The following is a 108,677-nucleotide window of genomic DNA, read 5'->3' as shown; positions in this document are numbered from 1 at the left end:
GGTGGAGGCTAGATGAGGGGTTAAGAGTAAGGACATTGAGAGGGGCTAGCAGAAAGGATATAGTGGGATGGGACTGTCACTGGGGACATTGGGGAGGCTAGCGGAGGAGTTGTTGGAGGTGAGGCCTTGAGGGAGAGGTCTGGTCAAGATGGTGGGGAGGATTCCACAGAAGAAATGCTTGAAGAGGGGATCTAGCCTCCTAAGGGAGGCCAAGGACTGAAGTTAGCTTTTCCTTGAGTCGGGGAATATTTCTCCCTAGAGGGCTGTCACTACGAGGAGGGGGAGCAGTCTCATTGGTAGAAGTGGGGGTCAGATTCGGTGGAAACGTCCGTGGAGCGTCCTTCCAGTGGGGGACCAGGAGGGGTGGGCAAAGAGATGAGGTTCTCTCTCAGGAGCGGGAGGGCAGTCCCTATATGGGGCCAATGGGGCCGGTCAAAACTGACCCTGAGTATGACCAATGGGATCGGACAAGGGGGTGGGCTTTATCTTACAAGGCCTATAGAGTCAGCGGAGGGCGGGGCGTCAGAATGACGTTAAGTGGAGGGCCGAGGCTTGGCCTGGTCTTACAGCTCAGAGCCGCCCCCGCCCCCGCCCCTGGCCCGGCCCAGGGACCCCAGGCCCTGGTAGCGGCAGCCAAACGCTAGGGGCCCGCCCCCTCCTTTCCATCCCTCCGCCCCCCACTTCCCTATCCAGGAACCCCAGTACAAGGCTCTAGACTCCCGCTCTCATCCACACATTTCAGGACCCTCACCCCTCATTCCGGGACTACCTCCTTCTCCTCCCATCCCTAGAGCCCCCTTCCCCCGCCCCTTCCCCTTCGCCTCATCTCCCCTCACATCCTGGAAACACGCCTAAATCCTTGCTCCGTCTCGTCTTTCTCATTATGGAGCAGAACAGCGGCCTTTTCCCACTTCAGCACCAAGAACAGCCCCTCTTCCTGCCTTTTTCTCATCAGCTCTCCCAGTCACAACCCCTCTACTTGTCTCTTTCTCAGCAGGACTCCGTTCCCCTTTCCCAGCCTCTCTCTCAGCCCCAGCCCCTTTCCCAGCCCCAGCCCCTTTCCTTGCCTATTCCCCAGCCTCTGTCGCTACCTTTGAATCAGCCCCTGTTCCTCTCGCAGCCTCTTTCACAGCCTTTGCCCCTCTCTCAGTCTTTGTCTGTCTCCAAGCCCTTATCTCTCTCCAAACCTTTATCCTTCTCCCAATTTCTGTCCCTTCCCCTCTCCCAGGCTCTGCCTCTCTCCCAGCCCCTGTCCCTGTCCCTTTCCCAGCCTTGGCTCTGGTCTGGGCTCCAACTGCCACCTTCACTGTTCTTGCTGCTGTTGCTGCTCTTTGTGCTGTGCCCAGGGGCTGGTGAGTGCAGAAGCAGAGAGTCATTGGAGGCTAGGAGGGGGTTTATCCTGGAAGAAGGAAAGCAAGGAGAAAGGGGAGGGAAGGAAGAGGGAGAGAGGAAGGGGAGGGATGAAGAAGGGAATGAGCTGGGTATGAAATCGGGAATTCAGATTGGGGAAGAGGTGCTGAAGAGAGAGAAAACTCCGGGGATAAAGGGACTGTAAAAGTGGGGGCTACAGGGCCAGGGAGGTGGGAGACAAATCTGAGGGGCAAAGGATCCTTGTATACTGTTTTTCTTCCCCCATCTCTCATTTATGTTGCTTGCTTTCTCAAATAAGGGTTATCGTCACAGTCTAAAGGTGAGAGGGGGAATTGTGATTAAGTAGTTACTCGATTTTGCCATTAAAGTCTGATGAGGAAAGCCATAGCCTTTGTCCTTGGGAAGCCTCCAGTCTGATGCTTGAGACAGGGAACACATAACATAGGTTTAAGAGAGTAGCTTCCAAGAAAAATGTTTTAAATGTAAAGAGATACAGGTCAAATCCTATTATAACTGAGTTTGAGGGAATGTTTAAATTCTTTACCCATACCGTATCTTTTCTTTATGACTATTGCTCAAAGTAAGTTGAGTGTCTCAGATAATTGAAAAAAAATTATATTTCCACTAGCTGATTGATTTTCTAATTTCCTTTAGGATCAGAAGATTTTAAAGTTGGAATTAACGTTACAGATAATCTAATTTAACACCCTTAATTTATAGATCAGCCAGCTGAAGTCCTAGGGAGGTTAAATGACTTGATTGAACACATAGTGAATTTGTGGAAGTGTTGGAACAAGAACACAGATCTCCCAGTTCCAAGTCCAGTGGCCTTTTATAAGTAAACCATGTTGTCCCCAACAATGGTTCTCTGTCTGGGATATGGACTAAGGCAAAGGCAGTGAAAGGGCCAATTTCTGACAACTAGACCACCAGAGATCATGTGCATACCATGTCTTTGGGTGAGATGCTCCCATGGAAAACATCATTCCTGTGCCTTCTGCTTGTACTTTAGGTCCAATCAGGTTGTAGTATGAGACATATATGGAAGGTGAGTGGACATGGTGAGGCAGAATAGGGTCTGGAGCTACAAGTTCCCAGGTAAGAGATAAGAGATCTTGTACTGTACTTGTTAGTACAAGAGATCTCCTTGTACTGTGGTGATAGCTATCATAACCCTTCTCTGTTGGTGGGATGTACTTAAAAAGTAGAGAGAACTATTCATGGAATTGAGATAAGAAGTCCCAGTCAGGGAAGTCAGAGGAAATTAATAAAATGTACAGTTCTACCCTGGCTCATCTTAAAGACAGTGTGACATAGAGGAAAGAACAATGGACCCAGAGTAAGAATTCCTAGGACATGTTTGTTCTAGCTCTATGGCTGTGGGAAAGGATAACAAGACATTACTTTGAAGAAAAAACGTTGTAAACCTTGAAGTGTATATAAACAAGAGCTATTATTTATGGCCTTAAAATTATAAAAGTGCACTTTCTTTTCTTTTATTCTCATTCATGATTTTCTATTATAATAAATAGTGAAAAAGTCCACATCATTGACCTGAAGCAGTAGCAACCTTCCTGGGGGTGTCTGGGGTTTCCTCAGCTGCTGCTGCATTTACTCCAACTTAGATTTGTACATTAAGGTAAAGGGGAGATGCATATAGTTGGGGGAGGGGAGTATACACTGGTCATACCATATGATCAGAGGATTTAGAGCTTGAACACATGAGGGTCCAGTCCCTTCATTTTACAAAGAAGGAAACTGAGGCTTATAGAGGTTAAGTGACTTATCCAAGGTCAAACAGTAAATAGAATTCAAAGCCAGATTCTCTACACCCCTCCAAAATTTCTGTTGATGTTCAGACTTTAATTGGCAACAAATGCTTGATGGTAACATGTTACCTTTTCTCTCTCTTATCTTCCTTTTCTTGAAAACTCAAAAATTAATTTCATTCCTAAGGCAAATTTATTGAGCCACTGATTGAAGTATGATTAGAGCCACAGAGTATTGTTGGAGGACATGGACGAATATGTTTTTAACCAGAGACTTGCTTACTTGATCAAGAGAATGTTAAACTGGGATAACAGGGGAGAGAGAAAAATGCCAGACAAGGCTGTTAAATCAGAAACTTTGGAAGACAGAAAAATGGTAATTGGAGGAAATGCACAATAGTTTACAAGATAGCCGGAAATAATGTTGGTAATGCTACTCATGGACTCAGATGTCTATATAAAAAAATCGCATGAGTTGGAAACAAAGGGAAAGAGCATAGTGGTGAATTATTTGGTTGAGGGTAAAAGGAGAGGGGAGCAAGTAGTGTTGTTGTTGAAATATACAATAGACTTGCAGACCAGATGAAGGATATGGGTAGTATCTTTACAAAATAGATCACAAAACTGGCACAGAAGCAAGAAATGGAAATGATGGGGAATTTCAAATTTCTCAGTCTCTTTTGGGAGTTTTATCCCACTAGAAGTAGAGCATTTGATAAATTCTTGAAAGACTTGCCAACAGTTTGATTTATCAGAAAGTAGAAGTAAAAAGGGTACTTTTTTGGATCTTATCCCAGTGTAGTAGAATTTGGTGATTTGAATCAGGAGTCTGCTATTTTGTACCTGTTTGACACTTAATATTTCTGAGCCTTAGTGTCCTTCTCTGTAAAACAAGGGGATTGGATTAGATGATCAAAGGTCCTTCCAGTGTTGTGTCCTATGATACTATAATTTTTCTTGTCTCATATACCTTCTTCTCCTTTTCCTCCTTCTTCTCCATCTCCATCTCCATCTCCTCCTTCTTCTTTCCTCCTCCTTCTCCACCTCCTCTTCTGCTTCCTTCTCCTCCTTCTATTCCCCCTTCTCCTCCTCCTCCCCCAGCCCCTGTATCTGTAACAGTAAAATGTAAGCCCTTTGGGGACAAGGGCTATTTTACCTTTGTCTTTGTATTTCTAATGTCTAGAACAGTTCCTGTCACATAGTACCTGCTTAACAAAAGCTTGTTGAATTGAATTGAATTTCTAGTTAACTCCTTTGGATCTTATGTCTGACTTAGAGTTATTATGGATCTTAGAAGTCATACAGTCTGACCCTCTAATTTTGCAGTTGATAAAACTGAATCCAGAGAAGTGAACTGATTTGCTCAAGGTCACATAGGTCATAAAGTAGTAAAGCCAGGATTTGAATACAAATTCTCTGACTCCAAAACCATGGATCTTTTTAGTGTTCCATATTTCCTGCAGCATCTATTCCTAATGAGGAAATCCAGCTTCTTTTCTCCAGTATTTGTTATGATGATGTCCTTTTTATTTTTCATTCTGCTTCCTTCTATCTCTGGATTATCTGACAATGAACTTAATGCATGGACAAAGCCTCTCTTGACCAGGGTCCTGGCTCTTTTGATTGACCTTTAACCCTTGAATCTGTTCTTTTAGTGATGACACCCCTGAATGGTTCTTATACAAAAACTTGCCTCTAAATGGAAGCAGTGATCATTAGGTTCCACTCTGGGTTCATGAAAAAGTCATGCCACCTTAACCCACTTTGCTTTTTTGATAGAATGATTGCATTGATATTCTAAGGAAATCCTATAGAAATAGCATAGCTGTATATCAGTAAAACTTTTGGCAAAGTTTCACTTTGAAAACAAGATGGAGAAATGTGGGTTGGATAATATAATTAGGTATATTCATCAGTGATCGAATAACCAGTCTTATCCAATGAATATTAATTAATAGATGATGTCAATCTTGAAGGAGGTCTACTTTGTGTGATTCAGAGCTGTGTCCTTGGCCCTCTCCTCTTCAACATGCTTTTCAAAGACTTGAAATGAGGACATGTAGAAGAAGATATGCTTATCCAATATGTGGATGACATGAATCTGGGAGGAATTGTTATAACATTGTGGATGACAGAATTGGAATCTAAAAATATCTTGATAGATTGGAATAATTGATGAAATCTAGCAAGATATTATTCTAATAGGCCTAGGAGATTCATTAAGAGAGTCCCTTGCTTGACTTGATTAATTTATAGTGTATTGAGCCTTTTAGATTTTTGATTGTATTTTCCTATGGTGAGGAGAAGCATGCTTCTTAGTAACTCCAGGAGAGGTAGGTCTCAGTGATTATAGATAAATTGGTTGGCTTGAACTTTTGTGGGACAGATCATCATGGGAGGAGATGCCCCTTTTTATTGACCTTTAAAAGTCTTTTCAAATTTTTCTTTTAAAAATTACTTATGCTCTTTTAAAATGCCATCACTTCTCCATGATGTTCCCTCTCTTTGCCTTTACCTCCTTCTTGTATAAATCTTGCTGATTACAAAGAAGTACAGTTGAGCAATATAAGCAACATTTGGCCATGCTTGACAACATATGCCTTATTCAACACTAATCGTATATCACCTCTTTGATGAAAAGTAGGAGACATGCTTCACCATCTTGTTTGGCTACTGTACTGATTGGTGTTCTGAAGTCTAAAATGGGAATCTTTGAAGACTCTAGCCTCTTTTATCTCTTTGGTCTTTCTCCATTTTTTTTCTTTTTCAAAGACAGACCAGAGTGCAGTAAGGCTAAGAGTGGACCTGTGTCCTAGAAGTGAGGAACTTTCCTCCAGTAGTCAATGATGGCTGCCTTAGTGCATGGCACCTTATGCCAACATAGCCTAAGAGTTGTACTCCATATTCCTGGCCCCAGTCTTGGAGAGTCAGTTGTATAACCTCTCAGCCTGAGAGAGCAACTGTAAATAAGGGCAGAGTTCCTAAAACCTAGCCTCCTGGATAGAGGAGGGGAGAGAATTCCTAGTCAGTGTAATCGTGGAATTCACTATTTTAGTGAAAGATGAAAGATTTCCTGGGATTCTTGAGATATTGCTTACTAGATACCCAAAGTTCAAGTATTTGGGGACCTAAACTTATATTGAGAGAGTGTGAATTCTTTGACAGTGCTAGCCTCTTGGAGAAAGAAGAACACACATATGGCTCCCAGTCTTTAAGAAGCAGGAGAGTTATCTATGTCATGATACAGGAGAGCAAAATACCTAATCTTTTTTGAACACTGGGAATCTGATGGGTAAAGAGACAGTCTCTCTAGCAATCCTTAAATTTGTTTCCTTATGGGGAAAGTCTGTCTCTTTGGGTAGCACCATAAAACTGAGTACTTCTATTGTTCCTGGGACTGAAAACAGGACTCACCAAAATGTCAGGGGTGTGGCCTGTCTAGGAACTCCAAATACATTTTTCTTTTTAGGGATGTCCATACTACAGGCTAGAACTGTAGGTCTCCATAGGTCTCTCATATGAAGGAGGGACTTACTGGAATGTTGGGGGCTTGCCTCTTTAGCAACTCTGAATGTTTCCTTTCTGAAGGAAGTGCAGATGATAGGAAATTGATGTTAGGAAGGTTTTAGGACCATGAAGGAGGGTGAAACTCACTGGAAGGGAGAATGGCATTGATTGTTTATGAGTTATGCCAGTCTTTTATGTGGTTTTGAATTTTTAGTGGTGTAGAATAAAGGATGTCTTGTGTTTTTACCCTGAATGCTTGTATAGAATCTGGAAATCTTCTTATGCACATTTATGGAGATCTAGTCTCAAAGTATATTTGAGTTACATTATTAAAGTTGTAAATAGTATTTTATTTTTCCAATTACATGTAAAGATAGTTTTCAACATTCATTTTTTAAATAAGATTTTGAGTTCCAAATTTTTCTCCCTCCTTCCCTCTACTCTTCCCTCCCCAAGAGGGCAAGCAATATGATATAGGTTATACATGTGAAATCATATTAAACATATCTCCACATTAGTCATGTTGTTAAAGAAGAAACAGAACAAAAGGGAAAAACAATGAAAAAAACCCCAAATAAAAAAAAAGTGAAAATAGTATGCTTGGATCTGCATTCAGATTCCATCAGTTTTTTCTCTGGATGTGGATGGCATTTTCCAACCTGAGTTTTTTGGAACTGACTTGGATCACTGTATTGCTGAGAAGAGCTAAATCTATTATAGTTGATCATCATACAATATTCTGTTACTATGTACAATATTTTCCTGGTTTTGCTCACTTCACTCAGCATCAATTCATGTAAGTCTTTCTAGTTTTTTCTGCTGCCTACTCATCATTTCTTTTTTTTGTTGTTTTTTTAGTGTGGCAATTGGGGGTTAAGTGACTTGCCCAGGGTCACACAGCTAGTAAGTGTTAAGTGTCTGAGGCCGAATTTGAACTCAGGTACTCCGGACTCCAGGGCCGGTGCTCTATCCACTGCGCCATCCAGCTGCTCCATACTCATCATTTCTTATAGCACAATAGTATTCCATTAAATTCATATACCACACCTTGTTTAGCCATTCCCTAATTGATGGGCATCCCCTCAATTTCCAGTTCTTTGCCACCACAAAAGGGGCTGCTATAAACATTTTTGTACATGTAGGTCCTTTCCCCCTTTTTATGATCTCTTTGGGATATAGACCTAATATTGGTATTTCTGGATCAAAGGGTATGCACAATTTTATTGCCCTTTGGACATAGTTCATTTGGGTTACATGCTGAGATTTGCTAGAGGTAACTTTAGGTGAGGAGGGTAAAGTAAGCCAAAGTTTTTGATATTAGGGATTGCCTTTGTGATTGAATCCAATCTATGTAAACCATATTTTGGGGTTCTGGGCCATGGGTTACATAGAAAATAAGGCAATTAGATTTAATAAGTTAGGTAAATTGATTTTTTTCTTGTTTTTTTTTTTTGGGGGGGGGCAATGAGGGTTAAATGACTTGCCCAGGGTCACACAACTAGTAAATATCAAGTGTCTGAGGCTGGATTTGAAGTCAGGTCCTCCTGAATCCAGGGCTGGTGCTTCATCCACTGTGCCACATAGCTGCCCCCAGGCGAATTCATTTAAAAAAAATCATTTGTCCAGGTAGAAGATATAAGAAGCCTGGCTTACTAGTTATTCATGTGAAAAAAGATGAGGATTTTAGTTGATTAATAGCTCAATAGGAGTTAATGTCATGCTATGGAAAGAGTAATGACTTTGGAGGTAAAGGACCTCCAAATTCTAGTTCTGACACTTTCTACCCACCTATGTGACCTTCGGTAAATCACCTAACTTTTCTGGACCTCCGACATCCTCCGCACCTCCATAAACTCTAGAGTGAGATTAGCCTTATAGAAGGCAAATAGACAGCCTCAATATGAAATTGAAATAGAACAAGGAGACTTTCAAACTAAGGCTTGTAAGTGGCACTCAAAAAAGCTGTTACCAAATTAAAGGAGAAATTTCATGGATATATTAGGACTGATCACTAGGAAACAATCCTTTCATTCACAGATACAGGATCATCTCCAAGTATTTAACCCTTCTTGATAAAAGCCTTGGTACCTGACTATAGAACTGTATCATTTCTAGACCACAGATTTAGAACTAGAAGGAACCTTTGAAATCATCCAGTCCAACCCTCTCATTTTATAGATGAGAAAACTGGGACCTAGCATGGTTAAGTGACTGACCCGATGTTCCATGGGTAGGAAGTGGCCCAGGTGGGATTTGAACCTCTTCATTTCCTACCTGGCAGCACTCTTTTGGCCTTCTCCATCATGTCTCTAGACATCTTATCATCTTACAAGACCATATCAAGGTCAGTACTCACATTAGTACCTTCTGCCTCTCTGGTTGGCGGTCAGAGCAGAGACCTTCTTCCAAAAACAGAGGAGTTTATTTATTTATTTATCTATCTATTTATCTATCTATCTATCTATCTATCTATTTATTTATGTATTTATTTATTTATTTGTGTGAGGCAATTGGGGTTGAGTGACTTGCCCAGAGTCACACAGCTAGTATTAAGTGTCTGAGGCCATATTTGAACTCAGGTCCTCCTGACTCCAGGGTCAGTGCTCTATCCACTGCACCACCTAGCTGCCCCCTGGAGCTTTTTTTTTTTAAAAGGCTACCCAAGTCAACTAACATTTCTCTCCGCCCTCCCCCCTCTTTGGCTGTACTCTTTTGTATTTCTCCATCATGCCTCCATATCCAGGTACCTTCCCTTCTCCCTCCCCCTTTTTCAATTTCTTTTTGCGTGTTGTCTTTCCCCATTAGACTGTAAGATCCTTGAGGGCAAGCACAGTTTTTCTCTTTTTGTATTTATATCCCCACCCCTTAGCATGGGTGCCTGGTGCATAGCAAAAGCTTAATGTTTATTAACTGACTGAACCTATATTCTTTGACTGCAAAGCAAGTATTTTTTCCTATTTGCTTTGTAGAAAGTAGAAAAATGTGGTATACCACATTGCCTCTCAAATGAAGGAAAGGAAATGGATTTATTGGCACATTATTCAAATTGAAGGTGATGGTATAGGTGAAGATAACCAGGATAGTGAGGAAAATGAAAACCATGCCACTTGAGGATTGGTTAAAAGAACCGGAGATGTTTAGAATGGAGAAGAAAAGACTTAGGGAGACTTTGATAGCTACTTTCAAGAATTTGATGGCCTGTCAAATGGAAGAGAGATTATCTATATTCTATGTGGCTCTAGGGGATAGACTGAGGAGCGATGTGTGGAAGTTTCAGAGAGACAGAATTTGACTCAGTACAAGGAAAAACTTTTTAATGATTATATTTATCTCAAATCAGAATGGGCTATCCTGACAGGTAGTGAATTTTCCCTCTTACTGGAGGTCTCCAGACAAAGGATGGATAATTTTTTGTTATGGGAAGAATTACTCTTCAGGTATAGGTTAGATTAAATGGCTTCTGAGGTTCCTTCCAACTGTTGAGATTTTATGATTTTTGCAACATCTCTGACCCTGATTTATTTTATGTATAGTAGGACATGGAAATCAAAACAACTGATGAGTCTTTAGGTTGGATTAATGGAAGTGTCATGTTCAGAACAAGGGAGATGATGATGGTTCTGTTGTTCTTTTAGATCAAACTTGGGTTAGCATATACAATTCTGGCAACCACATTTTAATAATGCATCATATTCTCTAGGTTAGATCTATCTTGTCCCCAGGTTGGAAGGCATGAACCCAACAGGGTGTGTTGTAAGAAAAATAGTGACAAGGTGGTTCATCCTTAGAAGAGAGCCACCAGGCCTATGTCTGACTAGGAATGATTTCAGGAATTAGGAATGGCTAGCCTGGAGAATTTAAGATTTAAGGAGAATGTTGTGCTCTTAATCTGGATATTATAGGTCATATACATGCACTTATATGTGTATGTGTGCATATGTGGCATGTGATTATAAATTAAGGAAAGAAATTTCATTTTAGTGACATTGGTGTTGTGATGAGAATTTTTATAACACATGAAGATGTGTATACTCATTTTCGTGGCCTAAGCGGAGTAATGGAATATATTGTACAAAACAGAGGTCATATATGTGAAAATATGCTTTGTAATGACCTTAGTTTCATAATGAAATTCCTCCTTGGAAAACTGACTCAGGCCACAAGAAGTAGCATGTCTAAATGGATGGAACACCAGACTTGACATGAAGGAGACTTGAGTTCAAATCCCTCTCCCACCTCCACCCCCTGACTAACTGGGTGATCTACACAAGTCACTTTGCCTCCTGTGCCTCAGGCAATTGTCCAAGACTGTAAATTGTAGAAGGATTGCAGCTTGGCCAAGGAATCCCTGTGTGGAGGAAATCACATGTCCTTGACATTTTGACCTAACACAAGCCATGTGAATATATTTCTTACTGTGACCTGGATGTTGTAAGTGGGACTTACCTTGGGTAATGAGGTCATCAGTGTGAATTTACATGTCTTCATGACTTTCAAAATCTTTTCATTATCTTGCTCTTCTTATTATCATAGGATTTATCTGGGATTCCATGGACCATTTGCACATCTTTTTGTGGGCTTTTGTGTACATGTAATTGATATGACTAAAAAGTAATGAGATGAATTTCATAAGCCAAATGAGGAAATTGGACATTTTTACTCTGAGGTCACCCTTTCCACATTTATGATCCTGGCCTTTGGTTTGTAATGAGTGGGACTCACCCTGGCTCATGCAGGCCATTATGTGAGTACATTCATTACCATAGTTTGGGGGTTGTAAGAGATACTGCAGGCTGTGTATAATAAGCACATTTTTATTGGGTATTTGGAAATGTTTTCATTACTGTGAGCTGGGTGTTACAATAGTCCTTATTTATAAAAATAAATGTTATTGATGCCTTTTGTTTTTATTTCAGTCATTACCGGATTTATCTTTTTCCCATTGTCTCCTAATCTTGAACTCTTCCTTGTACCAAATTTAAAAAGTTAAGCCAAACTCCCAAATGATATAGTGACCATGTCTGAAAATGTAGGCAGATTCTGCCCTTGTCCTTTGTTTCTCTGTGGAGAGAAGGGAGGGGAGGTTTTGTTATCCATTCCTTTTAGTAATTCTTTCATTTACATCATTGTAACATCGCATGTGTTGTTCTCCTGCATCCCTTTATTTTATGCTATTTATCAGTTTCCACAAACCTTCCCACTTACCTCCAAATTAATATGTTATTTCTTACTAGTACACAATAAAATTCCATCATCTTCACATACCACAAACCATCCCCAAAAGGATGGACACTCGCATTATCTTCAGTTATTTGTTACCACAGAAGTGCGATTGTGGGTATTTTGGTATGTATGGGATCATCTGTGCTGTTTTTGTTTGCCCTGAAGATCACATACCACATCTATGTCTTTCTGTGTATGGTGTGTGCTTATACAAGGTCAAACTTATAAAATAACTAAACCGCATTTAATAAATTGATGATGATGATCAAAATAATTGACTGTTACAATGCCTGACCATTTGTAAAGCACTTTAACTCATTACCTCATTTGAGCCTCAACAAGAACCTTGTAAAGTTATTATTTCCATTCTACAGACCAGGAAACTGAGACTGAGAGAGCTTAAGTGGCTTACCAAATGGTGACATAAGTAAGTATCAGAAGGGAAATTGGAACACATGCCTTCTTGACTCCAGTTCTAGCGCTCGCTCTATCCGTTATACTACACCATTCCCATTTTCCCATATAATACATATTCATGGCATTAGTGTTATGATGGGGTTTACATGGAAATTTGTTGCTTTTTGTTTTGGTAATGTGACTTACCCTGGACATTGTTGATTCTGTACAGAAAACTCAGCTGTTATCCTTATCTTGGTGTTACAATGGGACTTATTCAGGATAGGGCAGTCTTTATATGAATGCATTCATTATCATCTTGCTATGATAATATGAACATCTGGATATAACACAGACTGTGGTGTGTGAGAGCTTTTCTTTCAATGACCTTGGTGTGGTGGAATTTACCTCTGATAAGGGAGGATGTGTATATAAGATATCTATAGTAAGAAAGTGGAAATAGTATTCAACTGGAGTCAGAAGATGGATCCACTACTTTATTAGCTGCCTGACCATTGACAAGACCCTCAATTTCTTTGAGTCCCATCTGTAAACTCAGAATGCTATTACTTATTCTATCACAGAGTTGATGGGTGACTCAGATGAGATAAGGCATATAAAGTGCTTTGAAAAACAATAAAGACTATATAAATAGTTTCCCTGGTATTGTGATGGCATTTATCTTATAGGCCTTATGGGTGAAGAGAGACTGCTCAGTTATCTGGTGGGTAGAGAATGATCAGGGTAGAGTATAGTAGTACTCTCAACTCTCTTGTTCTAAATCCCATTCCACTCAATAAAAGAAGACCATTTTTGTTGTCTCACATTGAGCCTGCAGCTATCATTCCAGGGGAAAATGATGAGAAGCGGAGGAAACTCTTTACCTTGCAGAGTCCTGGGGATAGAGGACCTTGAGAAGTTACAGATGTTAGTGCTACTGTTGATTTAGTAGATACAGAATGAAAGTGAAGTGTCAAGACTTGGGTGACAGTGAGAAAGAGTGGGCAGTGATGATCCCCTATTGTTCTTTTCCCAGGTCTAGGCCATATGATACATGGGTGAGAAGCGGGGTTTTGTTGAGCCAGCTGGACCCTGTCATGAGATTAAATTTTCAGTGTCAGCATTTATGCCTCAAAAGTCAGCAAATGCTACAAATCAGGTCTTGATTTATTGTTTTGTTCATTGTCTAGATTTAAGAAAATGTTGGAGAAGATATCAATAATACAGATGAATTTTAAATACACACTGATGTTGGCACACATTTTCTAGCATATCCCTGATACCATATAGGTTTCAATACTGGCCTCACTTTACTGACTTCTTCTTTCTTGTGTAAAACTTGGGTGCAACTTGTAATCATATTCTTACATGTTCCTATTGCTGGTCTCTACAGCAGCAGAAATAGTAACATTAGTTTCCTACCATGCAAACAGTAGGGCACCATTGTAAGATACCTCTTAAAATGCAAGGGAGGTGGGGGCAGCTAGGTGGCTCAGTGGATAAAACACCAGCCCTGGATTCAGGAGGACCTGAGTTCAAATCCCACCTCAGACACTTGACACTAACTGTGTGACCCTGGGCAAGTCACTTAGCCCCAATTGCCTCCTCCCCCAAAAGGAACTAAAGTGTAAGGGAGGCTGATCTGTCTCACTGCTAGTCTTCCAGGGCAAGCCTGCTTCCCTGCCCCCAAGCTCTTTAGAGAAAAGGAACTCAGAGCAAAGTTGATTAGCTCTGCCTCTTCCACCTCACCCCTACCCCACCTCCCCAATCTCTGAAGCTGGAAAGCACTGCTAAGATTGGGTGGTATGTAGGAGGGGAACTCTGGACCAATATCTCCTCTCTAGAGAGTAAGTACTTGGTTCTCTGTTACACTCCACTTCTCATCTATACCCAAAGAGACTTCTCTTCCAAAGCTGACTGTTTATCCAAGCAGAGGCAGCTTTATGGGGCCCAATGTCATGCAGTAGATGAGTAGGCAGGGAGAGAGGCATCAGGGGAAGGGGAGAGGGATAGAGAATCATTTGGAGCAGTTGGGTTTCCAATGCTTACAACTGTGTTGGGGAAGAATGAAAGAAGCAAGGAAAAGAGGGAAGAGGGTGAAGGAACGAGGAGAGCAATAGTGTGTAAGTCTCTTCCTCAGCCAGGGATAGACTAACTACTCATGCTTATTGGCTATTAAGTTTCCCCATTTTCCTGGGCATAATATAGCATCTACCTCCCAGGGTGGTTGTGAGAAGCAAATGAGATAAATTGTAAAGCACTTAGCACATAGCAGGCACTTAATAAATGCTTGTTTCTTTCCTTGCTTCTCCATATCTAATTTGTTGTCAAGTCCTATTGGTTCTATTTCCAAAGCATCTCTTGCATCCATCCCCTCCTCTTCACTAACCTCCACCCTATTTGAAACTATAACCCCATCTAGCCTGGATTGTCGTTACAGCTCCCCTGCTTTCAAGGTCTTCCCTCTCCATCCATCACACAAGAAGTAATCTTACTAATGCACATGTCTGACCACACACAAATATCTTTAGCGGCTCCTTATTAATAGCTTATAAGATTAATTACAGACCCCTTGGTGTATATTTTGTTCTCTACTTTTCAAGGACCAACCTACATCTCTATTCAATTCACATTTGTAAACCTTAAGATGTATAAATCTGAGAGGATTAAGAAGACTCCCTTTTATGAATTCTCCATTTTAGCCAGACTGGGCTACCAACAATTCCTTCATCTTATCTAGCCATTTTTTCTTTATGTTATCAAAATTTTTTAATTTAGGAACCAGTTGAAGTCAGCTAGGCATCAAAGTAGATAGAGTGCCGGATCCGGAGTCAAGACGACCTCAGCTCACATCCTTCCTCTGACACCTATGAACTGCGTGACTCCAAAGAAGTCACTTTTAATAATAGCATTTACCTCACAGGATTATTGTGATGATAAAATGAGATAATATTTATAAAGTACTATAAAAATGTTAGCTATTGTTATTATAGGACTGCGTGACCTCTGAAGTCCCTTCCAACTCTGAGGTTCTGTGATTTTCCTATATCCAAATAATTATTGTTTATTTTCCCGCTGCAAAAATTCTCATACCTTTCCTCTCCTTTCTCTTCTCACTACCATTGCCTTATAGAGGCCCTTGTTTACCAGGGGCATGGTCCACAGCACTAACCTCCTAATGATTCAAGCATCACTTTTTTCTCTCCTCATCGTCTACATTTATCTAACCATCTTTTGCCTTCATTCATTCACTCAGTTGTCACCTGTGTCTGAAATTGACACAGACCTCCTCTCTACCTTTGGCAAGCTTTCTGCTCCTTTGAGGTCCAAATCAAGTGCCTCTTCTGTGATGCCCTTTCTGACCCTGTCCCCATCCCAAATCTAAGAGAATTTTTCCTTTCCCAAGTCTTCCCAAACACTTTGAATTGCTGGTGACCATATGGCATCCTAGTTAGTTTTTAACTTATTAGTGGACATATTGTATGCCCCCTAGTAGACTGTAAGATCCCAAAGGACAAGGAACAGGTATCCCTAATGTCTACTACAGTGCCATCTACATAGTTAGGCCCTTGATCAGTGCTAAATTGAACTGAAGGATGCAACAAAGGTGAAAAAAACAACAACCAGGTGCTGATTATCTTTTCTATATATCTCCTAAGGAGAATCAAGTCTATTTTTCCTGAAAACCATTTAGAAGTGGACTAGGGTAAACACTGCCATTTTGTTTACCATTTACTCAGCCCACTTAATTTTCTTAAGATTTTTGAATCTCTGTCTATCTCATCCCTACCTCCACTGATTCGAATACTACCAAGGTGGCAAGCTCATCCTCCTGACCACCACTGGCATCATTAGGGACATATTCAGGGTGCTTCGCACTGTGGAAATGTTGCCCTAACTAACTCTCTGACACTATAAAGGTGCTGACCTGTCTTGGTAGAGGGATTTTCCTCAAAGGAAGTTCTCTACATCAATGAAATTCCAGGCCCTATAAAACAAACAGAAGAAAACTTCCTCTCCCCCTGCCCCGCCACCCCCAATCATTTTGACCTCCCAGAAGGAAAATTTTCCTAAGAAACCCATGCTCTCCCTTTATTCTGCTTTAAGGCTTGTGGGGAAGCTAGGTGGAGCAGTGGATAAAGCACTAGGCCTAGAGTCAGGAAGATGTGGGTTCAAATCTGACCTCATACACAAACTAGCTGTGTGACCCTGGGCAAGTCACTGAACCCCGTTTGCCTCAGTCTCCTCATTTGTAAAATGACAAACCACTCCAGTATCTTTGCCAAGAAACCCCCCAAATGAGATTATGAAGAATTGAACACAACTGAACAATAACTGTTAAAAAGACTTCTGTGGCAGGGAGGTACATGTTACAGGGTAGGACCAGAAAAATCAGGCAAGAATCACCACTCCATGACTCCTCTCCTGGTCCTGGCTTTTTGAGTGCCTAATTTAAGAGTTCTTAGTTAATGGGATTGGGGGAGAGTGAACCCCACAATCCTTAGATGAAATAAGCCTTGAATTGGCCCAGCTGTTAAATGATAGTGTGAAGGTTTTGAACTTCATTTCAAGGAGTGACGGTGTGCAGAGTCTCATGGGGGAGAGGTACAGCAGTGGGTGCCAAGGATGTGGAAGAGGTGATTCTAGTCTTCATTAAACAATTATAGGAGCATAGATTTAGCCCTGGAAGGGACCTTTGAGATCAACTAGTCCAAATCACTTCTTTTACAGGTGAAGAAACTGAGGCACAGAGAAATGAATTGTCTAAGGTAACAGGAATAGTAAGTAGCAGAAGGTCCTCTGAATCCAAATCTAGTACTCCTATCTGTAGTATTGATGAGGGATTCTGGGAAGGATATTGTCAAAGCAATACAACAATCAACAAGCATTTATTAAACTCCTATTATGTTACAGGCCCTGCCCTAAGCACTGCTGCAATTAAGACAAAGTGCCCTTGAGGAAGTTACATTTTAATTGGGGATACTACTTATACATATAAAAGAGTAGGGGTTGCATTAGTAAATAAATGACATTACCCCACTACCAAAAATAAGTGAAAAGATATTATGTCCTGAAACATACATGAGGTGAGTATTTGGGGCAGGTAGGTGGAGCAGTGGTTAGAGTACTGGGCTTGGAGTCAGGAAGATCTGAGTTCAAATCTAGACACAGATACTTATTAGTTGTGTGACCCTGGCCAAGTCATTTAACTTGTTTCCCTTAGTTTCTTCACCTCTAAAATGAGGATAATAATAACATTTACCTTGCAAGGCTGTTGTGAGGATCAAATGAAATAATTGTAAAGCACCTAGCACGGTGCCTGGTGCACAGTAAGCACTATATCATCATCACCATTATCTTCACCACCCCCCATCATCATTGTCGTCATCACTACCATTATCATTGCCATCATTACCACCATCATCACCATTACAGACCTTGGATTCTGGAAAATGTCATTGCAACACACAGCTCCCCAGACGGAAATGTGTCCATATCAGGGGAGCGTACTAAACAATACAGCCATGTTCTTCTTATAAGACGATAGGTTTACTTGGATCTGAATCTTGAGCCCACCAACAATCATATCTACCAAAAGGCTCTGCAATAGCATTTGGCCTGATTAATACCCACCAACAGCAGTCACTGTTCTTCTTCCACTCTTAAGCTAATAATGGCTAGGCAATGCAGTGCTCCCCCCTATGACTAGCTATGTTTCTTTCCAAGCCGTGGTGCTGACTTGAGCTCCTCTTCCATTCTACCACAAATCTGGGCTCTGGTTCTGACACAAGGCCCCCCATTCTCTTTTTCTTCTTTTATAGCATCCACATTTTCAAGCACTGGGGAAAATTTGAGCTCCATATTACTGACTCTGGTCTTTCTAGGGTACTTGAATTAAAAATGTCTTAGTTTCCTGCATCCATACCACACATGTCCCGTTTGATCTCAATTTTTTTTCTTCTTTCCAGTTTTCACAATGGGGATTACTGGCTCTTTGCCAAGTAAATCTTCCTTTCTTTCCTGTTGGTCAGGCCCATCTTCTCTTATCTCTCTTGGAAGGTCAGGCTCACTTGCTTTCTGCATGAAAGACAGTCTGGTGCTTCTGCTCAATTACTAATTGTCAGATCTCCCAAGAGAGAAGATATAGTATGTCAAGGGCTATCATGTCGAGGTCTTTTTCCATAGCATTTACCTTAATTGCTTGGCACTGTTTGACTGCCAAATCTCTTAATACCATAGTGATGAAAGACTGATTCGTCTCAGGTTATAGTGCATAGTTTGGTCCAGAAATATTCCTGGTTAAATTTGATCCTTGTGAAGACCTCATATAGGCTGCTATTTTAAAGTTTTCCCAGGAGGCACTTCTTTCTGGAAAAAGAGGTCTGACATTTCTTCTGTTGCAATGCCCTGGCATGTGGGCAACTGTGGAGAATAGAGGACCTCTGGGATGTACTCATATTTGGGACTTATTAGAAAAGGCACATATTAAATAATTTCTGAGAGATTTTCTGCTACTCTGTTGCCTGTCAAAGGAACATAAGTAGATATGGGGCATATCTGCTGTTGTTGTTGAGTCATTTTTCAGTTGTTTCTGAATCCTCATGACCTCATTTGGGTTTTTCTTGATAATGAAGTTGAAATGGTTTGCCATTTCCTCCTCCATGCCATTTTACTTATGAAGAAACTGAGACAAACAGGGTAAAGTGACTTGCCCAGGGTCACACAGCTAGTAAGTATTTGAGGCTATATTTGAACTCAGGCAGATGAGTCTTCCTGCCTCCAGGCTTGGTACTTTATCCACTGTGCCACCTAGCTGCCCGTGGGGCATGTTATGGTCTCCTTATTCAGGGGCATCCTTTGTCTTGATTGTTCCCATTTTTCTTGCAGTTAAGCTGGGTCTTAAGCTTAAATTCCCTCTGTAGCTCTGCTTGTTAGATTACCTTATCCTCTTTTTTCTCCCAGAGCTATGATTAACTCCTGACACTCCATCTCCCATCTCTGTTCCTTTGTAGAGGCTGCACCCTTTGCACACACTCCCTCCTCCTTTCCTTGTTTTAGAAACCTTCATATACTTCAAAGCTCAGTTCTGGTGCTTCTGTTTATAAGAAACCTTTCCTGGTCCCCTAGCTGCTAGTGCAATCCTCTTCTGTCCTGGGTATGTTTTGTCTATATTTATATATGGATATATTTTGAGGATGGGGATGGTTTCATTTTGATCTGGATCCTGAGGGCCTACTATGGTAGCACGTATACTACTATGCACCTAGTACATATAGCAAGTGCTTATTATACACTTGTTGATTGATTCGTGAGTTGAGGTTCTGATACTCCTCAGCCTGGGTACATCTATCTGTTCTTCAGTACTTAGTTCAAAGCTACCCTCCTGGGATCTTCTTACTTGAGCCCTTGGACCTTCCTCCTCCTGCTTCTCTGCTTTCGCCAACACAGGGCCTGCTGTTGCCTGAGGTTTTGCATTTCACAAGTTATCCTTGGGGCTTATCCAGGGCTGGTTCTGGCTGCTGTCACTGAGTAGTCCCCGTCATCCTTAATATCCCCAGCTTCAGTTGGATAACTGGGCTTCTCATCTCTTTGACCTTCTTTGTCAAATATCCCCCAAGAGTTTCCCTCTGGAGTTCCCTGGTATTTAGGGGTCTCCTCCATCTTGGAGCTCCTCCCATAAAACTTCCCTAGTTGCGTCTTTAAATACCCAGAGTCCCAGTTGCTTGCCTCTCTCTACATTAGTTATAGTTTCAACATGTTCTCTGGGTCTCCATGGGCAGTACAATCATCTGTTGCTATCAATCTATCAAACAATAAACAATCAAGCTCTTACTAGATGCCAGACACTTTACAGGAGGCGAGGAATGCAAATGTAAAAGCAAGACAGTCTCTGCTCATTCACCTGGGGGAAGCAACATGTACACATAGATAAATCCATAGCATATACAAAGTTCAATAATTAGCAGCTGGGGGGGGGGCGGATCAGGAAAGGCATCATATTAGGAAGTGGCATTTGAGTTTCATTTTGAAGGAAACCAGGAATTCTGAGAGGCAAAGATGAGAAGTGAGTTCATTCTGGCCATGACGACAATCTGTGCAAATTCATGGAGGGTGGGGGGAACCGAGTATAATAAACCTGGAAAGGTAGGCTGGAGTCAGACTGTGAATGGCTTTGAGTGCTAAACATGAGTTTGTATTTTTCTATTTTTCCCTAGAGGCAATAGGGAGCCACTTGAGCTTTTCGAGCTATGGAATGACAAGGTCAGATCTGTGTTTTGGGAATATCACTTTGGCAAACTGTGTGGAGGATAGATTGGTAGGGGAAAAGAGCCTTGAGGCAGGGAGACCAATTAATTAGCAGGCTAATTGAGATAGTCAAGCTGTATAGATAGATAATGAGTACTATGGTGGTGGCCATTTGAGTAAAAAAAAAGGGGATAGATTTGGAAGATGTGGAGACTTGGCAACTGGTTGGATATGGTGAGGGAGCATGAAGTGTCACCTGAAGTCACAGTGATCTCTTGAAACTCTAGTGTTTTCTTCAGGGCCACAAGTACTGACCTGCTTCCTCCTGTCCTGTGATCCACCTATTTTATCTCGCCAGGGGTCTTCTCTCCTCTGATTTCTGGCAGAATGGGCCATAGGCTCCTAACTTCTCCCATCCCTCCTCTTCCTGAATAATCTCACAGGTCTTTTGAAATTTTCTCAGGACTTTTATTACTTATAACCACAGGGAGCTGGACCGGAGGTAAAAATAACAGACATGAGGAAAGTTACAAGATCTTAAAAGCTGTTGTTTATAGAGCCCTTGCAAAGTGCTTTAAATATATTTTCTCATTTCATTGTCACAACAACCCTGTGAGGTAAGTACTATATGAAGTGTCTTCATGTTACCAATGAGAAAATTAAGACTCATGGGAGTTATTAAATGAGGTTGCAAGGTCACAAAACTAGCAAGTATCCAAGTTGGGTGAGATTTAGGTATCTCCTGTTTTCAAGTCCAATACTCTTACCTCTATGCCATTTTGGACGCTTAGAATACAAGCTATGTCTGTTTTTTTACCAGAATGTTAGTGAAGTTAGGAATAATTTTCTTTACTACCTTCCAGAGCCACAACTAGAGTAAGGTTATAAGAGCTTTTGGCCCCAGGGTACTACAATTTAGAGGGCACTGTTTTTGCAATATAGTTAACAACTGAGTTTGATGGCTAGTTAGTGAGAGTAATTAGTTAAAATAGGAAGTCACTTGAGCTTCTTGGGTCACTGAGTACTCACCTCCTCTGTAGTCTCTCCAGTAGTGGTGACCTCATGGTATTCTGGGATCTCTGCCTCCCCTAATCCTCAAATGAATTGTTTGAAGTCCTAAAATAGCTAGCTACTACTTTGGCTCCTCCCTTAACTCTTTTACTAACTCATCTCTTAGTTTTTCTTTTGAGAGCTAATCTTACCCAATTATCCTTCATTCCCAGACCTAGATGTCCTGTACCCCTTTTCTTGGGTTATCCACTCTTTTTTCTTCTTAAAGTAGGCTCAGTAATGTCACAGAGAGCTCACGAGCACTTGTAATGAGTCTTTGGGTGCATGGCAGACTCAAATGGGATTCCTTTATGTTTCGGGGGAAACACCATACTTTTTGTGTCTGTCTTAGCATTTCTTAACATCATACAGAACAATTTTCTTGGGTAACTGAGACTTTCTCAGTGTCAGGCTCCGAGGAGATATGAAAGCTGCCTTCAAGCACATGAAAGGATGTAATATGGAGGAGGGAATAGTTAATCTTCAGAATCCAGAACTAGAAGGAATGGGTATAAGTTGCAAAAAACCCAAATTTAGGTGTGATGCAAGTGGGAGCTTTTTAATGCTAAGGTCTCTCCACAAGTGGAATGGTCTGCTTCAGTAGGAAGAGGGTCCACTCCTCATTGGGGGGCTTCAAGTAGAAGCTTGACTAGTACTTGTTTGGTGTGTTTTAGAAGGAATTCTTTCATGTGCGGATTGAACTACATGGCCACGGAAGTTTCTGTTAACTCTGAAACTCTGTGATTCTCTCTCTGTCTAAGGGCCCTCTTTTGGTGGAGCCATTGTAGAGAGTTTGTTGAATCACAATGGAAGGTTTCTGGGTCACTTATAGGACTCTTGGTGGTAAGAAAACAAAAGATATGGGACAATTATTAGTCATTGTGGCAATTGTTCTTGGGCAGCTAGGTGGCACAATGGATAGAGCACTGGGCACTGGGAATCAGGAAGACTTGAGTTCCAGTTTGACCTCAGATGCTTACTAGCTCTGTAACCCAGGCCTGACACAACCTCTCTCTCTGCTTCTGTTTCCCCCTCTGTAAAACGGAGATGATAATAGCGCCTACCTCCCAAGGTATCCCTCCTCCCAAATGAGATAGTAATTGTAAAATGCTTAGCACAGTGCCTGGCCTATAGTAAGCACTGTATAAATGTTAGCTTTTATTGTTGTTGTTATTATTATTGCTATAGCATCTCCCAGTTTCTCTCTCTCCTCTCCTTCCCTTTCTCCCTCCTTCCCTCTCTTTCTTTATTCCTCCCTCTCTCCCTTCCCCCACTCCCCATTTCCACAGGTGGCCTTTTGGGATTATTGTTAGAGGTCTTAGTAGGATACAGCTTCTACTAGCATGTGACTGCAGTTGGGGAAAGGTCTATTTTGGTTACTGTGGAGGGATTTGGGAAATAACTGTTATAGCACCTTCTAGTCCTTGACCTTGTCCTTTGTTGTCTTGTTAAGGGGCTCACTGGGATTACTTCTGAGATACTGGGGTAACTTTGGAAGATTTAGGGCTCACAACCTATTTTCAGAGCCAGAGTTTCCTTCAACTTTCATTTCTCTCTACCCCTAGGGGGGCCTGTTGGAAGTTACCATAATGATGGGATTTGGGTGTTATCATTTGAGATGTTACACATTCTCTCTCTCTCTCTCTCTCTCTCTCTCTCTCTCTCTCTCTCTCTCTCTCTTTTCTCTCCCCCTACCCCTTAATCTCCCCTTAGGGGGCCTCTTCCTGACTGATTACTCCACCTGCTCACCTCGAAAGCTGAGTCCTTTCCGCTCCTTTGCCAGCACTGAGCTCTTCCACTTCCATGTCCCTGAGGACACGGTCCTGGCTGTCTGGAACCTCATCATCTTCAAGGAGCAGGGGGGCACCTTTGGGGACCATTGCCCAGACCAAAGTGTGACTGTGTGAGTAAATTTGGTCCCCAGATTTTGACCTTCAATCATTCTCTGATAGTGTAACCTCCCATTCTTGTCTCCTACTCCCTGACAATTGGGCCTCCAAGCTTACAACCTGGCCCCCTACTCCTTTACCTGAACTTTCATCCCCCACTGTCAACCCATAAATACTAACAGCCTGGTCTCTTAGCCCAAACCCTTATAGCTTGATCTTCCATTCCAAACCCTTTCCTTTGACCAAATGATATCCCAACCCTGATGTCCTGATCTTACATACTTGATAGACCAAGAACCCCCAGCCTAGGAATCTAGTCCTCTTTTATAAAATGAGGCCCAGTGCTCTCATATGTCAGGACCCAGGTCCCCTGCCCTACCCAAGGTCCCTATAGCAATAGATGTCAGGCAAAAGATACCTTAAGAACTTGGGCTTGGGGTTACATCTCTTGGTCCATAGAGCTGTCTGCTCTGCGGATATCCCCTTGCCTTCTCACTTAAAGGACTCTTGGAGAAAACCAAAGATAACAAATACTTATTAGTCATTATTGTTGTTGATATTATTATGTAATAACTAATATTTATAGTTTCAAACTACTTTACATCCATTATCTCATTTGATCATCACAACAACCTTTAATGTATATGGTACGAATATTATTATCGTCTTTGTATGTATTAAGAGCTTGAAGCTCAGAGGGGTAAGGTGTTTTCCTCAAGGTCATACAACAAATAAATGGTAAAGTCAGAGCATGAATCCAGGTATTCTTGACTCTTGGCTCTTTCCAGGACACTCACACTCCTCTGGAGGCAATGTCCCACTAAGACCTGAGTAGATTGCCCTTGCTAGGTTGGGTACGTACAGAAGATGGGGGAGTTACATTGTCTTTTTTTAAAGCTATGCTTCATGGGAAGACTCTGTCTGTACAACTTGCTGTCCTTGGAGAGCTTCCTACTGTCTGTTCCAAATGAAGGTGAAATTGGAGGCAGAGGTGCTCCCTTTTTATCTTCTTCAGAGCTTTCTGCCTGGTTAAATATGTCTTTTTGCCATCTGACTTATATAACTCCTGGGATGAGGAAGTCAAAGTATGTCACCTGCCTTGTTACTAGTACCCCTGTCTTGTTTGAGCCTGAGCTGGCTTGTGAACCATACCTTTGTTTTCTTCCTGCCATCTGCTCATTTTACCTGCTTTGGCTAGAAACTTGGCCCTGTTTCATCCCAGACTTGCTTTCCCCCCTCCATCTTGGCTGAGTACCTCCTGGCTTCAGTGTCCAACTACATGTCAGCCTGAAAAATTATCTGCCTTTATCCTACAAATACCAACTGCTGCTCACAACTGCACTCTACCATAACCTCTTAACTGCATTGCTGAGTATCAGTGACTACCATTTTCTTGCTGACCTTGTGTACCATGACTCTGTAGGTGATTGTTCCCAGGGATTGGGTTCAGCCAAATAGGCTCATTCTAAGAAACATATTCATATCTATCTATTTAGCTCTATATAGATATAGACATATTCATATATGTGTATATACACCCATGTATATATATATATATAATACATACACATGCAGACATATATATGCCAACCACTTAGAGCTGTGGAATGAATAAACCTAAGGCTATCATTTAGATGCTAAATGGGAAGGAAATGCAACACTTCAGGGACAGCACCTTCAGTTTGACTAAGGAGAACCAGGTTAGCTTTAGGTCCCCTGGCTGGTATATTATTTTCAATTTCTCTTATCCCCATGATCTAATGCTACAAGAGTCAAACTGGAGTGGAGAAGTGGTACTTTAGAAGCACTAGAAAGCTTCTTGACCCCAGTCCTTTTACCCAGGTGTGATATTCTGACAAGATGGTCCAGACTTTGGGCTACTCCCATGTGGTTGAGAACAGCCAACATAGCACAATAGAAAGAATCATAGATTTGAAGTCAGAGGAACTGGGCTGGATCTTGGCTCAGCTCCTTGCTACTCATGTGAAGACATTTGCTGAATCCCCAGGGCCCATTCATAAAATGAAGGGGTTGAACAAGATGACCTCTGAGGTCCTATACAATTCTTTTGAGAACTTGATCACCAAGTTGCAGCTGGTTTTTGAAGACCTGGCAATGGTAGGAGGCTGAGAGTTTATAGGATCATAGTTTTAGAACTGGAAGAGATGTTACAGGGAATCTAGTCTAATCCCTAAATTTTATGAATGAGAAAACTGAGGTTTTAAGAGGTTCCATCATTTTCCCAGAGTTATTTAAATTCTGTCAGAGGTAGGATTTGATGACTTCACGTTGAACCCTTTATCCACTTTTCATGTCAGGATTTAATCACGGGCTATACAAGTTCCTTCAGACCTGTGGCTCAAGACTTGGACTGGAATAATGAAGACCAGTCCCAGGAAGGCACTAGTGAACCAATCTGAGATGAATATGCTTACTTACTTACCATAATTCTTCCTCTTTAGAGTTATCAGAGCTTCTAGATCAAGGTCTGGCTAGGCTTTCAACTTGGAGAAACCAAGGGAAACATCTGAATATGAAAAGCAAACAGGTATATGAGGGAGTCATTGAAAGACAACATCCTGAGCAATCCCCAGTTACTCTATCTAAAGATTGCCAAGCAAATGCAGAAGAATGGAGAATTCCAGGTCTGGCTTTCTCCAGATGAAAAAAGATAAGCTATGTTGTTAAATTAGTATCTCCATTGTGAGTAAATAGGCTAAATACACAATCAGCATCAAGGAATAAAACCCTCACCTTGTGCCAGTCTTCCCTAGGGCACCCTTTCACAAAAATATCTGGATCTTTGATTCTCTACCCTATCTTCTCTTGTTTCTTTGGGCTCTTGGGGAATTCTGTTGACTAAGACCTCATAAAACATGTGAGCGTTCCATCCCCGTCTAAGACCAGTTCTGTGGTTACCTCAGGGTTGTCCCCTTGGTTTCTGATTCAATGATTCTTGAGAACTAGGCTCTGTGCATGAATACTGATAAACACTGAAAGGTCAGATTACCTTGGATATAATCTAATCTACTCTTCTTGGTAAGTCTGTTGGCTAAAAACAATATGACCTGGTCACCATCTGGTATAAATAAACTAATGTTCACTTCTGGGCATTGTTATCAGTATTGTTTAATATATGCCAGGGCTGGAAACAGCTCTTCTCTATATGGGAGAATCAGCCCATATGGTCTAGGTAATTGGTGTGGTATAATGGAAATAATGTTAGGCTTGGAGCCAGTAGAAAATCCCACTCCTGACGTTTCTTAGCTGTATGACCTTAGAAAAATCTTTTTTACTTCTCTGAGCCTGAGTTTCCTCATATGTAAAAGTGGGGTAGATAATACCTGCTTTCCTATATCACAGGGCGGTTGTGAAGGTTAAATGAGATAGTGTATATGGAATGTTTCATAAACCTTTAAGTGCTATATATGCCAGCTATTATTAGCAGCCTACTGTGCATTTGGGGACGTGTTCAGCCTCCCTGAAATGGAGTCTTCTTTGTTCTCTGCCACTGAGCCAATGCCTGGCACTCAAATCCTGGTAGGAAAAATTGATTTCCTTTCTGAAACAGACCAGTCTGGGAATTAATTGAGGTTAATCCTCAGTGATTTTGGATTCATCTCTCCATCTACCTCCTGTATCAGAGCCACAGGTCTTCTTGAAAAAGAAGAATGACCCTAATGATGACAGAGTTTTCAACCAGCTCATTATCTTGCTTGGAATTCCTTTTGTCATTCCCATACATTTTAGACAAACTCTGAGGGGCTATGGTTTATACTAAATCAGATTGTGGTGGGGGAGGAGGAAGCATACAATTTGGTCTAACCAACAGAAAATCTGAAGACCAGATTCTATATTCTGTTGGAGCAATATGAGCACACCATAAGGTCATTCAGATTACGTAATGTACCAGTGGTCTTCCAGTGATTTATAAAGGACATCTTCCAAGACCTGCTGGACCAGTGTGTCATCTGCTAGGATGACATTCTCATTTAGATCTGAAATGGCCTCACCTTCTTCTTAACTAAGACTGTCCCATTCCCCCTTTCTAGGCTTTACCTGCGGCAATCTGACTAATTGAATGATGGAAGCCGAGTAATTACCATCTGTCATCATATCTATACTCCAGCCCTTGTTCCTTAGGCCACATTACTGAGTGGTGATCACTAGCACACCCCATCATTTCCTGTCCCATCTTCCCCATCAAACTTTACCTTGATCAATATGACTCATTCTGTATATCCTGTCATTCTTAGTCCAACCCAGGTATTCTTATTGCACAGGACCTAGGAGTGAATGGGGGTGGGTGGGGTTTCTTCTGAAGTCTCTTGTGTTACAGATCTGCTTGCATATCTGCTTTGGCTGTGCCCAGGTCTTTTCATCCTCATTCCTCTTTAATTTAGTACATATACATGGAGCACTTAGTATCTGTAAAAAAATTTACTGCAAGTTGTTAGGGATTCTCCAAGTTGAAAGGGTATAATGGAAAAAATGGTAGGCTTAGAGCCAGGAAAAAAAAATCCCACTCCTGACATTTCTTAGCTGTATGACCTTAGAGAAATAATTTTTACATCTCTGGGCCTGAGCTTTCTGATATGTAAAATTAGGCTATAAATTTATCTGCCTACCTGAGAGGCCATCTAGCTCAACTCATATTTGAGAAACAATTTCCTCTATAATACCCACACAAATATTCATCCTGCTTTCACTTGGAGTTGTCCAGTAATGGGAAATCCCCCCTTCCCAAGGCAACCCATTCTACTTTTGGATAGCTTTAAAGGTTAGGACATCTTTCCTTACATTGAATTGCTCTGGTGTCTACGATCCTTCCGCATTCCCAATTTTCTCAGACCCCAGCTCATCTCCCTACAGGGAGAGTGATTTCCCCAAGATTGTAGATTTAGACCTGGAAGAGACTTTAGAGGTTATCCAGTCCAATCTTTTTTAACAGATGAAGAAACTGAGGCCCAGAGAAGTTAAACAACTTGCCCGGGGGCAGGTGGGTAAGAACTTCCAGAGCTAGGACTCAAACCTGGGTTCTTGGCCTCTGAATCTGGTGTTCTTTCCACTGACCCTGGACCTCCATCTTGGTGCAGCCAGTCATGGAAGGTGGGACGCAATGAGGCTTATTTTATAGTAATTAAAGTGGGGGAAACTCTTCTCCTGGCTAATCCCAAAGCAACTGCAAATATTTTAAAAGGTGATTTTGTCAAGAAAATAAGGCCATCTAAAGTACAAAGAGTTACCTGTGAGTCACTTGTATTCCCTCCATGGGGGGATAAAGATCCCTTGGATGACCTTGTACCACTCTTAGCCTCAAAGGCAGAGGTCTAGCCAAGGAAAAGCTTTACTGAGTATTTGTTTCTGAATTGGTCTGGAAGCTAAACAAAGAGACTCTCCTTCTAGCCTGAGATAGATTTGGGTTGGCAGCACATCCAGATCAAGTGGGGCCCTCAGTCCCTCCAAGAACATACTTCCTAGTCTTAAAAACCATTCCCTCTCTGCCTGGGTTACTGTCCTTCTGATTAGCAGCTGCCCTTGGTTTCTGTGGGTTCTGCCCCAGTCTCTTTACATGGCTCCAAAGAGTCTTGTCCTGGGCTTCAACATATCCTCCACTGACCTTGCAGATATCTCCTTTGTCCTTGTCCATCCATTCATCCATTCATTGGAGGACTTAACTCTTTACTTTCCTACCTGGAACTCCTTCATGCTGCTCCCTACTTCTCCTGTTCTGATTGGTGGGTGCCTCAGTCACCTGCTATATCTGGGCCCAGGCTCCATCCCCCTCTCCTCATCATATGGCCTCCCTACTCCATCCTCTCCCCCAGTACTTTTTGTTCTTGAACCATAATCAAAACAACTGTTTCAAGGCTTTTCAAAAGGGTATGTCAATCCATGCTGGTTCTACTTACTGTCCCTGTAATATAGAGATAGGGACTGGACCTGTGATTTTATCAAAGAAACTCCCTCTACCAATGTGGGTAGTAACATCTCTTCCAACTGTCTTGGAGAATTGTCTATAGCACTGAGAGGTTAAATCACTTGCCTAGGGTCACAGAGCCAGTCCATGTTAGAGATGGGACTTGAACCCAGACCTTGCTGGCTCCAAGGCTAACTTTCTATCCATTTTCTTCCCAATAACTTTCTAAACCAAAATACTCCTTCCTGGCTGCCACTTCCTTCCATATGAAGGTAAGCTCCTCAAGGATAGAGACTTTTTATTTTTGTATTTGTATCTTCAGGGTTTAGCATAGTGCTTAGCAAATAATAAGTGCTTAATAATTTTTTTATTCATTCATTGATTCAATAAGCATTTATTAAATACATGACATATGTCTAATACTATGCTAGCTTCTGGGTATATGAAGACAAAAATCAAACAGTTCCTGCCTATAAGGAGCCCACATTCTATTGGGGGAAGATCAGTATGACTCTAGGTCCCTGAGATTCCTACTCTTGTCTGGGTTCCCTTCTCTTTTGTCCTGTTTGATTTGACCAAAGCATGTTCACCAGCTGGTTGTTAGAGCTGATCCTAGTTTTTGGTGAAGCTTGGCTTCCCCTCATATTCTAAGTTAGTATCCCTCCTCTGACACTACTTTTGTGATATTGAATAAATCACTTAAACTCTTGGGCCTCAGTTTCCTCACCTGTAAAATAAGGGGTTTGAACTAGTTGGCTTCTGAGGGCTCTTCCAGCTCTCAACCCTATGATCGCATGCTTTTGGCTCAGCCTATCCAGGGGCTATGCTGCCTCAGCTGTGGGCACCATAGTAAGTTACCTGGTATCTTTCTTCATCACTACAGCTCTTTAGCAGACTTCAGAAGCAGACTGTTTGTCTCTTCTTGTTTGAAAGCCTGTCCACCCCCGCTAGACCACCCACAGGGTTCCTGCTTCCTGTCTGCAGAGAGCTGCCAGCTCCCAGCTCATTTGCAGAACTGAAATGACTGGATTGAATGAATGATCCCTCCTGACTCAGGTTTCCAGCTCCACTCACTTTCCTAGCATCACTCTGATGACTCATTGCTTAGGGATCCTCAGGGGAGGGGCCTTCCTGAGGTTCCTTAATTATACTCATATAATAGAAGACATTTTAAAAGTTGAAAAGCATATAATAATACCTAGCACGGGTAAAGGGTAGGTTGTACAGTCAGAATCCTTCATTCTTGACTTTTCACTGTACATCTTAACTCTGGATCCCTGATAGCCTGATCCTTTGACCTCACACTCTGACAGTGGACAGACAGCCTTATATTGACCCCAGTTTCCCTGACTTCTGACCATCTGCCCAATCCTTGATTTTGGGGCTTATGTAGTCCATATGAAGTCTGCTAATGGTGGTTGGGTATGCAATGGATAGTTCCAGTTTGTTTTCTTTATGACTTTATATTATCTCTTTCCCTGTTTTTCTTTCTTTTACCCCACTTCCTGTTTGTTTCCCCATTTTCTGCTTTCTCCATCTTTTCTTCTCCCATTTCCCTGGTTTTTCCATTTCATCTCTCCCAGGTATTTCCGCTCAGGGGCACCTCCTGTAATAAACCCTCTGAATACACACTTTCCACCGGACACAGTGGTGCCAGGGGTCTTCTCATTGACTCTCAGCTGGACGTTGCCCAACCGAACCTCAGGAATCTTCAATGTCAGTAGCCCTTTGCCTGGGGATTGGTTCCTGGCTGCTCACCTTCCCCAGGCCCATGGACGCATCTCTGTCAAGGTGGGTCAGGCCCTTTCTCCTTGCTACTTCTTGGTTGAGTAGAACCAGTTCTAGTCCCATTACCCTGGACCTATGCCTTCTCAAGTTCCCCCTGCCCCCATCCCAACAGTGGTTGGATTCTGGAAGAAACAGGTTAGAAGTCAAGCCCAGAGAGGTCAACCAAGGCTAAAAGGATCAGGCAGGTAACTTAAGCCTAAGTCAGTGGGACCCAGAGTCCCCAGAGCTTCCTTAGCTTTCAGGTCTATGGTCCAAAAAACTGAAGTTGGTGACCTTCAGGGAATTTGATCATTTTGGCACTGGTGAGATATATTATTTTTATTACATTTATTATTATTTATATTTGTTGTTACTAAAAATAATGTTAAGGTAAAATAATGGCAAATAGTGGCTTGCAATGTTTTACAAAGCACTTCATATATATGTTGTGGGGGAAATGGGGTAGGGGGATAGGGATAGGGGTAGGGGTTTGGGTAGGGGTTAGGGGTTAGGGGTTTGGGGTTCTTAGGAATTCCTCTTCAAAGAATTACACCCTCTTGCACACAAAAGCAATTAGAATAAGATAGTAATTTATTTAGGGGGAGGGAAGGGAAACCAAGAGAGAAATAATTGGACTTCTCATGGGGAGAAAGGCATGGCACAGAGTGTGGCTCTGAGACACAAATCTCCTTGAGCAGAAGACAGGTAGATACTTTTATAGAGGACTGATGGGGGTGATCATCTGACTGTGGAAAGTTCCCTTAGTGAGGGAGGACCATCCCCCACTGGTGGTGGCTGGAGGAGTTGGGTGAGGGGTGGCTGCAGATCTCTCAAGCCATCTCTCTCCTCAGGGCACAAAGGAAGCAGCCACAACTAATCTGGTGGAGGAGACTGCAATGAAGGGTGGGGATCCTGGAGCTAGCTCAGTCTGATCTGGTTCCATTTATCTCTTTAGGTGTGTCTGTCCTTTGGATTAGTTTCTCAAGGAAGTTCTTTGATGTACCCCAGAGAACTCTCTGGGCCCATAACATATATGATCACGTTTGGTCCTCATAAAACCCCTCTGAGATAGGTAGGACAAGTATGGCCCCATTTTATAGATGAAACAACCAAGGCTAAGAGAAGTTAGAGGACCTTGCCTCAGGTGACATAACTAATAGGTAGAAGAATGTTCATCACTGTAGCCACACCAAACCCAATTCCAATGTATTCTGGGAACAGGAGGGGATATCATGTCTGGTTCCTGACAAGCTGATCACTTTAAGAAGGGTCATGGCTACCATGCTCTGATCCACTTACAGAAGATCACTCTAAAACACCCACTATGTGTGCTGAGCGCTTTTCGTTGACTGTCCCAAGTTCTAGTGCCTGAACCAGCCTTTTAGCATTTTGAATTTGTCTTTCTGTTGGTGCTTTACCTTTTCAATTTGATCCAATTCAGTCTGATCCAAGCCAATAAACATTTATGAAGCATCTACTATATACAAATTAGAGGCAGTGTGGCATAGAGGATGGAGATTTAGACTTGAAGTCAGGAAGACCTATGCTTATAAATAGTTTTTGACCCTGGGCAGGTCTCTTATACTTTTTGTGAGGATAATTCAGGAAATTCTCTAAGATAGCTCTCAGGCATAGACGTGTGTGTGTGTGTGTGTTGTCTTGTGTTTTTGGAGAGAGTTGATGAATCACAGATCCTTTGCTTATTCCTTTGTCTATTATGTACAATGTACCAAAGTTTCAGTGATGGAAAATGACCCAGCCCCCGTCCTCAGGGGATTTACAGTCCAGCAGGGGAATATGTACATAAATAACTATGATACCTGAGAGAAATTATTATTTCTCTTTTGTACTTAATAGCTGATTATTGAATTAGGCCAAGATTTCCCCCCCTTTCTAGCTCCTCATCCAGAAACCAACCAGTGTGGGAAATTTTGGGCAAAGACCCTAGTTGAGATCTAATCAAAGACAGTAAAGAAATTCTAAGTTTAGGTGAACAGGTGGATTCCTGCTCAATTGTGTCTGGGAAAATGTAGATCCCCCTTTTGTCAGATGGATAATATGGAAATTGATATCTCTTTGACCAACATTTGGGTGCTCAGTGTCACATACCCCAAGACCCTCATTGGAATAGTCCACCTCTCATTATTATATTCATTCTTTTCATTTCTTGTTAACCAATCAAGGGTGATTGTCACCCTCGGGAATACTCACCCTTACCAAAGGCATATAAGCATTGAGTGGGTCTTTGGAATTTGAGAGTCACTGACCCAGGGGCAGCTAGGTGGCCCAGTGGATAAAGCACCGGCCCTGGATTCAGGAGGACCTGAGTTCAAATTCGGCCTCAGACACTTGACACCTACTAGCTGTGTGACTCTGGGCAAGTCGCTTAACCCTCATTGCCCCACCAAAAAAAAAAAGGTCTGAGAGTCACCGATCCTTTTATTAATAAAATGCTAGCATTATTAATAAAATAAAATAATAAAAAATTAATAAAATAAAATCATGTCTCTTGAATTTTTAAATGTCACATATCCATATATGACTAAGGGCATAGGAGAGGTCAGACAGAGTAGCCTGAGAAATTCAAGGAGGAAGGTTATCATTTCTAGCTGGGAGAATCTAAAAATTTGGCTTTATGGAAGAAGTGATGCCTGAAGTGGACCTTGAAAGAAAAGGACTTCAAAAGGTAGAGATGTAGGGGGAACTATTCTTGGCATGAGTGGTGTCATATGCAAATGCTCAATAATGGGAGGAGGATGAAGGGAAAGAGGAAGTAGTGTAATTTGTTTGGAGTGTAGAGTATGTGCAGGAGCTATTGTAAAATAAGTGTGGGGGGGAGTAGTTTGCAGCTAGATTGTGGAAGGCCTTGAGTGACAATCTAACGAATATTTATTTTTATTTGGTTTTATTTGTTAAGCCACGAGGTTTAACAAAAACCCATGAAAATTTTTAATTGAGGGAGTGATGTTATTAGATTCATGCATTTCTATAGGAATTCAAATAGACGTCAACCTTGGGAAGTAGGTGCTATTATTATCCCCATTTTTTTAGTTGAAGGAACTGAGGTAAACAGGATTACATAGCTAGTGTTAGAAACTGGATTTGAACTCAGGTCTTCCTGAGTCCAGGCACAGTCCTCTATCCACTGTGCCACCTAGCTTGAGGAAAAGGAAGAGTCCTCTTGGTCTATTTCCTGACTATTTACTTATAGCCAACTAGCTGACATCTCTCTATTGGTTGTCCCTCTGTTTTGGCATTCTCCTCCAGGATACTCCTGGTTTTGTCCAAAAAATATCTTGCATTTCATATCTCTCTGGTTGTTTCATTCCCCTCTTCTTGCTCTGAGAACAGCCACCAATCTCTGAGCACCAAGAGGCACCCATCCTGCCACCTAGTGGTGGTATGGGACTAATTCTGGCTTTTTAAGTCGCAATACAGGAAAAGTGAACAACAGCCTTTCTTTGTACAATAAGAGAAAGAATAGAACAAAGGAGAACCAGTAATTCACTGGGAACAGTATGGAGAAGCAACAACAAAATCCTCAGATATGTTTATACAAATGCTGACAGTACCAATAGCAAATAGGGTGAATTTTAAGGTAGATACTAATGAAAGAGGCAAAGTTGACCCAATAGGTATCACTGAGACTTGAGGATTTGGGACTTATAAATCAGTTGTGGTTCTGAATGCATACACCTTCTTAAAAAGACATAATAGACAAGCTAATTCTTCTTCTTCGTCTCCTCCTCCTCTTTCTCCTCCTCCTCCTCCCTCCTCCTCTCCTCCCCTCCCCCTCCTCCTCCTCCTCCCTTTCCTCCTCCTCCTCTTCTTTCTTCTTGATATCCTTTTTTATACCACAGTCAATTCCCTTATATACTCTGTCCCCAGAACTTTTTTTGTAACTAACAGAAAAACAGAGTACAAGTAAGTCAAACTTGCAAATCCAAATACCTCTCTTGGTGATTCCCTGGGTTCGATTGTTATTTCTATGAAGTTGAGTCCTAGATAGATATGTATATATATATATGCATATATGTATATGTATATATACATATGTGTGTATTATATATACATATTATACGTGTAGCCTTAATCTCTCTCCAAACTCTTGTCCTATATTGTTAGATGCTTGCTGGATCTCTCCACCTCATTGATCCATTAGCACCTCAAATCCACCATATAAAAAATATATCTCATTATGTTTCCCTCTAAGCTCACCTCTCCCCCAAACTTATCTGTTTTTGTTGAGGACATAATTATCTTTCCAGATTGTCAGAATTTAAACCTAGTAGTTAATTTTTGACTCCACTTTTTCTCTACCCCCACATTCAATTAATTGCTAAGTATTGGTTCTACTCCCATAATATCTCTTTCATCCCTCCCCTTTTCACTACTTACATGGCTATCATAACATTTCAGGCCCTTTATCACCTCTCACATGAAATATAGTAATAGCCTTCCTGTATTTACCTTTCTCTTCTATCCAGTCCCTCCTGCCAAAATAATCTTTCTTAGACACAGAACTGACCATATTACTCTCCTGATAAAAAACACTTTAGTTGTTCCCTACTAGCTCTAGGTAAAATACAAACTCCCTATCCAGACATTTAAGACCCTTCATAAATTGGTTATAGCATATATTTCCAGCATTATTTTGCACTATTACCTTTCTTTCACTCTGTGTTCCATGTTTCATCTCCTGCCTCTGTATATGCTGGAACATACTCCCTTCTTATATCAGTCTCTTCTTTTGAGGCTCAGCTGAGGTGTTGCTTCTTCATCAAAGCCTTCCTTGATATACCTAGTTGCTTAGAAGTTGGCAGTAGGTATGTTATGCCATATAGGCTTTGTCATGGAATTTAAGTCCAAACACCTACATTACAAAATGTTACATGTTTCTGAATATTCTAGCAGATGCAAGACCACCAGAAAGTCTGACAGGTGAACAATAGCATTTCTGGTTGACGTCAGTTGCCAGGATATGGGGCTGTCTTGGTATAGAGGCAGTATTTTAAAGCAGTGTGTGTGTGTGTGTGTGTGTGTGTGTGTGTGTGTGTGTGTGTGTGTGTGTGAGAGAGAGAGAGAGAGAGAGACAGAGACAGAGACAGAGACAGAGAGACAGAGAGAGAATGAGAATGAATATGTGTTAGGGGAAAACCATATTTTTCATAGCTATAACAATAATCTTTTGCAGGGTGAGAAGTTAGGCTTGTCACTGTAGATTCTTGAATCAGCTCAAATTGACTAGGTTTTCTATCATGGTCTATGGAATTTGTTCAAATAGAGTGATTAAGAAAAAACTGGCAAGAGTAAAGAGGAATGGGCACTGGGTTTCCTCAGGAGACCATTCATTCATTCAACAAATGTTGCAGTGCCTAAGTATAAGATATTATATGGGATGATATAAAGGTGTTGTTCAGCCAACTTTTTTTTTTCTTGGTTTGTAGAATTCACATGATGTTTATTACATTCCACATAGTACTGTGATTGTTCACATATAGATTATAATGTCAATTATCTTAAGACAAGGAATATCTTTATATCAATATACATTTATAACAGGGTAACTAAGTGGTGCAGTAGATACATAAAGGCAGTGTAAAAGTTGTTTCCAACTTTTCATGACCCTGTTTGGGATTTTTTTTTTTGACAAAGATACTGGAGTAGTTTGCCATTTCCTTCTGCAGCTCATTTTACAGATGAGAAACTGAAGTAAACAGGGTGGAGTGACTTGCCTAGCATGTAAGTAAGTAAGTAAATAAGATTTGAACCCAGGAAGATGATCTTCATGATTCCAAGCTCAGAGCTTTATCCACTACACTGCCTTTATGTATCTACTGCACTACTTAGTTACCCTGATATAAATGTATATTGATATAAAGATATTCCTTGTCTTAAGATAATTGACATTATAATCTATATGTGAACAATCACAGTACTATGTGGAATGTAATAAACATCATGTGAATTCTACAAACCAAGAGCTATAAGAATTCAAAAGAAAGAGAAGTTACTTCAGGATGGATTTATTTGGAAGACTTCATTGAAGAGGTGGTACTTAAGCTGTGTATTGAAAGAATGGATAGGATTTAAACTGGTAGAAATGGGCAGGGGAACTCTAGGCAAGGGGAACAGCATGAGCAAAGGTGTGGAAGAAGAAAATCTTGAGTTGAGTTTGGGAAACAATTAACAATACTGTTTGGCTAGATATAGAGTACAAATAATGGTAGATAGGGCTAGAAAACTAATTTGGGACCAACTATGAAATGTTCAAATTTTTTTATAGGCAATGGGGAGCCATTGAAGGTTTCCGAGTGGTAGAGTGGCACAAACAAAATAGGGCTTGCAATAATTAATCTGATTATCCTGTGAAATATGAATTAGAAAGGGGGAGAGAATGGAGACAGGAATCTGAATTATTACACTGTTTCAAAAATCCAAATTTGAGCTAATAAGGAACTGGTAGTGGGAATAGAAAATGGAAGATTGTAGGAGAGATTGCAATGGAAGATACTTAGAATGAAGGCATGGGAGTAGTCAAAGATGAGTCCATGGTTTTAGTCTAGGGGATTAGAAGAGCGGTGGTACCATTAACAGAAGAGGAAGAGCTGGCTTGGGAGGACCTTTTCTCTTTTCACACACAATACATCGGCCATTCTAATCTCCCTGGTGGTAGGCCACCAAAGTATTATACCATCTCCCATGGAGTTTACAAAATAATCTCCCTAATGCATAAATATGACTGACCCTCCTCTGCCTAAACACCTTTGTTGACTTCCTATGAGGTCTAGGATAAAATACAAACTCTTTTTTTTTTTTTTTTGGTGGGGCAATGAGGGTTAAGTGACTTGCCCAAGGTCACACTAGTAAGTGTCAAGTACCTGAGGTCAGATTTGAACTCCTGAATCCAGGGCTGATGCTTTATCCACTGCGCCACCTAGCTGCCCCAAAATACAAACTCTTAGTGGAACATTTAAGAGTTAGCATAATTTGGCTCCAACCTACTTTTCTAGCAATGTTTCACTTTACACACACATCCTAGCCAAAAGGAATACCTTTGAATTTGACATTTCATCTCAAAAGGACATTTCTTACAAGCTGTACCCCATGCCTGGAATGAATTCCTGCATCATCTTGGCCTCTCAGCATCCTTATCTTCCTTTGAGGCTCTATTTAGGTGCCATTTCCTCTGTGAAGGTCTCTCTGCCATTAGAGCTTTTGGGTACCACTTCCCCCTGCTATTAGTGCTTTTTCCCTTTTAACATTACTTTATATTTACTTCTCTGTAGGCATGTTGTATTCCTCCATTTAACATATAAGCTCATTGAGAGAAGGCACCATTTCATTTTTGTTTTTGTATATTCAGCACCTAGGGCAGTACCTTATAAACAGTAGGTGCTTAATAAATGTTTATTGAATTGAATTGAACCACACAAAAACCAAGGTCCATTTGTCCTAAGTGGACTTTGTGGTATTTCCTAGTGTTAAGGTTGTTATTGTCATAGTATCTGGACTGAATATTTGGTAACTTCATTACTCAAAGCACCTGGGACAGGTGCTTCCTGTACCAACATGTCTAATTTCTCTTTTTTGATGGTCAGTTAGTAAGTGAAGGTCTCAAATTGCTGGAACAATGAGCCCAAACCAACATGACAAATGTAAACTTTTTGTACTTTGGCTTAAAAATTAAATTATATAAGCTGGGGGAAACCTGAAGGTTTTAATTGACTATAAACTCAATATGAGCCAACAGCATGATGTGGCTGCTAAAAAGGTGAGTGTAATCTTAGACTGAATTGATTGTATAATGTCTAGCAAAGGAAAGGCCCAACTTTTACAGAAAAAAGTAATTAATGCTCTCTTCTGATTAGAGCACATCTGGAGCATTGTGTTCATATTTGAGCACCGTACTTAAAGAGAGATATTGAGAAACTGGATCATATTTAGAAGAGGATGATGAAGAGTGTGGGAGCTAGGTGATAAGAAGAATGTTTAAGGGACCCAGGGATGATTAGCATGTGAAAAAGAATTCTGTGTGTGTGTGTGTGTGTGTGTGTGTGTGTGTGTGTGTGTATGTATTGGAGGCAGGGTGGGGAAATGACACTATCTCTCTTCAAGCAATGGAGAGTGCTATTGGAAGATAACTTTTTCTAAGTAGTTTGAGAAGAAAGAATCAAGGTTATTGGCTGGAAGACCAGAGACAGATAGCTTTTTAGCTTATTTTATGAAAGACTGTGCCTTCTAATGGAATAGGCTTACTTGTTAGTGAGTTTTTTGTCCTTGGAAGTGTTCAAACCAAGGCTGGATGTTCAGTTGCTTTGGATGACATAGAAGAGATTCCTACATGGAGTGGATACATTGGACTAGGTGATACTTCAAGATTTCATGATCATAGGTCTTTGGTTTAACAACATTGTTTCCTTGATTCTGAAGACATTTTCAAATCCCTTCTACTTTACGTTGTATCTGGCACATTCTGTGCTGCCGATCTTGTTCAAAGGCATCCTTGTTGGAATCTTCCCTTCCCTTTCTCAGGGATATTGATAAACCTGGACTCAGTTTTTATACAGGGGAGTGCTGTTCTTTGGTCTGAGTCCTTGCCCACTGTAGAATCTCTCAGCTGTTGCTAGAAGTATGATAGTTGGACTTGGCAACAGAAGGGACCACAGAGTACCCCCACTAAGTGAAACATAGATTGTAGGGCCATGAGTTTTAGTGGTGTGACTGACAGTCATTGACCAGGTCTACCTGGTCATAAGTTTCAAGAAATGTAGAGTAGGTTATTGATTGACTGATTCAATGAAGAGCCTGCCATGGTAGGTGTGTGGGCAATTTAATTCAGCAAATATTTATTAAGCATTTACTATGTACTAGATACTATGATAATATCTGGAAATACATACAAAACCCCCAAACATTTCTGCACTCAAGGGACTTACATTGTACCTGTGAGAAGCAATGGGTGCATAGATAAGTCAATATAAAACATCGCAAATAAATTCAAAGCAATTTAAGGTGGGGCCACCAAAAAGACCCCTTATAAGATGTGCATTTGAACTGAGCCTTAAAGAAAGCTAGAGATTATGAATCTGATGTGAGGAAAAGGGAACATCACATGCACAAAGACATGAAGGGTAGAGTTGGAATGTCATGGAAGGTCAAAATAGTTCAGTTTGCCACAGTGAATGCTTGGGTGGATGAATTCTTGGTACTCTTGTCCTAGGCCTGGAGCTGAATCAAGAATATTCAAATACCTGAATGTGGAAAGCAACAGGACCAGAACAACCAATAGAGCTCAGAACCAAGAGATAGAATAAAAAGGTGGAGACATGGAGTCAGGAAGGCTTGAGGTCAGAAGTCATAGAACCCAGTTTAGGAAGGATGGGTAAGCAAGGTGATCTAAGCAGGCTAGTTTCAGAGCCTGGAAAATTAGAGTCAGAGAAGGAGACCCTCAGGTGAGTCTTTTTGTCTTCTTTATTTTATACTCTCTGCTGGAGTTGAGAGGTTCTGGCTCAATGTGTGTTGAGCATAGCCAAGAGATGAGAAGACTATAGGTGAACTATGCCTCTGATTGGAAATGGGATTGGATAGGCTTTGGGAGCACAGGGAGGCCCACATAGTACCAGTACCTGTTCTCTCTTTATGTCCAGTGGTTTCAATGATATATTTTGGTACATTCTACCTCTAAGAACCAGTGTCAGAACTTGTCCTTTCCGTCTCCTTCCCTAGGGTCTCCATAATGAATATTAACCCCTCATAAAAATTGTAGAATGTTAGAGCCAGAGGGACCTATAGAAATCATCTAGTTCAACCTCTTCACTTTGCAAGTGGGGAAACCAAGGTTCAGTAGGGAAATGACTTTATTGAGATCAAATAGCTGGTTAGTGACAGAGCCAAGACTAAAACTTAGATCTCCCGATTCCTAGCTTAAAGACCTTTCCCCCATCTTATACTACCTCCCAGTTCCCACTCCAATCCCCTCGGGGTCTCCATGATGTGTCAATATCAGTTCCTCCTTTGTTTACCCCAGGGTCTCCATGATGAGTGCCAGTACCTTCTTCAGCCACAGTTGATTGTCCGTCGATTGCTTGATGTTGCTGTCCTGGTTCCTGGTCGTCCCTCAGAGCAAACTCTTTCCTCTCATAACCGTTCAGCTCTGTTCAAGTGAGTCTGATGTACCCTGGCCTCCCATTGCCTTCCCAATTGCCCATGCCTCTTTCCCAACTGTTACCAAACCTCTTGGTAGATTGTACCAAAATAGACTTCTCTCTCTCTGTCTCTGTCTTTCTGCCTGTCTGTCTGTCTCTTGCTTTTCCTCCCTCCCTTCCTTCCTTCTTCTCTCCTTCTCTCTTTCATTTTCCTGCCCTCCCTCTCCTTCTCTCCCCTCAATTTTTCTCTTTTCCTCCCTCTCCCTCTCTCCTTTTTTCTCCTCCTTTCCTCTCTTCCCCCTCAATCTCTCTTCCCCTCCTTTCCTCTCCCTTCCTCTCTCTTTCCCCCATGCCAACAAACACACATATTTCTCCTTAATAAAAGCTGACAGTTTAATAGTGCTTGTATATGCACTGAGGCAGGAATTTCATGTATTTTTGAACAATTAGGTCTCTATAGAACTTCTACAAGCTTGCTCTATAGAGCACACAACTGACTACACCATACCGCTTTCTTAAAAAACAAGGATGTGTGTGTGTGTGTGTGTGTGTACACACACATAAGTGTATATATACATATACCATGTGTATATGTATATATGTCTAGTGGACTAGATTAAACTCTACATTACTTTGGATAAATTTTAGCTCAGAAACAAGAAATACTAATCAACCATATAGCTTCTTGTATGAAGAATTATTAACCTAATAAAAATCCCAATAATTATACACACACACACACACAAAGCAGACATGAAAAAGGCAATAGAATATAATTCCATACCTTTATAGCGTTCACCTGGAATTTGTGGGTATATGGTTTAGCTCCAAAGCCCTCAGCCAAGGGGGCAGCTAGGTGGCACAGTGGATAAAACACAGGCCCTGGATTCAGGAGGACCTGAGTTCAAATGTGACCTCAGACACTTGACACTTACTAGCTGTGTGACCCTGGGCAAGTCACTTAACCCTCATTACCTTGCAAACCCCACCACCAAAAACAAATGTTGAAAACTATCTTTACATGTAACTGGAATATAATAAAATACTTCAAAGTCCTCAGCCAAGCTTGAGATCACAGTGCCATTCTAAGAAAGCTGAGCAAAACCAATTCCTGGAAGTTGGAAGACCTCTATCTTCCAAAAAAGCTTTCCTAGAAAAAAACTTTCAGGAAATGGAAAGTCCCCAGCCTCAGGGAACCAGGTTCTGCAAAGAGAAAACCCCTGTCCTCAAGCTCCACCCCTCCAAATCTCCTTTATTCTTTCCACAAGCCTGTGTTCTGGGGTATTTCACCTCTATCGAAAGTCATCTCTCTCTCTCCCTTGCCCTCTCCCCCATCTGGAGTCTGTGACATTTTGTGATGTCCCTACAGGGTAAGGGGGAGGAAGAGAAGAAAGGGAACCAGAAGGACTTCAGGATCATTATTTCATTTAAGGGGTGGAATAGATAAAATGCTTCTTCCTTTTCTCTCCTCCATTTGCTTTTCTTTAATAGCTATCTTACCTCTCTATTTATTATCTTTTTTTTTTTTGTGGGGGGTTGCTTCCTAACTCCTTGAAGGACTGAGGGGAGCTGAAGGTGTGTGGGTTGCTTTTCTCCAACATACTTCCTTCAGTTGTGCCTGTGGTCAACCAGATGGGGGTGCTAACTCCCTTTTCAGGGAGGAGATCAGTAGGACTCAGAGAAAGCCTTCTTTGCCTTTATGGGTTCATTTCTCTGATCCTCTCTGTTCTTTTTTTTTCTTTTTTTTGCGGGGCAGTAGGGGTTAAGTGACTTGCCCAGGGTCACACAGCTAGTAAATGTCAAGTGTCTGAGGCTGGATTTGAACTCAGGTACTCCTGAACCCAGGGCTGGTGCTTTATCCACCGTGCCACCTAGCTGTCCCCTGATCCTCTCTGTTCTTAAATACTGCCATAGAATTTAATTTACACTTTAATCTGTACCCCTACTGAGAATTTAGCTAACAGGTTGTTGCCCTTGCATCATCTTAACCCAAGTCTTCATCAAGAGCCGCTCTTTTTGTTTTTCTCTCTAACCCCTGCCATCCATATAGCAGAAACGTCCAATTAGGGAAGAAGAGTTACTACCACCTGAAGTCAGTTCTATATACTTTTTCCTAGGACTCTGTCCCCCTCTATTCCTAGCTCTCCAGGCCACCTAGGCTATAAGTACTGTGCTCAGTCTTTGGGGGAGGTCAGAAGCCTGCCTCTCTCTCTCTCTCTCTCTCTCTCTCTCTCTCTCTCTCTCTCTCTCTCTCTCTCTCTCTCTCTCTCTCTCTCTCTCATTGGCTCTGCTGCCGTGGATTGACTCTCCACCTTCCAGTGCCAAGCCAAGGAATATTACAAAGACTGACCAACAGTCCCCATGAACTGGCATTAGTTGTGTCTCAACACCCCCCCCACCCTGCAAAAGAGGTGGTCTTTATAGCCTACCACTCTTTTTGCCTCAGTCACCATTCTCTCACCCCCCCCCCCAGTTATAGGAATGAGTAAGGGATTGCACAATCACCCCAGAGTACTGATCCTTCAGTGCTGAGCCTGAGTACACAGCTATTCCCACAGTGCCAGAGTGTGTATGCCCAGCTCCAATGCCTATTATTACAACAGGGCAAACAGAATAAGGCACAGAGGTATGAATAAGCATAGACTTATGAACTGTTGCGCTTATCTGCTCTGATCTTGAATCAGCAGATGTGTCTCCATAGATGGATTCTCATTCTATCCTGGGTGTGGAGCTTGGGGCGTATAGCCTCCCTGGTATGTCCATGTTGGCTTTTCAGCACCCTGTTGCCAATGAGAAGCTTATCTCCCTGTTTCCTGCCAGTGAGAAGTTTCCCTTTTTTCCTCTTCAAAAAACCCTGGGCACCCTGGGATGCACTTACTGAATTCCTGTTACAGAGTACCAACTCCATCCCTGGCTTCTTTGGCTAAACATAACTAACAGCTCCTGAACCCAATGACTGACCTGTGCTCTCTTCTTATTTGGTGTTAAAGGCTCAGGTTCCTACTCCCTTTAGCAGTTTAGATCACTTTCAGGAATATTACCTTTTCAATTGGATTTTATAGCAAAAAATTTTAAGTGCCTTTAACATGGACCTAGTTCCTACTAAGAGAAGACTTCCTTTCATTGCATTGACCACTGGATATGGGCCATTTTCCCTTCCTTTGACATCTACAATTCTTTCCCCAATGAAGTTTCCCTATATGTCCCATTCATCCCCCACATCCCACCTCACTGACATCTCTCCTCACTATTATAACCTTCCATATTTTTCTTCTCATTTCTGTCTCTGAGAGTTCCTCACTTCCACCATCCAATTTGTCACCCCTTGTCCTTGTATCCCCCCTCCAGGGTCTTTGTCCCCAGTTTCACCTCCAGGGTCTCTGTCCAGCTGAAGTGTGTGGGATCCCGTGGGGGCGCCGGATGCCCCCTGATGATGCATCTGCGCCCCAAGGCACCTCCCTTGCACAACTCCACCTCTGTGGCCTGTGGGGAATTGGCACCATGTGGGTTGGAGCTGGCCCTGCCTCCTTGGGGAGACTGGGTCTATGTACGTGTGGAGACACCAAGAGGTCTCCCTGGATCCCTTCGATTCCAGCTGTGTGTGCAGCTACAAGGTCAGCACAAGGGGCCCCTGGGTTTCTATATTTTCCTGGGGACTCCCTCATAGAGACATCCTGTGTCCTACTCTAGGACAATCCAAGTCCAACTTTCCATGTAGCTATCAGGAAACCCAGCAGGACTCTACCTGAGATCCCTTGTTGGAACCTCCCAGGATATCCCCTATCATGGGTTACATCACTCTCCAGAACCATAGCATTACAGCTATGCATGTGGGACCCTACCCCAGAATACATTTCCTTTCCTCCCTATACTATAGGATAATCTGATTCTTGCTGTGATCTTACCTCACCTTCTTTGAACTTTCTCATAGTGATACCTCCACTTCATCTCAGCCTAAGGATATGATTTGGAAGTTCATAGAGGCTATGGATAAGCCATAAGCTCCCTCTATAGTGTTCCCTCAGCTCAATGTGCCTGGGACCCTGGTCCCTTAAGAGGCTCTCCTGGGTGGGGATGAAGGGGGGTCTTGTTTAATGGCCTTGGTGATTTGGCCAAGGTGGGAAATTTGGGATCTGGATTGTGATACTGATGGGACTGTCAGTGAGCTATAAGCTTCTTCCTAGAGTGCCCCCAACATGGGCTGTCTCGAGCCCTGGTGCCTGGAGCAGCTATGAACATGCCCCAGTCTCTGGGTACGCAGTTGCCCCCCCAGGAGATACCACCCTTGGGAGCCCCTGAGGAGGGGAGTGAGACGACATCTCCCCCTGACCACTGCTGGCCTGTGCGCCCAACACTGCGGAATGAGCTGGACACCTTCTCTGTCCACTTCTACATCTTCTTCGGCCCCAGTGTGGCCCTTCCACCGGGACGTCCAGCTGTGTTTGCCTTGAAGCTCCTGCCTGTGCTGGACAGTGGAGGGGTCCTGACCCTAGAGCTGCAGCTCAATGTGGTATGAATGGGGCAGGGGATGGGGCTTAGGGGAGGGACAAGGGGGCCAGAGACAGAGAAGGGAAGGCTGGCAGCTTCAGGTAGTAGTTCTGAGTACTTAGATCCTTCAAAATCTTTCCTACATCTTCCACCGAGCCCAGAAATCAATGTTGGTCAATTCAACCTCCCACCTGGTATAGGAATTCCCTCAATAACATCTTTGATTGGTAGTCAGTCACATTATCTACTTGAATACTTCTACTTATGGGACTATCCATTCCACCATACTCTTATATAGCTCTGAGTCCAGAGATATTTTCACCCTTATCTCACTGGGGACTCCCAGAGGAGAGCCTATGTTCTCCTTACCCACAGATTAGGAGCTCCCAGAGAACAGGAATGCTATTTTCCCCATCAAACCAAGGATTCCCCAAGGGCAGAGACCTTGTGTCTACTTTTCAACTAGGTCAAAATCTACAAGCTATGCTTGGTTCAGGGTGGCAACTGTCGATGGGGGCTTTTAGAAATGGAAGAAATATTTTGAGATCATCTATTCCAAGGGTTCTTAACTTGGGGTCTGTGAATTTGCTTTAAAAAAAAACTATTTTGGGGGCAGCTGGGTGGCTCAACGGATGAAGCACCGGCCCTGGATTCAGGAGTATCCGAGTTCAAATCCGGCCTCAGACACTTGACACTTGCTGGTTGTGTGACCCTGGGCAAGTCACTTAACCCCCATTGACCTGCAAAAAAAACCCCAAAAAACCCCCAAAACTATTTTGGTAGCTGTATTTCAATATAATTGGCTTCCTTTATAATCCTATGGATTTTATTTTATGAATTTAAAAATATTGTTCTGAGAAAGGGTCCGGAGGCTTCCTCAGCTTGTCAAAGGGGTCCACGATACCACAGTTTAAGAAACTTTCATCTAGCCCATCTCCTCATTCTATAGATGAGGAAGCAGAGGCACTGGGAAGTAAAGTGACTTGTCTTAGTTATAAACATCACCCCCAGAAGCCTCTTCATTGAAAAAGGGTCAATGCCAACCTAAGATCTGCTTGTTGTGCAGTTGTCAAAAGAAAAAAGATAAATTCCTTCCTGTGGACAGTGAAGAATTAGTAGTCTAGGACCCCGCTGCTCCCTTTGTCATCTTCAATGCTGCCACCAGCTGGCTAGAAAAGGGGTTCTTTTTTCCTTTGAAGAACAGTACTTGATACCAGCCTTTGCCTGGAGTCTCTCCCTCCACAGGGTCCTTTCCTTCCCTCTGCCTCTTTTACTTTACTACCAGGAGAGTGAGCCAAGGCTATTAGAGATTAAGGGAACATCGGTTAAATTTCATCTTCAAGGTAATGTCACCAGTCCCATTTTCATCTAATATAAATGCCCATGAGCACCTGCTGCCTTATTCATTAACAGCTTGGGTTTTCATGAGAACAATTCAGCATCATCTAGGGATCACTGTTCACTGACAAACTTATTTGACTTCCGATGCTGACCTGTTTTCTGGTTTCCTTCAATCCCTGGGGGTTGTGTATACCGTGTCATTTTCACTTTACCATCACAGACTCCTGTCTCCTAGCTTCTCTTACATTTCAATTCATGGGACCTCCCTGTTTTACTTCTCTCTTTCCTGCAGACTTAGACTTTCTTTTCCTCTGACTTTTGCAGCTAGCTACCCTTAAAAAAATTAAATGATTTTTTTCTAAAATGAAGATCTGCTTGCTTTCTTCCTCCCACCTCCCATTTCTCCACCCCATTAAGGAAGTAAGAAAAACAAATCTGTTACAAACGTATAGATAAGAAAACCAAATTCTGAATTGGCCATGATAAAAACAGTTCCAATTCTGAGTCAATCACTTCTTTATCAGGAGGTAGGTGGTTGGTTTGTCTTGACTTGTCTGGAATTGTAGTTGGTCTTTTGTCGATCAGAGTTCCTAAGACACTGAAAGTTGATTTTATATACACATACATATAATATTATATATGATATTATGTTGTCATGTCATGTCATGTCACATCACATCATATATTAGATCATATAATATTGTTTTTATTGCATAAATTGTTCCCAGAAAAACTTTGCATTCCCTCATATGCTGCATAATACCCAAGCTTTTAAACAGATATTGGTGGGGAAATGCAATGCAGAGGGAGCTCTATTGACTTATTTCCTTACGTCCTTTCTAGTACTATTGTCCTCAAGAATTATGTCCCGTTACTTTTGTGGCATTATACAGAGATTCCACAAGGGGGAGGCATTCCTCTTTGACAGTCAGCCTCTGGATGTGTTACTGTTCCAAGTTAGCTTATAAAATTTAGATGTGGATGGAGACTTTAGAGATAATCTAATCAAATCTGCCCACTTTACAGAGAAGACCTAGAGAGGGGTTAAGTGACTTTCCCCAAATCACACCAATATCTAAGAAGCAGGTCTGGTTTCAAATCCAGGCCCTCTAGTTCCAAATAATCCAGTGCTCTTTATATTACAAATGCCGCCTGCATTTACACCTTGCTTTACATACATTTTCTCAAGTATTAAAACATCTCCTCGGGGGCAGCTAGGTGGCACAGTGGATAAAGCACCGGTCCTGGATTCAGGAGGACCCGAGTTCAAATCTGACCTCAGACACTTGACACTTACTAGCTGTGTGACCCTGGGCAAGTCACTTAACCCTCATTGCCCTGCAAAATAAAAACAAACAAACAAACAAAAAAATCTCCTCAAGGTATCCTGTTACTCTGGGTGGCCTGTCACCTATTACTTTTTTTTTTTTTTTTTAGTGAGGCAATTGGGGTTAAGTGACTTGCTCAGGGTCACACAGCTAGTAAGTGTTAAGTGTCTGAGGCCGGATTTGAACTCAGGTACTCCTGACTTCAGGGCCGGTACTCTATCCACTGTGCCACCTAGCTGCCCCTCACCTATTACTTTTAGAGCCAATCTGTTGGAGGTGGGTCCCCAAAGTTACTTAGCAACTTCATTTTGGAGAAAAAGCATGCCAATTCTTGGGATGGACCCACTATTTTAGTCTGATTTTGCTAACAGGACTTAAGGATTGAGCACCTTTCTTCTCATCAGTCTTGAAAATTTTGTGGAAGTGAAGTTTCCACGTCTTCTTGAATAATGGGTGGGGTGGGGGATGTGGCTTGGGTATAGGAGAAGGAAGGAGGAATTTTTCAGGAAAGGGTTATATACCATGTGTGGAAGTCTGCATTTGAAGTATAGGAATGGTGGTGGTAGTAAGGATCCTCAAAAGCTCTGGTTATATAGGATTTTCAGGGAAAGAGAGGGGGAAGTGGGAGCAAGTTTTTCTTGGGGGGGTAGGACAGGAGGAGCTCTTAAGGGGATGGTTACAGGAGACTTGAAGGAATCCTTGTTTTGTCTCCAAAAGACAAGAGAGTGGAGAGGAAAATCTCAGTGGGGTTGTAGCAGTCGGGAAGGAATTTCTGTGATTTGGGGTTCTAGGAATCTGGGAATTGGGCAAAGTTAGGGGAGAGGGAGAATCCCTAGTAACATTATAGGGTGAGTTCCTAGGGAATTTATAGAGGACTTGGGAAAAATCTTTCCTCAGCTCAACTATAGATCTAAAAAATAGTTCTGCTCTGTTTGGTTTCTCTTACTTGCCCCCTTAATGCAAGCAGCTAAGGGGGTACAGTGGAAAGAGTGTTGGACTTGTGATCCTGGAAAACTTACTTAACCTCTCAGCCATATTTGCTCAGCTGTAACTTAGGGATAATAACTACCTCATGAAGTTGTTATGAAGATTGAATGAGATGATTTTTGTAAAATGTTTTGCAAACCTTAAAAGCGCTATATAAAGGCTAGCAGGATGTTCTTCAGGGCCCTTTGATTCTTTAGTGATCAGTTAGAATAATTGCTAGCATTTATATAGTGATTTAAGGTTTACAAGTGTTTGTTTTTTTTTTTTTGGCAGGGCAATGAGGGTTAAGTGACTTACACAGCTAGTAATTGTCAAGTGTCTGAGGTCAAATTTGAACTCAGGTCCTCCTGAATCCAGGACCAGTGCTTTATCCACTGTGCCACCTAGCTGCCGCTACAAGGTGTTTTACATATATTATCTCTGATCCTCATAGCAATCCTGGGAGGAAGGTGCTGTTATTATCCCCATTTTGTAGATGAAGAAACTGAGGCTGAAGAAGTTAAATGAGGAAGTAAATTAAGTTGCCCAGGGTCACACAGTTAGTAAGTATATAAGGTAGGATATGAATTCAGGCCTTTCTGATTCCAAATGAAACTCTTTGTCCATTATGCCACCTATTTCCTGGACAAAGTTGGCAGCTTCACTCTCTCATCCAATTCATGGCAAGTCAAGACATCCCTCTCATGATGCCATTGGTCCTCTTTGAGAAGGAAGGATGAACAATGGCAGCCACACCCATCTCTTCGTATTGTAGTCTCTTTAACACATGAAAATGTTCTTGACATTTATGAATGCTCTGAGTCACCTTATGTCAATTCCCCCATCCCTTTGAGAATTTCTTCCTAACAGGAACTAGGAGAAGTTCAGTTCAGAAAAGTGACATGAGACCATTTCTGATGAATGCATCACTACTTTTCTCCTGTCATTATGGTTGATGCATGACAACTAGCATCACTGGGGTCCAGCAGGCCACCTTATTCTAGCTCCCTGTCCCCTCAGATCACGGTTTCATGCACAGACTGGGCTTGCTATAGTCCTTGTTCTGGCTTCACTCCTTAAACCCCCATATAAACTTCTCTTCACTTACTCTTCTCCGTATACACTGACAGAATCTTCTCCTTTCTAATTTCTCTTTCTAAGCTTCCATGATAAAACGTTTCTCAATCTTGCATATTAACTTAGCCCTGTATAACCAGTGATCCCTCTGCACTAACTCATTAACTCCCAAGCTCTCAAAACAATTGTTCACCATCCATTTGTTGTTGTTGTTTGTCCTTCATTCTCAAAGAGGGCCATGACATTGGGAGGTGACGTAGTGACTTGCAGTGAATTGAATTTATTTATTCATTTATCTATCTTATCTATCCATCCATCCATCCATCCATCCATCTATCTATCATTTATTTTTATTTTTTTGTGGAACAATGAGGGTTAAGTGACTTTCCCAGGGTCACACAGCTAGTAAGTGTCAAATGTCTGAGGCTGGATTTGAACTCAGGTGCTCCTGAATCCAGGGCTGGTGCTTTATCCACTGTGCCACCTAGCTGCCCCCAGTGAATTGAATTTAGATGAGGCAGCTTGGTGAAAAGTCATTAGCCTCACTTTCTCCTCTGGAACCATCTGGGTCCAGTGGCAAAATATGTTATGGAGATGACTGGAAATGGCCATGGATGTTTAAGACAATTGGGGTTAAGTGTTTTACCTAGGGTCACACAGCTAGTAAGTGTCTGAGATCAGATTTGAACACAGGTCATCTCCAACTTCAGGGCCAGTGTTCTCTCCACTATGCCACCTAGCTGCTTTTTCTCACCATCCAGTCAATTAATAAATATGTATTAAACACCTGTGCTAGGTGTTTATGTGCCAGGTCCTGTATTCCAACTTTAGGGATGCAAAAAGAAACAAAAGACAGCCTCTGCTTCAAGGAATTCACAATCTAATATGGGTGGGGTGGGAGCAAGCAAATATGCACAAACAAGTTATATGTAGGATAAATAGGAAACACGAGAGGGAAGGCACTAGAATGAAGAGATTGAGAAAGGCTTCCTATAGAAGATGAAGTTTTAGATGGGACTTAAAGAAAGCCAGGAGGTGGAGAAGAAGAGGAAAAGCATTGTAGGCTCCTTTCTTCACTAGGCCCATGCTGGTTTCCACCCTCTAAAACAAAAATGAGGCTACTTCCTGATCTTCTTCAATAGACCCAGGGAAGCTGGCAGCTCTGTGCCCTCACAACCCACACAACCTCAGGTGCAGAGCTGTCCCTCCTTTGCCTTTTAGTCCCATAGCCCCCTTAACTCTGGCACCTTTGAATCAGGGATTCTTAACCTGGGCTCTGTGAAATTATTATTAGGATAACTATTTCAACGCAATTGATTTTCTTTGTAATCCTATGTATTTGACTTTATGCATTTAAAACCATTTTTTTTTTTCTGAGAAGGGCTCCACTGGCTTCCCCAGACTGCCAGTGGGGGCCCATGACACAGAAAAAGGCAAGCTTCTTTCTCTGCTGTAGATGGTGGTACCAGAGGTGGCTGAGGGGTTTCCTTTGGGTTCTTGCAACCATCATCATACTCATTCTCCAGCTAGACTCCACTTCCCAGTCAAAACTACTAGGGACCAAATCATTCTTGGATTGGGTGTCCTTTTTGGATCCAATTCATAGTAACTTTCTTTTGTTTTTTTTTTTGTTTTTTGTTTTTTTTTTTTGTAGGGCAATGAGGGTTAAGTGACTTGCCCAGGGTCACACAGCTAGTAAGTGTCAAGTGTCTGAGGCCGGATTTGAGCTCAGGTACTCCTGAATCCAGGGCCGGTGCTTTACCACTGTGCTATCTAGCTGCCCCGTAACTTTCTTTTTAAAAAAATTTTCTTTTTATTTTTTAGTGAGGCAATTGGGGTTAAGTGACTTGCCCAAGGTCACACAGCTAGTAAGTGTCAAGTGTCTGAGGCCAGATTTGAACTCAGGTCCTCCTGAATCCAGGGCTGGTTCTCTATCCACTGCGCCACCTAGCTGTCCCCATAGTAACTTTCAAACATCTTCTCCCAAGTACTTTGTCCCTTAAGCTCAGTATTAACAGATATTTCCAGTACTGTTTCCCATTTAATCATCTAATAGTCAAGGGCTTTTGTAGGGTTCACTTAAACAATTTGCAGATCTACTTTCCTTTTCCCCATCTCATCATATCCTCCCCCACCAATGAACTGTTTTCCTCCATACCTGATGTCCTGAGGAGAGACCATAAAACACTACTACCACACCCAGGTTCCTGGAACCTATTTCAGTTTATTCAATCACTGGTTAAGAAATCTCATGTTTTCCCCTGAACCTTCCCCTGTGCTAGTCATGTTATATTATAGCAAAGTGAAAGACATTTACTTAAAATAGAATTTTAGATATATAATAAGACTTAAGAATCAAGTGGTGAGTAAATGAAAAAAAAACCACCACCAACATCATATCTAGCACCATATTTAGCTCTGGGGGAATACAAATTGAAGAGGTGAGAAAATCCCTGCTTTTGAGGAGCTTAAAGGCTGATGGCAGTGCCAGTGCTAATGGATGGCAAGGCCCAGGGGTCTTGAGGTTGTGACAGCAGATCAGACAATAGTGCCTCAATGCTTGGGATCTACGGAGCAGTAGCAAGGGAGATGTTAAAACTCCTGCTGGAAGCAAGAAAGTTGGTAACTCATCCCATCTAAGAGGTATGAACAGTCACACATCCTGGATGGGGTCTAGGTAGCCTAGGACTAGGGAAGGGAGTGAAGGGAAGTCAAAGGGAGAGGGTGGTCTATGTAGTGGCGGTGGATCTTCATGGGGAACATAGATTCTAATGATAAAATAAAAACCCCTGTGAACTGCTAAAATGGAGGAAGCTCCAGGTCCAAAAAAGAGAGGGCCTTGAACGAAACAGAGTCTCATTTACAAAGTTTGCAAAGCTTATAACTGCATTTATTGTCTGAGAAGAGGCTTGCAAGCTGGAGTAGTGAGATGTTCTCAGCCGCTCAAAGAGGAGTAGGAAAAGCGTGAGGTATTTATACATATTTGAGAAATTCATGGCTAAGTGAGGGGTTAAGAGAGAAACACAATAATAGATCAGGACATTAGGGGAGTGGGAATCCAGGGAGAAGACATCTGCAAACACAACAAATCAGAAAGCAGGATGTTTGCTGCTGTTTAGGTATGTTAGGAACCAAGATGTCTGCTGCTCTCTCTGAGCTGGTCAAGAGTGGTTTCAGCAGTTGCAGGCATCTCCTAGTTCAGCTAATGTTTACTCAAAAAGGATCACTGGTATGTCAAGCAGCCCTGGGCTTCAAAAGTCCTCCTGATTGGCTGGTTGTTGTGCTATTCCATCGTCTGGTTCCCCTATGAAAAAGGGAAGCTCTAGTGTATTCAATCAGCTAGTACGGGCATTCCGGAGCTCATGTCCACACCACAGAAAAATGTCCCCCTTAATATTCAAAGAGTTATTGGGGAGGCAGAAGAAGTTATTAGGCCAAGGAGGAGATGTAGCTATTTTTTAAACATTCACTTTCCAAACAACAAATTCCCAAACTTTTAAGGAATTTAGTTCATGAAGAATTTAGTTCCTCACTTAACAGTTCAGTACTGTAAGCTGGAACAGTGGGGGAAAAAAAAGTTTTCTGAGTCCATTCTTTCAACACTACCCATGCTGCACACAAAACACCACACCACACAACAGCCACCTAGGGGAGGGCATGATTCTCCCAGAGATCAAAACCCAGTCCCTGCAGGTCTAAAAGACATTGCATCTCAGCACTGCATCCACAAAGCATTGAACTCCGGCCACTGCGGCTTCTCATGACAAGAGCTGCAGTTAGGCGGAAGTCAATAGCCATTGCTTCCCAAGGGGAAGAGGAAAACTGTCTTGTTAGTGACACTAGGAGTCAGACCTAGCTATAAAGCAGCCTTGTACCTTTGTGATTCCTTTCTCTTTCTTCTCTTCTAGAGCCTTTCTCGAATCATCCCATATCCTGACTCTCTAGTAAGAGTTTTTGCCCAGCCTTCTATCAGACTCAGACATTCTCATCCAACTCCAGTTGGTGCTGGGGTGATATCATTACCTGCTGTGCTTGGCACAGATTTATGGGGACATAGTTCTCAAGGAGAAATGTACTCCTAACAAGTATGATAGTATTTGGGGGTAAAAGGATGAAAAATTAACCTCCCCTCCCCTCCCCTTTTCTCTTTCCCTCTCTATTTCACCTCCCCCCTTTCCCTCCCCCCTTCCATCCCCAAGTCTTCCCCTCTCTTCCTTCTCCCCCGCAGCCCCAAACCCTACTGTGGGTGGTGCCCATTCTTTACTAGCTTTTCCCCCCACAGGCATCTCCATAGGTGTGACTTTGCTCTTAGTTAATGACTTTACTCCACCCTTCATGAGGACTGGTTCTTTTGGAAAGACAATAGTCTGAGGCTGACTCCTGCTCACTTACCAAACTTCCTCCCACCAGAAAACTAGCCTTATCCAAGTTCCAGGACACACAGATTCACTCATTTTATTCTGATTTTGAGGAGCTTTAATAATACATATCAATATTATCTCTTTTCTCTCTATCTTTGAGCTCCCAGATGGTAGTCCCAGAGATTAGACAGAAAATCTGTTTTTCTGGTAAATATATATATATATATATATATATATATATATATATATCTCAGTATAAAATCTCCCGTACGCATTACCATTTATCACTCCCACCCCCTCTCAGTTGCATTCAATCCTCTAGGCAAACACACAAACAATGTGTGAGAAAACTTTTTAAAAATGGTGAATCCCAGAGCAAAACAATTAAAAAAAATTCTTTTATTTTTTCCAATTACATGTAAAAACAATTTTTAACATTTGTTTTTTAAAATTTTGTGTACCAAAAACCAAACTCTTAAAGGAAACAAGGATTGAGGAGGCAGACTCAACTTTCCATAGAGATTAAGAAGGTAGTGGGGATGAGGCAGAATATGGGAGTGGACAATTCACTAGGGTCTGTCTCCAGGGCTCAGTGGGTACAGCACTCCATGTCCCTCTATCTTACTTCCATTAAGCTTAGACCACCAGTTACGATGTAGGAATAAGAGTGTCTTCCTTTCCTCGTTCCCACGGTTGATGCCATTTGTGCCTGGGACCTTGGCAGGGGCAGGTGTCAGTGTCCCTGCCTCTGCACACCATAGAAGCTGCTTTTCTCTCCCCGTGGTGACCAGTGGAAAACTACAGCATGGAGGATGCTGCCTCACACTCTCCCCTTAGCACCTTTGTTTCGTTCTCTTCTCTGTCAAGATTTCAGCTTTCCCATTTCCTTCTGGTCAAAGTGACAGCCACATTCCTGTTAATCCTTGGTCATCCTCCAAGAAGGCGCTACATAAGATTAATCATTTACAATCAATGGTTCCCTGAAGCTTGTATCTTTTGGATCTAGGGCATGTAATGTCAAGATAGAATAGGAGTCTTTTTTCTGCTCTTATACCTCTTCACATATAATAAACTTTCCTAGTTCAACTGCAGATATAGAAAGTGGTCTGGGTGGCTCCCCCTTTTCTTACTGTCTTGTAAGAAAGCTCAAAGTCCATTTGATTTACCTAAGTATATATTAGTAACCACAGAGGAACAGATAGTGAATGATTTGGTTCTGAGTTCCCCAGCTTCTAACTACCCTGAGGCTAGACAAGGACTTTTGTAAAGAATAGGCAGGGGTGGATGACTGTGATAAAACTAGATTCTATATCACTGGGAGTCCTAGTCCCCACTCCTGTATCTTGAGATCTTGGTGCATTGACTAAGCTTCCCCCTCAGTTGGAACATTTGCTTCTCTGCAAAGATACCAATAATAAGAGTGACTAAGTCTGCTAACCAAGTTGGAGCAGTCCTGGAAGCCCTTTAAGGCCCTTTAAGACCAGAAGGTCATGCCCACCTTCCAAGTTACCAAAGAGAACCAACCCTGAGCTCTGCAAAAAGCCTCAGTTTGGGGCAAAAAGGCATTTATTTACTGTTGTTTTGACAGCCTTTGTTTCCTGTGTTCCATGTCCTTCCGACTTGTTCTGGCCTCAGAACTCTGACCAGCTCTGTTTATCCCTAACTAGATCAGCACGTCCTTCATAGATGATACCTGATTTATACTGCTTAACCATCGATGACTCTTGCCCGCCCCTGTCTAGTTCAGGTCTCCCCTTGGGTTTTTCTGCCTGCTTCATCCTTCTCCCCCAGTAATGATTTGTACTGACTGTCCATACATGGCCCCAGTGCCATCTGTGACTGGGAACCCACTTCTCCCAAGCCTTCCCAAAATGAGACAGGGATAAGCAATTGGAAAAAGTCCAAAGATACTAACTAATGAGGTCTAAGTCTTAGAAGGCTAATGTTCTTAAATCTCAGGTACATTGCCAGATTCCATTCCTAGCTTGGTTTCCTTCCTTCCTGCCTCTTGCTCTGCCTCTTAATCCTTTCATTTAAATTCAAATGGATATTGGCCCACATCTCTCAGGTTCTCTTTGGCTCTGTAATTTCTTTTCATCTTCTTTGTGAGCCCAGCTCAACTCTTTTAATTCTTAGAACTGGTGTTTCTTCATCCTTCTACCCCTTGGTGAGGAAGGCACCTTCCTATTCCCTACCATCTCTGTCTGCTTCTCCTTTCTCCCCCTACATCTGATATACCACATACTCATTTTGCTAGTACTAGAGATTGCAAATAGCCCCTGGTGGCAAATGGTGGGTCAAAACTGATGGAAACATCATCTCTATTTCATCTAAGACTTAATTCAGTGTCTCTACCTCAGGGACCTTCCTATGTGTAGGGAAGCTTATTAAATAGTCACATATGAATAATAAAGGTAGGATTTTGGAACAAAGGATTGAGGGGTTTACGTTTGTGAGAAAGTGGGGTGGTGTATCAGTTACTACATAGGTATTCCTCGTTAGAGGTTTATGGGAATCTGGGAAGCATTCTGAAAGAGTAGGGGGAAATGCCAATTAGGGGGAAAGTCCCTCAGTAGAGGATGGAGGGTCATTTATAGACTTGGTGTGTGTATGTATGGGGGAGGTGTGTGGAGTGGTTCTTGGAGATGTTTTTTTAGCAATCTGATAGACCAGGCTTTGAGTCAGGTGTGGGTGAAAACCCTTTATACTTTTACCTCCCCCCACCTCTTACCCCTTATTTAGAGTTCACTGCGCCAGGAAAATGCCACTGTGTTTGGATGCCTGACTCATGAGGTACCTCTGAGCTCAGGCGACACATCTGTGACCTGCTCCACAGGTGAGAATGATGGAGTCTGGATAAGGAGCAATGTAATAGGAGGGAAGGAGATGATGAGGTAGTGGGATAAGGGAAGAAGAAGTGGCGGGGAGAGGGTGAAGATATAAGGGTAATGGTATAGGGAGGAAGAAGACAGGGAGGATCTTTTCCTCCTCCCACACCCTCACCCCCAATGACCACTGTCTTTTGCTCAGAGTCCCTGGCTGGCTTCATTCTCTCTGTCAATGCTGCCTCTAAAATCTCCAGACTTCGGATCCCTTTCCCCCAAACAGGAACCTGGTACCTGACTCTCCGATCGTTGTGTGGAGTAGGCCCATGGTAAGAGCAGGGAAGTGGGGATATGGAGAGGATTGATGTGGGCCCTTCAGTGGGGAGGGTCACAGTGAAAGAGGGTGGGCATGGTGGGGGGAACACACTATAAGGACAGGTAGAGGGGGCTATAGTGAGAAGGGCTTCTTCCCTGGGTGACCAGTGCCCTTGAGAACACATCCCTCTCCTGGGTTTAAGTTCCCTTCCCTCTTGGGGGCCCAAGTACTTAGCTTCTCTGCTTCCTCCAGTCTGGCACCATATACTTTTCCAACTGGGCTTCTTCCCCTCCCAGGGCTACTGCAGAAGAGGGAGGCTTCCACTGGCTCCTTCCCCCTTCCCCAAAGCAAGAGCAAGGGCCTTCTAAGACTGTCTAAGGGTTTTACTCTTGGAAACTATGGATAAACATGGTGTGGGGGTGGGAGGTAGGGTGTCACTTATTATTTTATTTTATTTTATTTTTTTGGTGAGGCAATTGGGGTTAAGTGACTTGCCCAGGGTCACACAGCTAGTAAGTGTCAAGTGCCTTAGGCCGGATTTGAACTCAGGTACTCCTGACTTCAGGGCCAGTGCTCTATCCACTGCTCCACCTAGCTGCCCTGGGTGTCACTTATAAATGGAACTAGGTCTGATCTCTCTTAGTTCCTCTCCATGCTTTCCCTTATATATCTTCCTCATTCTTGTTTGGAGAGTCTGTCCTGCCTGCTTCTCTATCCCTTTTATATTTCTGGGGCTGGTGCTCCTGGATTCAGACAGTCGATAGGCCCCATCCGCACCTTCTTTCTCACTAGTGGGAGAAATAAGTGGTGGAAATGGTCACCTCGGGACAAGGCACTGAACTGAGATGTTTCCATCTCACAGTAAACAGCAGATGGTTTCTCTCCATCTCAACATTTCTCTGCTTCACCTAGGAAAGTTATCTTGGGTCATTCCCTGAAGATAACTCCCTCCTGCCTTAAAAATAAAGTCATGCCAATGTTTATTTTTAAACTTGCTTTTGCAAGGCAGCAGGGAAAAGTTTTTAACACCTTCAAGAGAGGGCATCTGTGACTGCGTAGGAGAGTCCCGAGCATGCTCAGTACAGACCTCCCCCATGCTGAGCTCCTGGAACCACCACACCCATGTCTGTGGCTTGGAGTCAAAATTCTCTATGGGGTTCAAAAGGGCTGGTTGTTAGATCAATAAATCTCCAGCTACTCAATCTCTCTAAGCTTCAGATTCTCCATCTATAAAATAGGGCTAATAACCCCTAATATAAAGATGAACTTTTATTGTTATTGCCCAAAGAAGACCTAATTTTATGAAGGGCTCAGATAATTACAAAGCTTTCCTTTTGAACCTCGGCCAGCCCTGGCTACTCTGAGTGGCAATTTCCTACAGAGAAAAGCTAATAGTTACTTTTCTCCATCTTCTCATCTCCTGCCTTGATGTTCCTCCCCAGGCCACTGCAAGCTCTTCACTGGGATACTGAGTGTCCCCAAAGACTGTTTCTAACAAATCAGGGGCAATGAGAATGTAGTTTCCTGGCAAGTTGGCTGAAATAGAGTTACCGTCATCAGGGGGAGGAGCTGCCCAGTGGGAGTGGAGGGTGGGTTTTATAGCCTGTACCCTAAAGGATGTCCTGGTCCTCAGTTTCAGGCTATTTTTTAAAAAACCTTTTTCTTAGCCAAAGAATCAGTAAGGGGAGAGACCAAGGGATTAAACCAGGATATGGGACTGTCCCTGTGATTTTTTTCACTTGTATGGAAAATTCCTATGGAGAAAAATCCCTCTACCAGAGCAGATAGATCAGCACCTGTTCTTTGGTCTATCGATTTAGAGAATTGTTTGGGGTGCTCAGACATGACTGGGCTAGAGTTCTGCAGTCAGTCGGTGGGAGAAGTGGCACTTGACCACCCTTCTTCCTCTCTCCTAGGATGACTCTCCATCTCCTTTCTCTCTCTCAAATGGGGATATAGGTCTACAGTAATAAATAACAAACCTGGGAACAGACACGTGGTACAAAGGAAAGAACACTGGCTTTGGAGTCAAAGATGTGGGTTCAAATCCTGCCTGTTATGTACTACTCATATGACCTCAGGCAAATCACTTTAGTCTCTCTGTAAAATGAAAGGATTGACTAGACATTTACCATCTCTTGATATGTGGGTCTATCACCCACCTCTTCTTTGGGATTACCTGCTCCTCCACTTTTGAATGTCTTCTGTTGGATGACAAAGGGGGCCCTGTTTTTCTTATTCCCCATACTATGGGCCAAATAGTCCACCATATGTTAAATTCAATGAACGTTTGTTGAGTTTCACAGTTAGAAGAGCTTTCTGATCCATTGGGGAGGGCCCTCTCTAGGTATTCCAGGTGGAGTTCTACATCTGGACTATGACCATAAATAACATCTGTGTCATCTCTGTATGCAAAGGAGTTCCATTCTAGATCACCCATTATTGACTAGCCACTGGAAGAGTTCTTCCCAGCCCAAAGACAACAAATTAAATTCATGCATCCTTAAGGAGATGACAAGACTGCCTTCACTCCAGCTTCTGAACTTAACTTACTTCTACTTGCCAATATCCCTTTCCAAAATCTCTAGGAGAGATTTCCTTGGTCTCTCCCAATATTTCTCTCAATGATAACTTTTTTTAAAGCATTGGATTAAGTATCATATATGACAACATTATTGATTTTCCTCTAATTAGTTTAGGCAATCTATATCCCCCATCTTGCTAACCACAACTGGTTAGCCCAGGGGTATCTGGCTAGGGAAATGACTCTCAACTCTTGCTTCTCAATTTCCTTTCCTCTTATGTTTATAATGCATTACAATGCACCTGTGATGAAGATTCACAGTTGTTGGGATAGGCTGGTTCCCTAATACCCCCCCCCTCCCTTTTGCCATAGAGGATTAAATCTGTTTTCCTTGGCTTTTCTTAAAAGCAAGAACAACAGCAACGATTTTTTGAACGTAGGTTCGATCAACTAACCACTTTTCTTTATCTGCAGGCTCTACCCACCCAGCCTGCTGAATTTGGTCCAGGGAATTTTCTTCCTTAGATTTTGAAATCATGTTCAACCCTACCCCCTCCTGCTCTTATCAAGGATGCTATCAAGACAGAAATTTCTTCTTCTTGACCAGAAGGTAACAGTAGGTATCAGTAACCTTTCCAACAATTTCTTCAACTGTGGGGCTATTGTCTACACAGTTATAGGGTATTCTTGAGTGTCGATTAGAACTGGACCTTCCCTTTGAAGGTAGGGCTTTAGAATATTAACAGGAATGCCCCTCCAAACTCATTCATCTGCCAGCTTGTGAGGAATATAAGGTCCACAGTCTTTCTTAGTGTAGTTCTTTGGATTAGATGCTCCCTCTTTCCCAGTGTGGGATTTCTCCCAAGGCAGTGTGGTAGTGCAAAAACAGTACAAGACATGGAGCTAAAGGGTTCCAGTCCCAGTTCTGAAGAGTGCCAGCCGGGTGACCTTGAGAAAGTCACTGAACGTTCTAGCTTCAGTTTCCTCTTCTGCGAAATGGAGACCATAATACTTGAACTGCTTACCACAAGGGGTTGTTATAGGAAAAGTGCATTGCAAGCTTTCAAAGGCTATACAAAAACGGAGTTGCTATTATTTTTATTTTTATTATCCTCTTTCTTGCTTTACTACAAGTCTTTCCCCAGCTGTGAGAAGCTATTGTACCTATGCCCTAGGCTAGAGCGTACTTCTTTCCATGCATCAGTGGTTTCCAGTGCTTGAGCAGATATGTGTACCATAGGTGAGGGATACTAGGGAGCACAGTTGGTTTATTGTTCACCTTACCACCTGGTGCTTTTGGAGGGGACGCCTGGGGCCTCTTGATAGTATTAAACCCCAGGAGATTATTCTTGGTCCAAGGGCAGTTCTTATGCTTCTGAACTTGACCTACCTGCTCTTGGAATCTACTCTCAACACCTTTCCACCCAGCTTCCTATGTATCTCCCATGTGAAAAGGGACTCAGTTCTCTACTTCTTTCCTTAATTTTCTATTTCTTTCCTTTCCTTGCTTTCTCTGAAGAACCCAACACCCTTCTTAAAGGCTTCTTACTATTTGTCCCTCTCCCCTCATCCCCTTGCACAAAGACAAGAAGACAGATAGGAATTTAAGATAGCAAACCCAAAAGGAAGAGGTATAAAGTTAGGTGATATCTTGAAGTTTATAGGAATAGGTAGTCCTGTTTGTCAGTGAAATGGAAGTAATGGTTTTAGGTCTGAAGCCCTCTTCCCTGATCCAACTCTTGTGTTTTGCCTCTGGAGTCAGCCTCACCTAAATCCTGTTTGAGTTGGTGCTGGCCCAAGTTAATCAAGCCCTTTGCCTAAGGATTGGAGCGGATGCTAGCTCTCCGGTAGGATTCTCACCTCTTCCTGGAGGTCTCTTTGGCTTGGCCCCTGGAGGAGGGAGCCTCTTTTCTATTTGGCCTTAAGTCTTCATCTCCTGGGCTTCATGCCATCTAGGCCAATTAGTTACCTCCTTCCCCCTTCCTGGAAGACTCTTTGGCTCCAGGTCTTTGGAATTCCTACCACTTCTCTTAATTCATTGTCAATTCAACACACATTTATCAAGATGCCACCAAGTACCATCACCTAGGCATTGTCCTAGGTGATGAGATTACAAAGAGAAAAACAGACAGTCCCTGCTGTCGGGCAGGTTTATGGTCCACTACATTCCCCATCCTATTCAGTTTTCTTGAAGCGTATTCACCAGCTGGTTGACAAGGCTGGTTCTCCCTTTGACTTCTTCAGCGATCATCCTAGGCTCACATATGGGCTGGCTTCTCCAGTGGCCATGTCTTCTCCACTGTGGGCCTGGCCCCATCATCTCTAGAGCTCATTGCATGACTTCAGCTGACTCGAGCAGCCAGAAGCCAATTGCCATCTCTCTTCTTTTTCAAAGCTCATGCCTCTTGCTGTGCCTCCCACTAAGTTCCTGTTTCCTGTTTAAAGAACATTATTAATTCTCATTTAATTTGCAGAGCAGAGAAAGGGTCAGAGGTGCCCTTTGGGAGGGTCAGTTGGATACCCACGAGTGCTCAGGATGATCGCTATCTGGTCCGGGAAAGTCACGGCCAGGGAGTCCATTGTGCTGCTCAGTCTGTGTAATGGTCATTTTTATGGTTTATGGTTGGGTGTGCCCAGGGTAAGGGTCACTGGTGCCCAGTGTGTGTCCAGTGTGTTAATCTCAGAACCACTGCATTAGAATATCAGAAAGTTGGAAGGAAACTCAGAGGTCATCCTATCAAAATTTTGTCTGAATAAGAATTTCCCCTACAAGACACCCCCAAAGTAACCATCTAGAATGTCTTTGGAGCCTCCCAGTGAGGGGAAACCCATTCTCTTCTTTGGAAACCCATTCCCCTCTTGAATAGATGTAATTGTTAGGACTCTTTTCCTTGAGTCAAATCTAAATTTTCTCCTTTTGCTACTTCTACCCATTGCTCCTAATTCCAACCCTGGGGTCAAGTAGAATCATTTAGTTCCTTTTCCCCTTGATGGCTCTTCTAATACTCCAGTGTTTGGGGGGAGGAAAGAGGTGATCAGTACACTGGTTGGTATATGCAGGGTGTCAATCTGATGTCCCCAGGATGAGGGTCGGTTTGCCCAGAGTGATGGCTAGATATCTAGACAGCATGAGCCAGGGTATCTAGAACAAGGATCAGAGGTGCCCAGCATGATCATCAGTGTGTCTGCAGGTTTGAACGCTGTAAGAATGTCACTGCTGAGGTCCGTCTCCGGACCTTTCTATCCCCATGCATTGATGACTGTGGCCCGTATGGTCAGTGCAAACTTCTGAGGACACATAACTACCTGTATGCGGCTTGTGAGTGCAAGGCGGGTAAGTGAGGAAGTTGGGGAAAAGGACATGGGACGGAGAGCCCAGAAAGGTCTGGGGAGCCTAGGATAGGAGCCTAGAGGGCCCTGGGTTCAGATAGCAGGAACTGAGGCAAAGGTGGGAGGAGTGGGATTTAGTAGGGAGGGAATATATGGACAAGGCCACTGGGAGGGAGGGAAGAGCAGCATTCTGAGCAGGAGGGGAAAATGAAGGGCCAGAGATGGGGGTATCAGAGAAGAAGGTGGGGTATAGGATGTAGAATTGTAAGCCCTTTAGAGATCATCTGGTCCAACTCCATTTTTCAGAGAAGGAAACTGAGTTACAAAAAGGTCAAAGGGCCAGGGGCAGTACCTGAGAAAAAGCAAGTAGGGATGGGATCTTTTTTTTTTTTTTTTTTGGTGAGGCAATTGGGGTTAAGTGACTTGCTCAGGGTCACACAGCTAGTAAGTGTTAAGTGTCTGAGGTCAGATTTGAACTCAAGTCCTCCTGAATCCAGGGACAGTGCTCTATCCACTGCACCAGCTAGTTGCCCCGGGATCTCTTTTCTTAGACTTTAGAATAAGAGCATGGAGCGGGGAGGGTTAAGAAATTCATATGGCACACGAGCTCTATAGAGCCAATTTTTTCCTGACTATCCCTGCATGGAGCACTGAGCACACCCTTGCTATCTTCTAGGCTGGCGTGGCTGGGGCTGTACGGACAGTGCAGACGCTCTCACTTATGGATTCCAGCTTCTGTCCACACTGCTGCTCTGCCTGAGTAACCTCATGTTTTTGCCACCGGTAGTTGTGGCTGTCCGAAGTCGGTATGTGCTAGAGGCTGCAGTCTATACCTTCACCATGTTCTTCTCCACGGTAAGTGGTGGCGGGGAGTGCTCTATACTTTCACCATAGTCTTCTCTGTAGTGCCTGGTGATTGTGTGTGAGTGTGTATGCACATATACACGTGCACATACACATGTCTGTGCACACACATATCATATATACATCAACATGCATGCACATAGGTCACATACACACGTGTGCATGCATGCACGCACATATGTATACATGCATATACCTGATTATGACATTGTTGGCTACAAACTGGACTAGAGTTTTAACTGAGACCTTACTGTTCTTCCATGGTCAGAGCATAGCTGTTGCTTACTTTTGAACTTATTCCCATACAGCTTAGAGTTCACAATCACTCCTCACTCTGGAATGCCACCCCTATACTCACTCAGGTTTCTTCTCAGTCTGCCCTGGATCTGTGATCCAGAACTGAGTAATGAGCAATAGACATGCTTGCCAATTGACACCTATTGCTATGCCCTGCTGTGGTATATAGCCTCTGCCTACAATGGAATGCTCTGGGTGGCCGTTCCTTGGTAGACCCCATCCTCCCTGATCTGTAGACCTTTTTATTTGTCTCCTTATGATGACCTGGGCTAGAAAAATTATTTCCTGTGATTCTTTTTTAGTTTTTCCCAATCCAGAAAACACACCAGTTTGGTGTATTTGTAGGAATTGTGGGGTAAAGTTCTACTGTACTTCTTCCTTCCTTCCTTCCTTCCTTTTTTTTTTTTTTTTTTGGTGAGGCAATTGGGGTCAAGTGACTTGCCCGGGGTCACACAGCTATTAAGTGTTAAGTGTCTGAGGCCAGATTTGAACTCAGGTCCTCCTGAATCCAGGGCCAGTGTTTTAACCACTGTGCCACCTAGCTGCCCCCTTCACTTGGTTTTAAAAACCAATCTTCCCAAGCATAAGAAGGAAGAAAGCATGGCTAGATAGTGGTCCATCTGAAAGATCGTGTGTGTGTGTGTGTGTGTGTGTGTGTGTGTGTGTGTGTGTGTGTGTGTGTGTGTGTATGTTAATAAATTTTAAGTTCAATACAGAGAACAGTCTGATGTGGCAACTAAGGGAGCTAACAGGATCTTTAACTGCATTGAGAAGTATAATGTTCAGAAATGAGGTTGCAGTTTCTCAATGAACTCTGCCTTGGACAGATGCCATCTGCTGTACTGTATTCACTTCTGGGTGTCATATTTGAGGAAGGAAATTGATAAATGGGACAGCATAAGACCTGTGACTTCTACCCCAGGCCTATCATGCCCATGATCTAGGGCAGAGGTGTCAAAGGCACCAGCACCTGAGTCTTTTAACATTAACGAATGCAGTTCAAACCAGATTAAAATACAATTGAGAAATGCTTAACAAAAGAAATAAGTACACAATTAAACATAGATAATGTTATTGTGTGGTTTTCTAAGTCAATATGCGGATCAGCCACAGGAATCCTCAGGATTATGTAGTGGCCACCATTTCTATTTGAGTTTGGCAGTACTGATCTAGGGCCTAGGCCTAATGTTTGATCCTATCAGTGACTTCTGACCTCTGCCCTCCAGTTCTATCATGCATGTGACCAGCCAGGAATCGTGGTTTTCTGCATCATGGACTATGATGTTCTGCAGTTCTGTGACTTTCTGGGCTCTCTCATGTCCGTGTGGGTCACAGTCATTGCCATGGCTCGTCTGCAGCCTGTGGTCAAGCAGGTAAGTCTAATAATATTCCTGATTCCAGGGAGGAGGGAGTGAACCAAAAGCAGAGGAATAATACCAATCTATCCCTGAAATCTTTCTTCTTCTTCTTCTTCTTCTTCTTCTTCTTCTTCTTCTTCTTCTTCTTCTTCTTCTTCTTCTTCTTCTTCTTCTTCTTCTTCTTCTTCTTCTTCTCCTTCTTCTTCTTCTCCTCCTCCTCCTCCTCCTCCTCCTCCTCCTCCTCCTCCTCCTCCTCCTCCTCCTCCTCCTCCTCCTCCTTCTCCTTCTCCTCCTCCTCCTCCTCCTCCTCCTCCTCCTCCTCCTCCTCCTTCTTTTAGAGACAATGGCAAGGGGGAGGTTAAGTGACTTGCCCAGGGTCACACACTGAGGCAAGATTTGAACTCAGGTCCTCCTGACTCCAGGGCCAGTGCTCTATCCACTGCATCACCTAGCTGCCCCCCCTGAAATCTATTTACCTTCTACAAACGATCAATTTCTGGATGATGATGCCCAGGATGAAGACATTGATGGTCAAGTCCCTGCAGTGTGAGGAAGCCCACAGAATTTGAAAAGGTTAAAATCTGTTCCTTGAAGAGTGAGGATGTTCTCAAGCCCAGAGGCTAGACAAATGGAGAGGTGATGGCAGGGCAAAGATGCTGAGAGCACAGGCTACTTACAGCCTGTAGCCCATTATAATGAGAGGTCACTCAGGGCTCTGACTTTTTACAGATAGTGGCTTATTGTGAGTATATTTGGAAGACAGCCCACTTCCCCCATGGCTAAGTCAACTACCCACACATCTTTCCTTGGGTGGTGCTTAAAAAGTTCCAGAGACATGATTTCTGGTAATTAGTCATTTTTTAAATAATGCCATCATGTAAAATAAAAGGGTGGTCATTTGGTTGTTCTCCCTTAGACCCAAGACCATCATGGTAGTGGGCTCATGGCTTATGCGCTCTTGGAAGAGGAATATTATTGAAGGTAGCAATCAACTCTGATTGGTTAATGAAAGGTGGACTTACAGAAAGAAGTGAGCTCATTCCGATGAGGGGCTGAGAGTGACATCCTGTCGCTCTTGGACAGAGACTATCCCTATACCCAGACCACTCCCAGCCTTGGGCAATTTAGACAAAGAATCTATATCCCCCACCCAAGCCTGAACTAGTTGGTTGAAGTAGCAATACCCAGAAATGAGGAGAATGTCAATACTATTTTCCATCAGCTCTGTCCTTGAGGGATTGGACAAGGAAATAGGAGAGGGGAAAAAAAGCTGGTCTCCCTAATTTTAATAATTGGCTATTAATATGAGAGCGAAATAATCATTTATCTTACTTATTTCTCAATGCTTTGCTTTCATTCCTCCCCTTCCTCCTCACTTAAAAGTGCTGCCCCCCAACTGGGTTGCTAGGTAATGGGGTGTATAGAACAGCGGACTTGGAGTAGGAAGACCTACCTGTGCCCAAATCCAGCCTCAGACACTTACCAGCTGTGTGACTCTAGGTCAAGTAACCTCTGTTTACCTTGGTTTTCTGATTTGTAAATTGGGCATAATAATAGTACCTATTTCCTAGGGTCGTTGTGAGAACAAAATGAGGTGATATTTGCAAGGTTCTTTGGAAACATTAAAGCACCATATACATGCTAGCTACTGTTATTGTTGGTACCTCTACATTGTTCCTGAAATATTTCCCTTACTCCTTTGTTGATTCTCCCATACCTCTCTCTCCATCCCAAAACTCCGGTCCTGATCTCAGTACTTTCTTCCTTACTTGGTCCCTATTTCCATTCCCAGTCTCTCTCCTCTGTTCCCAGGGTTTTCAGCCTCCACCCTCAGACTCCATCCAACCCTACTTGCAGCGTCCCTTTGTCCCAGTTCTACAAATCCTCCAGGTCCTCTGGCTCTGCCTCTACCTTCATCCCTTTTTCCATCTTAGGTTCTCTACCTGCTCGGGGCCATGCTACTGTCCATGGCTCTACAGCTTGACCGGCATGGCCTCTGGAACCTGCTTGGACCCAGTCTTTTTGCCCTTGGGATCCTGGCTACGGCATGGGTAAGGAGGCCACAGGGGAAGGGTGACCCTGGCCTGGTGAGGGTTAGTCATATCATGAGTAAGGGAAGGCAGGGGTGGGGTGGGGAGGAAGGGTTCTAATTATGCCATGGGGAAGGGAGGGTGGTTCAGGGTGGTTCTTGGATAAGGGGACCCTCCTAGAATAAGCCTTCCCCTTTTAGGGGATATAGTATTACCACAGATGTGGGGTTAGAGATTCTGTTCTCTGTTGGGATCCTTTCTATGTGGGGTCTTATGTCCATGTCCTCACCCGACACCTGTATTTCTACCCCCAAACCTCATTCTTGTCTTCATCACATGTCTGTGTCTCTGTCCCTGCCCCATCTCTACCTTTCCATCCCATGTCCCTATACCTATCCTTTCCTCAAATTTTCCCCATATCTGCATTCATGGCCCCAACCTCTGTTCATATCTTGGCTTTGTGTCCATGTCAATATACTAGGTTCCAAAATCCTATCTCCCAGGTATCCTTGGACTCTGTAGCCCCACAGACCTGCTCCTGTGGCTCTGAGATACTCATTTCAGGGTCAGGGACAATTTGATCTTCTTGCTTTCTTGTCACTCCTGAGTAATTTTGGCTAGCAATTAACCTTCCATACCTCAAGGGGAGTTCCAAGATCTGGTCTCCTCTTTCCCTACTGCCCCAAGCAAACACAAAGTCCTCTTAAGTTTTCTCAGCATTTGTAGTGATGGAAACTACAGAGGAACAGACATGATTGATAAGCACAGAGCGTTTTGTATCATATTGTAAAGGTTCTTCTTCTTTTTCTTTTTCTTTTTCTTTGTGTGTGTGTGTGTGTGTGTGTGTGTGTGTGTGTGTGTGAGGCAATTGGGGTTAAGTGACTTGCCCAGGGTCACACAGCTAGTAAGTGTTAAGTGTCTGAGACTGGATTTGAACTCAGGTCCTCCTGAATCGAGGGCCGGTGCTCTATCCACTGTGCCACCTAGCTGCCCACTATTGTAAAGGTTCTAAAGTCACAGTTCAATCTTTTAAGGTAAGTGATCCTGGCTTTTGAGTGGATCACAAACACCATTTGTCTTTTATTCTTCCCAGGGTCACAATCTGTTCTTGTTTTACTCAATCTCTTAATCTCTGGAACTGGATTCTCTCTGGCAGGAACTAGCTGTCTTGAGGCTCCTCACCGGGACTTGAAAGTCCTGCCTTTGAGGGGGATGACCCCTAAATATCTTTTTGTTCTGCAAGTGAGCTTTTCTGCTTCTTTTATTTTTGGTGACTTCCAGAACGTTGTAGTAGTAGTAGTAGTAGTAGTAGTAGTAGTAGTAGTAGTAGTAGTAGTTGTAGTAGTAGTAGTAGTAATGGGTCACAGGGTGAGCCATTTGTCCCTTGCTTGACCTTTATACAGATAGTGGAGATGGAATTTAGAGCCTCCTGTATCACATAATTCCAGGACACCTTCACCCTTCATTACTACTATTACTTCTTCTACTTCTTCTTCTTCTTCTTCTTCTTCTTCTTCTTCTTCTTCTTCTTCTTCTTCTTCTTCTTCTTCTTCTTCTTCTCTTTCTCCTTTTCCTCCTCCTCCTCCTCTTCTTCCTCTTCTCCTTTTCCTGTTCTTCCTCCTCTTCCTTGTTTCTTCATTTTAATTAAGAAACACTTTTCTAGACCTCCATTCCTTCTATCCATGAATAGATACTTCTATAGACACTTGAAGGATCCATGATTCCAATGGCACATCCTCCACTGATGTAGATCAAAACCTTTCTTTCCCTCATCAAAGTGTTTCATGAGCTGCTGTGCTCTCCCTGCTCCCCCAAGTCATCTTTTGATAGCCATCCTTTCAGTGATGACCTTATCCAAATTGAGCTAAGCAGATCCTCTGATGAACCAAAGTGGATCATCACCACTGGACCTGCACTCAAACCCTAACAGTGTGGAAGAATCTTTTCCTGCCTCCAATACCTCCTCCTCTAGTGAGTGCTCTGCTGCTGTAGCCCTTCAGAATCCAGTCACTTTCATGCCATAAAACTAGCTATTTTACCGACACCACAATTTACAGAGACTTCCTTTTCTCTGCACACATTGTTTTCATAGTATCATAGATCAAAAGCTGGAAGGGCCTTTAGAGGTAATCGAATCCAACCCCTTATTTTACAGATGAGAAAACTGAGGCTGAGAGAGACTGAGTGATTTACTCAGAGTCACATAGATAGTAAATGTTCAAGGCAGGATGCAGACCTAACTCTTTCTGACTCCAAGCCTAGCACCCTGTCCACTGTGCCACCTAGCCACCTTCTAGTTGGGTGCTTGTTACTAGTCTGGTAGCTAGCTGCTTCTCCCTCCTTGCCTTTAAGAGGATTATATATGCTCCTTGCTTTAGCTTGAAGGCACTGAAAGTAAACCCTTTTCTGGCTTGCCAGGCAGGGTCCCCAGATATTCCTGGAAAGGAAGGAGTTTTGCAAGGTCCTTGGTCATATTTTCATATGCCAGTAGGTGGCTCAGTGGATAGAGCACTGGGCTTGCAGTCAGGAAGACCTGAGTTCAAATCAGGATGCAGACACTCTCTAGCTGTGTGACCCTGAGCAAATCACTTAACCCGTTTGTCTTTATCCACTGGAAAAGGAAATGGCAGACCGCTCTGGTATCTTTGCCAAGAAAACGCTGGGTGGTATTGACGTGCTGTAGTCCACAGGGTCACAAAGAGTCAGGTATGAGTGATCGACTGAACAACAACATGATCATATTCTATCAGGTTATATATGTATATATATTTTTCTAATGAGGTTAAACATATAACCTGATAGAATATAATCATGTTGTTCAGTTGATATAAATATATATGTATATATAAAAATATGTACACACATGTACACATACATATATGTATGTATGTATCCTTTTCTGGCTGTGGTTCTTGGTGCACATTTTCCTTGGCTTGGTTTGAAACTATCGCTTCTCAAGCTAATACAAGAAGGTGACTATTATTCAGCTGACTGCTGAGTATGTGGACCCAGCCTGGATTCACACTTTGAGAGTATTTTTTATTGCTTTCTCCTGAGCTAACAGGAAATGGTTACCTTTCTCTCCTTCTACTTTTATAAAAGGAACCTCCCTGTACTGCACCTGCAGGGCTTGTCTTTCTGGTTATCTACCGTTGGTTCCTGTTCACACCTGTTGGTACACAGCCAGGCAGAAAGAAAAAGGAGGTGAGAGGGTAAATAGTTCTTGTAGCTGATGTTGTAAAAAGAATGCTGAAGGGGTAGTTAGGTGGCACAGTGGATAAAGCACCTGTATTGGATTCAGGAGGACCTGAGTTCAAATCTGACCTCAGACACTTGACACTTACTAGTTGTGTGACCCTGGGCAAGTCACTTGACCCCCATTGCTCTGCAAAAAAACCCCACACATACAAACAAAAAAAGAATGATGAAATTGGAGTCTTCAGAGATCTGGGTTCAAAGCCTCGCTTGGACATTAATTTTTTGACCACTTAAACTTTCAGAGCCTCAGTTTTCACAGCTGCAAAATGGGGATAATAATTTAATTAAACAAACATTTATTAAAAACTATTGTTAAGGCACTTTACTGTATTTATATAAAAACACCTTTATGGCGCTTGTATTCTCCTGTGTGAGAGGTCACAAATAATAGCTCCATGAAAGTGTTGAAGTTTGGCATAAGGAAAATCAAAGTATTAGAGCCTTGAACATAGGAGGATTGTATTCACTGATAAAAAGGAAGAAAGTGGCAGATTGGATTAGAAAATACAAGCCAACATGCACTCATATAAGTAAATACAAGATAATTTGAGAAAGGAGTGAGCACCAATAGCTAGGGATAGGGGAGAATCAGGGAAGGCTTCATGGAGGAAGTGGTACCTGTGAAGAGCTTTGAAGGAAGCTGGGAAGATGAAAAAGAAGTGAAATCCAAGCAAAAAGAACAGCTTGTGCAAAGCCATAGATTTGGGAAATGGAATGTCAAAAGTTTGGGGAACAGCTATTTGACTGTTTGGTTTGACTGAAATGTAGAGTATATAAAGTGGAATAAAATGAAATAAAAATGGAGGGGTAAGTAGAGTCCAGACTATGGAGGGCTCTTATTGTTATCTTAAAGAAAATAAAGATAACATAGTAAAAACATATATAAAGACAATTACATATGATATTTGTTATAGAACTCACAAAATTTGACAACCCTATTGATGGAAGAAATTGATGAAATCATAGATCTATGAAAGTATTGAAGAATGGTGTAAGTAAAACCAAACTTAATTAGAACCTTGAACATAAGTGGCCTATATTCACTGATTAAAAACTAAAAGAGTTGGGCAGCTAGGTGGCACAGTAGATAAAGCACCAGCCCTGGATTCAGGAGGAACTGAGTTCAAATCCGGCCTCAGACACTTGACATTTACGAGCTGTGTGACCTTGGGCAAGTCACTTAACTCTCATTGCCCCGCAAAAAACAAACAAACAAAAAAACTAAGAGAGTTGCAGACTAGATCAGAAAACATAGGCAATAATGTGTTGCTTATAGAAAACATACTTAAAACATGGGGACACATAATAAGTGAGAGGCTAGAATGAAATTTCATTTTGCTTTATCTGCATCCCTGAAAGCCGAAATTGTCATTGTGATTTTGGATAAGGAAGAAATCATAATAGATAGTGCCAACAGAGACAAATAGGAGAAGTATATTCTATTTTTTTTTTTTTTTTGCAGGCAACGGAGGTAAAGTGACTTGCCCACGGTCACACAGCTAGTAAGTGTCAAGTGTCTGAGGCCGGATTTGAACTCAGGTCCTCCTGAATCCAGGGCCGGTGCTTAACCACTGCGCCATCTAGCTGCCCCAGAGTATATTCTATTTACAGGCTCCATAGCAAATGAAGCCTACCTCAGAGGGCTGTGAGAAGAACACACTGGTTTTTTTTTAAATTAAATTTTATTATTTCAATTAGCAAAAATCTGCCTTTTCTCTCGCCTCCTCCCAGAGGAATATATTTTGTAAACATCAAAGCATTAGATAAGCCTGAGTTATGAATATGATTATTAAGTCAAGTTTTTAAGCAGGGTACATCGAGTGACTTCTGCTTGCTACATCCATTATCTTGAATCAATCATGATGGAACTCCTCGTCCTGCTTGTCTTGATCTAAAAGTTCTATTTTCTCTTTCCTGTCTCAACCGATACCCTTGACCCCAGACAGTTGCCTTACTCTTGCTTCCCTCACTGATCCCTGCTACCTGGTTGGCCTCTGTATTAATCCCTGGTTTATACCTGACTAGTCAGTCATTGAATCTTAACTCTAATTTTCCTTATAAGGTCGCTATAATCTTGATGTGTTTGAAGCTCCAATGGCTCTTTCTTAATTTAATTTTAATCCTTATTAAGAACCATAATATCAACAACCTACATCTCTACTATTGGTTTTCCCCAACAACTCCATGTGATAGCTCACACATAAGGAAACAGACTAAGGGTGTTTAAGTGGTTTGCCTAAAGTCCTATGGTCTTTACACCAAAAAGAGGTGCCCTGGCCAACAAACTGTTTTGTTTTGTTTTGGTGTGTGTGCGTGGGACCTTCGTGAAACCCCAGTTCTTTACTGCCTTGTCAGAAGTAGAGAGGAAAGAAGGAAAGGGTGAGCATCTTTTTTTTCTTTTTTTTTTTTTGGTGGGGCAATGAGGGTTAAGTGACTTGCCCAGGGTCACACAGCTAGTAAGTGTCAAGTGTCTGAAGTCAAATTTAAACTCAGGTCCTTCTGAATCCAGGGCTGGTGATTTATCTACAGTGCCACCTAGCAGCCCCCAGATTTGTTCTTTTTTTTTAAGTGAGGCAATTGGGATTAAGTGACTTGCCCAGGGTCACACAGCTAGTAAGTGTTAAGTGTCTGAGGCCGGATTTGAACTCAGGTACTCCTGACTCCAGGGCCGGTGCTCTATCCACTGCGCCACCTAGCTGCCCCCAGATTTGTTCTTTAAAAAACTATTTTGATTACTGTATTTCAATATAATATTTGTTGTTCGGTCATGTCTGACTCTTTGTGACCTCATTTGGGGTTTTCTTGGCAGAGATCCTGGAGTGATTTGCCATTTCCTTCTCCAGCTCATTTTATAGATGAGGAAACTGAGGGAAACAGGGTTAAGTGACTTTTCCAGGGTCACACAGCTAGTAAGTGTCTGAGGCCAGATTTGAACTTAGGAAGATGAATCTTCCTGATTTGAAGCCAGGAACTCTATCCACTGAGCCACCTAGCTACCCCTCAACATGTTTTGTTTCCTCTATAATCCTCTGTATTTTATTTTATGCTTTTTTTGGTGAGGCAATTGGGGTTAAGTGACTTGCCCAGGGTCACACAGCTAGTGTCAAGTGTCTGAGGCCAGATTTGAACTCAGGTCCTCCTGAATCCAGGGCCAGTGCTTTATCCACTGTGCCACCTAGCTGCCCCCTATTTTATGCTTTTTAAAGACATTATTTTCAGAAGGACTTCACAGACTTCTCCAGATTCTGCTTAAAGGTCCATGACATCAAAAAATTTAAGGACCCCTAAAATATGCAGTGTCCATGTAGAAACTATTCCTTTAGCTTTGGTCCTCATGCCTTCATTTATGGGAGACCATGCACAGTATTCTCTGTAGACTCTGCTATCCACATCCTGGTCCCCCATAATCTCCTTATAGGATCAGAGATTTAGAAGAAGAATCTTATGGGTCATCAAGTCTAACCACCTTATTTTAAGGATGAGGAAAATGAGACACAGAGATGTTCAGTGACTTGGCCAGGGTCCCACAACTAGTAAGTGTATGAGGCAGGATTTGAATTGAGGTCTTCCTGACTCCAAGCTTAGTCCTTGACCTCATTTCCTCTGTCCTCTTTGTCTGTTCTTCATCCATATCCTCTCCTAAGATTATCTGTAGTATCCACAGTAGACACTTTTACTCTCATCCTAATGCCTCTACCCTTATTCTTCTTGATTATTGCTTCTGTCTTCCCCAAAGTGTATTATAGAATTTGCCACTCTGACTCTGGTCTCTTTCTTTCTCGCTCATCTCCTCTGACTATGCATGGTATCCACCATCCTGACCCTACCCTAGCTGCTTTGTTCCTTGATCCCTGCCCTTGCCCTGTCTCTCCTTGGCCATACTCAGTCATTGTGACTCCCAACCTGTCGTCCTCTACCTCCCTGCCCTCTCCTCATTCTGGCTCTTACGATTCTTAACTCCAGAATCTCTTCCCCCAGACGGTGCGCAGCGTCCGCCGCAGACATTGTTACCCACCCACGTGGCGTCGCTGGTTGTTCTACCTATGCCCGGGCAGCCTCATCGCTGGCAGTGCAGTTCTCCTCTACGCCTTTGTGGAGACACGGGACAATTACTTCTACATCCACAGCATCTGGCACATGCTCATTGCAGGCAGTGTGGGCTTCCTACTACCCCCAAGAGCCAAATCCGATGGCAAAGTGCCCCCTCTGTCCAGGCCCCGGGGCTGTGGCTACCAGCTCTGCATCAATGAGCAGGAGGAGCTGGGCTTGGTGGGCCCAGGTGGCACTTCCATCAACAGCATTTGTGCCAGCTGACACCTATCCCCAGGCGTAAAATCCTTCCTGGGGACGCTGAGTTCACCCTGGAACACACAACATATCTCTGGGGACCCGGAGCCCTTCTTGTGGACGCATGGCTTTGGGGGCACAGAGCTTTCCCTTGGGACGTGGAGTTTGTCCATGAGAAATGGAACTCACCTTGGGATCACCTGTTCCTCCTTGTGGACGTGGAGCCCGTAGGCCCCAGAAATATGAACCTTCCCAACAACTGTGGCCGTCACTGCTTCCTGCAGGATTCCTGACCCAGTTGCACAGTGTCTTACCCTTTGTCTTTGAGTGGATATGAAATATGGATGGGGTGGAGGGAGACTTGAAGTGGAGTGGAGTGGTCTAGAATTGGGGTGGCTCTCCTGGAGAGGCCTGTGGTGTATTTCCAATGAAATGTGTGCCAGCTCTTCCTTTAGCCATACTTTTTTGGAGAGGGTAAAAAAAAAAAGAATGTGGGTTAAGGGTCAGAGGTTAGGTGGTACCTTCTTTGATTCCCTGGTTCTGTTGAATACTCCTATGGCTAAAAAGGCCATCACAGATGCTAGGCATCCCATCAGGAAGATGAAACAAATGAAGCTCCTTCTCACCCCCCATTACACTCAATAAACCACTAACCATGTGCACTTCTGGGCACTAGATTTCAGACAGGCATAATGGAGATGGTGGGGACAGATGAACGGGCACAGAAATGTTGGGATAGGGATGTGTGGGTGCTCTTGCCCAGGAAGACTTTATAAAATCCCAGAGGATGTGAAGGTGGAAAGACTTAACTCAAATTCCAGACCTTAAGAGTTAGGGAGAAGAACTCTTTAGGATTTAAAGAAGAGGCAGGTTTAGGACAAATAAGCTGATGTAGCAGGGTGTGGTGGATAGATATCTAGTCTCTGGGTCAGGAAGACCTGATTCTGGCACATAATGTTTACATGACTTTGGGCAAATCACTTAATCTCTTAGTGGTCCCTGGTAATTGTCAAATCTGAATGGCGGGGGAGTAGGGGCGGGGGGAGCAGCTAGATGGCGCAGTGGATAGAGCACCGGCCCTGGAGTCAGGAGGACCAGAGTTCAAATCTGGCCTCAGACACTTAACACTTACTGGCTGTGTGACCCTGGGCAAGTCACTTAATCCCAATTGCACTTAATCCCAATTGCCTCACCAAAAAAAAAAAAAAAAAAAAAAAAAGAAAGGAAGAAAGAAAGAAAGAAAAAACCTGAATAGACTTAAGGAGGGTTTTGATAAACCCCTTGATGTCCCTAGAGCAGTCAAGAGGTGTTTGGAGATGCCCCTCATCTGGGAGGTGACATCAGGGAGAATGTCTGGCCTTCCCCAAGACTCCCCTACATTTCTCCAGAGCTGAAATCCTGAGCGGGGACCACAAGGTTGACTCAGGAGGGCACTGAATTGTGTCTGTTACTGTTTGAGGACTCTTTGTTCAGAGTGCATTCTTTCCTGCAGACTGTATGGCACATCTACCCACTGGCACAAGCCTTGAGATTTTCAAGTTTGGCATAATTACCAAGACCATTCTTTTCTTGTAGAATCCAGGAAAATCTCACTTACCTTTATTCTCAGTTGCCACTACTGGGAGCTACCACCAGGGGGCTCTTGGTTTCCAAAATTCAGCTCTTTTCCCTAGGGATCATGGGTTTTGAATTGGAAGTGATGGTTTAACGGAGTAAACTAAAGCCTTAGTAAAGTGACTTGCCCAAGGTCACACAGGGAATAAGTGGCAGAGACAAGATTTAAACCTTCTGCCTTCATATCCAGTATCCTTATCATTAAATTTGACTGCCTTGGGCAGCTAGGTGGCGTAGTGGATAGAGCACTGGCTCTGGAGTCAGGAGTGCCGGAGTTCAAATCTGGCCTCAGATACTTGACACTTACTAGCTGTGTGACCCTGGGCAAGTCACTTAACCCCCATTGCCCTGAAAAAAAAAAGTCTTTACTACCAGAAAAAATTATGGATCACAATAATAAAATAGAAATGGGGGAAGTATAGGTGTGGAGCTTCACAGGTATCAAATGAGAGGATATCAAAGCCCCAGATGCATGATTCACACTGATGGTTACATGTTTGGATTGCTCTGTCCTTTCCTTAGTCGAAATCTAGATCTTGTTGGACTCCCCCAGGGACCTCTTATGCCCCCTGTTTGGATTGGAGGGGTTGTCCTTGCCTCTCCTTCTCTTCAGGAAGAAGGAACTTCCCCAGTGCCCCAGGCCCACCTCATTGACAGGTAGGAAACTTGCTAAGGGCAACAATAAAGCTGAGGTGTCAATCATCCCTGGTTTGTATAGAAAGCTAGAGGACCTGACGAATATCACCAAATCTCAGAGTGTCAGATTTGGAAGGGACCCCAGTAGCCATCTGGTTCAACCTGTCCAAGAATCCCTTCTATAACATGCCCAACAAGTCCAGTCTTACCTTTCTGGATTGAACAATTATTTATCAAAACTGTGACATATAAAAAGCTTGAGAGACAATATTTCTCAGGAATTAATTATGGCTGGTGGATCATTAATAAAAGGATGATCATTTAGCTGTCTCTCATAAGTCAAAGACCCCTCCTGGAGACCTCTTGATGCTTATATACCCTTGGAAGAATGGGTATTCCCAGCTGTAATCAACTCTGATTGCTTAATAATTAATGAGAGAATGAATATTATAATGAGAGGCAGATTTATTCTAATGAGGAGCTGGGGGACATGACTTTGATTATGTCACTCTTACCTATTTCTATCTGGACCATCCCCAGACTCTGTAATCTAGACAAAGGGATCTATCTATCTACCTCCACCCAAACTTGTCTGAATAGAACACCATGGCCCCAAATTCACCTAGACTAGAATCTCTATACCTTTTGATCAGCTCTAAGCTCTCCCAGTTGGGTGGGGGTGTGAACAAGATTGAGGACAATATTAAATCCAATCTCATTATCATCCCTATTCTTCAGAGGCTGATTTGACCTAGTAGAGAATAAAGGAATTTGAAGGGAAAAAATTCTGGATGTCTCCAATAGCAACTGGTTATTAATTTAGGGAGAAATAATTGTTTCTCTCAAACTCAAATCTGACTTTTAAAAATTTTTACCCATTGCTCCTACTTCTGCTCACTGTGGCCAAGCAGACCAGGTCTGATCCCCATTCCGTGTCATCTTGTGTCAGTGTGGAAGCCTGGCCTGCCTCTTAGAGAGTCCCCTTCACTCCAAGGAATATTCTGGAATATACTGGTGTGTACCCATCAGGCATATCTAGACCCAAGTGTGCACACAGATGGATGCCTTCCAGGCACTCAGACATTCAGACACAAGTATGAACATACCTCCAGATGAAAGGTACACTGAGGGGTGTATGAACATGCAAAGCTCTAGCCACAGGTATATAGACATGTTCATAGATAGACACATTCACACACCCTCTGGACACACTCACACAGATTCTTAGGGTCATATGATCACGGATCTGGAATTCAAAGGACACTTCATTTAAGACCCTCACTGTGGAGATGCAGAAACTGAGACCTGGGGAGGTTAAGTGACTTTCTCACATTATAAAGAGTCTAAGGTAAAAAAAAAATAAATAAAAACAGGGCAGCTAGGTGGTGCAGTGGATAGAGCACCAGCCCTGGAGTCAGGAGGACCGGAGTTCAAATCGGGCCTTAGACACTTAACACTTACTAGCTGTGTGACCCTGGGCAAGTCACTTAACCCCAATTGCCTCACCAAAAAAAAAAAAAGAGTCTAAGGTGACTGTAAAATAAACAGAAGGTCAAATGTAGGGGTAGGACCAGGTTGCTGTAAGTAGGTCCCTTCTCTGTGAGCCCAGAGGGGCACAGGGAAAACATGGAGTCATGAAATTTAGGTGTGAGGGAGCTGGAGTCCAGAGGATGGGAAAAAACAAACCACTTTATTTTAAACTTTAAATCAGCCCAAGTGACTTTTTAGGTTCAGGTCAGGATAGGGGTTCTCTGGTTCCCCTTTTCAGGTCTCATTAAGAAAAGACTTTTTTTCCCCTAAGTTTAACTAAAATGACATTGGGATTATTTTCAAATAGAATTTTTAATAGAAAAAACAAAACAAGACAAGAAAATCCCCAAATAAACCTAAGAGATCAAAGCCTAGAAAAAGATGCTAAAAGAGTTTAGAGATCATGGATTTCATCTCCAAGGTCAAGTTACAGATGGGATTGACTAGTTCAGTTTAGAAATCATAGCTCCATTTCCTTTTCTCACCCCACTCCTGTCTGGGAAATTTGCACCAAAGTTTCTCTTTTCAGTTTTTTGGGAGTACCACTTCCCACTCCCTCTCTTGGCCTTTTCCCCAGCAAGGAATGGACTGGAGTGAGAATTTCAGTCCTATCCACTTGATTAGGAGGGTAGTAGGTAGTTAATGGATCACTCCCAGACAGATGGTTCACATCGATGTCTCTAAGTAAGGATATCAAGATACCGGAATTATCCAAATGTAGGCAGCACCAGATATAGGCCACATCCCCCCAGAATGAGATTCTTTGAAAGGGAAAAAAAAATACAGATAAGTATACAGTGAAAAATGACATCAATCACAGGCCAAACCAAGGATTTTTATAAGCCAGATTTGAAGGACAAAAGTGCAGCCAATATGGTAGATGGCAGGCATCTGAGATCCCCCTCAACAATGCTCTTCCTTCTCCTCTTGTCCCTAGTAAAGAGACTTTTCTTAGAATTAGGGAATGTCAGAGCTAAAAGATACCTTAGACATTTTTCTAGTTTAAACCTCTTATTTGACAGGCGAGGGCACTGAGTCCCATATATGGGAAGAGATGTGCCTGAAGTCACAGACCAAGGTAGAAGCAGAACCACAATCTACTTTCCTTTCTTCCTGTTTCTGCCCAAGTCCCCCATCTTGCCCAAGCCCTCTCACTTAACCCTGGGCCCTGCATCCTGCTGCTGATAGGGAAGGGGAGAAGGGAATAAACAGGGTACCCAATTGTAGCACCTACTTCATACCAGGGACTGTGCTAAGTACTTCACAACTATCTCATTTAATTCTCACAACAACCCTGTGATTTAGGTGCCGTCATTTCCATTTGCCTAAGGCTAGATTTGAAATCAAGTCTTCTTGACTCCAGGCCCAGGCTCCATCCACTGTGCCACCTAGCTGCCTCCTGTAATAGGACATCAACAGTCCCTGTTATTTCTTACAGGTGTTTTTGTTCCTTAATGGACCCAGGCAGATCATCCCAATGCCCCCAATGCTTCCCAGGTTCATCCCTAGGGATTTCAACATAGCCACCCTGACATGAAGGAGATGCAGCAGTTCCCTAACATTCTCTGTAGGTCAGATCTTGCCACTGGCCCCACTCATCTCTGGCCAGCCCTCAGAATGAAACTTCCTAGGTTCTAACTCTCACCAGCCATCCTGAGAGCTGGAGTTACTCCCACTCCCCAGAGGAGCCTGTGAGGTTGGGCACACCTGTCTCCAGGCTAATGTCCCTGTGAAGGGTAGGAGGTGGCTGGGACGCCTGTGGCCCTGACATGCTCAGCATGGGTGGTCAATAAGAGCAGGGGCTCAGGGTTGGGAGCCTGTGTTTTGGCAGGGGTCTTCCTGCAGCTATGAGGGGCCCCATCAGACCCAAGCTGGATCTGGAGCTGGGGCTGAGTGACAGCATCGGGCAGGGGTTGCTGAAGAACCAGGTGGCTGAGCAGGGTCTTGGCCACGGCCAGGGGTGCAGAGGCCCCTCCAGAAGCTGCTACCGCTAGCACGTCACTCTCAGGACCACAGCATAAAAGAGCAGGGCAGGCCCAGGTGCCAGCGTGGGAACCTCCCACCAAGTCACTCAGGAGGATACCTGTGGATGGCGATAGCCACCCAGAGCCAAAGCTGCTGTTGAGGGAGGAGGTCAGGAGGAGTACAGAGCCCTCACTGTCCATGGCTGCCAGGATGCTGCCTACTGGGGCTGCAGGAGGGAACCTGGCATATACATCTTGGGCAGCTGCCAGAAACTCGGGGCAGGGGTCAGAGGTCAGCTCCCCTGCCTGCAGGGGGTTCTTCAGGACCTTTAGCAGTAGCTCACCAGCTGTGGGACTTGGGGTGGTAAACAACAGGCCTTGGGGCAATGCAAGCTGCAGGGCTGGCTCCAGAGTGGGCATGATGCCCTGCAGGGGCTCTTCTAGGTACAAATCTTCTCTCAGGGGGTGAAGCAGAGAGTCCAGAAACTGATCATCAGTCTCAGGGGCGTGGGCGGCTCTCTGGAGCACAGCAGCGAGGCCCGGGTTGGTTAGATGACTGCCCTGGCCCAGCACAGTCCCATTGGGGTGGCACAGTAGTGGGCAGAGGCCTGTGGCCTGGCCTGCTGCATCCCGTTCTGCCAGGGCCTCTGCCAGGGCTTTGTCTACAGAGAAGCCATCTCGGGCCAGGGCAGCAGTGTCAGCCAGCAGTCGGGACCAGGGCAGATGGCCTAGGTTTCGATGCAGAAGATGGAGGGCAGGCAGAGCCCCTGGCATCCCCCGGCCAGGGGCCAGAGCCCGCGCTGGAGCTGGTGTTAGGGCTAGGGTTTGATTGGCTGAACTATTGTGGAAGAGGGCCCAGAACACAGCACCTGAGAATAAAGGGAGAAGATTTTTGGCTGTCCTGGTGGAGTGCAGTGGGGGGCGGGGTAGGAGACTTCACGTCTCTGACACAAACTGGTTGGGGGTGCATCACACCTAACGCAAAAGGGTACATGCGTGTGTCATATTGACATAATCCTGAAGGCCTGGGGGAGGAGGGTCACACTAACTGGGGCGGGGAGGGGGGTAGTGTCAAACTGGTGTGGTCCACGGAGGTCACAATAACACAGTCTGGAGGGGGAGGTCAGAGGGTCAAACTGACTTCATCTTGATGGGCCAGAGAGTACTGTTGACTCAGGCCAGGGGCATTGAAGGGGCCACCCTGATCTAGACAGCAGATCTGGGTCTGGGTCCTGGCTATGCCACTCACTACTTGTGTGAGCAGGGACAAATCACTTCACCTCTCTAGGCCCTGGTTTTCTCATCTGTAAAATGGGAGGGTGATCCTAAGGGTCTCTTCCGGTCCTGACAAGCCTATGATTGTAATCTTGGGCATATGGAGGCACGGCGTTTGAGTTAAACTGGACCAGAAAAGTCGGAGGCTCAGGCTGACCTGGTTCTGGGGAGGAGATCAAGGGGTAACATTCACTTTGTCTATGGGAAGTGGGGAGGGTATCATAGAATCATAGAGTTGGAAGGAACTTCAGAGGTCATCTAGGATCACAGGCTCTAGAGCTGGAAGAAACGCCCAGAGTCTATTCAGTCCAGCCCTCTCATTTGACAGATGGAGATACTGAGGCCCAGAGATAAGTGACTTACTTAGGGGTATACAGTTACTTAATGGCAGAAGTGGGATTTGAACCCAGGTCTTCTTGACTCCAGGTAGGCCCAGTATTCTCTCCCCTGCTCCATATCGCCTCTCAAATGTAGTCATTTCTTACCTGAAACAACTTCCCTTTATAATATCTCGACTATTTTTTTTTTTGCTTCAAGATTTCTGGGAAATAGGGGTGGGTCACATTGACATCACCCTGAAGAATTAAGGGTTTGTTCTGATCTAGAAGATGTGGAGAATGGAGGGTGACTCAGGATGTTATTGTGACATTTCTGGGAGATTTGGGAGTCATACTCACCTAATCCCGTTTCATGCGGATGCACTAATGCCAGGCAGAGGGCAGTTCCCACGCCTGCATCCACTACATTCCCCCCATCCAGCAGCAGGTCTCTCCCCAGGATGGAACATATGTCTGTGACAGGGAAGGAAGACAGATTAATGGGGGACCAGAGAGAATTTCATCCATGCCCTGCTCCTCTTCCCATCTCGCCTCTTCCTCCTGCTCCTTGCTCTCCCATCCTGCTGACCTGACCCACTGATGACCGCTCCATGTGGATAAATGCCAGCACTGTGGTGATGTCCAGATGTGTGATGATCAAGGCTCTGGATCTTAGGAGCTGTCATTTCCTGGTGCTGGTCAGAGGCCCCCCTGGCCCGCAGCTGTCTGGCAGCCAAGTACAAGCTTAGTCCAAACAGCAGGAGGGCTGCAAGTATTCCGGCCCAGGCCTCAGGCTTGCTTTGCCTGCTTTGGGCAGGATTTCTGTGGATACAGAGAGGGGGGTGGGTAGAGAACCTGTCAAAGAAGCTGAGCTTGTTAGGCCAGCCCTGCAGGGGGAGAATCTTGCTAAGTGGGTGGTCTTAGAAGGAGAAGAATAACAGTTTGAAGTAGGAGGTCTGGGACCCTTGTGACAAGTTTGCTGTCTCAGTGGCCAGTACTGGACTCCTGAGGGCATCGGTCCAGGATTGCTGATACCCTTCAAATCTGACCTTCGGACAAAACCTTGTGGGAACGAAATTTGGAGTTTTAGGCTTTTGCCTCAATTTCCTCTGCTTCAAAATGGAGATAATAATTCTTGCACTGTTTACCTAGCAGTCATTGTCAAGAAAGCACTTCACAGGGGCAGGAAGGTGGGGCAGTGGATAGAGCACTGGCCCTGGAATCAGGAGAACTTGAGTTTAAATCCAGACACTTGACATTTACTAGGTGTGTGACCCTGGGCAAGTCACTTAACCCTGATTGCCTTGCCAAAAAGAAAAAAAAAGTACTTTGTAAACTTTAAAACAGTATAGAAATACATTATTATTATCATTATCATTATCATTATTATTATTTTATTATTCAAATGGTTGCTAGGTAAGCTGGGGCTCAGCAGGTAAAGACGGGTAAGCAGTAGCCATAAGACAGGGCTCAGAGGAAAGGAAGCTTTAGGAGAGAAACTGAGGCACGATCCTGAACTAATGCCATTTCTATTCACCTTATAAAAATAGGATTCTTCAGGGACATTCCTCCCAGTGACTCTCACTTGCTTTCTTTTAACCTCTTAGCACACAGCGTAGGTACAAGGTAAGATCAACATCCCCAGTAGGACTCACTGACCTTTGCCCCGGGGCATTGTGCTCCCCTCAACTCACACTTGTCGAGCCCTCTGGTGACCTGAGTCTGGAAATATCATTGTCTCTGTTTCTTCTTCTTTTTCTTCTTCTTCCTCCTCCTCCTCCGATCCAGACTCCCGGAGAAGTAGCTTCTGATACTTCACAGATCCCAGACAACCAGCCTGAGAGTTGACCCTGGTCTGCTCCATTTCTCAGAAAATTCACCTGCTGGCGAATGAGCAGCCTCACCCGGGGGTGTAGGAGAGGAGAGGGGTTCTGTGGGCCACATTAGCGAGAGGCTCGGTCCTGTGTCATTGCCGGGCAGGTCGGGACAGAGGAAGGGGTGGAGTTAGGGTTCCCACACCTGTTGGAACTTGACCTATGAGGAGGAGCTGGTCTATCTGGTGGAATCAGGATTTCTGGTGCCAGACTCTAGGGGTTGGCTGAGCAAGGTCCGAGGCGTCTCTGGGAAAGGGATGGGATCCTTCCTGTAAAGGGACCTAGAGCCCCGCTTACCCTACTCCCCATTTTGAGAGGGTTTAAGGCTTCGGAACTCAAGGAACTGGCCCTGCTTGCCCCATCTCTAGTGTTCACAGATTCCTCATGAGTCTGTTGGTCCCTTATGCCCTCTTGTGGCGATGGCTAGAACTGCTCCATCTCCCTCCCGGTCCCCCCCGCCCCCCCCCCCCCCCCCCCCCCCCCCCCGTCCCGGGGAAGTGGGAGTTCGTAGATGGGTTCTCATCCCTGCGCCGGATCGGGAGTCCATAGCCCGTCCCCTTCATCGCCAAGTTGGTGAATGAGGGAAAAGAGGGAGGAGATGAGGGGGCAGGTGTGGGAGTCTCCCGAGGGCAGAGAACATTTCCTTTTTGTCAGTGAGGAGACAGAGTGGTCAGACTGAAGAAGGATTCGCAGTCAGGAATAATGACAGCATTTCTCTCGGAGGGTTTGTCGTGAAGATGAGATGAGAAAGTCTAGGTAAAGTGCTTTTCAACCCCCCCAAAAGCGCTATTTCCAAAGCAAAGTGCAAGCTGCTGTTTGTATCCTCAGTGGCCAGCACATAGTAGGAACTCAAGAAAAAACTGTCAGAACTTGTATCCTGACTATTGTTTCAGAAAATACGTCCTATGTAGCTTTAAGACATGTTGGTGATAACAGATTCTATGTGATATGAACTATTTCAAGAATTGTGATATCTTCAAATGTTCTAATTGTCAGGGTAGGCTATTTTCCATGAAAGTACGCCTTCTACAGGGTGGGCCGAAAGTCACGGAGGGGTTTCAATATTTAATATTCATTTTTTGTTTTTTAATTTACAACACCAAAGCATCATATACAGTACATATAGTAAATAAATACATAGGAAATGAAAACACATAGGAAAGAAAATACATAGGAAAGAAAAATAATTTTAAAAAGTTATTAAGGGGCAGCTAGATGGCAGTGGTTAAAGCACCGGCCCTGAATTCAGGAGTACCTGAGTTCAAATCTGGCCTCAGACACTTGACACTTACTAGCTGTGTGACCCTGGGCAAGTCACTTAACCCCCATTGCCTGCAAAAAAAAAAGTTATTAAAACATGGAACCCCTTTGTGATTTTTGGCCCACCCTGTACAAGAGGCAGCTAGGTGGTCGAATAAAGTACCAGGCTTGGAGTCAGGAAGACCTGAATTCAAATCTGGCTTCAGATACTTACTAACTATATGACCCTGGGCAAGTCAACCCTGTTTATCTCAGTTTCCTCATCTGTAAAATGAACTGGAGAAGGAATCAAATCTGGCCTCAGACACTTAACTAGCTTGTGACCCTGGGCAAGTCACTTAACCCTGTTTGCTTCAGTTTCCTCATCTATAAAATAAGCTGAAGAAGAAAATGGCAGACCATTCCAGTATCTTTTAGAGGGAAATCCCAAATGGAATCATGAAGAGTTGGATGCAACTGAAACTACTGAACCACAACAAATGCCTTGTACAACTGGTGAATTTAGAGGCATATTCTGAGGTTTTGGGGATATACACAGTCTTTTTGTGATTTGGAGTATACATTACACGCAAACATATTTTTTTTTGTGGGGCATATCTTCTACCTCAACATTGTATGATTTCTATAACAGGTGGTGACAGTGGCACTTCCAAAGTCAATAATGACCCTTGCCTTCCCAAACTTGGGCAGAATTGTCTCTGTCTCTTTTTCTCTCACACAAAACCCCAGATGTGTACTCTATTCAGACAATTTCCCTCTGCTTGGTTTCAGGTCCTGAGATTCAAGGTCCTCTAACTAGCAGTATTTCTGCTGAAAAGAGATCTTTCTAGGCTCCTTGGAGAAAACCTGGTCCCTGGGGAGGGAAAGAGGCAATAAGTCCCCTCAGAGAGGCAGTGTGGCATAATGTAGGACCACTAGCTAAATGGGGAGTTAGGGAATGACCATGATGATGATAACTAGTATTTACCTAGCACTTTGAGGTTTCCAAAGTAATTTACAGATATCATCTCATTTGGTCTTTAAAACAACCCTGGGAGGTAGGTGCTATTGTTAACCCCATTTTACCGAGAAGGAAACTGACACAGACAGTGAGGAGGTATCTTACCCAGCCAAGATGAGCGTTCAAATAACTGCTTCTGTCATTTATTACCTCTGTTACAATAGACAAATCACTTAACTTCTCAAGGGCCTCATTTTTCCCATCTATAAAATAAGGTGGGGGGGGGGAGGGGATCAGATGGCTTCTAAGGCCCTTTCCAGGTCTAAATCTATGCTTCTAGAAAATCAAGTTAAAATTCTTTTTTTTTTTGGGGGGGATTATTTTTTTTTCTTCCTAATTTCACATCTCAATCTTATGCTTTTCTAGAAGTATTTAGCCGAGTCTGGGTGTTAAAAGCTTTCAGAAGACAGTGGCACGGAGGGCTAACTTCTCCACACACTTATGTGGGAAGACCACAGGTCTGAGTCAGGAGAGAGAGGCAGAGTCTGGGCTCTGCCCTCATTAGTCATAGGCCTTTGAACAAAAATAATGGATGAATTTGAAGCTGCTGTTTTAGACCTACTGGTCTATGAATCTTTCTTCTTCCTAAATAAAGTGGAGTTCTTCGGTAATCATTGAAAACAGTCTTTTTATCTGCATCCTGAGGGTGGGAGCAATTTCTGGGAAGATCAAGTTCAATATGGTCCAATCCAATCTAATCCAATTTAGTCCAAGTCAATGCCTTTATTAAGTGTCTGTTACTGGGTTAGGCATTAGGGGAACAAACATTGGGAAAAAAAAAAGAAAAAAAGGAAAAAAAAAATCCCAACACATTCCTTGCCCTCAGGGCTCTTTCCAGGGAATGGGTGAGAGATACTGAAAACCCTTTTTGAGCATTCTGGAGAACAGGTTGAGGGATTAAAAGAGATTGAAGGAAAAAGAAAAGCAATTACAAAAATGTAAAACCTATGCGATAATAAGAGAGTTTTCTTCTTGTTTTGCTTTGAATGCTGCATATTGTATTACTTAATAATCAAGGTTAAAAAATGTATAGGAGTAGGGGGCAGTTAGATGGTGCAGTGGATAAAGCACCCACCTTGCATTCAGGAGGACCTGAGTTCAAATTCAGCCTCAGACGCTTGACACTTACTAGCTGTGTGACCCTGGCCAAGTCACTTAACCCTCACTGCCCCATAAAAACAAACAAACAAACAAAAATGTATAGGAGTAGATCAAGCATTTATTACGACCTTACTATGTGCTAGGTGCTATATTTAGTGTTGGGAATACAAATACAAGATAATGGGGGAAGGTATAAAAAGGAGCTGAAAAGGGAGGGTTTGGGAGGTACTTGCTAGTCTGGAGATGGTTGGGAAGGCATAGTGTTTGACAAAGTGAGAGGAAGAGGCAGTGTGCATCAGGAAGTAGATCCAAAAGTCCTGTCTCAGGCATTTACTAGCTGTGTGACTCTGGGCAAATTACTTAACCTCTCTGCCTCAGTTTCCTTATCTGCAAAATGGAGATAATAATAGCGCCTACCTCACAGAGTTGTTGTGAGGACCTAATGAGATATTTGTAAAGGGCTTAGCTCAATGTCTGGCACATTGTAGGTACTTAATAAAGACTTATTTCCTTCTTTCCAAGGTCTTGCTGGAGGGAGATGGAGACAGCTGGGAGACAGCCATCAATGATATGGAGATGGCTAGGATGGGGATTGAACTTGTGATTGATTTCATTGGTACAGTGAACTCCCAAGTTTGGAAACTTCTTCTACAAATGCAGGTTGGCACCTTCTCTTCAACTTAGAGTCGTAGAGAGCTGCCTAGAGCCCAGAAACAGTAAGTGTACTTAATTGTCCTTGTAAACAGTACTTACAAGGGGTAGAACTTGAACTCAAGTCATACCCTGGTTTTGAGGCCAGCTCTCTACACATCACGCCATACTGATTTTCTTTAACAGTTTCTGTAAAAGAGAAAGGTGTGGGGGCGGCTAGGTGAGGCAGTGGATAAAGCACCGGCCCTGGATTCAGGAGGACCTGAGTTCAAATCTGGCCTCAGACACTTGACACTTGCTAGCTGTGTGACCCTGGGCAAGTCACTTAACCCCATTGCCCCGTTAAAAAAAATGTAAAAAAAAAAAAAAGAGAGAGAAAGGTGTTTTTTTTTTTTAAATTACTTTTGTAATAAATTTGGGGCAGGATGGTAGTGGATAGGCAGTTAGGAAGACCTACCTGAGTTCAAATCCACCTGAGTTCAAATCCACCTGAGTTCAAATCCACCTCAGATACTAGCTAGATGAACCTGGGAGATTACTTAACCTCTTTGTACCTTAGTCTCCTCATCTATAAAATGGAGGTTTGGATGGAATGGCTTCTAAGGTCCCCTTCAGCTCTCAATCTATAATCTTGTGATCCTATCATTAAATGTCAACCCCTGTGGTAGGGATGATGGGTCCATCCTTAGTCTCTGACAGCTTCGACCTGCTGCCACCTGGTGGCCGATTCTAGTTATTGTTCTGAGAAGGTGAAATTTTTAGGCTTTGACATTTAAAGCTAGAAGAAAGAGAGTTTAGGAATCAGCTTGACCAACCCCCCTCATTTTATAGGCACTGGATTCCCCAATCTTTGTCCTGGGTCTATGTTTCCTTATTAAAGTGTCAGTCTGTTCTGGGGTTAATGTTAATGTTTAATCGGGGTCTCAGGAGAAGGTGTGAAATTCTTCAAAGTCAATTCTTTCACAAGGCTTAAATCCCTCTTGTTCTCAACTCTAAGCGATTGATGCTGAGGTCTTTATTCTTTCACTGAGATGCTTCCTTGATAAAGTATGCCCTTTGCGAATGACTCATGGTTGGAAATTGGTGATTTGGGGGTTCACAAACCAGAGTTCCTCTGCTGCTATCCTCGAAGTTCTACATTCCACCTCTCCTAGGGGAGGGGTCACAGACTTGTAGATCTCCCTCCAGGGAATAGAGTCCAAAGCTGTGAATCGTTCCCCTCCTCTCTGACTACCGTGTCCTCAATTCCCTAGTCTCCTGGCTTTGGAATCCTTTAGAAGTCAAATCCAACTGTATAGCTCAGGTGACTGAATTAGCTTTGTAATCATTAATCATCCTCAATCTGTATTAACATAAGGACACAGAAAATTCACACCTTACAAAAGAGACCAAAGATCTCATCAGTGGGGCAGCAGATGAAAGGTACAAGGGGAATTTATTGTTTATCAAGAAATTGGCTTGGTCTACTAAATTTCACACCTTGTTCTAAAGATCTCGTCAATACCAGAAACAATGGTTTATTAAGCATCTACTGTTAGCTAGGCACTGTGCTCTGCCTTGGGGATGCAGAGCCAAGGAATGAAACACTCTTTACTCTCAAGAATCTTACATTCTATTGGGAGAGACAGTGGAATAACAAGAACCCAGGATAGTTCCTGGATATTCTCACTATATATAGATGAGGAACTTGAAGAAGGGAAATGACTTACTTAAAGTCATGTGGATAGTTAGTGATAGAACCTAGATTAGAACACAGGTCTTCTGACTCTTTCCACTACTTAAAAGATTAAAAAATTGATCCTCTTTTAAAAATATCAATGCTGGGGTGGCACAGTGGATAAAGCACTGGCCCTGGAGGACCTGAGTTCAAATCCAGCCTTAAACACTTGACACTTACTAGCTGTGTGACCCTGGGCAAATCACTTAACCCTCACTGCCCTGCAAAAAAAAAAATGAAGCACAAAAAAAAAATCAATGCCATTTCCTACTGATTTTCATCCCCCCCCCCCATTCTCTTGTAACAAATAATTACTTTCAGGCAAAACAAATCAACACACTGGAAATATTTAAAAATGAAATAACTTAATTTCCCAAACCTCAAAGTGCTATATAAATGTGGGTTATCATTACTATTGTTTTTGTCCATTTTACTCCTCTAGTTCATCACCTTTCTATCCAGAGGCAATGTGTTGGGGGGAGAGGGGTGGAAATAAACATTTATACAGCTTCCACTGTGTGCCAGGCACTTAACTAAGTGCTTTATCTCATTTGATCCTTGCAACAACTCTGTGATGTAGGTGCTGTTATAATCCACATTTTATGGTTCAGGAAATAGAGGTTAAGTGACTTGCCCAAAGTCACACAACTGGCAAATGTCTAATTCCAAATTTGAATTAGGTTTTTCCTGACTCCAAGCCTAATACTCTAGTTACTGTGCCACCTAGATGCTGTTGTGAAAGTTAAATTCATGATTTTCTTTCCATGAATTTCCCATTTGCCAAATGAAAAAACAATTATTTGTTGTGCACCTACTGTTGTTTCAGTCATGTCTGATTCTTTGTAACCCCATGTGGGACTTTCTTGGCAGAGATGCTGAAGTGGTTTGCCATTGCCTTCTCCAGCTCATTTGACAGATGAGGGAACTGAGGTAAACAGGGTTAAGTGACTTGCCCAGGGTCATTCAGCTAGTAAGTGTCTGAGGCCAGATTTGAACTCAGGAAGATGAGTCTACCTGACTCCAGACCACCTAGCTGCCCCTGCAGTGCCCTAACTGCTAGAGATACAAAGTAAGGAAGACACAGAAACTCGACATCCAGAATCATAGTAGCCTAGAGGTGGTGAGGACCTCAGAGGTCATCTAGTCCAAAGCTTCTTAAACTGTGGGTCGTGACCCCATATGAGGTTTCATAACTGAGTGGAGGAGTCATGAAAAAATTGGCAGTAAATGTTTGATTTGTATACCTATTTTGTATACCTATATACCCGGGGCTGCATAAAAATTTCTCTGGGGAAAAGGGTCTAAAGTGGAAAAATTTTAAGAAGCCCTTATAGTCTAACCCTTACCTGAATCATCCTTTCTATGGAATTCCTGAAAAAGACAGCCCTTCCCTGAACACCATCTGAATACCCACTTTGGGGAAGGGAGGGGAAGCACCTCACTCAAATTTTGAACAGTTTTAGTTAGAGAGTTTTTCCTTCTACTGAATTGCTTTTTTTTTAATTAAAAAAATATTTTTTATCATAAGAGAATTTTATTATTTTGCAATGACATGTAAAGATAGTCTTCAACATTTGTTTTAATAAGATTTTTAGTTCCAAATTTTTCTCCTTCCCTCCCTTCCCTCCCCCTCCCCAAGACAGAAAGCAATTTGAAACAGATTATATATGTACAATCACATTAAGCATACTTCTGCCTTAGTCATATTGTGAAAGAAGAATCAGAACACAAGGGGAAAACCTCAAAAAAGAGAAAAAAAACCAGCCAAAAAGTAGAAAGAGTGTGGTTCAATCTGCATTCAGAATCCATGGTTCTTTTTTCTGGATGTGGAGAACATTTTCTATCATGAGTCCTTTGGAGTTGTCTTGGATCATTATATTGCTGAGAAGAGCTAAGTCTATCACAGTTGATCATTGAACAATGTTGCTGTTACTGTCCATCTACTGAATTGTAATCTGCCTTCTTAAAAGCTCTTCACTTTGCACTCTGTGCTTAAGCAAAACCAATCCCATCCTTGGTTGACAAAACGACCCTTCAAATTCTTCCTTTTAAGTCTTCTCCAGACTAAACATCTCCAGCTCCTTTAATTGACCCTACGTATTATGGTTTTGAGTCTCTTATTAAGCTGGTCATCTTCCTCTGGATTCTTCTCCATTTGCCATCTTTCTCCCTAAAAAGTGGCATTGAGGACTGGACATGATATCATTAGATCATAGCTCTAGAGCTGGAAGGAACCTTGGAGGCCATCTGGTCTAATCCCTCCATTTTACAGATTAAGAAACTGAGGCCCAGGAAAGTTAAACGACTTTTAATAGGGAGTAAGTGTTTAGAGGCAGGATTTGAACCTAGACCCTCTGTCTTCAAAAGCTCTGCTGCTTCCATTGTTATCATAATACCTCCCTAGAGGTTCAGTGGTGGTGGTAGTATTTGAGGTAGAGATGGAGGGTAGTGGGGGAGGGAATGGAGAAATGATAGGATCATTGTTTCCTTTTCTCTAGGCACTATACTTCTATTAAACACAACCTAAATTTGCATTTTTTGACTGCTGCAGAACACTTGACCTATATTGAATTTATAATTATCTAAACCCTCATAAATAGTTGCTTAACCTTTTCTTCCCCCATTTCATTTTCAAAAATTAAAATGTCTTAAAACTATAATCTTAATGATCCAGAAAGATAGATAATCAAATACACCTTAAAAAAATATGGTCTGCTCTGGCTGTTTTTTTTGAGCCCAGATACAGAACTTTATATTAATCACTATTAAATTAAAACTTTTATCTTCTTAAATTTGGCAAACTGTTCCAGCCTGTCAAGATCGTTCTGGGTCTTGATTTTGTTATCTGATATATTTGTATCATCTGCAAATTTGATAAATATGACATTTCCCCCTTAAATAAGAAATATAATTGATGATAATGTTGAACAGAGCAGGAGCAATAATAAAGCCCTTTTATACACCACTAGAGACCCCTCTCTCTAGACTTGTTGGGGAGATAACTTTATATATCCTGTCTGTTGGAAGCTTGCTCTTGATTATGCCACTGTGTCGTGATAAAGGCAAAGTAGAGAATAAATTGGTCTTGGAAGCAGAGAGACAAGTTCAAACCCTGTCTCTGACAATAGCTTATAAGGATGTTGTTGATTAGAGACTTGCAAATTAAAGCAACCCTGAGATATTTTATACCTATCAGATTGATAAAATGATTGAAGGGGGAAATTACAAATGTTGGAAGGCATATGGAAAAAATTCAGACACTAATTCTTTGTTGGTGCAATTGTGAATTGATCCAACTATTTTGGAGAGCAATTTGGAATTATGCCCAAAGGGTTATTAAAAAGCTTATACCCTTTGACCCAGTGATACCTCTACTAGGTCTATTTCCAAAGATTATTAGGGAAAAAGGAAAAGAACTTATTGTTCTAAAATATTTGTATAAGCTTTCTTGGTGGAATGGGCTGCTTGGGTAGTTATTATGTTCCCTATCTCCTTATGTCTTTTTTTTTGGGGGGGGGTGAGGCAATTGGGGTTAAATGACTTGCCCAGGGTCACACAGCTGGTATGTGTTTGAGGGCCATATTTGAACTGAGGTCCTCCTGACTCCAGGGCTGGTGCTCAATTCACTGCACCACCTAGCTTCCCCAAGCTTTCTTTGCTATGGCCCATCAATTGGGGAATGGCTGATCAAGTTGTGGTATATGATTGTGATGGAATACTACTGTGCTATAAGAAATAATGAGCTCAATGATCTTAGGAAACCATGGAAAGACTTGCATGAAATAATGAAGGACAAAATGAGCAGAACCAAGAGAATGCTCTATATAGTAACAGCAATATTGTTTTAAGAATGACTGAATAAATAAGTCATTTTGACTATTATAAATACCCAAATTAACCATAAAAGTCATATAAAGACAGACACCATCTCCATCCAGAGAAAGAACTGATCAATAGAAGTATGTATAGAATAATTTTACATACACACACATATACCTATTTGTTTCTAATGGTAGCCATCTGGGGAGGGAGGAAAGAAAAAAATAAATTTGCATTATAACTTTATTATATATGTAAAAAGAATAGCAAGTTGTACATAATAGATTTGCAGTTTATGTGCAATCATCTTTTTTATTATACTATGTTATGGAAATGCTTGTTTTATTCTATAAAATAAAAAAAGCCCTATTCGTTCATTTGTTTTTCAATCATGTCTGACTCTTTGAGACCATATTTGATGTTTTCTTGGCAGAAATACTAAAGTGGTTTGCCATTTCCTTCTCCAATTCATTTTACAGATGAGGAAACTGAGGCAAATTGGGTTAAATGACTTTACCAGGATCACACAGCTAGTAAGTATCTGAGGCCAGATGTGGACTCAGGAAGAGTTTCCCTGACTACAGGCTGGGCGCTTTATGCACTGTGGCAGCACCTAGTTGTTCCACTTATTACCTTAGGCAAATCATTTCCCTCTATGTGTGTCCGGCTTTTCTTTAGGACTTCTGCTAAGACAAAGGTGGGTTGACATCTTCAGTCCTGGCCTCAAGCTCCACATATCTGTGTAAACCAAATGAATCACCTTTCCCCCAACATCACCTTCCCCTCCTCACTTCCTTATTTCTGCTAAAGCCTTGAATCTATGGCCCCATGCTAGTGTCTCCAAGTGGCTGGGGCAGTAATCTTTGCTGTCACCTTCCAACCCTGAGCCCAAAGCAATCATTAATTAACTGCTTCTTGAGAATGAGCAGGAGGACTCCAAGAGAAATGTTCTCTCCTCCTCCCCCCTCCCCAAATTAAGGTTTTGCCATCTCCCCTTGACGTTGGAGTTAAAGAATGCCAGGGAACAGACAAAAGGATGGGTTCTTGGGCCTTCATCTCAGTAGTTTTTCAAAAAGGGATATAAAAGCAAGGTAACATAGTGAAATATACACTAAGACTTGTAGTCAGCAGACACCTGGGTTCAAATCTTCACCCTGAGACATGCTAATTATGTGGCTATTGGGCAAGATAAACTTAAATTCCTGTAGGATGTGTATCTAATATATGTGTGGGTATATGTTGTCCATGCAGGTGATGTGTGTTCACATGGCTCTGATTCATAGGGGGATGAATAGATATTTCTAGACTCTATTGTTGTTATGTAAGGAACCACCATCAACTACTGCTTGTCTTTCCTCTGTTAATTATTTCCTATTTACCCTATATAAATCTTGTTTCTTATGTAGTTGTTTGCACTTATATAGCTCAATGGATAGAGTGCTGGTCTGGAGTTAGGAAGACTTGAGTTCAAGTCCAGCATCAGATACTCCCTAGCTGTGTGACCCTGAGCAAGTCAATTAACCTCTATTTGTCTTAATTCACTGGAGAAGGAAATGGAAAACTGCTCTAGCATCCTTGTCAAGAAAATTCTATGCACAGTATGATCCATGGGGTCATGAAGAATCAAACGAAACTGAATGACTGAATAAACCTATCAGAAGCCAAGTAAGGCATGACACCTATGGCCACAACTATATTTTAATTTTCATTCATCGAGTCCTGCAACTTGTAGCATAAGCAGAATTGAACACAACTTGGTGTAGTGAAAAAAGCCCCCATAAATTGGAAATTAAGAGACCTGGCTTTTTGTTCAGGCTCTCCAAATAGCTTTTTATATGGAATTGGACAAGTCACATATCCAAGATCTCTCTGGCACTCTATTAATTTATCTGTAAAAGGAAGTGGCTCTTTGTAGAAAATTGTCAAGGTTCCTTTTACCTCTAATATTTTATTCTATTGTGACGAAGGCTTAGTTTGCATGTAGATTTTTTGGGATGGTGTCTATCCCCATAGAGAGGCTAGGAATCTGTTTCTGGGAGAGTAAGGATGATGTCCAAGCTAAGTGCCTTGAAGAGATATTGGAATATGCATAGACATTATGTAACTGGTTTCAGTAGGCTGACCATGTGGCAAAGAAGAGGCCATTTGATTGATTATGGACACATGCAAAATGACCCAACACCATTGGTCTAGGTCCCTTTGTGCCATTTTCTCTGCTCCATTTGGTAACTTTGTCTCATGACATATGCTGAGAGACCATGCTGTAAGGGAAGAGGTCTTAGGGCTTGCTCTCCTCTGATATCATGTGGTTTCTCTCCTTGGCCTCTACATTTGTTGTTGTTGTTCTAGGTGAAGGAGGTGGAGCTACCATGACCTTGTGGGTTTCAAATTCTAGAGTTTGGTTGTTGTCCTTCCTTCTTGAAGAGGATCAAAATGACATCGCTATTTAGAGTCATTATAGTGTGTCCAACTGTGACTTATCAGACCAATATGAGCTTCAAATGCTCTACCACAGGTCAGGTGCAAATAGTCCATGTGAACATTTTGGGTGCATTCTCTGAATTTGCACATCTCACATTTCTTTTGAGCTACTTCAGTTCTGCTTTCCTCATAGAGCATAGCACTTTCTCTGACAAATGTAAGCCATGTTAGGTGGTCCTTTGATGGCATCTCCCATGTCACAAATCAATTCCAGAGTTTTTCAGAGAGAAAATTCTAGAGTATGAGTTTATAGACAGTACAATATAAATACCCCTAGGAGCAAGGGTGACTTTTGAGAATGACCTTTTAGACCCAAGGCAACAAAGTTGAAATGGGGGGACAAGCACTAGTCATGCTGCAAATGGACAAGATGTTGGTGGGAACAATGCTATGTTAAGAACCAAGCTAAGTTTTGAGCCTACTTTTTCTAGAGACCAAGATGGTGTAGGGAAATTGCTGTCCCTAAGATATTGGGGGTGGGGGTGGGGGAACAGAATATTCAAACTCTGTTCTTGCTATACCTTTGAAGCAAATATCTCCTGGTAAAAGGTAATTGGTATTAAGTGGTTAAATGAAACCAAGGTACTAGTTACTGACTTCTAACAATGTGTGTGTGTGTGTGTGTGTGTGTGTGTGTGTGTGTGTACAATTGATAGGAACTCAAGCTGATGACAGTAGAGAGTAGACAATATCATTCAAGATGACCCTCTAGAACCTTGAGGGACAAAAGTGGCCTGCCTGGCTTTGGGAGAGTGAGCCAGAGCACACTCATACTTCACTGTGATGATCTAGTAAAGTGGTTCCCAGTCTTTTGGAGTATGAGAACCCTTTGTTTGTTTGTTTGTTTGTTTTTTAAATTTTTGCAGGGCAATGAGGGTTAAGTGACTTGCCCAGGGTCACACAGCTAGTTAAGTGTCATGTGTCTGAGGCTGGATTTGAACTCCGGTACTCCTGAATCCAAGGCCAGTGCTTTATCCACTACGCCACCTAGCTGCCCCGAGAACCCTTTTTTAATAGAAAAAAAATTGTGTCCTGTTCCTCCTTCTCTCCACTCCCATGATAGTAGTTGCTTTATCAGTATTCATGAATTGGGAAAATAAAGTTTGAGAAAAAGCTACTATGGTTTCAGTAGCAATTTTAAATGAATTTATATATTTTATTAATCACAAATGCATTTATATATATTTAAAATGACAATCCATGTGAGGCACATTTATTCAATTTACAGAAGGTCTGTTTATTGTACTGAGTCACACTGCATATTTTGTTGGAGCTAAATAAAGATTGAAATGGTGATGCTTGATATGCATATAACTATGCACCCCTCCTCCTCATCCCAGGGGTACTCAGCCCATAAGTTGGGAACCACTGATCTAATGCTTCCTTATCCATTAACACAAAAGCCTACTGGGGCTATTTGACTGCCTCTGGATGGTATTTAAATTTTCTCCAGTGGGGCTGCATCTCTTGAAATGACTTTCTCTCTCTTTTTAAAAGGCAAGTCTATAGGAATTACCCTGGGGAAGAGGTGTTAGAAGTTAGTCCTTGATGATTTTTTCTTTTGAAAGCTCTTGATTTCCATCATTGTGAAAAGAACACTGGAGATAGCGTCTGGTTAGCTGCATACCACCCCCCTCTCTAGTACTGAACTAGCTACATGACCACAGGCAGGTCACAATCTCTCTCTATAAAAGCAAGTTATTGTTGTGAACTGTGCAATACAACAAACACTTATTAAGCCCCCATTATATTCAAAGTACTCTCTTAGGGACTGGGAATACTAAAATATTCATTTTATCTGTGATACTCATTTTCAGTTCTTTGGAGACTATAGTATTCTCTTATTCACAGCCATAAAACAAAAGTAGGATGCTGATATTGAAAAGGTGGGCTTTTGTTTCAGAGAGAAGTTTGGGGTCATTAAAGGAAGTTTACAATTTCCCCAAAGCAATCCATCCCACTTTTCTCCTTTCCTTTAATTCTGAGCTCAACTTATTGTCTGCTTGCAGTGTCTGTCAAATAGTATATACGCTGATGGGTGAATTCTCTAGCTTTTCCACCTAATTGTATGTTATTGTATGGACAATAGGCATTCTTCATCAATTTAGTAATACCTGTGTGGATGTTTAGACCAAACTCTCTTGAATGGTTATGGATCTCATCCATGAGATTTTTTTTTTTTTTTGTGAGGCAATTGGGGTTAAGTGACTTGCCCAGGGTCACACAGCTAGTAAGTGTTAAGTGTCTGAGGCCGGATTTGAACTCAGGTACTCCTGACTCCAGGGCCGGTGCTCTATCCATTGCGCCACCTAGCTGCCCCTCATCCATGAGATTCTGAAATAGACAAAGAGAAGTAATGGAGATGAAAATTATTTTAAAGAAAGCTTGGTGAGAGGACCAACTAAGCAAATACATCCTGAGGCCCTTTAAGGAAAAAACTGAGAAGAGGGTAACAAATAGGTGAAAGATAGAGAAGATCTGCAAAGATTCTTATAACAAACCTTTTGCATGGTGAAAACCAATGGAGCTACCACAATTGAACAAACTCATGGTTACAGTCCTCGTTATTTTAATAGGGGAGGTAGAAATGGACCAGTAGGGAAAAAAAGATGGGAAAAGCAGTTGGACCAGACAAAATGATCACGAGAAGTCTGTTCAAGAGATGATATGATGTTGGTGGCGTTGAGGAATCTATGCTCAAAGTATCTGAAGGAGGGGAGGATATCAACTATATGGGGAAAAATCTCATGCCTCATTCATCCAAAAAAGAGGGTGTCAGTATCTACAGTTCTAAAGGCCTAATTGTCCATCTCTGTAAAATTTTTCTGAGAATAATCTATACCTACATTAAGGGCATTGTTGATGGATCTATTATAAGGGGAAAGGTTTTTGTAAGACATATTTCGTAGAAGAACACATTTTTAACATGACATAATTGATGTGGAGAATCTAAGATTCCCCTGTTTATTGTTTATTGTCTATGAAAAGGCATTAGATCAGTTAGTCAAAGATCATTTGGTACTTAACATGTGTGAGGCTGTCTTCTGAGAAAGAGGGTATAAAGAAAGGCAAAAACAATTGCTTCCCTGAAGGAACTTGCATTCTAATGGATGAGACAACATGAAAAAACCCTCTGCATACAAGATACATACAGTGCAGGGGCCAGCTAGGTGGTGCAGTGGTTAAAACACCGGCTCTGGATTCAGGAGGACCTCAGACACTTGACACTTATTATCTCTGTTACCCCGGGCAAGTCACTTAACCCTCATTGCCCTGCAAAAAAAAAAAAAGATACATACAGTGAAAATGGTGAGTAATCTAAGAGGTAAATCACTAGTAGTGGGGAATGGGCAGGCTGTCTCCTGCCAAAGGTAGGATTCAAGCTATCTTGAAAGAAACCTGGGAAGTAGGGAGGTAGAGGTAAGGGAGAAATGGATTGTTCTGTCCAACAAATAGTAAAGAAGGCCAATGTTGCTGGGTCAGAGTACATGGAGGGCAGTAAAATATAATGTGAGTTAAAACAATCCTCTTCTCAATAATTCTTGGGAACTTAGCATCGATATGACAAAGGCTCTTTTATTTCCTTCTCATGAAAAGGAGAAACCCTAGTATTCAGCTAGTGGGTGCAAAGAAAGGGGGCTCACAGGCCCTGTTTCAAACCCTAATTTGAATGGACCCACCTCTTTTTCATCATTGGCCCAATTACTCAAGGATTACAATCGACGTGCAAAAACTAGCTAATTGGAATGCAATATTCCCATCCTTCTTCCTTATATGGGCATAACTCAGGAGTGGACCTTATTCTTCCTTATATGGTCACAATTCAGGGGCAGACCATATTGAGACCAGGGCTCCTTGAACCATGTGATTTTGTTAGCCTGAGGGGGAGGAGGGGATCTGAGACCTTTGTCCTAAAAATAGGTCAGGAGGAGTATGATTGACTGTCATATCCCCATTGAGAGGAGACAACTACCCATTTTCTCACATATAAGAAGTCTGGAGAAGAAGGAAGGGTCCAAATTTTGGAGGGCTTTAAATACCCCCCAAAAGGATTTTCTATCTGATTCTGGAGGTAAAAGAGAGTCATCAGAGTTTATTGAGTGTGTGTGTGTGTGTGTGTGTGTGTGTATGAGAGAGAGAGAGAGAGAGAGAGAGAGAGAGAGAGAGAGAGAGAGAGAGAGAGAGAGAGAGACTATGGACCTTGTAAGATTTGTGCTTTAGGAAATCACTTTGACAGCTAAATGGAGGATAGATTGGAGGGGGGAAAGACTAGAGGCAGGGGACCAGTTATAAGGCAATATCTCAGGTATTAGTTGATGAGAGCCTCCATCAGCATTGTGACTGTGTGAGTGGAGAAAAGGGAAGATGAAACATATATGAGAGATACTGTGAAGGTAGACTCAAAAAGGCTTTGCAAGTGAGGAATTGAAGATAACACTGAGATTTGGAGGTTGGGTTAGTGGGCTGGCGCCCTCCACATTAATAGAGAAGCTTGGAAGAAAAGAGAATTTGGGAAGAGGAAGATAGTGAGTCCTATTTTGGACATGTCGAGTCTGAGATACCCTAAAGACAGCTGGTAACTAGATGGGAGCACAGGAGAGAGGTTAGGGCAATGCATACAGATCTGGGGATCATCTGTATAGAGATGATAATTGAATCCATGGTTGTGGCTGAGATCACCAAGTGAGATACTTTAGAGGGAGAAGAGAAGAGGGCCCAGAATAGAACCTTTGGGGGATACTAGCAATTAGTGGGGATAGTCCAGATGAAGCTCCAGCAAAGGAGACTGAGGAGTGATCGTCCAGGAGAAAGGAGTGTCACAAAAACCTTGGGACCGGAGAGTATTTTGACAATGTCAAAAGCCATAGAGATAAAGAATTATGAGGATTAACAAAAGTCCCCTAAGGGACTATGGCAAAATTCAAGTGAAAATGCAGCCTTTAAGGTTCTCCTCCAACAAGGTTTCTCCCATGCACATGTCAGGATTATAGAAGATTCCTTTAAAGAAGTAACAGTAGAAATATCTTTGTTTAACAATCATTGATATCTTGGGGTGAGGACAGAAAATAAGAAGTATGAGTTCTGTCATTGTCATCTGGGAGCTAAAGTGAAGTCAAAGGTGCTGAGGGGTTTTGTATATATGGTCAAGTCCTCCAGATATTCCGATTTGCAGGTGATATTGTTCTGATTGTGCGTATAAAATTCTAGAATAACGCAGAACCTCTTTGATGAGATTCCAAATTGGGAATGTTGTTGTTCAGTCATATCCAATTCTCTGTCACACCAGTTTTAGGGTTTTCTTGGCAGAGATACTGGAGTGGTTTGCCATTTCCTTCTCCAGCTTATTTTACAGATGAGGAAACTGAGGCAAACAGGGTTAAGTGGCTGGCCCAGGGTCACACAACTAGTAAGTGTCTGAAGCTGGATTTGAACTCAGGAAGTTGAATCTTTCTGATTTCAAGCCCAGCGAGTGCTCTATCGATTGTGTCACCTAACTGCCCCAAACTGGGAATACAAAGTTACAAAATAACACAATCCATGTCCTCCAGGTTTTTGCAATATAATTAGGGGAATAAGACATATGCAAAGAAATATGATATCCTGTGGAACATGATTAGGACAAAGGAGAAGTTTAGATAAAGTATTTTGAGAAGTCTGATGGAGAGATGGAATTTCTGACAGGTATAAAGGAAAGAAGACTAAGTAGAGAAGACTTCCAGGAGGTGATAGCACCCAATCTGGACCTTGTTAATGAAGATGTAGAGGGGAATTTTTCCATCCTATGGGAGAATAGGGCCCTCTGTTTTTAACCCAACTCATTTGTTATTTCTGATTTTATTTAAATACCTAAGGTAGAGAAATTATTTTTATTATTTTATTTATTTATTTATTTAAATTTCATTTATTTATTTTATTATTTTAATTGACTCAGACAGATTTTTTTTTTTTAAAGCTAATGTCAAGATGACCAAACTGTATTGCATGTGTACAGATATAGTTTCAGTTTTCTGTGATCAAGGACAGTCTTTTGTTTTAAGATAATTATCAGACACTAGGTGGTGGTGTTGATTCAACTAAGCAATAAGTCAGCTCTTTTTCAGTGTCATAAAAGCACTGAAAGCACTAGAAGGAATCTAGTTGCGGAACATGAAATGGAAGAATTAGAAACAACCTCAGTAGCCTCCTCATCCAAAACATACCTCGACAAGAGTCTCCGCTACATCACACCCAAAAAATGACCATCTGGTTTTGGCCCAAAGAGCTCCACTGTCTCCATAGGCAGCCCTTTCTGTTTGGAAATTTGCCCTTAAATTTATTTTTATTTTTTGTTTTTATTTATTTTTTTTAGTAAGGCAATTGGGGTTAAGTGACTTGCCCAGGGTCACACAGCTAGTAAGTGTTAAGTGTCTGAGGCCGGATTTGAACTCAGGTACTCCTGACTCCAGGGCCGGTGCTCTATCCACTATGCCATCTAGCTGCCTTTTGTTTGTTTGTTTTTTCCCCTTAAATTTAAAGTTTTAATTTTCCTTAAATTCAAATTTAAATTGATCTCTTTGCAACTTGCATCCATTGTTTCTCATACTGACTTTGGAGGCTCAGAGCAGCTATTTAATAATGATGATGATAAATAGCATTTACACAACAAAAAATAAAGCACTTTACAAATATCATCTCATTTGTTCCTCCCAGTAACCCTAGGAGGAAGGTGCTTTTATTATTCCCGCTTTACAAATGGAAGGTTTCTGAGGTTGAATTTGAACTCAGGTCTTTCTGACTTTGCGGCCAATATTTTATCCACTGTGCCACCTAGTGGCCAAAGTTTAATTTCCACCCTTTGGGGAATTTGACACCTTATCATTAGTTTTGTAAGGGAAAGGGGTGGTAGTGGAATAAGCATCTATATAACACTTGCCGTGTGCCAGACATTATGTTAAGCACTTTAAAAATATTATTTCATTTGTTGCTCACAACAACTCTATGAGGTAGGTGCTGTTGTATCTCCATTTTATAGTTGAGGTAACTGAAGTAAACAAAGGTAAAATGACTTTACATAGTTACTAGGTGTCTGAGGTCAAATTTGAACTCAGGTCTTTCTGACTCCAGACCTAGGGCTCTGAGCTACCCATAATAAATACCTGTGTCCACTCCCTTTAAATTCTAAAGGTTCACATATTGATTCTTTTTTTGAAACTTACATGCTGAATTTAAAAAATATATTTAAAAAGAAATGAAAGCTGTACAGTTTAGTTTCATATACAATCCTCCTGTTCTATCATGCTCATGGAAATGCTTGTTTAAATTGTTGTTTTTTAAGTTCAGAATAAAACAAATTAAAAAAGATAAATTGAGTGTAGGAAAATAGATGATTTCTAAAGCCCTCCAGCTCTAATAAGCCCTGAGGGTGGAATGACTTGCTCAATCTTAACCATCCCCCCTTTCTTTTGACTTGCTGATATTTTATATAATAAAAAAAACCAAAAAAAGCAAAAGGGGGAAAAAAACTATTTCAATGTGTCACTAGGCCATATTGATTTTTAAAAGTAAGGTAGTTTAGGGGCAGTTAGGTGGCGCAGTGGATAGAGCACTGGCCCTGGAGTCAGGAGTACCTGACTTCAAATCCGGCCTCAGACACTTAACACTTACTAGCTGTGTGACCCTGGGCAAGTCACTTAACCCCAATTGCCTCACTAAAAAAAAAAAAAGTAAGGTAGTTTAAAATAAATGCTGTTTTGACCCATTTTGGGAGAATTCTCTGACCTCCCCCCTGACAAGTGTATGAACCCTGTGTATTAAAAAGAAGGCTAGCCCAACAATGACCATCAGCAATTCAACATTTTCTCATCCTTACCATTAGGATCACCTAGGTCAACTCACTTAACTCACTAGGTCTCATTTTCCCCATATGTAAAATAAGGATCATAACTCATTCTCCCCAGCTTTGTAGCAATATTATTTTCAGAAAAAAAACTATGCAGAAGCATTAAAAGGTCAACAGACATATCCCATATCCCTAGGCCCACCTCAGTCCTTGCTCTCTGTAATTGAGGTCTCTGTAGTTGAATTTTCATTCTAGCTGTTACTGCTGCTGCTGCTATGAGCTTTCTCTCAGCATACAGGAAGCCTCTTAAAGGAAGGATGAAAATTGTAAAGGTAGTTAGCCTGAATGTGTCACAAAATGCAGGTGGGTCTTCCTTCCTTCCTTCCTTCCTTCCTTCCTTCCTTCCTTCCTTCCTTCCTTCCTTCCTTCCTTCCTTCCTTCCTTCCTTCCTTCCTTCCTTCCTTCCTTCCTTCCTTCCTTCCTTCCTTCCTTCCTTCCTTTCCCCCTTCCTTTCAATTTTTTTTGCAAGTGGAAATGCAACTGTCACTGCCTTAGAGGCTACACATGTACATCATCAAGATGTTTGTGTACTTAGCAAAACATTCCATCATTCAGATGTTTCCAAATATCTGGAGGTTCAATGCTCTGTAGACTGAACATCTGGATGATTGAATGTTTTCACTTCTTTTTCTCTAGATGTTTGGGGAGTCATATAGATGCAATTTCTATTGTTTTCCAGACTTAAACATGGGAGGTGCCATGCTTGATGTCCTTGATGTGCCATCTTGGTTGTTACTACTTCCCTAGAGTGGAGAATAATAGGATGTGGTGTTCAAGTAAAGTGGCACTTCGAACCAAGGAATACTTAGGCTGCTCTTTGCATGCTGGGTAATTATGGGAAAGAAAAGTACTTGATCGGACTGGAGTTTCTAATTCTGTTGAAGACATTAGAGAGTGTAATTTTCTCTCTCTCTTGTTGGTAAATTGACAATCCATCCTGACCTGCTGTAATAAATACTGCCTTTCCTTTATCCCCAACTCCCTTCAGTCAGAGGGTCTGAAAGAAGATACAGATTAAAGGACTACAGATGGAGTCATCCATGATCGCCAATTCTGATCCTCTGTTTCGTCACCATTTTTATCCTAGGACAAGTTTCTGTAGCTCAGGTTGGCTCAGTTTTACTCTCTGCAGAATGGGAATGCTAGCCTGGATCGTTTCACAGCAGCCTTGAAGTAAGAAGTTGGCTCTTTTTCTTTAGTAACTTCTCACAGTGCTGGAAGACAGTGAGAACCAGGACCAAAGGCAGGGAGGCAGATTTTATTTACATATGAGGAAAACTTCCTCCCAAAGTGTAATAAGCTGCTCCATAAGGTAGACTTCAAACCCCACTTTCCATTCCCAAATCAAAGTATTTTGTCTTTACTTATTTGTCAACATGCTTACCTCCCTCTCTGCTTCCTCCCCAAGTTCCTTGAGTTCAGCTACTGTCTTCATTTTTCTCCTTTGTAGGCTTAGGGTTTGGCACATAGTAGACAATAAAGCTTGTTGAATTGAATATGATCAATGATCTGGAGCTATAAGGGAACTGGGAGTTTTAAACAGGACCATTGCTTTTGATATCTATAGGACCTTACAGGTTATCTGGTCCAACTCACTAATTTTTACAGATAAGGACACTGAGGCCCAATCGGGTTAAGTGACTTGCTCAAGGTCACACAGTGACTGAACCAGGATTTGATAACAAATTGAACCTTCTCACCACTCTACTACAATATATGAGATATATAATATGTGTGTGTATACATGTATCTGTATGTATACATATTTATATATACACATATCTCTCTCTGTCTCTGTCTAGATCCATCCATCCATCCATCCATCCATCCATCCATCCATCCATCCATCCATCCATCCATCCATCCATCCATCTATCCACCCATCTATCTATTTATCTATCTATCACATTAAACATTGGAGGCACTATACTCTGTCCTTGACATGTCATTTTGGTTGTTGCTACTTCCCTGGAGTAAAGAGTAACACGATGTGGTGTTCAAGTTAATCAGTCCTTTAAACCCTATTCCTTAGGGTTCCTTAGTCTGCTCTTTGTGTGTGTGCACATGTGTGTGCATAATTTGTACAAAATTTATTAGAATTCCCTTATTTTCTAGAGGAACTGTATGAAAACCTGGCCTTATACATCAAAGATCCTTTGTGATGGCTAGATATGCAAATAGTCAGACCTTCCTGATGATAAATAAATGCACAAACCAAGCAGGCTTCTTCTGAGACATTTGGGAATTTATGGTCCTTCCAGAGACATCATTATCTGCAAATGTTTCCAGAGACTTCCTGCTTCACACCCATTATCTCATTGCTTGGGCTCAAGGACCAATAAGTGACCTTGGTCTGATTTGCATTGTGCAAATGGAATTAAGACCATCCTGTTGCAAACTGGGAAGCAGGGAGTTAATCAATTTGGACTTGACTGACTTATCAATAAAGTCATAAAACTTAATTGTCCAGGGACTGTACAACCTCCCCCTTTCAACTGCTTAAATACTCTCTTTCCCCAGCCTGGTTTGAACCTCTATTAAGAGGTTTCCATGCATTGCATGACTATCTAGTTGAGAAGAGTAAATGGGTGCTTGTCTTGACAACTGTGCTTCACTCTGTTTGTTTTGTGTGGGGGCCAGTTATCTGTTTTTGATAAATATATCTATCTATCTATCTATCTATCTATCTATCTATCTATCTATCTATCTATCTATCTATCTATCTATCTATACAAATAACTAAAATATATAATTATATCATAAAATAATAATGTTTACCTATATATACCTATATTTACAATTACACACATATAATGAAAAATGTTTTTCTCTATACACATATATACATATATTTACAAATACACACATACACACCTGAGCTCTTTAAGAATAGACTGGATTCTAGGATGGGGCAGGGTAGGGTTTGGTGTTCTGTGGTTGGGATTGACTTTGGAGTGGTTGGTCTTTAATATAAGGATCAGTTCTAGGATGGGGAACTCTTGGAGCAGTAATCTGGAATAGGACCTCTATGGTGAGAACGCTTAAGTGAGAGGGATTCTGTTTTTTTTTTTTTTTTTTGGTGAGGCAATTGGGGTTAAGTGACTTGCCCAGGGTCACACAGCTAGTAAGTGTCAAGTGTCTGAGGCCGGATTTGAACTCAGGTCCTCCTGAATCCAGGGCCAGTGCTCTATCTACTGTGCTACCTAGCTGCCCCAAGTGAGAGGGTTTTTTAAGGGGGTGGTGCTCCAGAAAGGGAGGCTCTGGTTTGGAGGATGGCTTTAGGGAAGAGGGATTAAAGACCAAGTAAAGGCTTGGGAATCTTTGTATTCACTCAGAGTCCTTCTTGGATACTTGGATGTTTTTATCTTCATACAGTTAAATGCCATTTCTAGAACTTTGAAATGGAAAAAAAATCAGAGCAGATGATTCTAATTAATTGTTTTAGCCTCTTCACCAAGGAGACATGCCAGCTACCTACCTATGTGGAAATGACCAGGGCTTAAAAAAAATCTGGGGGCAGCTAGGTGGCACAGTGGATAAAGCACAGGCCCTAGATTTAAGAAGACCTGAGTTCAAATCTGGCCTCAAACACTTGACACATACTAGCTGTGTGACCCTGGGC

General features: G+C 42.5%; 2 protein-coding genes across 8 annotated transcripts; one reads left to right on the top strand and one right to left on the bottom strand.

Moving 5' to 3' along the window:
* The first annotated feature begins 587 nt into the window (after positions 1-587).
* On the top strand, positions 588-77,029 carry TMEM8B (transmembrane protein 8B). Of its 7 annotated transcripts, none has more exons than XM_043978941.1 (13): positions 588-1,352; positions 23,277-23,466; positions 30,956-31,163; positions 41,170-41,303; positions 44,636-44,901; positions 45,472-45,797; positions 57,591-57,684; positions 57,879-58,002; positions 63,705-63,847; positions 64,520-64,698; positions 66,231-66,377; positions 68,297-68,413; positions 75,629-77,028. In XM_043978941.1, the coding sequence occupies exons 1-13, from the start codon at positions 884-886 to the stop codon at positions 75,962-75,964; spliced, it is 2,733 nt and encodes a 910-aa protein (XP_043834876.1). In that variant the 5' UTR covers positions 588-883; the 3' UTR covers positions 75,965-77,028. The 7 variants fall into 7 exon arrangements, with proteins under 7 accessions (XP_043834876.1, XP_043834877.1, XP_043834880.1 ...); XM_043978946.1 differs by having other exon boundaries at positions 1,238-1,352; positions 23,321-23,466; positions 75,629-77,027; XM_043978943.1 differs by lacking the exon at positions 588-1,352 and adding an exon at positions 2,356-2,469 and having other exon boundaries at positions 75,629-77,027.
* A 4,406-nt stretch (positions 77,030-81,435) lies between these two features.
* Positions 81,436-85,137, bottom strand: GGT6 (gamma-glutamyltransferase 6). The gene is made up of 4 exons (XM_043978959.1): positions 84,968-85,137; positions 83,863-84,095; positions 83,634-83,747; positions 81,436-82,550 (listed from the first exon to the last, which is right to left on the bottom strand). The coding sequence occupies exons 1-4, from the start codon at positions 85,135-85,137 to the stop codon at positions 81,436-81,438; spliced, it is 1,632 nt and encodes a 543-aa protein (XP_043834894.1).
* Between the last annotated feature and the right edge of the window lie 23,540 nt (positions 85,138-108,677).

Source organism: Dromiciops gliroides, chromosome 1, assembly GCF_019393635.1.
Source record: "Dromiciops gliroides isolate mDroGli1 chromosome 1, mDroGli1.pri, whole genome shotgun sequence".
NCBI lineage: Eukaryota > Metazoa > Chordata > Mammalia > Microbiotheria > Microbiotheriidae > Dromiciops > Dromiciops gliroides.
Note: the sequence above shows the minus strand (reverse complement) of the source record. Positions and strands in the feature narration are given on the sequence as shown.

Coding starts and splice junctions, on each gene's coding strand:
- TMEM8B (XM_043978941.1), top strand. CDS start 884: ATGGAGCAGAACAGCGGCCTTTTCCCACTTCAGCACCAAGAACAGCCC. Junction 58,003..63,704: donor TTGTGTGGAGTAGGCCCATG/GTAAGAGCAGGG, acceptor GTGTGTCTGCAG/GTTTGAACGCTGTAAGAATG. Junction 66,378..68,296: donor TGCAGCCTGTGGTCAAGCAG/GTAAGTCTAATA, acceptor TTTCCATCTTAG/GTTCTCTACCTGCTCGGGGC.
- GGT6 (XM_043978959.1), bottom strand. CDS start 85,137: ATGGAGCAGACCAGGGTCAACTCTCAGGCTGGTTGTCTGGGATCTGTG. Junction 84,096..84,967: donor CACCAGAGGGCTCGACAAGT/GTGAGTTGAGGG, acceptor CTGTATCCACAG/AAATCCTGCCCAAAGCAGGC. Junction 83,748..83,862: donor AGCGGTCATCAGTGGGTCAG/GTCAGCAGGATG, acceptor TCCCTGTCACAG/ACATATGTTCCATCCTGGGG.